This window comes from Mytilus californianus, unplaced genomic scaffold (genome assembly GCF_021869535.1).
Source record: "Mytilus californianus isolate M0D057914Y unplaced genomic scaffold, xbMytCali1.0.p SCAF_3, whole genome shotgun sequence".
Classification (NCBI taxonomy): Eukaryota; Metazoa; Mollusca; class Bivalvia; order Mytilida; family Mytilidae; genus Mytilus; species Mytilus californianus.
The window spans coordinates 127,898,938-128,001,991 of record NW_026262679.1 but is presented as its reverse complement, the minus strand read 5'-3'; the positions used below and the strand labels follow the sequence as shown (position 1 = coordinate 128,001,991).

The 103,054-nt window shown below is 32.5% G+C and overlaps 4 protein-coding genes across 4 annotated transcripts; 2 read left to right on the top strand and 2 right to left on the bottom strand.

The window, feature by feature from the left end:
* Positions 1-12,131: 12,131 nt before the first annotated feature.
* Positions 12,132-28,212, bottom strand: LOC127736167 (hillarin-like). Its single transcript, XM_052246724.1, has 10 exons — positions 27,963-28,212; positions 27,381-27,750; positions 26,214-26,336; positions 25,212-25,438; positions 24,501-24,757; positions 22,620-23,602; positions 21,806-21,974; positions 19,185-19,456; positions 16,117-16,302; positions 12,132-13,118 (listed from the first exon to the last, which is right to left on the bottom strand). The coding sequence occupies exons 2-10, from the start codon at positions 27,717-27,719 to the stop codon at positions 12,987-12,989; spliced, it is 2,688 nt and encodes an 895-aa protein (XP_052102684.1). The 5' UTR covers positions 27,720-27,750; positions 27,963-28,212; the 3' UTR covers positions 12,132-12,986.
* A 4,771-nt stretch (positions 28,213-32,983) lies between these two features.
* Positions 32,984-52,875, top strand: LOC127736166 (LETM1 domain-containing protein 1-like). The gene is made up of 9 exons (XM_052246723.1): positions 32,984-33,075; positions 34,902-35,056; positions 36,563-36,678; positions 40,204-40,295; positions 41,307-41,493; positions 44,900-45,001; positions 45,775-45,909; positions 46,558-46,654; positions 51,599-52,875. Exons 1-9 carry the CDS (start codon positions 33,020-33,022, stop codon positions 51,721-51,723), a joined length of 1,065 nt encoding a protein of 354 aa, XP_052102683.1. The 5' UTR covers positions 32,984-33,019; the 3' UTR covers positions 51,724-52,875.
* Positions 52,876-62,171: 9,296 nt separating this feature from the next.
* LOC127733762 (uncharacterized) lies at positions 62,172-63,570 on the top strand. Its single transcript, XM_052243075.1, has 2 exons — positions 62,172-62,254; positions 62,978-63,570. The coding sequence occupies exons 1-2, from the start codon at positions 62,251-62,253 to the stop codon at positions 63,568-63,570; spliced, it is 597 nt and encodes a 198-aa protein (XP_052099035.1). The 5' UTR covers positions 62,172-62,250.
* Positions 63,571-70,873: 7,303 nt separating this feature from the next.
* Positions 70,874-71,839, bottom strand: LOC127733761 (keratin, type I cytoskeletal 9-like). The gene has a single exon (XM_052243074.1). It carries the CDS (start codon positions 71,837-71,839, stop codon positions 70,874-70,876), a length of 966 nt encoding a protein of 321 aa, XP_052099034.1.
* Positions 71,840-103,054: the final 31,215 nt, after the last annotated feature.

Below are 103,054 nucleotides of genomic sequence, written 5' to 3'. Positions count from 1 at the left end.
TTGAAACGTTCGATCCTTATGATGGATGAATAACTAAAGTCTCAGCGAGAAAAAATTCAGGAAATTCCTTTACTTCGTGTTCATAGTTATGATATAATCACAACCTTACCTCAATATAGACATCAACCTGTTCTATCTGTCTGTACATATTTTGAAGAAGTCTCATGTAACGTACAAAAATGTACCTTTAACTTAAAGGAACTCTGTCATTGTATCTAAGCAATATTAGTAGCCATTTCCAAACTGTTTTAGTAAGAAAAGGCCAGTCTTTGAACTGTCCTTTTGTCATACACACTTTCGGATGAAGGCTTCAGAATTCTGGAAGAAGTTGTGTTACAAGGAAAATAAAATATTCGAACATCCATGTAAATAAAAAATAAAGACCACAGAAAATCCATCATATTTAATTCTTAATATGCAGTTAGGTAAGTTGTCTGAAATAAACTCACATAAGGTCATTTTAATTCCAAACCAAAGATTATTTTCGTCTGATGGTAGCGATCTTTTAATCGCTTTAAAATAACAAAAGGCGAACTTTCATAACCTTTCTCCAATTAAAAACTTTACGTATTAGCCAATTTTAAACTATAATCCCCTAAGAATGCAGTCTTGTCTAACACCTTAAAGTCGTGTGCAAATTCCTTGTTCATTGTTATTGGTCGTCTATTCTAAAAATAAAAGCTCGTCTCTTTTTTTTTACATATTAAAACGATTACAATAAAGTTAAAATCAGTACGTACCAAATTTCACAAAAATTGTCAAAGCTGATAAAATGGCCATATATGAAACCATTTCCCTCGATAGAATAGTTTTATCTAAACCAGTTTCAAATATCCTCATCAGGCGTTAAATACCACAATTGAAACGAAACGAAAATCGAAATCTAAACAATTTATGAAAGCCTATGGACGCGGCAAACTTTATTATCAATATTTTGATTATTTTTCCCTTAGCTATTGGAACAGAAATTGCGAGGTAATCAACATACATTTATATAAATGCAACCATGTGAATCGACGTGAAGGAAAATATTAACATAAAACTGATGTAGTTCTTTGTCAAAGTACCTTGACTGGGTTCGCATAAATTCGTCTAGGTATAAAAGCCCACTTAACTTGATCGATTCAGTATACACAAAATTTCATTTCAAATCATTTGTGCAGTGTTCCGTTCAAAGATCATTTAGTTCCAGGACTTCATATAAAACACATTTTAAAAAATAAATTGAGATATGTGAAAAGAAATGAAAGGCCATTTCCTTTCGTTTGATATCTTTCACTTGTCAAACGAAAACTTCTTATGCATGAAAGAATTTTACGACAAATGTATGACTTTTATTTCAAGTTTAATTAAATATTTTGTTTATGGTCATTTTATCGAACCCGCCTCCGTTTCTTAAGAAAGGAGACCAACATTTGAACAATTTAACCAATAATGTAAAATTATGGGTGCTTTAAAAAATATACACGGCTGCCAATTAAAAAAAACCTGTATGTTTTTCTTCTGTATTAATATTTCCTCTAAACACTTTTTCCTAAAATTGACGCTTTATTTCAACTTTTAATACATGATTCTGATATTTGATTGAAATTAAGCCGCCTTGATGAAAACTATCGGATTATATCTCGATTGGCATAGTTTATCAATTATCAAAGTACCGATTCATCGATATTTTACTTTTTTCCATAGCCTTATCATTGTGTATAATTCTTTAGCTGCATGGTTTTGGCGCCGTTTCAGGTGTTGTTTTTTAGTTTATTGATCTTGAACGATTAAATTCTTTTTCATTCAATTTGTGTTTTCAAGCACTACTGACCACAAATACATTTTCGAAATGCGCAAATGCTATCAGAATGAAATTATTTCTGCATCTTTTATTTTCTAATTGATAGGTAGCACTTGGTTGATGCCAATATTGACGACTGTAAAATCTCGAGGCCATCACCAGCCCGGGTAGCAGAGGCATTTGCATTGACATAGTGATACTTTGATGCTGACGATTGAACAATTTTCATTTGAGAAGCCGATGATAGATTTAAATGTTTTCAATTGTAAAGTTATCGTCAGGGTACAGACATGTTGGTGTTCATTAGTTGATTTTGGTGTCTTCAAACTTCGAAACAATGGCGACATTACTTTGCTAAACTTCCACGAAGAATAAGTCAGCAGCGTAGCGCAACAGAGAAGACGTTACCAGTGTTTCGGAGTTTGATGTGCTGTTTAGGTGTGCTGCTCTTCAAAGTATGATTCATTCAAAAATCATAAATTTGTTTTCGAGCATTACTGTTCAGAATTGGAATTTTATAAATTCAAACAGGTTGATATCGATATCGCTTTGCATAATGATAAATTAACAAAAATAATTGTCATTAACAAAATCCGTCCGGTTTTAATGGAGTTCGTATTGCTCAGTTTTAGTTTTTTATATAGTGTTTTGTAGATTGAAGTTTGTCTTTTCGTCGGTTTTCGTTTTTGACACAATTGTGTCGGTCTCTCTTCGACTTTTGAAATTTGATTTTCTCTGATATCTTTCACCTCTTTTCCAGATAAAATTTGTTTAAATAGCACTTGATAGTTTTGATCTAAATACAGTATTTAAGTTTGATTTAAAACAATGTTATAACCGATCAAATGCTTTGGAAATTCAAAAATCAGAAAGCATTCTAAATTTTTCAATGTTTACTTATCAAATAAGACATTAAATTGGTCAGATGTCCTCCATTAATAATTCTAATTAAGGAATACTGCGTCATTGGTTAATAAATGCTAAGATATCAGCAACACGTTTACCCAATAATTTATTTTGGACCCAATTTCCTATTAGAACAACTTGCGTTTTTTATAATCATTTTGGGTAAAACTGTGGCTCATATGTAATTTGATCAAAATCTTTGCATAAAAGGACAACTTTCTAAATGAAACATACCAATTATCCTTTGCTATTGGCGTTAATGCGATATTTATGCTTGTTATTTTCATATTGATATACAGTTAAGAATATCGTTGTAAAAATGAAATTTTCTAGGATAGTTTTTGTATGGTGTGACTTTCATATCTTGAAAATTTTCAAATGTTTCCAATCCCACCAACTATTTATGTATATCTGTCCAATCAGTTCTTTCTTGAATAAAGAAATTGCAAATTTTTTTTATCGAAAGACATATTTATTTTGAACCGAAGGGTGATATACCGTTTCTTGTGTTCTTGTAGGCCGTTACCGAAGGGTGATATACCTTTTCTTGTGTTCTAGTAGGCCGTTACCGAAGGGTGATATACCGTTTCTTATGTTCTTGTAGTCCGTTACCGAAGGGGGATATACCGTTTCTTGTGTTCTTGTAGGCCGTTACCGAAGGGTGATATACCGTTTCTTGTGTTCTTGTAGGCCGTTACCGAAGGGTGATATACCGTTTCTTGTGTTCTTGTAGGCCGTTACCGAAGGGTGATTTACCGTTTCTTGTGTTTTTGTAGGCCGTTACCGAAGGGTGATATACCGTTTCTTATGTTTTTGTAGGCCGTTACCGAAGAGTGATATACCATTTCTTGTGTTCTTGTAGGCCGTTACCGAAGGGTGATAAACCGTTTCTTATGTTCTTGTAGGCTGTTACCGAAGGGTGATATACCGTTTCTTATGTTCTTGTAGGCCGTTAAGGAGATTTTCAATAATCAACTTGAAATATCACTGATTTCTACAGAATTGTAAAAGATGATAAAAATAGGACACCTTTTTTTAGTCCTCAAGAAAAGAGTGAACATGTTAGCATTTAAAAAGGAAAATTGCAATGTATTTGTATCAATCTAATTTTTAGTTCTTTCGATTTCATGGATACAGAAACATCCCAGGGAGTAAAATGTCAGATTTTTTCTTACCTGATAACTATTCTCCAAATACATAGTAGGAATGATTTACATTTTTTAAAAGTTAAAAGAAAATTGAATTTTCAGCAGTGAAACGAAAAACCCAACTTCAAAATCAATAACAAATCATGGCATGATATCTTGGGAATCAAGAAGGCGCATATTTATAAAAGAAATTGCGATTTCGACAGGTGATGCAGTCAGGTCTATTTTCGTTGATTGGACATTTAAGCGATCTAAGAAAGAAACTAAAAGAAGATCTTGATGCATATGGCCTTCTATTAGCCGCTTTTCATTTCAATATTTATAAAGAACAGTCTTTAGCATTCACATAATATTTATCCAAAAATATAGCATACAAACACGCAACTAGTACTATTTCTTGAGTAAAGACGAAAGTTTTTATGGCGGAAATTGAAAAAAAAATCTCTTCAAAGAGATCTTAAAATAACCTGGTTACTTATTGATTCATTTAAATGATGATACGAAATAATCAGGTAATAGATCGTGTTGTATAAAAAGTAAAATGACATCTATAGGATCAGTCGACGACAGACGGATAATACCATCTCCATAAAGTTGGAGAGGCAAACAACAGTCGAGGAAGCGCTACAAAACCAACCCCATCGTTCTAAATCTGGTGCTCCGGAAGGGTGAGGCATTCGTACTCCTCTTATGACAGCCGTCGTTTTGCTCATGTATAGTAAAGAAAAGATACAGTATTTAGTCGCAATCTATAATTTAATAAACAAGGACAGTAGTACTAGATCACGCTTATACTATTTGAATATCGGTAAACTACAGTCGCCTTAATTTATACTAAACGGAAAATATCCATGGTCATCAATGTCACATATTCCATAGCAACTAACCGAATCATGATATTGAATACTTTCGAAGCGATAACTTCAGCTTTACGATTAAGAACCCTCGATTCAAAACTTTCATGTAAGCAACAGCTCCATTTTCAAGGAAATCATGAGGAGAAACGATCGTCCTGGAATATTGTATCATATGGTATATATAAATCCATTCCCAGGTGCTGCTCATGTGCTGCTTGAATGTTGTAACATGAAATGGAATGTTCACATTTGGAAAATTAAAGTCATCTATATTTTTTCTTGTAAAATTCATTTTTCAAATGAAACTAACTTGCAATTTCTGTATTTTTTGCAGTCAATTTCTAGGTTTAAGTCACGATATGAAGCAAACGTAACTGTAACTGTTGTATCTTTTTTAAAAAGTTGAATCGGAAAGATATGATCAACAAAGTTACCAAAAACTGTTAACAATTCAGTTGGGACACATAACTTATATAGCAGAGCATGACGTTAAAAGCTAATGCTAACTTATTTTTACTCTTTTGAAACCCTTCAGATGTCCGCGTTTAATAGATGTTTTATAGCCGTCATCACGAATTGGTTCAACATCAAACAGTACATATTTCTTAGATAACAGGAGACCTTTATCCCAATTTGTGACATTGTACATAACGGCATGTTCGATCAACTGACATAAATTTAAAAGTGACTGTCCTCCTCGACAAGGAATTTTGACATGGACTGCATGCCGAGCAAGATATAACTCCCCACGCCACAGCACCTTATATAGCTCACAGTATTTATGTTAGTTCGTATTTCCACAAGCTTTAATTTAGTTTGGGGTGTTGCCTAGGTGTGGGTATGTTTTGTGATTGGCAAATTGATAGCTTTTGTCTTTTCGGGAGTGTAGCTCTCATGTATTGTCCTATTGGTTTTCGACGTGGTATTTTTTTTGTGTTACACACTTGCTTCGGTTTTCGCTACCTATATATACTCTTTCAGTATACTCTACATAAATTATTTTTAGAGAACAATATAAGATCAAGACATGGACAATGCACAAAAAGAGACGAAAAAGGCAACACACAATATTAAAGACATGATATGTGAACCAATAAACATTTAACAACATTTAAAACAACAAATTTTGAAATATGAACTCCACAGAAATCAAATTCAATTTAAGACGCTCTGGAGATATAATTTAAGCTCATATACTTTCATATAAAGGCTTTCAGCAAAATATGATTTTATTGCTTTTGAGAGATATACTTTGTTACAGTTAACCAGTCATTTACTTTACCATAAAAACCTGGCAGCTATTTTATTGGCCATGCCATTGTAGTTTCCATGACAGCTCTTCCAAAACTACTACTGATCTTAACACCAGTACTTTAATGGCTTATCAAATTGAATTACAAGTTCTATTACAGCAAAGTTTAATAAAATAATATCCATATCATGCTAGTATCAAAGTACTGATTTATTTGGCTTGTGATACCCTCGTGGCTAACATTCCACCCGCAGAGGTATCGACTCTCAGTAGTAGTAAGAACATTAAACGGTACAAATGTTAATGCAATGGATATGCATTTCGACAATTTATGTCTTTTCACTGAACTTCGAGACAAAAATTGTTTAAAAATCTAAAACTTAATACAAACACTGAAGAGCAGATATATATAACCGGAAAAGGACCAACAGTATAGCAAAACCAGTACAAGGATTCACAGTTATGCATGAGGGATACATGCCTTAATTTCAAATGATTTCCTTAGTTTGATAAAGGAAATTTCAATAAAACAATATAATGCCAGTACCGAAGTTCTGAGCTATTTGGCTGGTAATACCATCAGATGTTTCGATCAGTGATAGTAATTATATTCAAGGGTTCTAATTTTACTGCCCTTGATGCACATTTCTGTGATGATTTTTTGTTTTATGTTAAAATAAAAATTATGATATATACATTGACATATATAAGATATAAATAGCTTGACGTTTGCTATTCGTCTTTATGTATTTCTGATAATGTATAACTGTCTAAAAGACATCAGAAAATACTTCCCATTCATTAACAGTCAAAACATACATTTTCTTTTTATACATGCCGAATAATTTGTATTTCATTGAACCAACTGATAGCTATCAACTGAATTTACCCTGTAGCCGAATAAAAGGAGATGTGAGTTATTTGTCATAAACCAAATCAACTCACCAAACCACATTTCTTGACGTCACCGTGCAGCCCTCAACAACTGACAAGTGTCCAATCCACAAAATATGATCAGTTTTGAAAATCTTTTGGGGTTAACACTTTTTGATGGCATTTTATTCTTTATCTTTTATCTGTTATCATAGAAAGACAAACATTTTCTGATAAAAATGCATTCATATTCAAATAAACACACAAAGAAAAAGGGAAGCAATTCAAACTGAATTTTAAGCTGGGCGAAATGGCAAGCAAACGAAGATTAAAACGAAGACATTAAAGCACTGTCGTTGTTCCTATGCACCGGTAAGTGTGAGTAAGGATTGTTGTGTCATGACTTAATGTTGTATACTATGTTCTCTTGAAAGGTGTATAAGAAAAGACTGGTCAATGAAGAGAACATGCTTGTCTTTTTGTTTTATTCATGAGATCTTATCGTTTTGTTTTCATTTTAAAGGACAATGCATGTAACTTCCCACTTATAAACACCAAGACTTAAATCTGCCAATGAGGAATTCTATGTGTATCTTGCTCATAATAGGGAAAAGTTAATCTACCAGGGAATACAGCTAGTCGTTTGTAATATTCATTAACTGCGATGTGACAGTGGGACACATCAGGTGCGTCTCAATCCATCTTAAAATTTACAGTGAGATCTACAAATAATTGAAAGTTTCAAGCTTCAAAAGTTCTCTAATACATGTATATTGGTCGGATCATCTAAGGATGACCATTTAGCGGGACGCCATTTACCATTGGTGAAAAGCAACAGAATTCTTTTCTATTTTCTGTTTTATATAAGCCACATGTGAATCAGTTTTTGGTGGGGTCCTGTTGATCCGTCTTTATTTTTATATGTTGTGTTTTGTATAATGTTTGTCTTTTGGTGGTTTTTCATCTTCTGCAATGGCATCGTCAATTAGTTTTCGACTTAGGAGTTTGAATATTCTTTTAGTATCTTTCGCCTCTCTTTCAGATGAATTTTTTTAAGGTCCCATTTTGTCACTTAGCTCTTTATATGATTTGGTCTAGTATACCATCGGCTTTCAGATATTTAGACTTGAGCGTTCCAGATGAAGGTATAACAGACGCATGATATTCAATCAAGTATTATTTTCATTATTCGTATAGCCCATTATCTTACCTCCTATACATTTCTAGGAATATGACTGGTTAATAGCAACCGTGTGGAGACCGTGTATATTTCATATGGGGTTAGTGGGCGTGGTTTATTTCAATACACGGTTAGTAGTGGTGTTACGTCCCTTTGTAAAAACAACACGGAAAAATCTGAAAGGTTTCAACAGACGAAGAAATTGATGATGAACGATTGGAATAGATGCAGAAAACACATAAAAAGCTAACAAGTATTTATTGTTGGCATTTATTTTTGTTTTTGTATAGACCAATGGAAGTAGGTTCATAATATTGAAGAATTGATCACTTTGATAGGCCACTAGTCTAAATACCACATGTTAAGATAGTCGGTAAGATAAATTCGTTACACAGTGTGCTTCGCCCTCCCCCCATATTTTAGTTAATTTTCCTCTTAATGCGTTATATATACTCTTTTTATATTCTGATGTGAATATGCTTTGTAAATGTGTCATGTTGACTTTCATCTGACGCAGCTGCTTCAGGATTTATGGCAACCTAAATATTTGATTGAAGTTTCAATATGTCAATTTAGACTTTAAGAGCATATTTTACACCAGAAATGTAAAATTTAGAGAACAATACAAGATCAAGAAATCGCAAAAAAAAAAAAACAAAAAAAAAAACAAAAAACAAAAAACAAAAAACAAAATAAACAAAAAAAAAGAAGAAAAAACAACGAAAAGACAATATACCACATTAAAAACGTGATAGGTGAACCAAATAACATTACACAACACTGAAACCTAAAAAATTTTGAAATTTAAACTTTACAGAAATCAACGATCTGGAGAGCTAAATATATTCTTCCATATAGATACAATAAGGTACTGTATGATTTCGATCATTTGAAAACTCACTAAATAATTCAAAATTTGGTGACTATGATGAACGCATATATCAAATCAAACTTGAGATAAAGGATACAACAGAGACTGTTAGGTCTGCCTCACATCTTGACGACTTACATCTATAAATTGACAATGAGGGTCGGTTAAAAACAAAACTTTACGACAAAAGAGATGATTTCAGCTTCCCAATTGTGAACTTTCTATTTCTATGTAGCAACATCCCAGCATTGCCTTCATTCGGAGTATATACCTCCCAGTTAATACGATATTCCAGGGTTTGTATTGTATTTAATATCATGATTTCATTGATAGAGGGTTGCTGCTCACAAGGAAGCTATTAAACCAAGAGTTTCAAGTGGTGAAGCTGAAATCATCCCTTCGGAAATTTCATGGACACCATCACGAGTAGGTTGACCGTTACGGAATATCCGTTTCACAGATGACAACTGATATGTTCCCTTTTCCCCGAATGTGACCTAACGAATTAGACTTATCACCGGGTTTGTACTAACATGAGCAACACGAAGGGTGCCACATTTGGAACAGGATCTGCTAACCCTTCCGGAGCACCTGAGATCACCCCAAGTTTATGATGGGGTTCGTATTGCTCAGTCTTTGGTTTTCTGTGTTGTGTTTTGTGTACTGTTGTTTGTCTGTTGGTCCATTTCTTTTTTAGCCATTGCGTTGTCAATTTATTTTCAACTTTTGAGTTCAAATGTGACTTTGGTATCTTTCGACCTCTTCTTATTTTCATATGAGTCGGAGTTCCTTCAGACACTTGTCAAAAACAAGAAGATTAAAGAAGCCAGATAATTTAATTTCACATTCAGATATATTGATGACGTTCTTTCCATAAACAATTCAAACTTTTCTGATTGGGTTCCATTAATATATCCTCAAGAACTACAAATTAAAGAATCAACAGACACGCCTTCCTGCGCCTCATTTTTAGACTTATACCTCGAATTTGACATAAGCGGTCATCTCAGTACTACACACAATCTATGACTAACGAGACGATTTTAATTTTGAAGTTATAGATTTCTCCAACCTTAGAAGCCATATACCAACTTCACCTGCATATGGGATATACATTTCCCAACTCATTCGGTATCCAAGAGCTTGCAACTGCTACTCAGACTTTATAAAACGTCACCAGTGTATGAGCAGAAAGTTAATAACCAGGGTTATGTCAAAAAACGTCTCGTCCTTTTTCTAAAAAAAAGTTCATCGGAAGATACCAAGACCTTGTTGATAAGTATTCTGTATCTACTTCACAAATAATACACGATGGTCTTGTAGTGTAGATTCTAGTTACTGACGTTGTTTATCATCTTAATTTAGTGTTATAGTGTTCTTTTTATTTGTCTTTGTATATTTGTAACATTTACTGTTTAGTCCATTTTTGGAAATATACTTTTGGGATGGCGGTATTTATACATCCCGCCATTGTGTTATTGCGTGCATTTTTTATATTCTTGTATTTCATTTCTGCTTATGTACTTTGTTTATAGTGTGTATATACGCCATTTTGTTTTTCTTTGTTGAAATAGTTATTTGTTTTTATAGTGATTAAGATTATAACACAATTGACTGTACCCCAATTTTGACAATTTACCTATTATGTCTATTTGTTTTGCTCTCATAGTTAATTTCCTGTTACAAAATTTTGAAAATTATTTAAAATTAAGGAATGTATCTCCCTCATGCAAAGCTCTGATGCCCGCTTTTGGATTTACTTTTTTGTCCTTTTTGGTTGTTTATCATACACGTGAGAGGTTCAGCTAGCTATAAAACCCGTTTCAATTAACCATTTTCTACATAAGGAAATGCGTGTACCAAGTTAGGAATATGACAGTTGTTTTCCATTCGTTTGAAATGTTTGAGCTTTTGATTTTGCCATTTGATAAAGGGTTTGAATTTTCCTTGGAGTTTGGTATTTTGGGTATTTTACTTTTTCGCCTCTCTTTTACAATTACAGACGGACAACCCCTCACCCAAATAAAGATCCCAAAACCTTTCCCGCCATCGTACAATCCATGTTATTGTTGTTTCGAGGACAACTATTGTGATACCAATAGGGAAAAAGGGTTATATCTGAGATCATCCCCAGTTTTTGGTGGGGTTCGTGTTGCTTAGTCTTTGGTTTTCTATGTTATTTTGTGTACTGTTGTTTGTCTGTTTGTCTTTTTCTTTTTTAGCCATGTCGTTGTCACTTTATTTTCGACTTATGAGTTTGAATGTCGCTTTGGTAACATTCGCCTCTCTTTTTATACTTATACTCAAGAAAGAAAATCTCACAAAAATAGTATACCATAAAGATATCTAATGCATTTTAGTCTGTAGTATTTCCAAGTTACAGTAAGAATAATTGCATATATGTTCTTATGGTGTGCTATTTATGATAAAACATTCTTGTAATGACTAGACGTTTGTAATTAATTTTTTTTTCTGGTACTGAATAATTGTTTAAAAGCATTAGAAAAATTGAAACTTCTATACCTATTTTGAATATATTATCAGTCAAATTATATATTTTCCTTTCATATTTGCCGAATTTTGTGTTTCACTGATGCGAAAAATAAGAAGCAATAGAATATGAAATACAATCGATTAAAATGTGTCTCAAAGTGATTCAGCACATCTCAATAAGTATATATCTTGAGATCACCGTATAGCCTTGGACAAGAATCGTTTTATTAATTTGAAAAAAATGAGAGAAAAGAGAAGAAATAAACTGGGCGTCTGCGTGGTCAACGTTTATGTGTACATTCAATCTTAAAGAATTTATCATGATCAGAGGGAACCAAAAGAAATGATGAAAATAATGAAAAAGAAAATTATAAAATCAATATTAAGCAGATCTATAAAGCAAAAAGAGAAACAACTCAAACTTAATTGTAATCGGTGAGTAAATTGAAGAAAGATTTGATAATTCTAAGTAGTATGCAAGCCATTAATACATAGGTATAAATAGGATAACGTAACACTAAACATTGGACAATACGAACGTATATAAAAGAAATATAAAATGCAATTATAGAGTGTAAAATTCTTCATCAATGCTATATTGAGACACATAAGTTTGTTTCCATCTATCTGGGAACTAACGGCGAGATCTGCAAATGATTAAAACTTCAAGGCTTTGAAAGTCGTGCAGTACATTGATAGGATCTTTTAGAGGTTAGTGTTTAGCTTAAGTTCAGATCTATACTCAGTCAAAAGCAACGCAGACAGTTTTATTGTACATTTTATTCATATTACCAGCAATATACGTATTTATAGATTATATAAAATAATGCATATCAAAAACAGACATTTTATTTTCAGCCTTCCTCTTAATTATATTTTGTCTTCCTTTATATCTATCTATCTATGATTGGTGTCACTATCAAAGTTTTTCATCAAAAACTTGGTCAAAGAAAAGATGAGAGTTCAATGTTTACAAAGAGAAACAATGGCCATTATATACTTCTCACAGAATGACTGCATTGCGCTTTCACTGTATATTCTGTGTACTACCATTTGGAGAAGGCGAATTAGATATCGCAAAAGAGTGAATAGAAGGGAAAAAGAAACTAGTTGCAGAATAGACTGAGACAGAAAAACTACCTTCAATACTCTTCTTCAAAGTGAGGACCGACACGAATTCAGGAATTATTTTGAAATGGACAAATCATCATTCAATCTGCTGCTCAGTAAATTTGAACCACTGATCGAAATAAATTCATCTATCGTTTCTTTTCTAGAATGTTTCTTTTACTCTCCTACTTTTTTCGTCAATTTTGCCATATGCTTTTGGTTTGCCAACAAAAATTGCCTCATTGCTAAGATGCATTTTGAGTGGCTAATTTCTGTCGTCCAAGTTTCAAGAAAATAGGAAGAAATTCTATTTCATTAAAGTCCGTCAAAGTTTTAGACCAAAGTTTTCTTTCATGGTTGTCACTATCAAAACTTTGTTCAAAAACTTTGACCAATTTTCTTTATAGGCCTGTTTTACAATAACCAAGACTATATAATATCAATAAACTGCATTCATTGACAATATTGTTCCGACACCCCAGTTGATAATTTATGATATAATACAATCTCTTAATCTCCCAATTTCGAGATTTCCTCCTTAGTCTGTATATTGCCCTCCTCTATATGTCCATTTGTTGTTTTCTCTTTTTTTGGTTGAGTGGATTTTTTTACTTTCGTCAAAGGCTTTATCATTTCATTAGCCTGAAAAAAGGATTATCGTCTTTTTAATTACAGCTTTTTTCTATTCATCTCTAATCAGATTAAGGTATGTACAATACAAATGTAGTTAACATGTTTATGTAAGAGAATGATAATCCCTTTCTTCATGATTAAGTACGAGCGTTAGCGAGTATTTATCATGAAGTAAGGAATTATCATTCTCTTACAAACTTAGAATATTGTAAAATGCTCAAGGATCAAATAATCTCTTGATTGGCTGACTATTCAAGAATTAGCTTCATTGTCAGTGCAATGTTTCTAATTGATGCATGACTTCCTTTTTTCGGCATTTCATTTATGGATTAGTTTTAGTAATGTAAGGACTTTCTTATAATTTGGGAAATATTTAAAAAAAAAGCGTTATAGACATTAGGGGACACAACAGTACAAAGAAAAGGTAGGAATTGTAACTATATGTTTCCTGATTGTTAGTATGAATGTAAAAAGTAAAATCACAAAAATACTGAACTCCGAGGAAAATTCAATCGGAAAGTCCCTAATCACATGGCAAAATCAAATGACAAAACACATCAAACGAATGGACAACAACTGTCATATTCCTGACTTGGTACAGGCATTTTCAAATGTAGAAAATGGTGGATTGAACCTGGTTTTATAGCGCTAATTATGTAAATTATGTAATATTTTAGTGAGGAATTATCCTTTTTTAATTTACAGTTGAAATCAATACATTTGAGTTACAACTAATTTCACAGCCAATATTTTGGTCCGGATTTAAAAATCGAATACTATTTCATTATGTCAGGGGAATGTCGAAATAAATGCCTTTAAAAGTTTAAATATATTCAAAACTTAAATTAAATTCCTGTTTTTTTTTTTATTTTATCGGAATATTGGAAATAACTATTCTTCACAACCGCTGGTCCATTAATCAGAGTTTTGGAAATCTTAAGATTTAGGTTATTTTTTATTTTAAAACTGTGTTTTTTTCCCTTTTAATGCATTGTTTTAATATTGTTTGATTTTTTTAGTAATTTGAAGTTATTATAATTTCATAATAACATTAAAGGTACCAATTTTACTGCACCAGTAAATTTCATCTTATTTTGATTTCTTTTGTTTGTTTCACAATTGAACTTTTAGTCAGTTTCAATCACTGGTGATAAATCCTTTCATTCTGATAAATGTGCTCCGGGGCAGTTGTAACTCATTTATAGAAACTCTTTTGTTTTGAACTGTAAATAGGCCTAAACAATAGGATAATCCCTTACTAAGAACATGAATTACATTCATTCTTCACAATTAAGAGACATCAAATCCTACAATTTCATTGATCGAGAGCACTTTGCTATATTCTAAAGTAAATCATTATAGTAAATCTAGAAAAGCGATTTGGACGCATGTAATTTATAAAGTATTGTTTGCATTTGTTATTAGATTATAAGATAACCTTCAAGGGAACTACATTTTAAAATAAAATCCTATTTTTACACAGTAGGACAACATAAATAGATCTCAAAAACATGTTTAACCCCGCCGCATTTTTGCGCCTGTCCCAAGTCAGGAGCCTTTGGCCTTTGTTAGTCTTGTATCATTTTTCATTTTAGTTTCTTGTGTATAATTTGGAGTTTAGTATGACGTCCATTATCACTGAACTAGTTTACATATTTGTTTAGGGGCCAGCTGAAGGACGCCTCCGGGTGCGGGAGTTTCTCGCTGCATTGAAGACCCATTGGTGGCCTTCGGCTGTTGTCTGCTCTATGGTCGGGTTGTTGTCTCTTTGACACATTCCCCATTTCCATTCTCAATTTTTTTTTATTTTGTACGAATGGTATTCCATTGTATAACATTACGGTACCAATTATACTACACCAGATATGTATCTCAATATTATATGTCGCTTCAGTTATGTTCGGGGTCGAAGTAATTTCTTTATTTTATTTTACTTTTAACAATACATCTTGCCTACAATTCTCAAAAAAAAAAAAAAAAAAAAAAAAATAGGCAGCATATATTATCGTTCACGGAAATGTCCAATCTCTGCAGTTTATTGAAATTGGAAGATTTTCTTTTCTATGTTCACCTATGTTTTATAGTAGCAATACTTTATATGCACTGAACAGAGGTGGCGAAATATTCCTCAGAGTTAGAATGGGGGTTTGACTTGTTACTGTACTGGTTTTTGAAATAGCAATTTAAAAATGTTTATCATATTTCAAGAAATCAAACTAATTAATATTTTTTGAATAAAATCTTGAAAGCTATTCTTTTATTTCAAATTCAAACAAAACTTGACATGTTTTATATGCAAATATATACAATAATTAGTAAAATCACCAAAATATAACTAGGTTTGGTTATGTAATTCTGTTGGTTAATTTTATTAATAGTCTACGGACTGAATAAGAGTTCCGATAAAACCTCGCTTATGACCTTATAGTGACAACTTTGCATTTCTAGTTTTTTCCAGATATAAACAAATAACAATAGAAAGGATTTTATGTTATTAATTTCAAAAGATGATAAAAATGATGAAAATAATAATAAATGTGACACAATTCAAGAAATCGTAGTTATCTTAAAGTAATATTAAAGTAATTTTCCATAAACGACACGAAAAAGAAGATTTTTTTTTGGACTAGCATTAATGCAATTTATATTAAATCAAAATAATCATTAGATCCATTAGATTAGGAAAAAAGTGAAACATTCTTTGAACGGCATCATTGTTGGCCGCACTGGTTTAATGAAACTCCAAAAACGCAAATATTACTGGAAAAGAAGCATTTCGGAAACATGATCCTTTGAAAATTCAAAGGACCGCTCAAATTAAAGTCCACTGCTTTCTGACAATGCCATGGATTTTTGTTTTAATCCAGCACAAAACCCTCAAATCTTTTCCAACAGCGAAGGTGGTCTTTTCTTATATGAAAGACATTCTACAATATGTTGCGCCTTTGTTTTCTTTCCTATCAAGAATGTTTTATCATATGAAGTTTGAATCCATTTTTATACATACCCACATGTAGAATGTTCCCACACCGGCGCTAGCTGCCTTTGCCTCCTCTAGAGTGTGCGTTTTAAGAAGTCTGTCCACTTCTTGAGCAGTGATAGGGTCAATATAATTTTTGTCAAATTGTTTGACTTTATATAAAAGACTATTTCTACTTGTCATTCTCATTAGGTAAACAATCTCATCCCATGTCTTCAAATAAAATTATTATGTATATATATATAACTTGTATTCAGAAAGTCTCACAATTAGCGGGTTACTAGATTAAACTCTACTGCACTTATGTACTATGCATAACTATTTGTTCCAATCAAATGTAAAAACAAGTTACATAATTTTGCCACTCTATGTTATAGGACCTTGCATGTTTCTCAGCTCTTTAGCGTTTATATTTTATATATAAATTATACTCAAAATTGACAACAACACTTCAAATGGTCTGCAATTTTATTAACGATGGTTTACATGTTTCGCCTGCAAGGCAGGCGTCATCAGGACCTGTCCTGCAAACCATAGCAAATAAAATTGCAGACCATTTGAAGTGTTGTTGTCAATTTTGAGTATAATTTAAATGTTGCATTTATTTGCATAATTTGACAACCCTGCATACCAAGGTATCCACTTCAGGGACTCTGTCGAAATGATTCACACAGGCGTTGGTTCACCAAACGGAGTTTAATTTATATATAAATGTACATAAAATAAATACAGGTGTTCTACAACAAAAAAACAAGAATGATATTCAATGGTTTGTTTTTAGACAGAGAATTATTTTAGATTGTACAAAGACACTATGATTCGGCAAAAAATTATTGCGACAGTAATTTACCAATTTCAAATCTCGTGAATCTATTAGGAACAGACAAACGAGGTAACAAACAGGAGCGATACCGGGTGCATTGACAGGGTAACCGTCTACTGCTATGCATACATCACCCGCCATGCGAATTCACACTCAATAAAATATCAAAATCGGGAAAACGAAACAAACACTTTATAAGCCTGGTATCTCTGGTATTATTTTTTTATCTGGAGGCATTTCTATTGCCAACATAAATTTTGAATTTGGGGAACATTTGTGTTATCTGCTCGACAATCAAGGCTTCATAAACAGCAAAAGTAGGTTGAAAAAAATCCTTCAATTTCATTTGTACAATAAAATTTCTGTCCTAGTAATAATGGGGATTTCCTGATGATCACATTCATAAAAGTAAGCTTTGAGAAATGATAAATAACAAATAACGGAGAGTTCCTTTCTCATTAGATCTAAACTAAAGACCATTTGACATCAAAACTGACACCACTAGTCCACGGAATTCATTATGATTGTAATTCTTTTTTTTTACATCTCATATATCCCAGTGAACTTGAAATTAAGGTAACTACTGATACTAGAAGGACTGCTTCATACCTTGATCTCTTCCTCAATATTGACACTAAAATCTATGACAAACGGGACGATTTCAACTTCCCAATTATCAATTTCCCATTTTCCAGCAGTAACATACCCTCTGCCCCCTCGTATGGTGTTTACATATCTCAGTTGATACGTTATGCTCGTGCATGTTCATACTGTACGGACTTCATATACAGGAGTGTGCTCCTTACGCAGAAACTGCTCCAACAAAGTAATGAGGAGGAAAGATTAAAAATGACACTCCGTAAATTTTATGGACACCATCAAGAATTGGTTGATCCATACGATGTGTCTGTGTCTAAACTAACTAAGGACATGTTTTCCAAGTCTTAGAATATGGTTTACCATTTACGTCGTCTGGTCTTTTGAGTACCGAATGTGACCTATTCCCGAATATGACTGTTTTACTGAGTGTTAATTCACAATGCTATAAGACGTGTCTCGGTATTTGTTTATCCAGCGTTCATATATTTAGTTACGAAGTTTTATTTGTAATTCTGATTAGATATTGTTTTGTGTCTTATCGTTTGTAGTTGTGATTCTATCTTTTATTTTCTATTCGTATGTAAAAATAGAGTTAATTAATCACCCAGTTCGTTTGTATGATTTTAGTTTAAAGCAACTATGTGCACAGGATTAATTTGTTTTACACAGTTTGATTTGGAAGAAAGGCCGACATAGTTAGTTGCACTATTATTAACACAATTCTATATTAATATTCTTGTAATTGTTATAAAATACATTAAATAACATAATTAGAAACCTAATCTTGATTTATATCCATTTTTTAGAAATTCACCTGTGACGTTAATTATTGTGGCGTTGATTCATTCGTGTTACAGACACACACTTCGTAATTCTATTAAGCTGTTTTTGTGTACTGTCCTAAATTATTTTAGTTATTCGTTGTTATTCTGTGGTTAACATGTCGAAATGTACTATTATATTATTTATTTATGTATTTCTCTGTCTTTGGTGGTTTTGCATTTATTTGTACTCTCTTCCCGTCATGTAATGTTGTCATTTTAGCGGTATATTTAACATTGCCATAAAGCGCGGAGGTTTTGCTAGCCACAAAACCAGGTTAAATCCACCATTTTTCTTAAAATGTCCTGTACCAAGTCAGGAATATGGCAGTTGTTATCTAATAGTTCGTTTCTATGAATGTTGCATTGTTGTTTGTTTTTTGATGCACTTCTGTTATTTCGTTGTTTTCCTCTTATAGTTGATGTGTTTCCCTCGGTTTTAGTTTGTAACCCGGATTTGTTTTCTCACAATCGATTTATGACTTTTGAGCAGCGGTATACTACTGTTGCCTTTATTTGATCTGTTCCGTTAATCATAATCTCAATTGGGACTCGCCATTTTATTTTGACCAGTTCCAGTGTGGAGGTAGCAACACGTAGGGCATAAGAAAAACTCATCATAGATTTCAGGTTTACAATTTGGTACGCCAGGCGATCGTCTCGTCTATGTAAGACTCATCAGGGGCTATGGAATCAAAAGAATTGAAACGCAAAATCAATACGAAGTTTACCGGCATTACATAAACGAAGAACACCACGATACCTGGAAAATCAGGTACAAAAAACCCTTAACCGGCGTAGAGGATATTATTAAAATTAAAAAAATTTTTTGCATAGCTTATAACACGTACCGCCAGTGATTCTGACTTTTCTCCTAGTAAGATGTACGTTGCTTTCATTACATCGTACATCACAGGTTTTGGTTTCTTATAGCGATGGACCTCAGATATTGTTGTTCGTTTCATTTCCAGTATAAACACGGAGTTGTTGTCAGCCTCTTGTAACATCTGCTCACCCTCTCTTATATAATTATTCAGCTTTTCTGCCAGACTTGACTGTTTTGCATCTTGAATTGCCTTTTCCAGAACATCAGCATTTTTACGATTGATGCCATTTCTCAAAGCTGTCGGGACAAATGTTTGAAAATGTAAGGTAAACAAACATACTGCTATGTTTATGGATTTGTAATAAAGCTAGAATCTTACATTAAAACATTTGTTCATAAAATTATGAATACACGTGGCCTTTTAGGTTAAAGAAAGTCTTTTATCACGAAATGAAAAAAAACATGTTATATTTGTATAACAATTTTTTTTTTATTTATATAACTTGATATAATGATTTTGCCAGTAAAGGTGTGTAATTTGTTATGTAACCCCGCATTAGCGTTATCAACATTCAACAAAAACAATCAATTCAGTTGCTTATCATCTAAATAACGTGTTATACTGTTCTTTTATTTGTCTTTGTTCTATTATTAATATTACTTTTACTGTTTGGTCTGTTTTCTGTGATATCCTTTTGACGTGGCTCGGTACTGATACATCCCGTCAATGTGTTTGTATTATCTTTTATTTTTACTGGTTTGTTTTGTACGTGTGACTTTATGTGTTTCTTTGGTACATATGACGTGGCTCTGTACTTTTAAAGATCCCATCATATTGTTCTATTATAATACCATTATGTTATTGTTCTATTATATTTTTGAAAATACTTTGAACGACTAAATTATTTAACTCCCGTAGTGGTATTAACCATATTTGGATTCTTAAAAATGCTAAAGAACTTCTGGATATTTTAAATCTCTGTCTTTTTCTGAAATTAGTTCTAACAATAACTTTTGATTTTTCAACCCTGTAAACCACCATTCCCCATGTGAAATTATAATTTTGAAAATACTTTGTACGACAAAATTATTTTATATTTCTTCCAGTGTGACGTTTACATTTTCTGGCGTCAAACACGACTCTACACTAAGAGTAGATGTGAATGCAGTCACATGACTTTAAATATTTCAATCCTTTATGGGTTGATTTATAATACATATATAAGTAAGCAATGAATGTGGTTGTTATATTTGAAAGATGCTTTTTGTGCTTCTTTGTTAAATGTTTGTTTGTTTTAAGATTGTGACACAGTGATGACTGCTGTACCCATATTTTGACAATGTTACCTATTGTGTCTGTTTTGTTCACTCATCGTTGTAAATATAATGGAATTTGATGCGACTGTCATACAAGTGAGAGGTTTAGCGCTATAAAACCAGGTTCAATCCACCATTTTCTACATAAGAAAATGCCTGTACCAAGTCAGGAATATGACAGTTGTTGTCCATTCGTTTGATGTATTTGAGCTTTTGATTTTGCCATTTGATTAGGACTTAGATCTAGAAATAGACTATGAGGGTCGGTTGAAAATTCAACTTTACGACAAAAGAGATGATTGCAGCTTCCCAATTGTGACCTTTTCATTTTTAAACCAAGAGATCCAAATGATGAAGTTGTAATCATCACTTCGTAAATATTACGGACGCCATCACGAGTTGGTTGACCGTTATGGAATATTCGTTATACAGATGATATCGGATATGTTCCTTTTGTCGTAACTACAATCCCCTTCCCTTTTCACGAATGTGACCTACCGAATAAGACCATTTACCGGCTTTGTAACAACATGAGCAACACGAAGGGAGCCACATGTGGAGCAGGATCTGCTTCCCCTTCCGGAGCACATGAAATCACCCCTAGTTTTTGGTGGGGTCCGTGTTGTTTTTGTACCCCTATTTGTGACATTTTGTTCACGCATCATTGTCAATATAATGGAAATTGATGCGACTGTCGTACAAGTGAGAGGTTTAGCACTATAAAACCAGGTTCAATCCACCATTTTCTACATTTGAAAATGCCTGCACCAAGTCAGGAATATGACAGTTGTTGTCCATTCGTTTGATGTGTTTTATCATTTGATTTTGCCATTTGATTATGGACTTTCCGTTTTGAATTTTCCTCGGAGTTCAGTATTTTTGTGATTTTACTTTTTTTCAGGTCAAAGCAGTGCAAGGGCTTTGTTTTTGATTATGTCCTGTGGATTTATGAGTTTTGTTGTATGAACTAATGCACCATATCTCTTCATTCCTACAATATCGTTGATGGTTCGGTTATGTTCCTACGAAAATAAATAGAAAACTTTCTGCCTTCTTGTCAAAATACACGATTTTCTCTTTCAGATTTACTTTCGTCCTATTGAGTAAAAAGTAGCACCTAGTTACTTTTAAAGAATTCGCTAAGACCATCTTATATGAAGAATTTAAACATGTTGATGATTTTCTTAGGAGAATACTAAGTTAAAGCAGATTTATTAAAAACGAAATGATGAGAGAAATATTGACCTTTTCTGTTACATTTTCTGCTGAATTAACTAAAAAAAAAATGGTCTTTTATTAACGGATACCATACTTGTCTAAAACATTCACCCTTAGCTAATTTTAGATATTCCAGCCTTTCATATGCTTTAGTAAGCCATCCATCGTCTGGTAAGTCCTCCTTATTTAACTTATCGATTGCCATTTGCACATCCTCAGGATTCTTGGATGTCTTAAGTGTATTCATCAACTGTTGTCGAATCATCAAGTCTCCTGCACTCTGAAAATATTTGTTGGTCAATAAAAACAAGGAAAATAAAAATGAAATTCCATATGAATATTTGCTTTTTGTCATAATGTGTTAAGTGTTTATGTGTTATCTTCGGACGAATGAAATTTATAACGTGTTGTTTTCATTTTTTATTTTCATTTGTGTGTTGTACAATTATATGTGTACGCATTCTTCCATCACCTGGCACTGCAAGTTGTATTGATTCGTCTCAATTAAGTTGGAAAAACGCTTACTTCTAAAATTGCATAATAAAAATATTACCTTTACTTAGACTTGGATTTGGAAACCTTATTCATATGCACACTTCTATTACAACACCTATACATAGACTACATGAGAATTTTCAAATATATGGGATTTATTTGTAATATAATTACAAGAAATAAAATGCATGTTCATTCATACTTACACGTCAATACCTATAAAAGCATCAAACAGGTAGGGGTTAAAAAAAAAGCTAAAATCGCTGATTTTTTGGGTTGTGTCTTTCATTTTTTAATTTAAATATTTTTTTTCATGATTTCTGAATTTATAAAGCAGCAAAGTCCCAACTTTAGCAAGTGTTTCAGTTTAGTCACTTCCAGCCTGAAACATATATATACATGATTACATATATAGTGTTTTAAATCTTACTTCAAATGGTTTTCGTGGTTTCTTAGGATCTTCCGACATCAAAAGGAAATTGCACACATTTATAAAGCCTTTACTCGAACGTCTATGTTTTGCAAGTAGTTTTAGGACATACTCTCCGTTTCTTGGAACACCAACAGTAATGAATAAATCGTCATTGTGTTGTTTAAGTAAAATATATTCTTCAAGGTCCGAAGAAGGAATTGTCTGATGAATCATCTCCGCAATGACCTTGATATCTTTAAACACCTTGAAATCGATATCAACGGTGTCTGATCCACGTATTGTTATTAACCCTGTAACATTTGAAACCAATTTCATACCGAAACGCTCTGTCACACGACAAGGGCCAAATCCTATTTCCGGAACAAATGGCAGTGCCTCGAATCTCAGTTTTGGTTCCTCACAATTCACCTTGAATGAACACAAGAATTCTGAATCACTTTCACTGGCTCCTCCAAACACTTTGAAATCATACATTCCTTCAACTGGGAAACGCATATGAAAATGTGTCTTCCTTTCGTCTTGAACAACTGCTACCAAAAACTTGAAATCTAATTCCACAGCAGCATCGGGTGTTTCTGATGCAATCAATTCAAATTTATGACCGAGAAAAATGTGTCTGGAGTCCATCCGCTTGATTGATATTATGCAAGATCCGTGTTTAGCTTTTCTAATGCCATTTAAGCGACTTGAAATTTTCAAATGATGTTCGAAGAAAGCTTGTGATACAACTGGAAGCTTCAAAAACTTCTCTATTGAATGTGGTTTTCCAAGTAGTTGCCACATGTCTTCATCAGGAAAACATCGAAATATAAACTCCTCCGGGTTAGTCAAGAAATAATATTCATTCACATTCAAAATGGAATCTTTTTCAAACTTTTTCAAAACAGAATGGTTATGGTTGCCTGTATGTATTGTATTTGAGGATTTTGATGTTACTGAAGAGTTTGAAATTGCAGGGAGTTTTGGAATCGACGAATCACCTGAATGAGATACACAGTCATTTAAAGTAGGAACAAGAGTATTAACATGTGCATGTAGCTCATCAGAGTGTAAAACGACATGATTACATATTAACAGATTAAGTTTTTGGGCTTGCTTTCTATAACTACGAGCATTCTTTGATAGGGTACTGTTTATTATCGTTTTGGATTTTTGTTTATCTATTATGTCGTTTTTATAGAGTCAAGTGTTTTCTTGTACGGTTTGAATACGTAGTTTTGTTAGTCGACACATCGAGCTAAAAAAACTTACGGTTAATATATAAAAAAAAGTAGTAAAATAATGGCACATGGTTATGTGCCTTTGAAAAAGCAGGAACCTCGTCTGACATTTATAGTCTTTTGACATATATTTTCTTATCCTCATTCGGTGCAATTAGGAGCTTGACATATTCTATAGACGCTGACTTATTTATTGTAGTGGACCGTTCTTTGGTTTTTTGTTTCGATTGGAAAATACAGATTTTGAATTACTGTATTCAATCGTTGAATGGTACCACGGTGAGTATGTTAATATACTGATATATCAAATCTAGCATGAAACAATTGCATAATAGTAACTTATGAAGATCGTCATATATAAACTGCCCATTTGACAAAAAAAAAACATTGACAGAAACATTAACAATGCCCTCTTCTTTAGAAACGGTTAAGTTTATTTCATATATAAAAGAAACCAATAACATAAGAAAGCACGTAAACTCGGAAAACACCATCAAACAATAATATGACATGGATTATGAAGCCCGAAGGATTTTTAAATGTAGTTTAAAAAATGACACATGGCCACGGTAAAACCATTGAAGAAATTGAATATATATTTGATATGAAGCAAAATGCATTAGATTTGTTGAACACATATTGGAAGAAAATGAGGTACCGTTTTCATCTGGTTCTTTAAATGATCCTGTTTTACTCGAGAGTGGCGTGTTTTCTATATGAACTGGCTGCTGCTCTGTTGTTTTTTTCTTCGTTGATACAGTATCGAATGCCCCTTTGAAGAAAACAATTCTCCACCCGTCTGCACAATAAACTGCATTCCATGTCACTCTGTTTTTGTCGATTTCGGTTTCGTCTGTTTCATGTCCTTCTAGTTTGGCAACACCTGGTACAACATGACAGGGGATATCAACATGCCTGTGGAAAAATATGACTTTGGTTTTTCATGGTCATTTTAATGAAATATGTTAAAATGTACCCATGTTAACAATTATGGGTTTTACATCTAAACAAACATAGAAAATTCTTAAATTTTCTTTACATTGATTGATGATTTTCTGCTTAACGTCCAGTAGCAAGTCTTTGAATTGAGTAGATTAGTCCAATTGATGATAATACAACGTCAACACTCGATTTTAAATTTATCTTACATAACTAGTACATGAGGGTCTGGATGTCTTCATTTCCTTACTTTAATTTTTAAGCCATTTGTCTCTATTTTTAATATTTTTTGTTCATCGTTCTCTATTCTTTATTTTTTTTGATTACTCTCTGTTCTTTAAATCCCCAAAAACAATTTTGCTTACGAGTATGCAATACATTACTTTAACTATGTATGTAATTTCCCTTTAGTAGATAGTCTTGTACTCACTTGCACATCATTGCAAACAATTCAGGATAGGATGATCTTTTATCTTTAACTTCTTTTAGATGATGAAGTGGAGATTTGTCGTTTATTGAGCGTGAATAATCAAGTTGATCTAACTTCTGAAGACATATCCAGGCAAATATTGCTCGCACCTTCTCAACATCCCTGTAATATCTTGCGGTCAATGATACAGTTAAAGTCTTCAAGGCAGGTGCTGATTCAATGTCAACCTTTTATAATACGAAAAATATTTGTGAAATCAATATCAGTAGTTTTAGTCTAACTGAACAGAAAAAAATGGAACGACGGCTGTCCATTGCGGATAAGGAAGTGCTTACACTTTCAGAACACCCGAATTTATACCCAGTTTGTGTTGCTAAGTATTAAGTTACTAATACGTGTGCTATCTCATTTTTGTCCTTGTTTTATCTGTTCTTCCTCGATCAGTATCCATTTTTTTTATGTAGAACTATTATGCATACATGTTTGACTATTCCATGATAATAATGTGGGAATTGATGGTATGATACTTCATTCTGATTTGTAAATTAGCGTTTAAAAATAGCTTTAAATTTTAACTCAGACATTTCTCATCAAATTCTGAACTGCTGGTGTTTGATTGATAAAACTTCTTTGATTCATGAAAGAATAGAGTATCAAAAACTATTACAAAACAATAGAATTTAAATTACAGGTATTTAACGATATTGACACAACAAGAACATTTACAGAAGGCTTCAGTAGATCAGGGATTTGTATACAAATCCTCGAATAGATATTGTAGAATAATTTAATGAAACGTCAAGGACTCTTTTAACATTTGTACTCGTCAGATTGCCTTATGCTACCTCTAGTCAAAGATGCTCGAACGTCCATGGGCATTATTGCAACTTTCAGTGGCGTAGTTCTCACGCCCACAGCAAGTCCCATAGCGTCAATGATTTGACTATGTCACCTTCTTTCTCAATAAAGTATAAAAAAATACAAGTAATATTTCAATCTTACGCTTTGGACTCTTTTGTCGATTTCTAAAGCAGTGTCCATTTTAAATATTTCAGCTTTTCTTGTTGGTGGAGGTTTTGGTATCGGATACGTTAGTTGTTTCTTTTTAATATCTTGAACAAAAACCTAGAAAAAAACCTGTATTCATTAAAAAAGTGTTGATATTATAGCTGTGTTGAGCGACAGATAGAGAAGCAAACATGAACAGGTCTCTTATTTTTGGGACTGCAATAGCCAGGCAGTATTAACATAACAATATTTTAAAATTATGTAAAACTTAATGATTAATATTGTTTTTTTTATCTTTTTTTATTGTGATAGATAAGCACTTTCATTTTGAAACTACTACAAATTTATATTTTATTTGCGTATATAAGATTTCCACAAATTACGTTAGTTTATGCTAGATTAACATCCTTACATTGTTAATTGTTTTATTCTAAACTTCAACTGTTTAATCTTAGTAAGGTCTATAGAAAAAAGTCTATAAAAAGGAATTTCTAAAGTTGGGACTATATGATTCTTTTTAAAACAAAAATGGTCACCTAGTTGCAATCTGCCTTTAAATTCAAAGTTTGCTTCTCGCACTTCCATATTCCCTCAGAAAATTGGAGTTATTACTAAGTATCGATAGTACATATTATTGCATGATTCGGTATGTTTCATGAGTTATGCGTGCATCAATACATTTTATAAATCCTCAGCTGTTTCATTTTGCAATTTTGACATACATTAGGGGTACAACTCCTTCAGGCGGGCGGATTTGTAATATTAGGTGATTTCCGATTGAAGGTAAATCAGAGTAGCATTTGGAACCGTCTAAATCTGGTATGTTTTAATTTGATCTATAGTCAAAAACGAAAGATTTACACAAAACATCTCATCCATTGTTCGCCAATCCTCAGAAAACAGAATTCAAGCAGTTCATGTCAAGTATTTCTAATTGTTTATTAACTGTGGGCAACTACAAATGAAATAAATATCTGCATGTACGTATGTGTAAGTTTTTGTATGCATACAATTATATGTTTAACGTATACTATGATTGCTGATTTCCAATGTGTTAGCTAACGTTATCAATATAGGAACTGGTTATCCAATCAGTCAGTAGATTTTGTGCTCTCTACAGGTGACAGTGATATTTATTTTAAACCATTTTACCGTATTTACCTCTTTCTTAACGTCTTTTGTCAATTTGAAGTCGACTTGTGTCTTTTTCTCATCTGGTTTTGTAGAGGTTTTCTTCAGAGGTGTTGTTTTCTGTAATTTATTAGTTTCTATTACATCATTGTCAATGACAGTTTCAGTTAATTTTTCCTCTATACGCAGTCTTTGAACTGCAGATGGTTGTCCGGTTCTAGACATACGGCCGATTTCCTGGTTTTCTAGTCTCGACCTTTGATCCATTCTTGATGGCACATCTGTAGCTGATGGCTGTCGCATTGATGAATGCTGTTCTGGTCGAGGTGTGGGTCCTGTGGAGAAGTATGACGACTGTCTTTCCTCCATACTTCATTAATTGTATGTGGAGTATAAATCCCTAGTGAAACGAGATATATGAAGACATAATCAATTCGCGTTTGCTTTAAATTTGCCACAACTCATAATGCACCAAAGCTTATTGAAAGTCTCAATAAAAAAGAAAGACAAATAAATGAAAAATTCCATTTGTTAGAAAGAGAGTCAATGTTTGAGTTTAATGAAAATATGTGATATGAAAATTTGTAAGGGACATCTTTCAGCTACACTTACCTGTTACCTAGGAAACAATATATCACAGGTTCAAAGTTAGTATAAAGTCCTTGTATTTATTGGAACCTACATGCTCATGTCTGTATCATGCAGTCTTTATATTTTGTATTCCAACATATCTAATTCTCATCCAATAAGTTCTTACAGATTATGACATTTTTTTCCAAAGATTGACACATGTGCTTAAGATAAAAAGCCTAATATGCAAACCCGGTTTAAGTTACTATGGGATAATGTTTAAACATAAGATCATCAACAAATATTCAATTATCACCAAATCAAATGAACACAATAAAGGCAGTTTGTGGTATTGACGGATATCTATAATAAATTGACAATGGACTTGATGATAGGTCTTGATATACAAGAAGTATACACAAGGTTGTCACGGTACATAGCCTATTTGTTTTTCGATCATTGTTCATTTTGTAATTTAAATTTGTGAAGACCGTTATTTGTACATACTATAATTCTATTCTTGCTGAGGAAACTTTTCACACATATCCATACAATAGCTCAATTGTAAAGCATACCGTATTTAGGTATTCACAAAGGTTTTTTGATTACATTGTAATGAAGTAATTCTTCATTGTAAAGATGTGAACGAAGTTTCCATTGTAACTGCTATAAAAAAAATACAAATATTAAAAACGTTAGAAGCGCTAGAAATATGTATTTCGAAAAGCAATGGATTTGGTGTTTGAAGTTTTCCGGACTTTATATAAATTCCGGTACGTTTAGAGAGTCCCAATATACTCAAAGCAGGATGTATAAAATGGAAACGAAAACGGAATATTGGTATATAGCAAATATTTTAATGATGACTGAACTGGACAGTCATCATTAAAATCATTGCTAAAACCAAAGATATTGTGGTTTTAAGTTTCAAGTCAGTCGCGATTTTGTAGATTAGGCAAACATGTCCTAATATCCGAATATACTATTACATATACAATGCATATCTATTAAAATGAACGTTATATACATCAGCTTTGTTTTCTAAAATGAAATTTACCTTTACATGAACACAATTTAATGTTAAATGTTATCAATGTTTATTTGGGTCAAATGCACCCATCAGTTTTAAAAATGATAAGTATTTTCTTTTTATTGCCGTGATTCTGACCGAAAATCTGTATATATTTCTGCAAGTTAATAAACAGTCCTCCCTTGATAAATTGCTATTGTAAGATGATGGTAGAGACCGACAAGCTGAGTCAGATTTTTTTTTTAAATGCTAGCTCCCAAGGTTACCCTACCCACACATTTTTCTGATCCCGAGCCGACCAGTCTGTGCCCTAACTCCTAAATGCCGCATTCTTAGCGGAGAAGAAGCAAATGCCAATTTTTAAAGTCGTTGGTGTGACCGACAGGAGATCGAACCAACAACATCCCGCACTCGAAGTTAGCTATAGCACGCTACCATGAGACCATCGAGACAGTTGCTAATGAAAGACTACGTTAAAACGTTCGGCCGTAAGATTAATTAAGAAGGTAGCTAATGAAAAGTCAAAGTGTCATTTACGACCAAATCAACAGCTGAACGATAGCGAGAAGAAAAGGACCTATACGTTGCATGATGATACCGTGTGTATCAATGAAAACCTTAAATTACTGAAAGCAAGCTTTTTGACTGTGAAATCATACCTTCTTGCCGTTTGTGGTTAGATTTCGACGTAAAAGAGCAAAGGGAATCCCAATTGATATTAATTATATCAGTTGTTTCCGGGCTTTAATTCATATCAATTACTCGAGCTGTCCCCGTTCAAGATTTTATTGATAAAAGACGCATTATAATTAATAGTATGACAAAAGGATTTTTTAGATATGTTTAAACTGCACATGCATATATATTATACATGCATGAATATAGAACACTTCTTTTAAAACTATCATGTATCAAATTGTGCAATTTAACACACCCAAAAAAAGAAATCCTTCAAAATTTGACTTTTACTGACAGTGGAACTCTTTATAATTCGCTGTACACAATAACACATTTGGTGTAGTATTTCTAACCTACATCGAAAACCTTATATTTCTGAAAGCAAGATTTTTAACTGTGGAATCATACCTTCTTGCCGTTTGTGGTTAGATTTCGACGAATGAGAATCCCAATTGATATTAATTATATCAGTTGTTTCCGGGATTTAATTCATATCAAATACTCGAGCTGTCTCCGTTCAAGATTTTATTGATAAGACGCATTATAATTAATAGTATGACAAAAGGATTTTTAAGATATGTTTAAACTGAACATGCATATATATTATACATGCATGGATATAGAACACTTCTTTTAAAACTATCTTGATCAAATTGTGCAATTTAACACACACAAAAAAAAAGAAATCCTTCAAAATTTGACTTTTACTGACAGTGGAACTCTTTATAATTCTCCGTACACAATAACACATTTGGTGTAGTATTTCTAACCTACATTGAAAACCTTATATTTCTGAAAGCAAGCTTTTTGACTGTGAAATCATACCTTTTTGCCGTTTGCGGTTAGATTTCGACGTAAAAGAGCAAAGAGAATCCCAATTGATATTAATTATATCAGTTGTTTCCGGGATTTAATTCATATCAAATACTCGAGCTGTCTCCGTTCAAGATTTTATTGATAAGACGCATTATAATTAATAGTATGACAAAGGATTTTTTAAGATATGTTTAAACTGCACATGCATATATATTATACATGCATGGATATAGAATAAAATTGAGAATGGAAATGGGGAATGTGTCAAAGAGACAACAACCCGACCATAGAGCAGACAACAGCCGAAGGCCACCAATGGGTCTTCAATGCAGCGAGAAACTCCCGCACCCGGAGGCGTCCTTCAGCTGGCCCCTAAACAAATATGTATACTAGTTCAGTGATAATGGACGTCATACTAAACTCCAAATTATACACAAGAAACTAAAATTAAAAATGATACAAGACTAACAAAGGCCAGAGGCTCCTGACTTGGGACAGGTGCAAAAATGCGGCGGGGTTAAACATGTTTTTTGAGATCTCAACCCTCCCCCTATACCTCTAGCCAATGTAGAAAAAACAAACAAAATGGATATAGAACACTTCTTTTAAAACTATCATGTATCAAATTGTGCAATTTAACACACACAAAAAAAAGAAATTCTTCAAAATTTGACTTTTGCTGACAGTGGAACTCTTTACAATTCTCCGTACACAATAACACATTTGGTGTAGTATTTCTAACCTACATTAAATAAAATATCCTATGTAATTTATTTCTCCCTTTTTTCTTTTTCCATACTCTCAGACTTCAGAAATATACAAAATAGAAAAGTTTAGAGTCCAACACTTTCAATTATATATCATTCGCCTTAATATCTATAGTTTTAGAAAATGTTACAGATACAGAGACGGCGGTAAAAATGAATGGAATGTAATACATAATGGTTTTTAGACATTAATGGAGACAAAAAAAAACTAGGTAGGTTGTAACTGACATCGACCTCCACACTCTCTTGTTGAATTAAATCCGCATTATTCACAAACATGCGAAAGCCATGGACGCATTTCAAATGACCAAAAGGGACCTAAAATATAAAAATAAGGAAATTATTTAGTATTTCATTCATTAAACTAACGGGAAATTTTAGAAAAAAAAATTATATAGATAATGTCAGTACCTAAACACTGATTTATTTATCACTTATAAATTAGTGACTATAAATCCAACAGCAGTGGTATCTATGCCCACTGCTAATAAATGAAAATAATTGCGGATTTAACCTTGAACGCTCAAACCCATACATTTTAAAGTTAGGCGTGTATAGATACATAAATGCGTTAGGCGCTCAATTCCCGAAAGTGACCTTTAAGAATAACTAACTTTCTTTGAAGTCATCTTTGCCTGAGGAAGTTGGGAACTTATTTTCCGAGTAATGTCTCAATTCATTGACGGGAAATTTTATAAAAAAATGTTATAAATCATGTCAAAACCAACGCTAAGCCTATTTTTTTTTTTAATTTCATAGATAGAAATTGGATGTTTCTGTCAGTTCCATCATATATATAACTAACAATTTGAAGTCCTTTCTTTGATGAAAAGTGACGTTTGCAATCCAAACAACAGATGATTAAATTATCACGTTTAAAGTAAATCTAATAATCTTTTGGTTGATTATCAAACCAAAGAGTTTTCTTGAACGCTTAAAACCATTTTTATGTCTGACTGTGCATTCTTTTGTATGTGATGTATACGTGTTTTTAAATCAAGTAAAGGTCAGATGTGATTTGCGCCATTTGGGGTTATAAACTTATCTGACTAACCATTATAAAAATAATTATGGGGTATGGAGTTATGTAAAAAAAATGCAAAACATATATTATATGAAGTCATTGAAAATAGAAAATTAAATTTAGCATATCAGGGGCGGATCCAGCCATTTTTAAAAGGGGGGTTCCAACCCAGGATAAAGAGGGGGTTCCAACCATATGTCCCCATTCAAAAGCATTGATCGTCAAAAAAGTTCCAACCACCGGACCTCCCCCCCTGGATCCGCCACTGGTATATAGTTATAAAGATTGTCGAGTAGTCTGGCTTCTAAAATAAATTCGCTTATTTTAAGGGTAATGTTTACATCTTCCACATTTATCAAACATATAAATCTGTTAAAATAGGACAAGAAAGAAAGTGGTGGACCATTTAGGTTACATAATCAAGAAAACATTCTTTGCTGATTAAAAAATAGAACTTTCATCGTGGCAAGGATTTTTATAGTAAGACTTACTATACAAATCCTTGCTCATGGTAACAAAAATGAATTTCATGGATCAACTTAATATTACCAGAGTATATAAAGTACAGCCAGAAGAATATGTATGAGTTCTGATGTCATATTTTCACAGTTGTAATTAAAATACGATATAAAATGGATAAATAAAGTACAAAAAACAATTTCCGTAATGAAACGTTTTATATTCGTTTTTATTATAGTTTTTTTTGGTTTTAAGTGAAACCACAAGGGCACTCTCTTGAAAAAAAGGAAGAAAAAGTGTATATACAAGAAAAAAAATTAGGACCATGCAATCGTTCAAAGATTTATCAAGAATAACTTACAGAAGAAAAATATTTCGCCGGTATGAGTTGATTTAATCCAAAAATTCATTTATGCAAACATTTCTCTGCTCCAAATCAGCTGTCATCGTAAAATGTGTCATAGCCGAACTAAAAGATGTTCATGATGTTACTGAACAGTGGAGTCGGACCTATAATCCGACAGTCCTGTAGTCCGACAGTCTTATAATCCGACAGTCTTATAATCCGACAATCCTATAGTCCGACAGTCCTATAATCCGATAGTCCGAAAACTTATACTATAGGTTAATATCAGCAATATAGTCTGAAAAATATGCCTATATAGACATATAATTTAATTTTGGATGTAACGCGTCTTCCGATTGGCTGACGTTGTTTTATTTATCAGCTCATAGACATGATTTTGTCATGTGACCTTGACGTCATCAACATTTTTTCATGATTTACTCCGGTTTAAAATGGAATTAAGAATTAAATTATAAGAAATGACTGTAATATTTTTTCTGTCTATTCGAAATAACATAAAAAATGTGGTGCACACTTTAAAATAACCCGCTACGCGGGTTATTCAGTGTGCACCACATTTTTGATGTTATTTATTCATAGACAGAAAAAATATTACAGTCATTTCTTAAGTAATGTTTGTAAATTGGTATAATTCACACAGAAAATTGTCAATTCAGTCAGTATGACGTCTTGTACAGGGCTGTACTAATCCAATAAGAACCGGAAATGAATGCAGTGGGATAAAATCAATCGGCAATTAATGATATAACACGTGCAGGGGGCATGGAAATACCGGGCGTCTGTCCATGTCTCCGTCCGTCTGAGTCTGTCCAAGGGTACAATTCTTGCCAGATTTTTATAAAACTTATACTATAGGTTAATATCAGTAATATCTCGGACAAGTTCTATAATGGTGGACGATCAACTTTTTAAAAAAGAGTTATGCCCCTTGGAAATATTAAATTTAAGGAAATGGCCTTGTTAGCACTCTCACAGGTACAATTCTTGCCAGATTTTGATAAAACTTATACTATAGGTTAATATCAGTAATATCTCGGACAAGTTCTATAATGGTGGACGATCAACTTTTTAAAAAAGAGTTATGCCCCTTTGAAATATTAAATTTAAGGAAATGCCTTGTTAGCACTCTCACAGGTACAATTCTTGCCAGATTTTGATAAAACTTATACTATAGGTTAATATCAGCAATATCTCGGACAAGTTCTATAATGGTGGACGATTGACTTTTTTAAAAAGTTATGCCCCTTGGAAAATCTAAAATATGTGCAACGCGGGGGACATTGGAAGTCTGTTCTTTTATTATCATTGTTTTGAGCTAGTTGGTGTATGAGAGATATTACCTGTGATTTGCATGATCTTTTTGCTTTGAATCTGTGTTGTAGTTCATAAAGTATTTATTTGTTTCAAGGTGTTTCATCATGTTACTAGCTAGTATATGTTCAAGTAATTTACATGAGATGCAGGTAAGTGAAATTGGTCTATAATTACCAGGATGATGTTTGTCTCCTTTTCTATATACTGGTGTAACGTTAGCATGGTTTCATCGACCAATCTGTGTAAATGACCTCATTGAACAATGGATTCTTAATGTGATGTAATAACAGAAGCATTGTGACATAGAAAATGTACAGGAAAATGCATGAATTCAAAAGATGCTATGGTGGACAAAAAGTGATAAGGTGTATTTAAGGTTCATGTGGACCTTTTGGCTAAAATGGCTGCATTTTCACCTCAAAATTTAATATTTATTCCGAGGACAGAGTAACCTGTGCATCTGGTAAAGTTTTAAGGCATAGCATGCCCTAGATAAATTAAATTCAAATGCATTTTATGTTTTTAGGTACTACTGTTCTCATCCACAAGACACACTTGGACCTCCTGGTAGATTGAAGAGATATTTAATAAACAAATTTGTAAAGACGATTGAAAAATGTGAAAATTTTGTAGAAACTAACAATCCTTCAGCATTCAAATTTTACAAGACTTTTAAAGTTGGTAAGTTCAAAACTTAAAGTTTCCCTGCTCTACACATTTATATGCATGATGAAAGTAAGCTATAATACTTCTCCTCACACATTGTGAATTCACTAAGTTCTGCTCACATCCTAAAGATATGATAAGAAAATTACAGAGCGACTTAGCAGGATAGTATAGGTGCAGGAGAAAACTTATTAAATACACATAGGATTCAGATTTTTAATGAAGCCATAAATTTCAGGAGTTATCTTTCTTGCTTGACATAAAAGTCCAGTATGAGCCATTTGGAAATTTTATTTTAGTAAAAATGAATAATTACTAAGCAAGAATTTTCCATTCTTGCATAATTTATTATTCTTCACTGGTTCATTATTGTTTTTCTGCACACAAAGATTTAAATTAAATTCATTTTATTACTACTTAATTTTTTTTATAACTTTTCTAACTGGATTATCAGTTGATATCTACTCGCCTGTATTTACGTACTAAATTACATGCCTGCTAAAATCACTTCTAGATTATATTGTAGGTGGTAAACACTTAGTTCATTTTATGTTGTTTTTGAATTTCCAGTTGAAGTGTTGATTTAAATTATTTCGATAATCTTGAGAAAAATTTTAACTAGCTGCTCACCCATACCCTCTATATAATTTCATATAATTTTATTTTTATTTTATTAACTTGTCTGTAGTCTTAATTTTATTTAATAACCTTTTTTTTTTTTAATTTCTACTTTGGTAATTCTTAGAATTGTTTATTTGATTATTATTGAACTATTGTGTTGTCTGATTCCATATTGTCATGATTGTTAGCCAAACAAATTGTTTTCATAAGATAAGCATTTCATGATTTCAAATCTTATTGCCTTCGCTTGATAGAAATGATCTGGTGTCTTGACATGAATTAAAAAAAAAACCCAACAAATCAGCTACTACACGGCAATAGAGACCCTAGATGGCTGCATCAGCAATAAGGAATCCACTTAAAAAAATTAGTCTAAAAATCCTTGAGGAAATTATACATTTGTGATCTCCTTGAAAAGTTGCTGGTGTAAAGTATCATCAACCATTCAATATGGATCAAGCAAAGTGGGATATACATTAATAAGACAGCAGCTCAAATACCATTACTAAACATGCTAAAGGTAAAATGACAGAAAATTTATTGTAAAATTTCTAAAAAAATCATGTGACCAAATTTTTGTGAAATGATACTCTTCATGAGAAAAAGAATTGTTAATCATAAACCTATATATTCAGCAAAAATTGAAAAAAAACAGAATTGTGCAATTTATACTGAATAAAAAAACACAACAAATAGTTCTTTATGTAAAAGTATCAACTTATATTAATTTGTAAGAATCAGAATGTACAATGTATGTTAATACAAAGAGGCATTATGCCTTACCAAACAAACAAACAAACAAACAAACAAACAAAAGCAACCACAGTTTTTGAGTCAATTTGAATCTATGAAAATTAGCATTAGATGTATTTTTCAGAATAATATGGTTTTTTTTTCTAGGATTTAATGATTTATTGGGGGATACAAAGACATATTATCAAGTTAGTAAAGATATATGGTATAACAGCAAGGAACTACATACATTTTCTCGTAAGGAACTTGTAATTTATCAACAGGTAAGGTTTTTTTTAGATTTTTATACAGTACCATTCAAACCAATCAGCTCTCCCACACCCTACACCAAGGAAAATTTCGGAGTCACTCCGAGAAACTCCGATATTCCTCCCAAAATGTTGGGAGGAATTTAGGAGTAATCTCTCTCAAAATCGCATAAATGTTCATTGTGATAGCGAGCTCACTCCAAACACCGAGGAATTAATTGCCCTAATCCTACTTTCATCTATGCCGACACACGACTGATAGGGTAATTGGATTACCTGATGTCATAAACAATTATATTTCCGGTCTACTGTACCAGTTTACATGTAAGTGTCAAACAAGTGTATAATTTTAAATGTCTTTTTATATTGGTTAAGTTTAATTTTTGTGTTAAAAATAAGTTAAAATATATTCGTATTTCTTGCTTGCTAATCTAAAAATATCTTTACCTAAATGGACTTGCTTGTTTAAAAAAAACAGACATTACCGGAAAAGGTTTATAAAATTTTGTGGAAAATGTGGAAAAAAACGTGAAATTCTATTTCAAAGCTGAATAAATGTGAGCAGTTTAAAGAGAATTACGTGTCTCAAAGTTTTGTATACAAGTAAAAAAGAAAATATTATTCACCATTCGTTATGCTTAATAAGTCTACGGCATTTTCTTTTTACGATTATCTAATTGCTTGAAACAAATAAAAGATTTAAAAGCAAAATGTTGTTGCTAGTTCTTTCAATTGCATTAAAGTTTTATAAAAAACATTTACGAAAAGGGACAAACTTGTGTAAAAATAAACGGAAACTACCGCTGATTAAATGTGAGCAGTTTAAAGAAAATAACGTGTCTCAAAGTTTTGTATATACAAGTAAAAAAGATAATATTATTCACCATTCATTATGCTTAATGAGTCTTACGGCATTTTCTTTTTACGATTTGTTGGCATTACTTTAGGATGATAATACATTTCGGCTACAACAGGAATACTTCCACAGCTGCACAATGACTCGTCTTTGCATAATATTTATTTACTCACAATGAATGTAAACTTGTGTGTTGTATTTTGGACAGCACTTGATCTTAAAAGATTTTAAAAGAAATTAATTTGCCGATGGAAGACAATTCCACGATACACATCTCAGTGATCAACAGTGTGTTGTTGAACTTGAACTTGACTACTCACAATATTAAATGCTAAAAATAGCTGACATCAATTTTATCCGCAGCACGAGATCTTTATATGGCAGGAAATAATATCACGTACCAGTAAACTCAGGTGACCTCTCTGAACGACCGTTGGAAAATTAATTCAGGTTTTAAAGTTGCTTTGTATTAATGATTTACATTTTTGTACGTTAGTATTGAGGCTCTAGAAGGTCCTTTTACAATTGATTAACCGGAATCTAAAATATAATCCTTTTCCGAATAAACGACACATGTCTTCTTTAACTATTTTATTTTTTATGTTTTATCAGTCAAAACCGACCTGAACATTAGTTACGTTATATGTCCATGGTCAACAATATAAACTTATTGTAGATGAAAACACGATGCATGTCGTTAAGTTGGGCGTTGGTAGAGATCCTCTATGAAAATGTGTAGATCATTAAAATCCTGTCCACTTATTTTTTCTTGTAGCATCTGGGTACACGATATAATTTCATTTTAATATTTTTCGTATATATATTTGATTTTTTTCTATAGTAATTGTTGAAATAGTTCATTTTTTTCATTTCGCCAAGAACTTTTAACGAGCTATAAAATACGGGTTGCGCTCATCCAATTTCTTTTTTTAAATAATTAATGATCAATAACAGAGATAAACGATAATTTTTTTCCATATAATTAAGTTGTGAATGTTGTGTGTCTGGGCGGAGAATTTCTCTCAGTGTTTTGTTTTCATGAATAAAGGGCATGCATACAAAACTTATTCCCTTTGTTCAACCATAGATGTGTCTTTTCGGAATTCAAATAATTCAAGTCGGTCATGTACCGAGGTAGTGAAACATAATATTTTACATTGCAAAATAAATATGCACCTGAAATTGCTTACTGAGTAAGTCATAAAAGATTCTAATTGTGGTAAAATCATCTTTGTTGCAAGAACTGACCAGACTATAATATAAATACAAAATAAGTTTTTTCTTCGTATTTTTATTCGTTTGTACGTTTTATTTCAAATGACAATGACATAAGGCAAAAACATATAGGAATAATTATCTTATGCTGAATGATAATATCACATCTTTATCTGTCAAAGAAAAGAAAACAATTGTTAAAATTTTAATACCGTGTTTTTAAAGCACACAGGTGCAATCAAGATGGATTAAATGAACATAAGGTAAATAATCTGGCTAATCCGATTATGTTGTCACGCGTCGTTAATTTTTAGGACATCCGATGGGCAATAAACCAATTAACAGCCACACGGTGTTGGGAGAGAATCTTTGGAGGAAATTGGGAGTATAATCTGTGGTATGCGGTGTGACTCCGAAAAACACGGAAATCGGAAAAAAACCGATCTTGAATCGATTCGTTTAAATGGTACTGTATCTTTCTAGTCTGCATTCACCTGTTTCTTATCTTTTGATATCAATGTACATAATGTAACAAGAGTAGGGAAAAACAAACATAAATCATGCAACCTGAGAACCTTATAGTTGCTTTTAAAATAAACCTATATGGGATTTGCTCATTGTTGAAGGCCTTACAGTGCCTTATAGGTGTTCACATCCTGGTCCTTTAGTCTATTGTGAATTATAGGTGTCTCATTGTCAATCAAACCACATATCATTGTCTTCATACTCATGGGAAAAATAATGTTTGACTGTCATAGTCCTGATTAGTTGCATGAACTTTTGAATAAATGTGATCAGTTGAATCGAACCTAAACTTGCCACCATTGGTAAAAGTAGCTGTTAAAGTAAGGTTACCGAGGTTACTGAATGCAAACTAGTCATTTACACAATCTCCAACAAGACACAAGATTCTGATTTGCACTACCAAGTGCAAATACAAAACACAAACTGAAATTTCCAACACAAACCACAAAATGTTCAAAAAAACTTGAATCATGTAATGATGCAAATTACACAATGTATCTATCAAAAATTGAATATTAAAACCTCACAAAAAAACATAATTAATTCGATACACCTTACAGTTATAATGTTACATGTACCTGGTACATGTATGCTTAATAAACTGATGAATAAAATTCTCAGCGATAGATCATGTCAATATGAACCATTAACTATTCAAAACAATATAAATAATTCCAAAAATAAGGTTATATATCCAAAAATTAGAACATCACAATAACCCCAGTCTGATCTTTTGAACTGATATTGGTAGCTAACAGTGGTGAAAACAACACCGGTAATTTTTGTCTCTTAATTTACATAAATATTTTTAACTGTTATGTTATATACTATATAAGACTTGATTTATTATGCATATTATGTAACAGTTTATTTTATATCAGAAGTATCATGAAAAAAATAGCAGTAGTCAGATCTGAAAATATTTTTTCTATCAATTTTTTCAGATGCCAAGTGAGATGATAAAAGCAGCCCCCATGCTTGTAGTAGCTATGATGCCTGGTGCTTTTGTTGTCTTTCCTACCATACTACCAATAGCGTAAGTAAAATTTACAATTGCTTTATGATTTTATAAATGGCTACTGATTGAAGTTTTATGTAATTAAGCTGGAAAGTTTGTAAATCTGTAAAACAGGATGATGTTCCATAGTATCAATATCTTCCTAATCTATCCCCACCATTGATAATCTGTAGGTCCTTCTAGATTGGTGGATCTTCAGGGGCAGATCCAGCCATTTTTAAAATGGGGGTTCCAACCCAGGATAAAGGGGGGTTCAAACCATATGTCAAAAAAAAGGGGGGTTTCAATCGCCGGAACCCCCACTCCTGGATCCGTCGGACCGCCACTGACCTTTTTCAGGGATTATTCAGTTACTAATGGAACCATACATCATCTCTTTTTTCTAATTTCGTGGAACTTCACTTTTATGCCCCACTTGCAATAGTAGGGGGATTATGTTTTCCAGTCTTTGATTCTTTCTTTACACCCCATATTTAAATTTTGAAGTTTTGGTACAAGTTTGCTTACCGGTACTATGAAGTTTTGGTCATACTAATTGGAAATTAATATACATTTTCATTATTATGTGAAATATATGCCAAATTAAGTTTTAGACCCAGATGTCACTGTAAGCTTAGCATGGTGTCATATGGAGACATATTCTTCTTGTATATATGTCAACCATATTAACTAAAAAATTTGAAGAACAAAAATTATCTCCCTTATGAGATATAGATTAGTAAAGGTATTTACGATTTGTAGATGATTTATTTTTTGCAAAAAAGTGTGGGACATGTATTTAATTTCTTTGTCTTTATATTTTACTTACATTCTATAATGTATACCTAAGTCAAGAATTAATAACAGCCCTTTATCAGTTCTAGATATTAACTTTCAGGGTGTCAAAATATTTAACCAAGAAAACATACTGCCTGTCTTGGTTCCAATGAGCAGAGAGTGCTTGAAATAAAGAAACATTTCTCAGATAGTGGTCAAGGGAAAATAATTCCCATTTAAAGCATTTCACTCTATTTTGTGTTTTTTTTTCAGCTACCTTTATCCCAAATTATTATTGACAAGTCATTTCTGGACGGAGGAAATAAAGAAAGAAGTATATGAACAAAGACATAAAGACAGAATAAAACATTTGCCATTAATTCTAGATCACATGGAAATAGCATGTAGACATATACCTCATACAGAATATAAACTTAAAATGGAACACATATTTCATAAAGTAAGTACATTAAATAGAATAACATGAGAACTGGATCAAATACATACAAGACGTAAGTTTTTCATGCATGATATATATCAAATATTACCTGGAAGTACAACACACATGATGCAAAATTAACATTGCTTAAATTGTAGGAACACTTACTTTTGTTTATATGGTAAGGAATCATTTTTTTTAGAAAGAGCAACAAGAAAAGACCTGCTACAAAAATGCAAATAATTTTTAAAAACAAGATAATCATTAAAAATTCAAATTATTAATATAAATAAGAAGATGTAGTATGAGTGCCAATGAGACAACTCTCCATCCAAGTCACAATGTGTAAAAAGTAAGCAATTATAGGTCAAAGTACGGCCTTCAACACAGAGCTTTGGCAACAGGAAAACCAACGGTCTAATCTATATAAAAAACGAGAAACACTTATGAACCAAATCAGCAAACGACAACCACTGAACAACAGGCTCCTGACTTAAGACAGGTGCATACAAATGCAGCGGGTTTAAACGTTTTAACAGGCACCAACCTTCACCCTAACCTGAAACAGTAGTGTAACATTACAACATAAAAAGACACACTATAAAATATCAATTGAAATGGCTTAACCAGTCAGGGGCGTTACTTAAACAAGTTATATTTTTTAGTTACTTATATAGGTAATTTTTGTTTTCAAACATTTTTAAATTACTCAAAACAGTTATTTTAAATTTCAATAGAAGCATGGACTAAATGTAGTTTTTATGAAATTTAACATCATTTTATCACTTAAAATTAAGAATTTATTAAATTTGAGAGGAGTATAGCGATACACCGTTACTTTAAAAATAATGACAAAAATATTACTTCATTAAGTCATTTTATACATTTTTCAAAGAATTAGTAATTACAATTATTTAAGGAACATATGTAATTGTTTTTGGTTACAAATTATAAATAACTTCAAGTCTTAATTAAATCACAAGTTTCTATCTATTTATGTCTGCCTACCTCAAGATTTTCAAGAAAAACGATATTTTAATAGTCCCAAGAGACCAATCTTTGACCCAGAAGTGTAAGAAAGGCAATTAGTGTTTCAGGAGGATTAGTTTTTATATTTCATGGGGAAAATAACCAGATGTCTGTGAAATTTGTTAAAGCTATTAAAATCTGTATGAAAGGACACCTATAAAAATAATATTTACAAAAGTTACTTATATAAGTAATATTTAAAATAGCCTTGTTTTCAACATAACTTGTATAGGTAATTTTAAAAGTTACTTGTTTAAGTAATGCCCCTGACTGTTAACTCGATCAAAAAGACATATGCCCGTGTGTGTAGTGATGTCATAGATTTTAACGAACGTAATCAATGCATCACTGGTAAATTATTAAGTCAGGGATTTCGTTACCATAAATTACGTAAAACTTTTGCTAAGTTCTTTCATAGATACAAAGATTTGATTAGTAAATTTGGCTGTACTTGTAGAAAACTGATTATAAACGGTATTTCACATCCTAAATTTTACGGTAATATTGTACTTAAAGCACTGAAATCACTATGTGATCCGTGTAAACTCATCAAACCTTTAAACAAACTTATTAGTAAAGGTTATCTTACCAATGTTGCAATTAGATCTTTGAATATAGTTTACATTGGCACTAATATCGATTTTGTCATCAGCAAATTAAAACATAACTAAATTTGTATTCTTTTCAAACGGGATGTATAAAGACACACCCACGTTCGTTTTGATCTATAAAGAGGTTAAACTCCTAACTATCCTACTGTCTGTCGATACATTTATTTTTGGCATTGCACTAGTCATGTTTTCTTTGACTGTCCATGACGTTAAAATACTAAATCCCTGAGATGTGTTTTAGTTGATTTTAGTCTCTGATGCATGATTTTTTATTATTAATTGTTTTGGCTTTTAACTAGCTGTCAGTACTCTCAAATCGTACTTTCTTGTTTATTTGACCTGTTGATACTAATTGTATTGCTTTTTTGTTATTTAATGTTATTCAGGGTTATATCTGTTTTATATATATACCAGCTTTGATAAGTGTTTGGTATTACTATAAATTTTCACTTCATACTATGAACATCAAAATGATTTATTTTGTAAAAATATTTCCTTTCTATATTGGAACTGTACACATATACCTAATAACAAAATTATTTTCATTTACCTGTGTTTAAATTTATTGCAAATGGCTGATATTTTTGTTCGAGCATATTGTTTTTCTTTAATTGTTTAACATTTCATATTGATATAACATGTTACTTTTATTATTCTTCCCTTAGTTTATTTATTTTGTATTTACATTGTATCATTGGTCAAATTTATTTGTTCAGTGTATGTTCAATGGTGTTAATATGTCCTTTGATTGAGTTAAGCTATTACAGTTGATATTTTATAGTGTGTCTTTCTATGTTGTGATGTTACACTATTGTTTCAGAAAAAGGGTGAAGGTTTGGTACCATTAAAACGTTTAAACCCGCTGCATTTGTTTGCACCTGTCCTAAGTCAGGAATCTGATGTTCAGTAGTTGTCGTTTGTTGATGTGGTTCAAAAGTGTTTCTCGTTTCTCGTTTTTTATATAGATTAGACCGTTGGTTTTCCCGTTTGAATGGTTTTACACTAGTAATTTTTGGGGCCCTTTATAGCTTACTGTTCGGTGTGAGCCAAGGCTCCGTGTTGAAGACTGTACTGTGACCTATAATGGTTTACTTTTATAAATTTTGACTTGGATGGAGAGTTGTCTCATTGGCACTCATACCACATCTTCTTATATATATCTATATAATAAAAAGACAGGTAAACATACACTGAACGAATAAGTTTGATTTATGACACAATATAAATACAATATTGATAAAAAAGTTGTAGAACAATGTCAAAAAGATAACTCTAACCTGGGACAAAGCCTGTACCTGAACCAAGGAAGAGAAACTAAAATTTCTTATTATTACTATGTAGTAATGATATGCATGCAAGAAGATTTGAAATAATAGTTTTTTTTTTGGCATTTGAATTCAATATAAATATGTGATTAACAATGATTTAGGCCAAAATAAAAACAAAACAACTTGTGTTTAGGGTTTTCCTACTGACCCAATTATTTTAAGCTTCAAAATGCCTCCTACCCTTAGATTTAATTGGCACTTTTAGTAGTGAATTGTTATAATTTCCAGGTTTCCCAATATACCCAGTGTAAACATATTGACCAAAATAAAAGAAAGAATTCTTACCTACCTACCCAATTTTATTTTTTAAAGAGGAAACAATAAACACACATGCTTTTTGTTTGGCCTTAGTATTTTTAAAAGAAAAGGAGATATGCCATTGTGTAATATATAGTATCTGTATCTGATTGAAGTGATTACTTTTATAGTACCTTGCTTACTGTTCTTTACTATTTTTAGCTAGAAAACTCCTTGCATCCAACAGTTGAAGAAATTTTAGAAGTAAAGCCAGTATTTGAGACTTATAACTTTAAGGCAGAGAAATTATCATTTGCATATTCTGTAAGTTTATAAAACCTTTTGTATTCATTATGCAAGAATGTTGCACTACAATAAAGAACTACCATAATAGTTTCTATAGCATTTAGAATCAACGATAGTAATGATCCCAAAAAAACTAGTGACAGTTTATTAATATTATGCCTGGATGAATAAAAAGAAAAAGACTGGTCAAAAGAACTCGAAATTTATAAAGTCTTTTCATAATAGAACAACACTTTTTATAATTTGAACTTTTAATTCAATTATACTTTTCATTAGTTTGATATTATAAACAATTTTTCACTTTTCATTAGTTTGATATTACAAACAAGTTTACAAACATTCATTACATCAAATATATAGTATATAAACCATTATCAACTGTGACCTCAACTTGAAGTTACCTGAATTCAGGAGTCCAAGGAAATATTTCTCCTTGTATTTATCCTGATGACAGTGTAGAGAATGTGGAAGATATAAAAAAAAAATGAATCATACCTGCATTCCTTTAAAGAGTTGTGTCCCTTCTACTGTTTCAATTAATTACGACTTTTATATTAGATAAATGTCAGTAACCATATACTTGTACCTTTGAAGACTGTCATTGAATTTAAGAAATTCACCAGTGATTCAATAAAATTATACAGATGTCTATACAAATAAACCAACCAGGGAGTCTTGACATGACAAAGTATCTTCTTTAGTTTTTTTTAAAGTCTTAGTAATATACAAGATGACCTGGCATGCTTTTATTTTGGTTTGGAAAATTGAGAAAAAAAATTATATATTTTCAGAGACATCTTGCAAAAACATTTGGGTTTTCATTACGAAGATCAAAGTTAGTACAAGAAGGATTGATATTACTTCATACAGACTTGGCTATTGTCAGGGAGGGTTTTAACTCTATGACCGAGGAGGACATCAATACGGTAAGACTTGATATTGATTCCAAAATGATTTTTGTTGACATGGGATAAGTGAATGGTGAAAATATTTACAACAAAAGTAATTTCATGTACATGTACTAACTCCTTTAAAACTTAAATACATTAATCTATAAAGATTTGTTATTTGATATAAGAGTAATTGTAAGTTGTTCATAACAAGAGCTTGGTTTGTCAATGACTATCATTCAGTATGAACTTTTGCCTTGCTAGAGTTCAAATTGATAATTTTATTTGATGAAGCACTCAGTGCATTATGGCAAAATGTAGCTCGGATGGAACTTATTTTTTTTGGCAATGGTCTCCACAAATCAGAAAGCATCAGGCCCATTAGAGTTATGGTTTTGCAGTTAGGCAAAAGCTTGATAGTATTTATGACAAAATAATATCTATTTGTACCAAGTCAGGAATATGACAGTTGTTTTCCATGAGTTTGATGTGTTTGAGCTTTTGATTTTGCCATTTGATAAGGGACTTTCCGATTGAGTTTTCCTTGGAGTTTGGTATTTTTGTTATTTTACTTTTGAACAGAAAGTAGCAAGCAAAATATGTCCACGATTAATGTACAGTATTATGTTATTAAAGTCACTGCATTCAGATGTCAGCAACTTATGAGTGATTCTTCTATTGCAGTCTTGTCTAAGTAGGGGATTAAATCCATATGGAATGAATAGAGACGAAAAGGAAAATTATTTAGAATCTTGGACTCAGATAAGTAAAGAAGTAGATGGTATGTTGTAAACATGTAGCACACATTTCAAGAATTGAAAACTATATTAGTGCAGTTAAGTTATAAACAGTACTTTAGTGCAAATTATTGCTTGAAAAATGAACAATTTATCAGTCTATATATTATATCAAAATTATATCACTACATGGATAAAAATAAGGAGAAGTGGTATGATTGCCAATGAGACAACTCTCAACCTGAGACAAAATGATGTGCATATAAGCAATTCTAAATCTCTCTAGGCCTTCAATAATTACAAAACCCATACCACATACCAAGCTATAAAAGGCCCTGACATGAAAAATGTATAACAAATCAAATACATGTAAGAAAACTATCTGCCTGATTTATGTACAAAACAATAATCGAAATACAAATATGTTATACAGCAAAAAAACGATAACCTATTATTGTTTCTTTCATAGTATAATACTGTTAAGGTAACACGATACCGAATGGCATATCTCCCGATTTCTAAAATTTTTAGCACACTGGTACTTTATATCGAGTTACATCGGAATATGAAATAAAAAATGGGGGTCACCATTCTTGTTTTTTTGTAATTTTGTAAAGTAAATGTCAATTTTGGCGCCAAATTTACATAGATATATAAGGAAAATGTCTTTTTTTCGACTTACTTTTCTCATATACGGAGAAAGACTAAAAACTAACATAATATCCAGGATTGTATACCAAATCCATACATGCATAAAAAAACATATGTCACCATCCTTGTTTATTAGATAAATCGCTTCAAAGATGACCGATAAGATTAGAAATTGACAAAAATATGTGATGTTACGGAATACAGAATAACTTTATTTTTATTCTGAGGGATTGAAAAAAAATATGTAACGGGATCTGAATGGTGTTTGTTATTTTATTTTCATTCCTCCTGTCGGAAATTTCCTTAAATTCAATATAACATTCTAATGAGTTAATTTTATTTCGTCCTAACTGGGTGCACTTCAAGTTAGCTTTCAAAACAAGATGCGCGTATTGTATTTTTACTAACACCAAGTACATAATTTAAAAGTTAAAGCTTTAAAACTGTAATCCTAAAAAAAATCAGTGGTATAAACTCTATATACCAAGTAAGGGACGGACTGTCAAAGGACACGGGTAAACCAATATGCTCCCAGCATTTTGTCAAGGGAGCAAAATATATATTAGCATATATGATGATGTTCTATTTTATAAATCATTTGGTGACAAAATATCTTTTTGAATAAGCAGTTCATAGTGGAATGGTAATATGGAGATCTCAAATGTAGCAACGTAAGCAAGCTAACGTCTACGTCATTTGGTCTTTGATGAAAAGCTGTCTAATTGGCAAACATACCACATCTCCTTATTTCATAAGCGATTGTGTTTTCTCCTAAAATACAAGAATTTAAAGACTAACAAATACGTATTAGGAGACTGAAATATGTTGCTGTTATAGTTAAAATCTGACTTTTGTTGTGAACATGTGATGTTATAATTTGATAGATTTAATACTTGCCATACTAAATATACTTATTAACTTTCCAATTAAAGGGACCAACGAATCTTCACTAAAACTACAAATTAGCATTAAAAAAATACTCGTCCATCCTGCATTAGTCACGTGTTATATAGATGTCTTTGGTTTTGTGTGTCATTAATTGGCCATTTGCTGTTTTATTGTATATCCCACATTTCCATTTATGCACACAAAGAAAAAACAACCCTTTTAATTTACATAAACACTTGTATACTTGTTGTAAAAACTCCTTTTAAGACTGCGAAGTATCTCGGGCTTTTCCCGACGACTATGTGAGCAATATGCCTATCCCCCAAAAGGCACCTTTGCTAATCGTCTGTGAGTCGTTTTGTCTCCCCACTTTGTGAAAAGGTGCGTTTTTATCAGCTGTACCTGTACGTCATGACCAACTCAAAACACCAAAAACACACCCCTCCCCGAAGACAAAGTGCAAATTAATATGAATCTAAAATAAAATTGATTTTAAGATCTCGTTGGATTTTTGTCTCCGCGCGCTTGTTGTGGTGGATATACAAATACCGGGCGTCCGTCCTTCCGTCCGTCCGTTTGTCTGTCCGGTCTTGTTAGCTCTCTGACGTGTACAATTCTTGCCTGATTTTTATAAAGCTTATATATTAGGTTTATATCAGCATTTTCGCTGACAAGTTTGAAAATCAATGCCGATCAATTACTTTTGAAAGAGCCATGCCGCTTGGATGTATTAATTAATATATGGAAAATTGCATTTTTAAGCAGCTCTCACGTGTACAATTTTTGCCAGTTCTTTGAATAATTTAGATTAAAGGTTTATATCAGCATTGTCTTGGATAATTTCGAAGGTCAGTGCTGATCAAATATTTTTAAAAGAGTTATGCCCCTTGGAAATAATGATTATATTGGAAAGGAGAAGGTCCGGTTAGGGCTTATTTTGGCCTAAAATATGAAGTACATCTCATGAAAGATTTTTGACATTTTTTAAACACTTAAGTGCCTTCTTCAGTCGATTCAATTAGTTTATGTAAAATATTTTAAACTGATTTGGTCCTTAGAGACGCCTTAATTCAAGCTTAAATATGAAAAATCTATCAAATATGCCACAAAACGTCACTTTTCAGATGGTTTTTGTCTAAAAATGAAAGTGGCTGCATTCGTGTTCAGTCTCAACCTATATATATGTCATGTATTATCATCAAATACAACATATATTTAAATATTAAGACTGAACACAAGTGCGGCCACTTCCATTTTCAACAAAAACCGTCTAAAAATAAGCACAAATGCTAAAATTGTGAAGATTTCGTTATGTTGCATGCATTAATGATGCTAGTACAAAATGTACCTGATGCATGTACATTGTATTGTCAAAAACAGCCCATGTTTATGTAACAAAAGTATTCTTCTTTCCAATAAAATGCTTAAAGTTTAAATTTTTAACAAATTTTTGAAATGCTATATTTTGGGGCCAAAATGGGGTCTTACCGGGCCTACTCCTTTCATTGCATTTGCTCTCAAATCTGCATTTCTCTATTAACGATATTTATAAAAAAAAAAATCAATCAAAGAACGAACAATTTTTTTTAAAGTTATAATGGCCATTGACAGATACAATATGTACAACGCGGGAGGGCTTGTGGTGGGGGGCATTGGAACTGTTTTTTTAATCAGTTTGTTTTTGCCGTTTGAATAAAATAGGTTAATGAAAATATCGTTTTGTAGCTTGTTTGCGTTCGAAGTGCTTTTCTGGATTAACCTTCATCGAAGCACCGATCATTCATTCATTGTTGGGCCACAGGTTTTTAATTAATCGTTTGATTGGTTTCGAGAAAATAATTTATATCAGAATGGAATTGAAAGAAAAAGATGTAACGGGATCTGAATGATTAAATTTTATTTGGACTTAACCGAGTGCTCATTTAGTGTTGACATTCCATTTGTTTTTGTTAACTTTCTCCTTATTCCGATGTAGCTGTCCTGTTTAGACTGTGCTTATAAAATTACAATGCTAGTAGTTTGTTTTCAACAAGCTTCCGAAACCATATCGGATTTCTTCTGTACAGTCCAACAAATTTCAAATACTGTTTACACTTGAAACATAGGGAAAGTTGTTCGGCCAAATAGCCAATTTCAACAACTCTTCTTTTTTCATTCCATGCCAATAAACCAGTTTCTGTCTGAGTTTGTACGTCTGCTTGCATGGTGTTTTTCCGTTAAATTCTATTGGTATTCTTTTCCAAATAAATTTCCTTTTTCTTTTTTGCTAGTGACGTTTTTCGGTGACCATTTAAAAACGAATGGGCTTCATAGCGGAATTGCATTAATTGTGGTACAATTCCCCGTATTTTCATACATTATCATGCGTTTCTATAATTTGGATTTATACTTTCAACCCAGAATAAAAAGCTCAGTCTGTTATGCATAAGAACATATATAGATTAATCGTACACATGCTTACTTATCAATAGAAACAGAACATTTAAAAAGTATATATTTAAATGTGAAGAATGAGAAGAAGAATGGGAGGAAGACGCCGAAGCAATCAATTTCAAATAACGTATTGCATCAAATCCCTCGACATTCTGCATCTATGCAAATTTACTATAAAAATATTAATAAAAATAAATGGTTAATTTACTATTTATATTTCACCTAAGTGTGATTTTTTTTTCTCATTTTTGTTCTTTTTTTTGAATCGTAATTATGCAAAGGTTTTTGTTTTGTGATTAAATATGATACGTATAGAAAGCGACGTTAAAATGAAGGTATTTTTAATATATAATCATATATATTTGCAAATTTGAAATAAAGAAACATTTATCTTTCAACTATTTTATACCAGACTGAGGCAAATTGTTTGTTTAATTCGTTCTAAGTTATTATAAAACATCAGGTTTTACGTTTGCCGTCAATTTCAAAGATGTCGACAACAGCAGGAACGATAACTCGTGGCGTAACGTCATTCTGTATAGTGTTACCTTAATCGACATGTGGGTTGGCTTTGGTCTCATGATCATGTAAGGCATTTGTTAATTTTCCATTAAAGTACAAATCAAAAATACTAAGTGGTCACAAGCAAGTTCAAGTACCTACTAACTGCTGTTATAATAAAGCATTGTTTTTGGTACAGTTACACTTAAAAACTTAGTAAAAATGCAGGTATTCGAGGTAGATTTTCTCTAATTTTCGTAACACTGCTATATTTCACAAATATACAATTTAAGCCATAGACAATGGAAATTGTGAAAGGGCACAATGCTATGTTACCTAAAAATGTCTAGTTAAATTAATTTGATTCTAATCTTGTGATATTTATGACATAATAAAAACATTTTATAAAATGATTTCCGAAAATATACAGTATATCGAATGGTCCATTCAATAAATGACCTTTATTTGTGAAATAATGAAAACATGCAGCTGATAGATTTATATATTTTTTTCAGAACACAGTATGTCCTTGTTATTACATGGACCAGTATTATTAGCTTTAAATCATCCAACTAATAGACATTTACTGGGGGGTAAAAAATTTAGATGGAGGCGGAAAAAGAAAAAGGAAGTAGTTTGAATTGAAATTTAAGTACTAAGACCATACTACAGGTATAATAAAAAAAATGCTGTGACTGAAGACATCTGTGGAAGCTTTGTATATTGTTTTTCCTCTGTCTAGAATCATTAACATACTAAGACAACTAAGGAGATTGTTTGTACTGACAAATACAAAAGCAAGGGACAGTGGAGAGCCACTCAAAGATTACTGTTTTTATGATTATTGTTGTCAGAAGACTTGCAGTACCAGATAGTTTATAATTTTCAGAATTATTTTGATAGAAATGTTTATGCCCAATCAACCAAACAAAAGCATAATGGGTACACATTGTGTATCACTGCTTACAAATAAAATTTTAATCTTGTATATTGTGTATCATATAATATTTCTAACAATACATTATATTGCCTTTTTGTGAATAATAATAAAATAGTTATACAGAAAACCATCCATGAATTAAGGTTATCAAAAAACCATTCTAGGTACATTTTTGGGGTTTTACAGGGACTAACTAACAGATCTGCCAAAAAATAAATTGGTGGACAAATTTAAACAACATTAGCATAATGCCCTTAGTTTCCATTTTAAACTACTTACTTTCATTGTCAGCTTTATTGATAATCGTATATGGCCACTGTAAATAAAAATATAAGATACAATTGAACAATCGATTAACAAATGATACTTGATTAAATTATATTCTGTATTGAATTTCTAAGGCACTGAGTGAAAAATACATTCCTGTTTAGATAACCAGTTGATAAAGTATGAGCTCAAATTGTTGCCATCAATACTTTCAGATGAATAGGTGGAAGTATTCTAATATAATTTTTTTCTAAAGATTCCTGAAAATGTTGTGGTTTTTTGTCGGGTCAAAGCTTAAGAATTTTAAAATATCTTTTTCTGCTTTTATGACCAGATCTTTTATGTTTATGATTTTGAAAGAAGTATGTTTTCATGTGACAATAATGGTCTTATATTGTATACTATTATACTATTGTATTAGTATAATAAAATTTGTTTTTAATTTCATAATTGCATTTAAGTGTACTAATTTGTTATTCTAATTTCATTATTGCATTGAAGTATACTAATTTGTTATTCTAATTTCATTAAGAATATTTTATGTGTATGGTGATAATGATTGTTAATTATTAAATTATATAAAAGCAGACATAAGGAAGAAAAAAATATGTTAAAATTTATGATTTCTTTAATATATGAACATTTAAGCCTTATTACTCCTTTGAAACAGGCTTTGCATAAACAAATTAGGCTGCTTATAGGAGTTATTGCCCTTTAATGATGATTTTTACCTATTTTTCCATTTTGGGCAAAAACTGGTGGGTAAAGAAAAACTTTAAGCTGCAAAAGAGATCAGCATCTACAAAAAGGATAATATTTCTGAACTTGTCAGCCGAATCCTTATTATAAGAGTTATTGCCCTTAAATTACGACCTTTTCCCTTTTTTTTTTATTTTGGGCAATAATTATAGAAGATAAAGGTAAACTGTAAACAGTAAAAATGATCAACAAAAGAGAGATTTTAGTCATGAATAATATTCAAGTCTACATTGTTGAGAGTGGCCATTGTTGAAGATGCACATAGATCCAGATGAGCGAGTTTAAATTGTAAAAGGCACTGGAGAAATAGTTGAATCTATTGGTTTTTTGGTGTGAAACATTTACCAGTCCTTTCAAAAGTATCTTTGTCTTGACAACAGTAAAGGCACATGATGCACAAAGTGTTGAAGATACAGGTGCTTCCAAACATTATAAATAAAGGCAACAGTAGTATACTGCTGTTCGAAATTCATAAATTGATTGAGAAAAAAACAAATCCGGGTTACAAACTAAAACTGAGGGAAACACATCAAATATAAGAGGATTACTACGACACAACATTAAAATGTAACACACACAGAAAAGAACTATAATATAAAATGGCCATTTTCCTGACTTGGTACAGGACATTTTAAGAAAAAAATGGTGGGTTGAACCTGGTTTTAAAGCTAGCTAAACCTCTCACTTATATGACAGTCGCATCAAATTCCATTATATTGACAACGATGTGTGAACAAAACAAACAAAAACAATAGGTAAAAATGTCACAAATAGGGGTAAATAGTCTAATTCGGTAGGAACTTTTTTAGAAAAAGGACGAGACGTTATTTGACATTACCCTGGTTCATGAACTTTCTGCTCCGACACTGGTGACGTTTTATAAAGTCTGAGTAGCAGCGGCAATCTCTTGAATACCGAATGAGTTGGGAAATGTATATCCAATATGCAGTTGAAGTTGTTATGTTGCTGCTAAGGGGGTTGGGGAATTTATAATTTCAAAATTAAAATCGTCTCGTTTGTCATTGATTCTGGTACTGAGATGACTGCTTATGTCAAATTCGAGGTATGAATCTAAAATTGAGGCGGAGGAAGCCGTGTCTGTTGTTTCTTTAATTTCTAGTTCTGGATGATATATTTAGGAACCCCAATCAGAAAAGTTTGGATTGTTAAAGGAAAGAACATCATCAATATATCTGAATGTGAAATTAAATGATCTGGCTTTTTTTATCTTCTTGTTTTTGATAAGTGTCTGAAGGAACTCCCACTCAAATGAAAATAAGAAGAGGTCGGCAAGGAGAGGCACACAGTTCGTTCCCACAGGAATGCCGACAATTTGTTGAAAAAGTCTTCCCCAAATTCAACAAATATGTTGTCAATAAGAAACTCCAGCATACTGATCACTTGGTCCTCTGTGTAGCATGTTTTACCTTTTTTTCACTATTAACAGAATAACCCGTATGGTATACTAAGTAATAAATTTAGAGCGTATGCTACAATTTTTCTATTGAAAAGCATTGTGGATTATTTCTTTAAGACGATTTTTCAATTTCACATGGAGAAAGGTGGTATACAGGGTTAAAAAATCAAACTTTTGATAGAATTAATTTCAGAGAAAGATCAAGATTTAAAATTATCCAGAAGTTCTTTAGAGTTTTTCTAGTTGATGGATTAAGCCATTCCGAAGTTCATTCCTGTGTACTACGTTTTACCAAAAAAAAAAGGATAACATTAAGTCTCCTGAAGGTTTCATTATGACAGTAGGAATTCGATCTGGGTCGTAAACTTGTGTTTCAGGAAACAGTTCAGACAAACTAAATACCAGATGTACTGTTATGGTCTACTCAGCAGAAGGCAATAGTACTTATAAAACTAACAATATTCTTGAAGGAGAATTGTATAGAGGCATATGAGAGGAAGAGCTCGAAGTACCTCAGACTGATATATACCTGTCAAGATCGCAGCTGGAACGCAGAAACAAACAGCTGCAATGTGAGAACCTGGCTCAGTAGGCAGAAAGGGTATATTGTTGGCTGTGGCACCAAAGAGAAGACACCGCTCAACTATACACAGTGAATTAATCACCTGTGTAGACCTGCCAGCAGGGAAATGTCATGGTTTAAAGGGCCAAAACATCAAAAATCGATTGGTTATATAATTATAACATTTGAAGATGTCAAAGCTGTTAACAAGACAGATGACCACAAGACATGTTGTTTGAGAAAACACAGCAAAAAATTTTAAGTTATCAATAAACTAAGGTTTCAACTCCCTCAGGTATAAATGACTTTTACAAATTCTTTTCTATTAAATGGATTTGGCTACTCTTTTAGGTCCCTTTCGGTCATAGGCTAAGTCGGAAATATTGAGGAAATAATACAAAATGCTATTAACAAATAGCACGCAGATACCTTGTATCTGTTAGATAAGTCCCTTTTACCGATTTGTCGTGTGAAATAATTATATATAGAAATGGAACCTAAAATGTCATGTAAAAACTCATCAAAGATACCGGGTTTATAATTTGTCACACCAGGTGTGCGTCATTCACATGAGACTTTTCAGTGGCGTTCAAATGAATAAACAAAGGCAGGCCAAATCAGCCTCGAATCGAAGTTGAAGAGGAATTATATTTCATGTCAACAAATTGGGGTGGTGATACACTCGGAGACCAAACGTCCACCAGCAGTGGCATCGACCCAGTGGTTGTAAAACTCATCAGAGATACCAAGCTTATGATGTGTTACGCCAGACTTGCGTTTGATTCACTTACAACTCGTCAGTGGAACTCGAATCGAATAAGTTGGAAAGCCAAACCAACACACCATTTAAAACCAAACCAAAAATTCCGAAAAATATACCAAAAACCGGCTGAAGCCATTTATGCCTGGTGGTTGTAAAACCTTAGTGTTTCGAATGATTTCAAGTTTTATAAATATAAAGTTTAGAGAAAAAGACAATATCAATGATATGTCATTCCAATACAAAGTGCGGCTTGTGATACCCTTGAGGATGAAAAGTCCACCAGCAGTAGCATCGACTTAGTGTATGTAAAAACCCATCGAAAATCCAGGCTTATATTTTGTAATTGCATACGTGCGTTTCATCCACATAAGATTCATCAGTGGCAAATAAAAATAAAAACAGAATGGCAAATCAAATAAAAATTAGCATTTGCTAGCTAAAAGTTCCGGGAAATCGTGCCAAATACGAATAATGACATCGTACTATGCCTAAGGGTAAATAAAAACTCCGTAGTGTTTTGAATCATTCAAAGTTTTAAAAACAGAACATAAACTGTTAATATGAGATGCTATATCTGAACATCGGGTAAGACATCCGATTTGATACACTTTGGATATTCTTTTTAGATGAATTGAAATGAAAACATAATAAAAAAATAAAGTAAAGTACGCATGATTTTATCTACTTTAACGTTTACATTCACGCATAAAGTACCATAATAAATATACAAAATAAAGATTTTTGTTATAGTTCTTCTTCGCATAGCTGAAAAGAATAAATTTAAATTTTAACCCTTGATCTTGTTTCCTTTTTACGCATTTAAATTCAATGATAAATTTGCAAATGACTTAAGTAATTTAAATGTCAAATTTACAAATACCTGATGTACAGTTCTTTCACCCGTATATATACTCAACAATACACTACTGATCACATAGATAGGGAGAATATATATTCATTTCATATCAGAAATGTAAGTAATTAAAGCTTTTCTTTTTATATTTCATAACACTGCACAGTCAACTTTGACAAGAGTTTTCAATATGTCTGGTCAAAACGAAAAGTATAAAAAAATACCGAACTCTAAGGTAAATTCAAAAAGGGGAGGTCCATAAAAACTGACAAAATCAAACGTTATCAATCAACGAAACTAGTGAAAAACAACTGTCACATTCCTAATTTGTTACAGGCATTTTCCGAAGAAAATGGTGGGTTAAACCTGGTTTTATACCTAGATTTTTGGTCTGTTTCTTAAATCTTGTTTTGATCAATTCATTTTTATCCCGAATAAGTCATTAAAACAATAAACATTGATAGGGACAAGACGCTGATCTCCGATTCCATTGATCGTCACAGGTATATTAGTCTTGCACGTTTGATAGACACATGCATGCACAGTGGAAGACACTTGCATGCATAGTAGAAGACAATCACCTGGTCTCGCTCCTTTTGGAGTCCATGCGATTTACCAAGTTTTGTTTGTCTCTTCTTAATCGATTTACGAAACTTTAACATCGGTAAACTAATATCGCCTTAACATATACCTATAAATACAAGCACTGAATGAACTCACGTCATTTTCAATCAAACTAGGTTATAATTAGTTATCAAATGTACCAGGATTATAATTTAATACGCCAGACGCGCGTTCCGTCTACATAAGACTCATCAGTGACGCTCAGATCAAAATAGTTATAAAGCCAAACAAGTACAAAGTTGAAGAGCATTGAGGACCCAAAATTCCAAAAAGTTGTGTCAAATAAGTTATCCTTAGTAGGTAAATATCAGTTGTATGCAATACTGTGAAGTATTAAAACATATAGATACATTTATCCGTTTATCCACTCGTACATATTATACATATAAATGCTCCTCTGGCTGTATTGAAGATGAAATCCATTTTTTAACTTTATGTGAAAAATTTAACCCTGATAGAGATGCTTTCTTTGACTTTATTTGCCATAAACTGCCAAACTTTACTTTACTGGACAATCAGGAAAAATTTATATATCAATTGAGCTGTGAAGACAATCAGGTACTTAATGCTGTTGGAAAATTTATTCAAGTCAATATGAGTTAGATGTATTTATTTCTCATATGAATATATTATATACTTTAAACCAAGGGCTTTTTTACAGTCTAATTGTATTGTAATTGTGTATTTAAATTATATGTATCTATGCTTATCAATGTTCTTTTTCCTTATACATGTATTCTCTATATGCCTCTTGTGGGCCCTTAATTGGTAATAAAAAATATTTATCTATTATACTGAATCTCATATATATGACTTTTGAACACCGGTATACTACTGTTGCCTTTATTTATATATTGATTAAAACGTACTCGTTCATTATTAGGCATAGCTTGTTTCCCAATCCAAGTCCATTTGTTTTGACTTAACAATCGGTTAAACTAAAATATTTTACAAATATTTATGCATACACACCAGAAAGCAGACTCATTTGAAAAAAAATATATCTGTAACGTCAATATTTAATTCTATTAGTACTTAATGACTGAATACTTTTGTTGCTATTACAATTTACACCCACTTAATAAAATTGTTGATATTATGTATTAAACATATCTGAATAAGATAACCCATTATATTTATGCAGTTAGAATACCTGTAAATTTGATTTTTTTAAATTTGAAGGGCACTGTCACATTCGTTCAGTCAATTTAATAAAATGATGTAAATTATTGAAAATATTAATAGTTTTTGTTATGGATTGTTGTAACCCACGGCCCGATTAAACATTATGCATGACAAAATGACAACATGAATTTACGAAAAGATTATTCTAACATTTGAAAACGGGATGTTTACATTTGTATGCATTGTGAGGTTCAAGGTAAGTTTTAATAGAGCAAAAAAAGTATTGATCACTTTGTAATCGAAAGATAACCTTGAAAATTATTTTAAGATATAATACTTATGTGGAATTAGTAGAAAATAGTAAAATAACAAAAATACCGAACTCCAAGGAAAATTCAAAACGGAAAGTCTCTTATCAAATGGCAAAATCAAAAGCTCAAACACATCAAACGAATGGAAAACAACTGTCATATTCCTGACGTGATACAGGCATTTCCTTATGTAGAAAATGGTGGACTAAACCTGGTTCTATAGCTAGCTAAACCTCGCACTTTTATGACAGTCGCATAAAATTCCATTAAATTGACAACAATGTGTGAACGAAACAAACAGACATAATAGGAATATAAATGTCAAAAATAGGGGTACAGCAGTCAACACTGTGTTTTAACCTTAATCACTATAAAAAAAATAATCAGGAAATTATTGATTCTTTTTCACCAATTTTCACGATCCACAGTTGGATGCCTCGGTCGGCGAGTGGAATTAATAGTTCATCTACTGTATCACTAGCACGTCAAAACTGAGGTTTAAATATTTAACCCCGCACATGGCGTGATGCGTTCAACTCCAATCTGACTATGGTCAGTAGTTCTCTCCGAGCTCTCCGGCTTCCTCCACCAATAACAACTGACCAACACAATAACACCAACAATCATCCAATCAATTGATTCACAGTTCAAATAACATAAACAATACTAATGTTATTGCACCAGGGACACATTACGAAAATTTATGTCTTTTTCAGTAAAGCTCGTTGATTAAATATATGAAAGGCCAAAACTTATACCAAAATCGAAGACGTGATAAAAAGTATAAACTTTAACTTCACGGTTCGCTATCTAAATGATTTTATCTCACTAAATGATAAAAGGTTTGGTGACTATTTTGAACGTATTTACTTTGGAGTTATTTATTTGTAAAAACCTCTTTTAAGGAAATTGACAATGAGGGTCTGTTGAGAACAAATAAAGGCAACAGTAGTATACCGCTGTTCAATAGTCATATTTCGATTAAGCAAAAACAAATCCCAATAACAGAGGGAAACACATCAACTATAAGAGGAAAAAACAGAAACACTGAACTACAACAAAAGCAAACACCAATCTTCATAGAAACGGAATATAGATAACAACTGCCATATCCCTGACTTAGTGAAATAGTTGGTCGAACCTGGTTTTATGGCTAGCCAAACCTCCCGCTTATATGGTAACGTTGAAAATACCTCTAATGTAAAATTACAACACTACGTGACAGCAATACAGTACAAATTTTACAAAACTTTTTTTGTCAAAATAGATGATATCATCTTACCAATTGATAACTTTCTATTTCTATGTAGCATCATTCCAGCAGCGCTTGCATATGTAGTTTATATCTCATAGTTGATACTAAAGAGCTTGGACTTTATATCCTGATTTACTTGGTAGAGGACTCAGGCTTGCTGCGTACAAAGATGCTACTAAAACAAGGGTTCCAAGTGGTGAAGTTAAAGCAATCCCTTCGAAAACTTTACGATTACATACGGATATGTATGACTCTGGTTTATCATTTTGGATGTTCATATATCATTGCTTCTTGAGTAAAACTCGATTGAAACATGAGATAAACACTCTTTAATTTTTCATGCGTCCGAAATATGTACATAACATGGAAGTTATTCCTTTTTTTCATTTCCCCGAAATTTCGCATACCACGAAAAGCCCTTTATGATGCGTCTCGCGAAGTCAAAAATGTATATTTTTGCCGAACAGTTCTCTGTAAATTCATTTTTTTGGACACATTGAAAAAATTCCATAGTTTTAACACCTTCATTCTATAGTCATCTGCTCTTCAAATCTGCACAAATGGTTAAGCTCAGTCAATGTTTCAAACTGCACAGGATTTGTTTTATTCACATTAATATTTTATTACCCATATATAGATGCTGTTCAGGTTTTAGTCTATGTATGGACATGCAAGTACTATATGCATATAAATTAGTACAAGTTTTATTTTGCATGAAGCAAATTGATACCTCTTGTAAAAAATGATGTTATGGCCAATTAAAAAAAATTAAATTAAAAACCCATAAAAATCTATTTTAGCTATGTTCTAATATAGCAACAATACGCTTAAACCTATTACATTTATACGAAATTGTAAAATGATACTGATGTTCTGAGACGAAAAATACTGAAGGGACATCCAAATTCATAAGTCGAACACAAACTGACAAAATATACCTTTGCAAAAAATAGAAACGACCAAAAGACAAACAACAGCACACAAAACACAACATAGAAAACTACAGGATGCGCAATCCCCCCCCCCCCCCTGCCGGCCCTAAAAAAACCAAAACAAAACAAAAGGGGTTATTTCAGGTGCTGCGTAAGGGTAATGTGGCACCCGTCGTTTTGCGCATGTTGGTACAGATCCGGTGATAAGTCTAATTTTGTAGGTCAATGACGGGATTGTGGGTACGACGATTGAAACATATCCGTCGTCATAGAAGAGAATATCAGTGAAACAGATATTTCATAACGGTCAACTAATTCATGATAGTGTCCGTAAAATGTTCAAAGGGATGATTTCAACTTAACGACTTGGAACCCTTGGTTCAACAGCTCCCTTGTAATCAGCAAGTAATATAAAAATAGAAGTAATATAGATATTGTTTATCTTTTAGAAAATGAATATTTGTCACATTTTTTTACGTTAATTTTATTTAATTGCCTTCAAGATCCAATAGCAGAGTATTTACCATCCTATCCAAGTACTTTACTTCAGTAACCTATTTCTTTGCCATAATGTGATGCATTAGCGTGTATACATTCTTTTACCCTTTCCTTCTCGTGTTTTCTTACATCTATCTAGAAACTTGAAACTTCCTTTGAAAAATCACAGTCGCATTAAATGTGCAACAGAAGAACACACACACATATATATATACACACAAATATAACATCACATATGAATACTTTACAATAACACAAAACATACATACATACAACAGAATAATACGAAATATTTCTATTTCTTGCAGTAAACCAATACGACTATTACTGTTTGATTTTTTTTTATCCATCTAACATTTATTACATTATGTACGATAACAAAAATGAGCTCATGTTGGAAAAAAGAAAATTAACAAAATATGTCATGTAATAAAAGAGTGTGATGCATGCAATATACAATGTAAACGCAGGGGAAAAGGTTTGACGCAGTTTTCAACAGTTACCTTTATCATAGCCAAATGTTTGAGAAGCAAAAGATGAAATTCTATATCACCAAAAGTAAACTAAACACGTATCAAAAACAATCTTAAAATACAGGTTAACTTTGCTAAAAAGGAATTGCAATCTTAATTTCCTGTTTAAAGTGAAAATAAGTAGTCAGTTATATATGTGTAATTCTAGATCAGTTGATCATGCTTTTAACATATACAAATGTTCATTGTTATTTCAACCTTTCAGTTTGTCTCAATTGACTTAACCATTTTTCCAATATTTTTCAGTAATAAACAAAGTCACAGATGCCCCAAAATTAAAACTGTACCAAGAAAATACTACAGGAAAGAATGCAGAGCTCGTTATAAAATGAGTACGTATTTTACAAAAAAGTGTACATTAATATAAAGGTATACATACCTTAATCAAATTAGGTCTAGCTACGGTTTAAGATAGGAATGAAAGTCGTTTAGAAACATTGCCGGAGTATCCTACCGTATTTTTATGAACTGAATTAAATTAGAACGACAAAAAAATTGAAATCGGACACTTTTACATGTGGTTACTGTCATATGATTGACTTTTTAAAGTAGTAATTTGGAATCTCTATACGAAAGAATGACCTTGAAAATGCTCTTTCCTGTAAGTGTTTGCATGGAAAGTCATTTCTAACAACTACAAGAGAACACAATGAATACACAAACCCAATTATTTATGTTGTTATGTTATTGCGTTGCGTAAACATTGTGTATTCAATGAATTTTGTGCTAAAGTCTTAAACATAAACGATATTTGTCGAAGGTATAAACGCTGATTGAACACTTGTAGATTGTTATATTGTTTTAAAATTTTTAATTGATAGGCATTTGATTTGATATTTAAATTACAATTGCAGGATTGATTCATTGTATATAATTATATAGGATATACACATCAAAGATATCAGGCTTATAATTTTGTACGCAAGACGAGCGCGCGTTTCGTCTACAATGGCTGGAAGTTACGGCCACACATGGACATATGTAGAGTTTGCAAATCTATACACCTTCATTTAAAATCATATGTTGTTTTCATTTGTATTAACATACTTTTCTAGGTCCCATCGCCATTGTTTTGATCGTAGTTGTCTGTGTGGTTATTGCTATCCTGTTTTGTGCATTATTTTGTAAGAAACATAATGAGAGCGACTTCCGTCATTGGACAGAATGGTATTGCTGTAACTGCTTCGCAAAATGTTACGACAAAGAGGATTATTGTTGTGATCGTTTGTTTGGAAAAAGAAAAGAGATGTCATCTGCGTCCTCTGTGACAGATGGAATAATGGATGAATCCATGTTTACTGAAATGGGAGGTGAAACGGAGATACGTGCATTAACAAAGAACGAATCATCACCAGCACTACATACGGTGCATTTCGAAATTCCCGAATCAGATAGTCAGTTTTCATTTGAAGATGGTTCAGCACCGAGGGTGAATTTAACGTCTAACATTAATACAAGTTCCAGTTCCGATATAGAAGCATTAAATCGTGAAGATTCAGGGCTTGAAATAACTATTGAAAACACGAATCAAGAGACTGAAAGCCTACCTCTCAATGAAGTAGAATCAGAAACTTCGGTGCTTAAGATAGAGCCGCCAGCATTAAATTCAGAAAGTCAAACATGTAATCATAACGAGACGATACCTTGACATGAGTTATCATTGATATGGCCATAATCCTAAAAAATAACTGTTTACAAAACTTTGAATTGTTCGATATGTTAAGGATTTTCTACCACCAGGAATAGATTGCTTTAGCTGTATTTGCCAAAACCGTGAATTTTGGGTCCTATATGCTCTTCAGCTTCGTACTTAAATTAGCTTTTCCAACTTTTTTGATTTGAATGTCACTGGTGATTCTTTTGAAGACGAAACGCACGTCTGAAATGCAGTTTCAAGTCTGGCATTTGTGATTAGTTACAATTTAGTATGTTACTACATATCTATAGACCGGATGGTCTCATGTTTTATCATTTTACAGTATTAATGTGTAAATTGAATAACATCTAATAAAGCGCTTCCAAATATAGAAAAAATCCTGTTTCAATTGGTTGTAGTAAAATACTTAAAACAATTGAGTAGCTGAATATTTTACTCTTACTTTAATCGTTGATTTTCAATTTTTAGACTTCTCATCGCGCAGGTCGAACATAAATTTCGTATTAGTTTGGTTTTTAAAATACGGCTAATACATGTTTCATACTGATACAATATTTCGGAAAAGTTATATACTTATGCAAAGAACTAAAGTTTTATATATTTTGTCAATTCAATAGAGTTCTTAGCACGACAGATTTTCTACTAATTTTCAGCATACATTCGGAGGTCTACATATGATTCTTTAATTCTAAACAAACGCTAATCCCATGTGTGAAGTTAAAACAAGGCAACAGTAGAATACCGTTGTTCAATAGTCATAATTCGATTAAGCAAAAACAAATACGGGTAACAAACTAAAACCGAGAGAAACACATCAACTATAACAGGAAAACAACGGAACAAAAACACTGAACTACAACAAAAGCAAACGCCAACATACATAGAAACGGACTGTCTGATAACAACTGCCATATTCCTGACTTGGTACAGGACATTTTAAGAAAAAAATGGTGGGTTGAACCTAGTTTTATGGCTAGAGATACCTCCCGCTTATATGGCTAAAACAAATTATAAATGAGGTTAAATAAAACAATAAAGTTCCTAGAAATATTTTTATTTAAAAATCTTCGGGCGTCTAAAATGGTATATATAATGAAGTAGTATATGCTATAATACATATAAGTACAAGATCCTTTATCAGTTAGGTCGTTGATTTTCATCGATTTCTGAAATAAAAAAACGTAATTCAGTCATAACACTCACATAATACAACAATAGAATTTCCTTCACACAATTTAATTTGATTACCGAATACATATTCTCATATATTATTCAAAACCTTACGGACTTTGTAATCAGCAATGAAAGAGTTTTTTCTTAACATTTGATCAGTGTCCAATATTTGTTTATTATATACACGTGTTTTTCTTTCGAGCGTCTACTTTACATCAAACTATGTACAGAGCAAACTTTTGTGATAGTACATATATTTTCAGGACTGTTTTCAAGCTCGATTACACATGATTTATTTCTTAAGGTTAATTTCTAATAGTTAGAGACATTACCGGAACTAATAGCTCATGTACACAGGCAGCGAAGGGATCGACACTTTTTCCGTTACCTTACATCTTTGTATCTTTTAGTTGATCTTCTCAATTGGCAATATCAATTTTTTTAACGAATAAAATTTAAACTTGCATAATACCTACAATACCTGAAAAATCATTCCGTATAATTAGGTCTTAAAAAGGAATAAGTGGAAAATTTATGCAGAAGATTATGTCTGAACTTAAATTAAAAATATTTATATATATATGATTTAAATCTGTCAGTACCAAAGCACTAGCCATAAGATAGAGGATACATACAGAGACTGACAGTCTAAATTTAAACTATGATACCGATAAAAGTACGTCTCGACACGCGTTGCTGTTTCATTTACGTCAAGTATGTCCGAAATCAAAACTCGGAGAAGTATAATATTATAAGATCTATGACCATTGAAAAGCTAATATAGCTTAAACGGAACAGCAAAAATCGTCTTAGGTGACCTTTATATGATATAGTTGATACCTTATTTTTGTTCAATTATAAACTTAATTAATTCTTATATAATTGTATGTTTTTTAAAAAAATCATGCAAGTAGCAAAACACAAGTTACTTGATGGTTTCTGGGACTGACAGTTCAACATAAATGGTAAGTATCAATTGATACCAGTATTAACTTATCATACCTATTTCAGTTCACAAGTTCATAAAATTGAGAATGGAAATGGGGAATGTGTCAAAGAAACAACAACCCGACCAAAGAGCAGAATACAGCCGAAGGCCATCATTTGGTCTTCAACACAGCGAGAAAATCCCGCACCCGGAGGCGTGCTTCAGCTGGCTCCTAATCAAAAATGTGTACAAGTTCAGTGATAATGGACGTCATACTTAACTCCAAATCATATAAATGTACTAAAATTAAAAATCATACAAGACTAACAAAGGCCAGAGGCTCCTGACTATTGACAGGCGCAAAAATTTGGCGGTGTTAATCAATGTTTTGTGAGATTTCAACCCTCCCCCTATACCTCTAACCAATGTAGAAAAAACAAACACGCAGCAATTCGCACAGTAAAACTCAGTTTAAAAGTAGTCCTAGTCCGATGTCAGAATAGGTAACAAAAGAAACTAAGCAAAACGACAATGACACATAAATTAACAAGGGACTACTAGCAGTTACTGACATGCCAGCTCCAGACCTCAATTACACTGATTGAAAGATTATGTCTTCATCATATTAAAATCAAGCACAATCCCTCCAGTTAGGGGTTTAGTATCATACCATCATAAAATATATGAGAAGAACATAACCCGTATCATGCCAACAACTGGTTTTAGAATAAATGTGTTTATTTCCAATGCAGAGACCCTATGCGTGAATCATATTAAAACCAAAATATGCCATCTTTAATGACGTAACTATATCCATTCTAAATAAGTCTGTTTAAAGGTTTGGTTAGCTTTTGATGTGAATGTCGACATATTTGTGCTTTGAAAAGAATTGGATGTGAAATACCTGAACGTATAAGATGTCTGCATGTTGATTTATATTTACGAATGATGTCCTTGTACCGATGATAAAATTTAGTGAATGTTTTGACCAGTTTGAGATATCGAAAACCCTGGTGTAATTATTTTTCAGTAATACATAGATTTCTTTCGTTAAAATCAAATACATTGATACTTACACGAGCGAATCGAAGACGTTGAGATATATAAACCCCTCAAGATGGTGACAAGGGAACGTCACCATCCAAAAATGGATAATTAACAATAGGAAATGAAAAATCATCTCTTTTATCATATATTTTGGTATAAAGCTTCCCGTTAAAGATATAGATATCAAGATCCAGGAAAGGGCAGTGTTCATTGTTAGTATTAACTTTATTTAAAGTCAGTTCAGCAGGATAAATCTCTTTAGTGTACATACTGAAGTCGTCATTATTGAGTGCCAATATATCATCCAAATATCTAAAAGTGTTATTAAATTTTTGTATCAGATGTTGTTTCGATGGGTCTTTGCTGATTTTAGTCATAAATTGTAACTCATAACAAAACAGAAACAAGTCCGCAAAAAGTGTGTACAGTTAGTCACCATTGGGATTCCGATAACTTGACTATTAGACTATTTACCGGATTTGTAATAACATAAGTAACACGACGGGTGCCACATGTGGAGCAGGATCTGCTTACCCTTCCGGAGCACCTGAGATCACCCCCAGTTTTTGGTGGGGTTCGTGTTGCTTTGTCTTTGGTTTTCTATGTTGTGTCATCTGTACTATTGTTTGTCTGTTTATCTTTTTATTTTTGGACATTGCGTTGTCGGTTTGTTTTCGATCTATGAGTTTGACTGTCCCTCTGGTATCTTTCGTCCCTCTTTTTTGACGATATACGGAATCTGCTAAGCGAACAAAAATGTTATCTTGTATAATTCAAGGGCAATTATAGTATCAAAGCAGGTCCAATTGACATAGTTCTTTTATTTGTTGCTAAAAAATGACATGAAAGAGTTTGGACATATATATTCGCATTCCGACTTTTTAAATGCCAATTTAATTAGGTGTGTGAATTTTTTCTTTGTAAGAATATGAGGCAAAGTGGTATATAGGCTAGAAAAATCAAAACTTTGAACAGATTCAAAATCACCAATATAAGCATGCAATTTATCAAGTACTTCCAACGAATTTTTGACACTCCAAAAGTAATTAATTCCACTATTTTCAAAGGCCTTTTTTGAACAATTTATAATCATGTTTTTGATTGTACCAAGTGTACTAGTAAGTAGAATAGACAGTTTAGTAGTGGAACAATTGCTTGAAGACGAAATAAATCTATATTTGTAAGGTGTTTTGTGCAGTTTCGGAAGCTAGTAGATAGTTGGAACTTTCATTGTATTTGGTTCTTTGCTTGTAAAGAAGTAGCTAAAAGTTTATGTTTGTTACAGATGTTATTTTCCGAAAATGGAGTCAGTTGGAATGTTAGTGAATTCGTGATTTCCTTTTGCAGAACCTCAATGTAAAATTTACGTCAAACAATAATGATATTATTAGCAGCCTTATCAGCCGGGACCAAAAGCGAATTCCTTGGCGAGTTCTTTTAGCCTATGTTTAATACGAGATAAAGGGTTATTATGGTTGTTGTTAGGAGTAAAATGTTCTTTAAGATGTTGTACACGTACATCAACTATGTTCATTACTGAATTAAGTGCATAGCACTTGTTTATGGAATAATCTTTGTCTGGTTCAATTCAGACCGAAGGTTTAGGTGTCCAAATTTAAGAGTACTAAAAAACAAATAATACCTAAATAGAAAGATGGATTTGTCTACCGCAAACTTTGCCTACGATGTTGCATTTTCTAGTTTTGTACAGGAATAATGGTAAAGAGTTACTGATAGAAAAAGTTAATTGATGACAGAGAGATAGCTATATAGGATTAATAGAGGCCTTAATTAGCTCTCGCTACAATTTAAAGCTTCCAATTTATTAATCAGAAAGGAATCGTTTGCAAAGGTCTTCCAGCAACCAGTAGACATATATTCTCAAGGATCGTCATAGGGGATATGGGCTCATATTCCCTGTCAATGTTTTATATCTCCTGATCCTCAGGCGAAGGGGACATAGAACATTAACAGGGTATATAAGCCCATATCCCATTTGAAGCCCGAATGACAATTATATTATACTGGAGTGTCCTGATTTCAACACGAAATACGCCATCACGAGTTGGTTGGCCGTTATGGAATATCTGTTTCATAGATGACGACGGATATGTTCCAGTTGTTGTAACAACAATCTCGTCCCCTTCCCGATAGTCCCTTATGACAGTCGCATAAAATTCCATTTAGACATTACACATATCAATGGGTTTGTAATTACATGAGCAACACGATGGGTGCCACATGTGAAGCAGGATCTGCTTACCTTTCAGGAGCACCTGAGATAACCCCCAGTTTTTGGTGGGGTTCGTGTTGCTCAGTCTTTTATTTTCTATGTTGTTTTGTGAACCGTTGTTTGTTTGTTTGTCTTTTTCGTTTTTAGCCATGGCGTTGTCAGTTTATTTTCGACTTTTGAGTTTGAATGTCCCTTTGGTATCAATTGCCTCTCTTTTAACTGCCATTTTTATCTTCGTTTTCCTTCACAGGGGATATGGGTTCATATTCCCTATTAATGTAACTAATCAAATTGCAGGATTAACCGGGATATTTTACTCCAGTATAATATACACCTATTTATGTACTCTCGGCAAAGCCCATTCCATATTATGCTAGGGAGTAAAATGATCTTTTAAGCTGGAAATTGATGAAGTTTGGTAACAGTATATTCTAAAATGCATTATAAGAAAACAAGGGATACAACCGGAGTTAACGTGAGTAAAAGCAGCACATGGGATCCAAAAGTCCGCAGTTTCTTTATAAATATTTTTGCTACTAGTTTCACACGGAATACACTCAATCTTGAAATTATAATCAACAAAATTAGTTCTGATTGTTGTCTAATGGTAGGACTAAGAAATGAGTTATAGAATCTGGAAAAAGGCTACGTAAAGGAGAAGAAACTATACACGGAAGATCAGAATAAAAAAAGACAAACACAGCCCATAAAACATTACACAGAAAACTAAAGGTTGAACAACATTGGGCTTCGCGTTGTTCAAAGGAAATTTCTGTTTAATGTTTTGTTGGCCATAATATCAAAATAAGAAGATGTGGTATGATTGCCAATGAGACAACTCTCCACAAGAGACCAAAATGACACAGAAATTAACAACTATAGATCACCGTACGGCATTCAACAATGAGTAACACCCATACCGCTATACAGTCAGCTATAAAAGGCCCCGAAATGACAAATGTAAAACAACTCAAACCAGATAACTAACAGCCTGATTTATATACAATATAATAATATGCTTTTGAATTTTGTGATGTTCATGATCTATATTTTAGTTTTTGTTAGTATTGTCTCTCATTTAATTTCAGATTTATAATTGCTCCCTATCTGCAAACCGTTTTGTAAAGTACAATTTGTCTACCAGTAAAAATATCTTACCTCGCTTTAATATTTAGAACCTGATCGCTGAGTTTTGCCTAGAAAAGAGGAAATTCATACAAAATTTAATACATTTTCACATATTGTTGGTACAACTGTTCCTCTTTGTTCCTCTTTTCATTGAGAAAAAAAAATTTAGATACATTTAGATAAAATTCCTTGTCTACTAAAAACATTTGCAGTTTTGTTAATAGACCTTTGTTAAGTTTGATATCAATAAACGCTTTGAAACCGCATTTCATTTTGCTTATTTCCAAAGTAATTGCTGGATTGAATCATAAAATATTCATGCAAATGAGTAGTTTTGTGCAATTAAACCAGGAAAGTCACTATCATGCATGCTGATATTTCAAGTTTCGTGCAATACACCAAAAGAAAGAAACTGTCAATGCATGATACTAAATGAAATGATGTCGCACACAGTTTAATTGATTTACAATTTGATATGATGATGGGTTGATGTGTAATCAATCAACGACTGTGTTAAAAAAGATACTCGAAAGTAAAGAACATTTCAGTATAACTTACGATCAGTTTTAATCGTAAGATTTTTTGTGAAAAGAGCTTGTGTATGTTTACTTTATGATGCTTTATTTTCGTGATTTAACTGTATGTTTCTTGAGTATTTGCTCTCTTACAACTTTATTGTTAATGTAAAAGTGCTGCCTCAATTTGAAGCATAAATATTAGATGAACTTAAAAATCACTATTATATATAGATATATAGATATATATTGTTTTCAATTTAGACTTATCTATATATATATACCATATCCGTATCCAGACTGTGCATTAGAATTTTGCCCATATGTTTCACCATAGTTTGCACTCTGTCTGACATATGAATTACCATAGCTTGTATCTTGTCTACCATAATTGCTACCATATCCTGTATCCTGTCTATCATAGTTTGTTGCTTGTCCACCATATTGGCCGCTATATTGACCGCCGTAGCTTGAAGTTTGTCCACCATAACTGCTTCCATATCCTGTATCCTGTCTACCATAGTTTGTTGCTTGTCCGCGATATTGCCCGCCATAACTTGTATCTTGTCCACCATAACTGCCACCATATCCTGAAACCTGTCCACCATATTTTGTTGCCTGTCTGACATATTGGCCACCATTTCTTGTATCTTGTCCACCATAATTGCCACCATATCCTGAGACTCGTCTTCCATAGTTTGTTGCTTGTCCGCCATAGCTTGCATCTTGTCCACCATAACTGCTACCATATCCTGTATCATGTCTACCATAGTTTGTTGCTTGTCCGCCATATTTTGTACCCTGTCCACGTGGTCCGTTATAGGACGTCGTGTAATAACCACTGCTGCCAGAACCATACCCGCTACCAGAAACACGTCTACCGTTTCCACCTCCTGTTCCACCTCCGGTCCCTCCGTTTCCACCTCCTTTTCTACCTCCGGTTCCACCTCCGTTTCTTCCTCTGATTCCATCTCCGTTTCCACCTCCATTTCCACCTCCGGTTCCAGTCCTAACAAGAGTGCTTTCTACTGCGAGTGCGAATGCTTGTCCACGTAAGTGTTGTGGAAGACCAGTGAAGTATGGTATCGGTGTGTCATGTTCATTCCATGTTTTCTTGTACTTAGGTTGTAGAAATTTGGTAACACCAAGGTCAATGTATGTTGGGCCTTTGTATTTACGGCTACCATTGGCAAAAGACGCATAACATAGACACAGGACTAGGATTACTAGCTTCATGTTGAAACCTTAAAAAAACCCATACAATTTGAAACAAACGTGTAAATGCATATTGTCCTACTTTCAATACTAAAAGGAAACACGAATTAAATACACCAACGATTCATTATATATTTCTCGAATCTCAGAAGCTGTCATGTAATCTTCTCTATATCGTTATAAAATATCTTGAACAATTATATGTGAGGACATTGAGCATGACACTGGTACAGTTTAAAGACGAGTTTTTGTTAAATATATGTATGTTAAAACATAACTAAATTTGTATTCTTTTCAAACGGGATGTATAAAGACACATCCACGTTCATTTTGATCTATAAAGAGGTTAACTCCTAACTAGCCTACTGCCTGTCAATACATTTATTTTTGGCACTGCACAAATCATGTCTTCTTTGACTGTCCATGACTTTAAAATACTAAATCCCTGGGATGTGTTTTAGTTGATTTTAGTCTCTAATGCATGATTTTTTATTATTAATTGTTTTTGGCTTTTAACTAGCTGTCAGTAACTGCGAGTACTCTCAAATCGTACTTTCTTGTTTATGACCTGTTGATACTAATTGTAATGCTTTGTTGTTATTTAATGTTATTCAGGGTTATATCTGGTCTATATACCAGCTTTGATAAGTGTTTGGTATTACTATAAATTTTCACTTCTTCGTACTATGAACATCAAAATTATTTATTTTGTAAAAATATTTCCTTTCTCTATTTGAACTGTACACGTTTATCTAACAACAAAATTATTTTTATTTACCTGTGTTTAAAGTAATTACAAATGGCTGATATTTTTGTTCAAGTGTATTGTTTTTCTTAAATTGTTTAACATTTTACAGCGGTATAACATGTTACTTTAATTATTCTTCCCTTAGTTTATTTATTTTGTATTTGCATTGTATCATAGATCAAATTTATTAGTTCAGTGTATGTTCACTGGTGTTAATATGTCTTTTGATTGAGTTAAGCCATTTCAATTGATATTTTATAGTGTTTTTCTATGTTGTGATGTTACAATATTGTTTCAGATAAGGGTGAAGGTTTGGTACCATTAAAACGTTTAAACCCGCAGCAATTCAGTGTTTGCATCAGTCCTAAGTCAGGAATCTGATGTTCACGGTAGTTGTCGTTTGATGATGAGGTTCATAAGTGTTTCTCGTTTTTTATATAGATTAGACCGTTGGTTTTCCCGTTTGAATGGTTTTACACTTGAAATTTTTGGGGCCCTTTATAGCTTACTGTTCGGTGTGAGCCAAGGCTCCGTGTTGAAGACCGTACTTTGACCTATAATGGTTTACTTTTATAAATTTTGACTTGGATGGAGAGTCGTCTCATTGGCACTTATACCACATCTTCTTATATCTATGTATACTGAATATACTAACTTCAGTTTATATATTTATATATATATAAACAAGTCTAAATTGAAAACAACGTTCAAACCTATGATTGCGTTGGATAAAAAGATCGCAATATTCATATGTGTCCAAAACAAATTTCTTGTTAGAGGGGTCTAAATACAGCACAAACAACATTTTCCAAATGACCAAAAAAGTAAAAAAGAATATTTTAACAAAACGCATTTTACTAGCAGGTCGACCAACAGATGTTCTTAAACCCTGCTGACTGCCATTGACGATTGCCAAATAAACGGATCCCAGATGTAACAAAATGGGTCTTAATTATGAATTTAATACCAAACAGAAAACAATAAACTTGCGGAAAAGATGGTATATCGCAAACAAAAGGTGCAAAATTTAGTACACCATATCTGGATTTCGACAATTAATGTCTCTTCAATGATGTTAGGAATCGAAACGGTATTTGGAAGGCCATATAATTTACCTCAATTAAGGATAGACTCGTGAATTTTGAAGAGTCGAAATAGGATGAACGGATCATATAAACCCGAGGGCAAATATAATACAAGCCCAAACGAAAAAATATAGGCAAGTCTAAATTGAAAACAACGTTCAAACCTATGATTGCGTTGGATAAAAAACGCAATTTTTATGCGTGTGCATGCAAAACAAATTTCTTGGTAGAGGGGTATAAATACAGCACAAACAATATTTTCCAAAAGACCAAAAAAGTGAAAAAGTATATTTTAACAAAATGTATATAAACGCCTAAAAAATGTACAAAACAACACCAATATTAAAAAATGAAAACATCAAATGTAATAATCTATAATTTTTTCGGATAACAGATATCCTTCATCAGTATGATTATGATGTAAAATGAATCATATCAGTCTATTCTGATTTAACTATAACAATCTTGAAATTTATACAATTAAAACCGAACACAAAAACGCTTGTAAAATGACGTAGGTTATATAGCTATTTACAATAGAAACTGCATAGATATGCTTCAAATTAAAATAGTAATGTGCGATATGAACTGGTACAATTCTAAAATTTCAAATTTATCCAATTTGGTGCCAAAGTTTTTAATTTCTTATCCAAAATCTTTCCCGAGTGAGTCTATTCTCCCTAGACCAAGCAGTGTTGTGGTCTATGATTGTAATCGTCAGTAGATTGAAATCTGCCTAAGTGTGGCCAGGGGATCTCAAATGTCGACTGAGAGGAAGGTTGGCTTGCATTCATAGTCGCTACGATGGCCGTTCATTCGTTTGTGAAATGGCTGTTCTGACTCGCCAACATACTGATTGCTGTATTTACACTGTAGAAGATACACAGCATTTTGTAGTCTTGCAATTAACATTGCAAAATATGGTGTATTCCGTACCAGTGGAGTGACTGTTAAAAGTCTGGGTATTCAGTAAAATTGAGAATGGAAATGGGGAATGTGTCAAAGAGACAACAACCCGACCACAGAACAGACAACAGCAGAAGGCCACCAACAGGTCTTCAATGCAGCGAGAAATTCCCGCACCCGGAGGCGTCCTTCAGCTGGCCCCTAAACAAATATATATACTAGTTCAGTGATAATGAACGCCATACTAAACTCCAAATTGTACACAAGAAACTAAAATTAAAAATAATACAAGACTAACAAAGGCTAGAGGCTCCTGACTTGGGTATTTGTTTGCAAGTCAGACATCGTTTGTTTCCGCATCCCTTGCAAGAGCCCACAGACGAAGAGCCTGTTTTAGAGGATAAATCAGCTCTCGCCAGCAAGTCTTTAAGTCTTTTGGGCCTACGGAGAGCCGGAACAGGTGGCTCGGGAAAGATTTTGGATAGTTTTTGATGTTTTTCGATTTCTTTCCAATTTTCGCGGATTAGGTGTGATAACTTGTCAAATTTGGGATGGTAAGTCAGCAAAAACGGCACTCACTTGTTGACCTTTTTGTCTTTATATTGTAAATGTTCATCTCGGCTGATGTTGTTAGCACAAGAGAAACCTTTATCAATGTCTTTCCTTTTGTAGCCCCGATTTTTTAGGTGACCACGAAGTTCTTGATCGTTATACAAATTATCACGAATCAATGCTGGTAAATTTTTTCAATATTGATGTTTGGCAGGAGGAGCCACTCCACTGGGTCCGTATACACTATATATTGCAATGTAACTTGCAAAGCCCAGAATATTGTATATCTTCTTCTGTGTCGATGTGGCATGCAGTTTATTTGGCGAGACAGAACAGCCATTCAACAAACGCAGGAATAGTCATCGAAGTGACTACACCTGCAAGCCTGACCTCCCCGTAAGTCGTCATTTGAGTTCACCTGGGCACGCCTAAGCTGATCTCAAAAACCTTACCATCACTATCATAGACCACAACGAGGTTTGGTCAAGGGCCGACAGACTTGCTCGGGAAAGTTTTTGGATAAGGAAGTTAAGGACAGTTTCCCCAGAGGGCATTAATGAAAAAACATAGAAAGAGTCTCTATCGTCACTTGTTTCCAGTAACTCAGGCTTCAGTACAGGACTCTTACAGTTTTAAGGAATTTATTCCTCCTCTCAAACATCAATATTGAAAAAAAATTACCAGCGTATTGATTCGTGATAATTTGTATAACGATCAAGATTACTATTACAGTGTGACTACCACATGTCAAGATAAGAACCATTTGACATATTATTGATGAACAATTTGAAGTCTTGATAGACAAACTGTGATTGTTCATATTGAATACAAATATTTAGTGCATTTTCAGCCTTATTTTTTTCCCTATTTTATGCACAGCGTGGACAAATTTTATAACTTTTCAATATATATTTACTCAAATTTTGTGTAGTTCAAGCTACAAAAATATTTTTTTGTCATGCATCCGATTTCTTCTTGAGAGATGCACACGCCTGATGAAGCTAATTTGTTTAGCGAAATATTGCGTGAATAATATAAAATATAACAACCAATTTTATAACACTCATTAGTGTGTTAAAGTTACATTCTTAGGCACTTATATAATTTAATGTAGTAACTGCATCAGTTTATCTACAAACTGATCCACGCCTAGATAGATTGAATGTTGATTGTTGCTTTTTTAGACACTATATATATATGTATATGTTACAGGCATTTTGTAAAATGCCTTAAAACTTTAGGCATTCTTATAATGACTGCAAGATTCAGGCATTTTACATAATGACTATTTTTTTAGGCATTTTACAAAATGCCTGGAAAAATTGAAAGGAATTTTACGAAATGCCTGAAATTATTTTATAGAATGAAATGTTTAAAAACAATTGAAAGCTTTGAACAACAGAGTAGTTTTATTTATGATAATTACTGAATGTTAAAGCTTGCAATTTAAGAGTTTAAATAATTAAAAATAAGTTTAAAATTTTTACTGAATTATTCCAAATATATCAAACAAGCACAGAACTCGACAATTGTTTTTTTATTTTTTAAAATGTTTCGATGACAGAACTGTTACACACTATATTTGTCCTGATTTTTTGTAAATACATTGTTGGGCGTAAAATCTGGTTTGGAGAAACCTGGATCATGACACTTTTAGCGCTTTTATATTTTTTTGTTTGGGCTTGTATTATATTTGCCTTCGGTTTTATATGATCCGTTCATCATATTTCGACTCTTCAAAATTCAAGAGTCTATCCTAAATTGAGGTAAATTATATGGCCTTCCAAATACCGTTTCGATTCCTAACATCACTGAATAGACATTAGTTGTCGAAATCCGGATATGATGTACTAATTTTTGTACCTTTTGTTTGGTTTTTATCCAACACAATCATAGGTTTGAAAGTTGTTTTCAATTTAGACTTGTTTATGTTTTTTCGTTTGGGCTTGTATTATATTTGCCTTCGGGTTTATATGATCCGTTCATCCTATTTTGACTCTTTAAATTCAAGAGTCTATCCTAAATTGAGGTAAATCGTATGGCTTTCCAAATACCGTTTCGATTCCTAACATCACTGAAGAGACATTTATTGTCGAAATCCGGATATGGAGTACAAAAACCTTTGCAACTTTTGTTTGCGGTATATCATCTTTTCCGCAAGTTTATTGTTTTCTGTTTAGTATTAAATTTATAATTAAGATCTATTTATTACATCGGTGATCCGTTTATTTGGCAATCGCCAATGGCAGTCAGCAGGGTTTAAGAACATTTGTTGTTCGACCTGTTAGTCAAATGCGTTTTGTTAAAATATACTTTTTCACTTTTTTGGTCTTTTGGAAAATGCGGTATTTAGACCCCTCTAACAAGAAATTTGTTTTGCATGTACACGTACAAAAATTTCGGTTTTTATCCAACGCAATCAGGTTTGAACGTTGTTTTCAATTTAGGCTTGTTTATATACATATATATATATTTAAATATCTTGTGTCGTACCTGTGGATACTGGTGTCGTACAAAAATCGTAGATAAACCTTACAATACGGTGGCAGCTTTACATAATATTAATTATTTTATATTTTAACCATCCATAATATGTAAATGTAAAACTTTGAATAGAAAATTTTTGAGCATTTTCTGGATACGAAGATAATGGAGAAATGAGACAAACATAGTAAAAAGTACTAGTCATTAATACTCAATTCTAGACAATAACTTTGTGTTGCTGTTCTTCGACATGTTTGTTGCAAAATTATTCAACTCGACGAAACCTTTTAACCTAACAGCAAGGTCAAGATAACCCTGGCGTTTACCTGGTTTATATCAATTTAATATGCATGTAGTTTTGGACATGTATTTTTGTTTACTTTAAGCATCGAATATTTCTTTTCTGTCTTAATAATGTCCATAACTTTGTCCTGTTAGTCTATCAAAGATTCAATTTCGAATATGTCTTTTTAAACCGATTTTCGTTCATTGTTTGAACATACATGCAACTCATACATTCAATCTTGAAATATTTTCACAATCCCCATACTGCATTATACAAAATGTTCAAGGATGTATTCTTCTGACGTTTCAGTCTCGTTGAAATCTCGTTCTGGAATTATTTCCAAAACATGAGATACAAGTGGAAATATCAATGAATTTAAAAAAAAAAAATAATAAAACTTAACTCTGTGAAAAAATTGTGTATTTACAATAAGTAGTTTTTGAGAAATAAAATTTTTAAATTTTATAACTAATCAAGTCAGTCTCATTAGCCAAAATGTTGGGAAAATGGGTGAAGGGTACAAGAAATGATTTTACCAAATACATGTACATCCCATATCAATTTTTTCTTTTCAAATTTCTTAGATATGTATTTTTTCAATCATTTATAACAAAGAAGTTGAAATAATATGCTTTTTGTTCTAAAAAAAGAGAAAAATCTAAAATTTACAAAATTAACAACATGATAAATTTGACACAAAAAAGCAACAAAATTTTATAAAACTTTCTTATATTAACACCTACCTATAGTTTTTTTAAGTTAAATTTATTCAGATTGGTCCACTTCATCTTTAGTGAAAGTATGAAAAAAAGTTTAATTGTGAAACTGATTTTTTTCATGATAATAGCCCAAAAATGGGTAAACATTGATGAAAAATGGAAAAATCATCAAAATTGGGTACTTTCAAATGGCTGTAGCAAAAAAAAAAAGAAGTGCACCACCATAACCATATGATTTTTTTCTTCATCAATTATTTTTTTTAAGTCACATAAACCCAAAAATCTGGTTAAGAAAAAAAGTTTAATTCTAGAAATTTTTGGCTCCTCAGAGGTGTACATCCTTTGAATTGACTTTTTTTTTTTATAAAAGTGTAAATTGAAATATGAAAAAGTAATCATGCTTTCTCCACAAATCTCTTTACCTGGCAAAAATGTGATAAAGAATTTATCAGTTTATGATATCTAAATCCCGATCTAACATTTATAATAAGGATGTTAATGTTCTATTTGAAATCTGGGATATCCCTGCAATCAAGTACATATATCTTGAATACTGTTTTGGTATTGTGTACCAACAAGCCACGAGATTTATGTATTCTATTTTTTTGGGGGAAAAAACAAATTTAAAATATCAATTGAAAAAGCATAGAGCTTCAAGACCACAAGATTAATCTTACCGTGCTAGGCGAATGTCTGTAAGCACAGAATGAAAAACACATTAAAAACGTTTCTTTTTAACTGATAGGCACCGACGCTCCATTATCGTTGTCACATATGAAAAATTAAAATTGATTTCAAATTACCTTTTTCTGTTTTCCCTCATTAGCTTCACTAAGATTTAACTCCACGAGTCATTGGTCGCGATCTATCAGTTGAAAACCTTACATTTAAGAAATGAAATAATATAGATAAAAAAACGAAAGACATTCGTTTTTCTTCCTAGTCAATGAGATATGTTTTTTTCCTTGGTTTTAAAGCTTTATGTAGAAAAATAAAATGTTCAAAGAGGTAAAACAACATGTTTAATCATTATTTGTGCAAACTATGTTATACTCAAAATAATGTAAATAAATTTGGTTAAACTCGGTATCTGTCAAGTAATGATGAAAAAGGTTACTTTCCCCAAAATGCATGTTAAGAAAACACGGAAATCATTTTGCATAACTTTTGTTACATATCATTATAAAAATAAGAAGTTGTGGTATGTTGTGATATTATTGACAAGAGAACAAAAAATGAGGGTGTAGATATAACGTGCGAATGAATCCCCAAAGAAAATATCTGATATAGTTTAGTTGCATGAGTGGCCTAAGGCATTGGAAACAATGAAAGCGGCGTTGTCATCATTGTCTTAACATTGTCTTAACAGCTCCAGTTTTAAAGAGATAAAAAGATGATCATGAATGGTAAGATTGTCGAAGACGGAAGACGGGCATCGATCGATTGTAAAAAGCCAGGCTTTAAAAACAGAAAAGATAAAGACAAAGACGAATAGGAAATTTTCAATCGTGATTTTCGGGTCTAAGAGGGACAGCAAGCGATTAATTGGGTTGCTTTGAGAAAAAAAAAAATAAAAGATAATGTCTAATCGCAATTGTGTACGGAAAACAGATAGCAATCGATTGTAAGGTTTGGTAAATCCCTTTAACCTGGTATTGAATTTCGGGCTTGGAATCTATGATAAGGTTATAGTAAAGACTTATTCTTTCATGAGCTTTCAGTAGTGGGAGGAAAAGTACTGTCATAAACATATTGCCTCTGCGTGTAGATTTTATGGTAGATTATCCCAACAAACACATAAAATATTGTATTTTTTTTTAGGTAATTATCTACTAGCAATAAAGTATGGTTAAAAAGAAAATCACAAGTATTTGAAAAACCATATATTCGTAATTAGTAGATTCTAGGGTCCTAGCCTGGTACAACTTTGATTCTTATAACTCCCAATGCAGTTCATTGTCATACTTTGTGCTTTAAATTCGTGATCTAGTGCGAATTCTTGAAAAAATTCTGTAGATAATCTATCTAACCAATAATGACATGTTTTTTGACAATCAATCGCAAACTAATAAGCTTGATTAGGCAAGACGTATTTTCCGAACATTCTCCAACCTTCAGCGTATGATGTCCTTTTAAGATATATTGATAGAATGTTAGAAAGTAATTTATCTTAAATCAATAACAAATCGGTTTTTTGTCTTGTATCAGTCAAAGTTGAATGATTTATAACACACGATTTACTGTTTTCAAAAGACCATATTTGTTTGTTCTAATTCGTCTTGTATACTCGATTTTAACTACGATGGACATCAAACGTATTACGCACATTAATTTTGTGATCTTACGTATCACTATAAAAGTAAAGTTTATCTGGCAAAAGCAGCAGATCAGTCTAAAAATTGCAGAATTTTATGGTGAGTACTTTTTTTTAACATTTTAACTGTTTCCGGTGTCAGAAAGACGTCGGACACAGATTCTGTGCACCAGACACGTGTTTCTGGATAAACTTTATCTTGGTCTCTCGTGCAGCACGTGTTTCTGGATAAACTTTATCTGGTTCTCTCGTGCAGCACGTGTTTCTGGATAAACTTTATCTGGTTCTCTCGTGCAGAAAAAACATAAACTCGTTAGTTGAGGGCATAAACACCAAAAGACAATGATTAGAATATCCAAACAGATCAACTGTGCCACAGGGAGTTACAAAGTACCATAGTTTTAGTACATGTACAAAACGATGTTCAGGAAATTTAGTCAAAATGTTTCATTTAATACAAAACCATTGGCTACGTGGTAGATGATACCTTAGGAGACTGATATTCGTCCAGCATCGGTAGTGAAATCAATATTATATACATGACATTTTTGTTAGCGTTACTTTAGTTTTTTTGTTGTATGTACAGTACATGTAAAACCTATTTTGAAAACTTAAATAAACACTAAAATGTTCCGTATAATAGCAATATTAATAGAATATGGAGTTCTTTCAACCAGTAGCAATGCCAATCATCCGTGAATAAAACATTTTCAATTTCATCCAACAAATTAAAGGTAGCTATGTATGACATTCTTTTTTGCACGGGTACTAATCATTATACCGACATCAATCTTTGTATGTTTGCTTCTGTATATTATATTTGTTTTTCGTTCATTGTTTTGTACATAAATCAGGGCCCTGTATAGCTAACCATCCGGTATGGGTTTTTCTCATTGTTGAAGACCGATCGGTTACCTATAGTTATTAACTTTTATGTCATTTGGTCTCTGGTAGAGTGTTGTCTCATTGGCAATCATACCACATCTTATTATTTTTGTATTTATAAATAAAGAATACTAGTAAGTAAAGATATCTTTCAACTGGAAAATACTAGCAATGGAAAAGCTTAGTCGTCAAGTTTAATTGATTCTTATTTATATATCAGGAATGCGCATGCAAAAGAAAATACATTACAGCAATTACTGGTAGTTTTTTTAAAAATTTCATAACTATATTTATGATTTTTTTTCTAGCCGGTTGAACAATTTTTTCAACAATGCTTCTGCTCATTATTACTTGTGTGATAAGTGCTGTTTGTGCCACCAAGCTGAACTACCGATTTGTTGGCGAGAAATACGACCCAAACCCTTTACCTGAAAGTGTATGGAAACAGGTCGGGGGCGGGGATAACTATTTCCCACATCCAGGTCCAAGGTATATGCCGTCAGTAACTTTACCAAGACCAAGAATTGTTAACCCTAGAAATAGTTACGTCGATTACTACTATCGTAATCTCCGAAACAGTTATGGTTATGACAATGGTATCAGTCACCAAGGAGGAGGATATTCCTACGGCAACAGTCAGAATTATGGAACTTCCTATGGTGGAGGTCAGAGTTATGGAAATACCTATGGTGGGGATCAGAGTTATGGAAATTACTATGGCAACGATCAGAGTTATGGAGCTTCCAATGACAAAGGTCAGAGTTATGGAAATACCTTTAGTTATGGAGGGCCTAGCAGAAATAACTACAATGCATACTCCAGTGGCGGCAACAATGACTACGGACATGGACCACAGAGTTATAGTTACGGTAGTCAGATGAACTCGCATAGGGGCGGTGTAAGAACTGTATTTTCTCCACAATTGTCTGGTATGATGCAACATGTGCGTATGTCTGATATGATAGGGAAAGAATTTGACGTAAGAGGTGGAGGAAAAGCAAGAGTAAATGGAATGAGACGCGGACGTGGAGTAACTATAATGCATATGGACATGCTTAGACAACCAGGACATTCAAGACGAGGCAACAGACACAGTAATAATCATAGAAATACCAAATACTGGTAGGTTTTTTTACTGTCGTTTTTTATTTCACTAAAAGAACGATTTAGGATAAAACAATATTTGTTTGTTAGGTCTATAATAACTAAGAAGAAATAACAGTAAAACCATATGATTAAAATATGTATAGAGTATTTGATCTAAAAATGTATAAAATCTATGGTAAAAAAATCTCGTAAAATCTATGATTCTAAAATGTATAAAATCTTTGATTAAAAAATGTATGAAATATTTGATTTAAAAATGTTAAAAATCTATGATTAAAAAATGTATGAAATCTTTGATATAAAAATATTTAAAATGTATAATTTATAAAGGTATAAAATCTATGATTTAAAAATATTTCAAATCTATCATTTGAAAATATAAAAAGATATGATTTATAAAATATATGATATAAAAATGTATAAATTGCAACAAAATTTTCGCACTAAAGTATATTCTACATTTATCGTTCATCTCCATAGGAACAAAATACTGATTTGTCCCTTAAAGAAATTAAGAAAGGAGAAGTGCATCAAACACGTCTAAATATACTCCAAATACACAATTTCAAATTCTTATATGACGTGCTTCTCTCGCTCTGTAAACAACAGCGTAATAAAATTATCGATATATCTATACTTAGTGCAGACTCAAATATGTGCATATTAATGTTACTATTTACTTCCCTCGTAACCTATTTGCAAACACTATGTGGATTTCGTTGCGTTCAAATGGAACATTTCACATGGCCTGGGCCGTTATATTCACAAACCACAAACAGTGACAAGAACATCATTTAACTGGTTATCTGTACATATCTACTTGTCTTATTTAAAGACTTTAGAATCCAACTGTGTGTTATTAATATTGCAACAGATCTTAGCTTGTAAGAGACATATAAGATGTGGTATGAATACCAATGAGACAATTATTAACCATATAACAAAGAATTATGGTGTACGAAACGGGCGGATTTGTATTTTTTTTGTTCACTCTTTGTCAAGATTTTATAAAAAATATCTGAAAGGTTGGTTTTATAAAAACAATATGAAATAACGCAACAAAAAAGTGATAAACCGTAGCAATAGACTAAATAATGAATAATAACTATAATGTAAGAGTTACATATCAAATGAAATCAAGTTTGAATTCGATAATAATCATCATCGTGCAAGATAAAATGTGTATTTGAATAAAAACATTGGATGGGTTGGTGTGGCAAATATGATATGCATACTAGGATTAGAACATGCGAAAAAGACATTAAATATGAACCCTGCCTGTTTAAACGGATTTGTGATGTGCTAGTTCAAAACAAGACATGTAATCTTTCTAGGACATCCACAATAACAAATCAGTACACAGAAAGCTAAAGATGGAGCAACACGAACACGCCTAAAAAGCGAGCGTGAAATCAGGTGCTCCGGAAAGGTAAACAGTTTCAGCACCACTACTGGCATCTGTCGTGTTATTCAATGCAAGTAAAAAGGCGACAATTGGTATCCAACAAATGATAATAAATCCACATAAATACTCATATGTTAAAATATTTCTGATTTTGTAGAAACAAATATAAAGAGGAATATCATGACTACCTGACGACAGGATTAAAGTGCAACATTCGAAGCGACAAGACTCAAAGAGACACCGTTTTTTAATGTCAAATAAAACCTTCGTTTACCTGACACTTTGCATCACAATAAATGTTCTAAACAATGAGTTTTGGGGATTTTCACGTTAGCTTTATTGTTTCAGAGTTATGGGACTTTTATCGTGAATTACTTTGCAAATGTTTCACCTCGACAATGCTCAAAGGCCCTAGACAACATCATTTGTGAGTGTAAATCACATTGCATAGATTGCCTGATAAATGAATAGGTGTTGACAATTCATATACCCCCACGACACTTACCAATAAGGAAACCCTAGATAATCATAAGTCTGTTCTATGTTCCTTTGCGATTTCAACCAAAGATGAAGAACTGGATCTTCCTTCATTGTGTTGGATACCGATATTACATAAGGGTCCTTACAAACAACGTTATATTGCTGGGTTTTCAAAGTGCTCCACAAAATCTTTTTCTAAATTATTAACATCAATTTTATCAGCAATCAAAGGTTGTGAATTACGTAAATCGCCTTGCGTCAAGACAGTTGTACAATCCGGAAGCGTGAAATGTTTTGAAAACCAGTTTTTCTAGATTTTCTAGAAAAGGACAATGAAACTAAAATGGGACTCATCAAATCTAACCAATCGACAAACATTTACCGAGACTGTTCACTTGATTTGAGAATGAATGTTTCTATAATTTGCTTATGGTGGTTATATCTTAGAAACCAATACCTCAACCGGAAATCAGTGGGCTTTCATTAGAACAAAAGATCAAATGACTGTCAAGACTGAAATCCAAAGTATCGTTAATCAAAGTTATCAAATACCACTGAAAAAAAGTACAACAAAAAAACCAAACTCCAAGGTAAATTCAAAAAGGCAAGTCCATAAAAACTGACAAAATCAAACGTTATTAACCAAAGAAACAACAACTGTCAAATACCTGACTTGATACAGTCATTTTTCCAGAGGAAATGGTTGGTTGAACCTGGTTTTATAGCTAGCTAAACCTCCAACTTGTATGACAGTTATTTATAGTTTTGTTATATTGACAAAATTGGGTGAGCAACCCAAACAGACATGATAGGTTAATATGACAATAATGGGGATCCAGTAGCCAAAACTGTGTAGATATACATCACAGTCAAACACAATTGACAATAAAAAAATCAAACAAAAATGCAAATAAATTCGACAAAGACGCCAACAAGAAATTTGACTAGAACGCACTCATTCGAAGATATTGGTCGATAAACCTGCGTTAAAATTGTGCCGTTAGAGCTGACTGTTATGTACGTCATTACTCGCAATATTATATACCGGAGGCCGATTTCTATGTTACAAACGGGAACAAAACATTAAATCAAAATTTGTGAGACAATGTAGGCGTAAGATAGTCATAAAATAGAAGTTCTCGCATAGTATATCAGCTGGAAGAAAATATTATAGTATTATTCCTACTGAATAAATGGTATAGACTATTTGTTTTAACTGGAAAGGATATTGTAGCATTGTTTATAAAAAAAAATGTCAAGGAACTTCTATTACGAGAAACAAATAAACGTTGACAAGAGCAGTATTTTATACATAAAGAAGTTTTAAACACAATAGAAACATAGGTACAAAAGTGCCAGACTAACAATAAGTCTTTATAAATATGACTCTAGAACATGGCGTTAAAACTCATCACCCTTGTTCACCAGAAATATGCCTTTACTTTTGTATTTTTTTTGTACACAAATCACTCTAATCGAATTAATCTTAGTGTCGGCTTATACCACTTGTAATGTATCAAAATCCTGGATTATTTTTCCGAGATCATATTTCCGTAAGCTTTGGTTGTAAGTGGTCAAATCACAAAAATCGATTAAGAAGATACAAATCAGTGTAAAAAAAATACACACAGTCAAATTGTCACAATCTGGAATAGGACACAATCGGAAAAAAACCCAAACCAAGCGACCATTCTTGTATCTAGACATCTTAGACCGGGAAACCATGTTGCTAGCCAGTTTAGACAGACACATATTGTATCGGTCAACTTATTCATGGTCGTGATTGTTAAAATTAAGTGTCGATTTCAGGCGTTCTTCCTCTTAACTCTATTGGAATAGTTTTTTGTGTTAGGAGCACATCCTCGTTAAAGAAGTCCGTAAAGCGCGAACATACAGGACCGTAACGTATTAATTGGGATATGTTAACGCCACACGATGGTGCTGATGGTATGATATTGCTGAGACATGGACTGTTGGTAATTTGGTAAGTTGAAATCATCTTGCTTGTAGTACCATCTTGTTTGAAGCCGTCCATCTTTGTCAACATTGGACAAAAGATCAAAATATGAAGCAGACCTTCTTGTTTCGGTAGCATCCTTAAGTTCACTGGGATAAATAAGTTTCAAGAACTCACTGTGTTATTACGTGACTGAACATCATAAATATAACTGAAAGCAAAATTAAAGAACTTTGCAAGGTGCTTTTTCTTTTGTCTTAAGAATGTTCGGTATGAAATGTGCTTCATACAAATACAAAACAATTCGGCTAGTAGGAATGGATAATAAATAACATTGCAAAACCGACTGTATGTTGATATATATATTTTCACAAAAAAAAAAAACAAAAAAAAAAACAAATATGTTGTCGATCGAGAAGTGCAGAATTTTGATGGTATTATATTCGGTGTATTTTTTGGGGATTCAGGGTGGTTCTCCACGAAGTAAGAATTTCATGACTTAACACAAGGATACGAATCTACGATTCCCATTTATTAGAAAACTCTCTATTTAACAAGTCGATGTAGTCGATCATTCAATTGAGTACGAGGAATAGAAGTGTAAGCGCGGAAAAAGTTTTGATATTGCTGCAAAATTGTCAAGATTGTGATTCAAGATTTTATAGTAGATCTTCAAAAAAGAGAGGCGAATGGTACCAAAGGAACATTCAAACTCATAAGTTGAAAATAAACTAACAACGCCATAATAAAAAAAGAAAAGGGTAAGCGTCGTCTCCTCTATGCATACATCACCCGCCTTGCGAATACACACAGTCAAATTGTCACAATCTGTAATAGCACACAATCAGTATAATTACAACCGAGGCGATTATTCTTGTATCTGAAGACTGTTGTTAACATTACAAAATTCTTTATGTAAACCGGTAATAAATTACATTTATGAAATAAACCTCTTTTTCATGATTAACTGGTGCCCAAGCTCATCCCTGTAACAGTATTGTCAAACACTATAGCAATAAAGGTTACTTGCGGAAGTTTATAAATGTAAACGTCTACACTTGATCGACTCACACACCAGCTGAATATTGTCCGCAGGACTTTTTGTAACAAATGTGCGTAAAAGGATCTTTTTGTACACCAATGAATTCCATAGTAATAAAAGAGAAGCGAAAGATACCAAAGGGATATTCAAACTCATAAGTCGAAAATAAACTGACAACGTCATGGCTAAAAAATAAAAAACAAACAGACAGACAATAGTACACAAAACACAACTTGGAAAACTAAAGAATGAGTAACACGAACCACACCAAGAACTGGGTCGATCTCATGTACTCCGGGATTTTAGCAGATCCTTCTCCATATGTGGCACCCGTCGTGTTGCTCATGTTAGTACTAGCCCGGTGATATGTCTAATTCGGTAGGATACATTCGTGAAAAAGAGGATGGATTCCATAACGGTCAACCAACTCGAGATGGCGTCCGTAAAATTCGAAGGGACGATTTCGACTTCACCACTTGAAACTCTTGGTTTAATAGCTACCGTGTGAGCAGCAATCCTCTATAAATGAAATCATGATAGGAAATACAAGCCCTGGAATATCGTATCATTTGGGAGATATATACTGTATGAAGTCAGCCTCATATGAACAATTACCTAGGATTTCCTCCTTGGTAAGGGTCATAGGGGTATATGTTGAGTTCCAAGTGAATTGTCAATACCTATGTTGTGAATTAGTTAAGTTTCAGTTTAGTCTATTTTATACTCTTTTATTTGGTTAACGTTTTACCGCCATTTTACGTAACAATATGCCCGCAACGTCATCACTTGCCGACGTCTCTATGTATAGCATTGACTCCAAGTGAAGCATACGAAACTTTGAAGACGTTCTTGAGTTTACAGCCATTACTCGACTTTATTATCAACACGTTCAAAACAACCTAATTCATTTATGAAGCAGTTTATGTAATGTGATATACACACAAAAATACGATGTTGTTTGGGGCGGTATCTGCGGGGACAGCAACATATTTGTCATGGAGGTAGGACAGTTGTTTTGCAACATTTGGGTCTTTAAAGATTGATGTGAGATAGGTATTCATAGACCCATTCAGTTTTTTTAATTCTGATTTGTATCAACGACCTCACAGCCTTAATACACGTGGAAAGAGCATCTTCGGCTTCTTTCTCGCGTTTAACCCGTGCCTAGCATAATTCTCGACTGAATCCATCAGTATTTTGAAGTTGTATTTCCAATCGATGGATTCAGGTTCACGATATTTCGGGCCTTTGGATAACACATTTCGCAATGTTAAGGTCACCAGTAATAACGTGGCCAACCGGATTATGTTTTAACTAGCACAGGTGCAATCAGGAGGTTTACACTTGAAGTCGTCAATATTGAGATCCTGCAAATCGTGTTTATAATTGAAAATTTTAATTTCAATTGGTTTGGTATAGGTATAAGAAATGAAAGGTACAGACTTATCCTTAAAATAGGGAGGTATTTTCGAGTGAACTGATTTATGATGAAGGATATTGTCCAAGTTGATAGCATCGAGACCGTTGTTGGCAAAGGAAAGTTTTAGAAAGGATGTTTTCTCCTTTTCATCTTTTCTAATGCGAACTTGTTTGCAAAGTCTGTGACTTGCAATATCCGAGATGATAGCTGTAAGTTTGTATTGGTGTAAATGGGGTTTTTAACAGTTGTTTTTAAACATAAGTTGTACAGAGAATGAAGTTTTAAAAAGGGTAATGAATAAAGCTTCGTACGAATGTGATGAATACCTAACGGCTTTTTTTTTTATAAATGGCAGCTTGTATTTAATAGAAATATCATGACCATGATTAGAGTTGAAAATGTTCTTCACTTTCACCGAACCACAGGAAGGACTAGATATAATACCTATACCTTCAATTTTGTCATTGCAACCATATGGTGTCGCAGTTCCCAATTGTCGAATCGGTAGTCTTTGTTTTTTCTACGGAGAGGTGTTGCAAGATGGGAATTGCTAGTCCTGTGGTATATTTTTTGATGATGCGAACTTGAATAGAAAGGATTGAATGATCAGGCTGATTAAAATGCTGGTAAACAAAGCCGCCTGTATTGTTGTTGATGTCTGATCTATGGCCGCACATACGTTTATTTAGCCTTCCTTTCGTTTCACCGACATATACCAATGAACAAAGGTTCCACTCTAATCCGTAGACGAAATTTGTTGATTTACAATTCAGATCATCGTAGCTTCTGGTAAAATTAGATTTTCAAGTTTAATTGCTAGTAAATTGGGAATCTTTTAAAATTTTACAGGTTTTACATTTTGAAATGAGACTGTGTTGTTCAGAGTCACTAAAGTCCAAAGTATGTTGTAGAAGAGCCCCGAACAAGGCCGCGTACGAAGATTATTGCTGTTGTCATTAGTATGATGATCTGAATGTTTCATATTTGAGATATTTGGCATGTCTGGTGATGAGGGGACACCTACCGTACAAGACGACACCGTTTCCATGGTGACGTCTGTTTCGGACCTTTTTATACTGGACGCCATCCGAGCCAGTATTCTATGTGATCTTCGTATGTTCATGCATATTATGCTTCTGGGCGGATGATGTCCAAGGGGACAACATGTCCACCAGCAGAGACATCACTGGAGACAACGACTCAGTGGTAGTAAAAGAGAAGCGAAAGATACCAAAGGGACATTCAAACTCATAAGTCGAAAATAAACTGATATGGCTATATACTGAGCAACACGAACCCCACTAAAAACAGGGGGTGATCTCAGGTGCTCCGGAATGGTAAACAGATCTTGCTCCACATGTGGCACCCGTCGTGTTGATCATGTTAGTACTAACCCGATGATAAGTCTAATTCGAGGAAAGGGGGACGGGATTGTAGTTACGACAATTGGAACATATCCGTCGACTTCTATGCAGGCGCTGCTGGAATATTGCTACACAGAAATGGAAAGTTCATAATTGGGAAGCTGACACCATCTGTTTTGTCGTAAAGTTTGGTTTTCAACCGACCCTCATTGTCAATTTCTAGATGTGAGTCAAGATATGAGGCAGACTTAACTGTATCTGTTGTATCCTTTATCTAAAGTTCGATGGGATAGATGCGTTCAACATAATCACCATATTTTGAATTATTTAGTGAGAGAACATCATCTATATGGGCGGAAAGTGAAGTTAAATGATACTGATAACTTCTTTTCTTTCTTCCTAAGAAATTCTTGTTTGAAGTTACCGTCATATGAATAAACGAACAAGTATCTTAGTTTGAAATGGGGAATACTTGTGTAAAGTGTAGAAAAGTCAAATGTTTATAATACTTTATTACTAATAATTCGAATAAAATGCAGTTCCCAGCTCAACCATTTTATGAACAATTGTAAACAAATTGCACCGGTGCAGGACTTAATTCTCGTAACGTCATGACACTGCTTTAAATAAACAAGAAGATGTGGTATGAGTGCCAATGAGACAACTATCCATCCAAGTCACAATGTGTAAAAAGTAATCAATTATAGGTCAAATTACGGCCTTCAACACGGAGCCTTGGCTCACACCGAACAGTCAGCTATAAAGGACCCCAAAAAGACTAGTGTAAAACAATTCAAACAGGAAAACCAACGGTCTAATCTATATAAAAATCGAGTTGTCATTAGCTCAGTAGTCAATACTTCGGTACTGACATGATTTATAACAAACTTTTATAAAATTGTTCGTTTATAAATTTAGAAATTATAAAGAAACTAAGGTTTCAACTCCCTCAGGTAAAGTTGACCTTAAATGGATTTGGCTATTATTTTTAGATCCTTTTTGGTCATATAGCTTTTCAACTGTTTTTTTTTAGATATCCTTGGCTTTCAAATATTTGGCTTCGGCGTTCCTGATGAAAGTAAATTCAGAAAAGCGCTTTGAAGGAATGACATTTATATATAGAATAGAGAAAGGAAACGAGGAAAATTCCACACATTCAAGACTAACACAGGTTTAATGTTTCTGACGTGGGACAGGCGCATAAATGCGACAGGGTTAAACATGAGATCTTAACCTTCCCCCTATACCTCTAGTCAACGTGGAATTAACAAACACACAGCAAAAAGCACAATAAAACTCAGTTTAAAAAAAAAGTCCGAGTCCGATATTATAATAGGTAACAGAAGAAACTAAGCAGAATGACAATAATCAACATAATTAACAAAGGACTACTAGCAGTAACTGACATACCAGCTTCAAACTTCAAATAAACTGATTGAAAAATTATGTCTTCATCATATGAAAAGAAATGTTTTCAATCTTTTTATTTTGTAATTAAATGAAATCTAGATATACCTGGAAAATAGATACGCATAAGATTTATGATATAGAGTTATCCTTCTTTTTACTGCTTCTTTCCTCCCGCCTTCATATTTTAATAATCAGTATGAATGTTTGATTGCATGTAATGTATGTTTGGATTTTGGATTTTTTACTTTCATGATTTGCATTGAAATAGTTTCTCTGAATGGACTTTGTTGTAAGGAATACATATTTGAATTTGATTTGGATTGGTAATAGTAACTTGAGGTGGTTACAATTCATTTGTATATATATTAAGAAAGAATTATGTTAGTAAACAGAGAAAATGTCGTTTAATTTCTCAATATGAAAATAATAATCCATGTATTGTTGAAAAAATTTATCAAGTGGTGTTTCGAAGGGTTTTAATGAGATTTGCAATTGTAAAGTAACAAAACTTCGAGAAGAGGTGCACATTAGAAAGCCTTTCAGCAGACGGTATATTTGGTTTTAAAAACTACTCTTAATATTATGAAGGACAAATAAATGAATAGAATTCTTTTCATGTGTCTTTTGTAAGTTTTTTTTTTACTTATTTACTTAAATAAGGACTTGACGGTATAGTTTAACTATAAACGATTCTAAATATCATCAAAGAAAACTAATGTGTTCAGTCGGTAATTTCAGGTCCGATTCTTTTATTTTGTAAGTTTTGTTACAAAAAAAGAAATCGAAACGACAAAAACAGATTTAGTTACATAAAGTAATCAAGATTGGAATATATTTTTTTTTATCAAACGTTGATAAGATTATGTAGCAGTTTACCCTGAAGATTAGAGAAATCATAACTGCCAATGATGACAAACTGACTCTCAAAGCAACGATGCTAATTTTCAAGCTTTTTCGAGAATTTTTGACACTCCAGAAATAGTCAATACATATGATTTCAATTAGCTGTGGACTTGTTTGTTCTTACGTCGTCTTTCGTCTTTTCGCCAAGGCGTTGTAAGTCTCTCTTCAACTTATGAATATCGAATACTGCTTGGTATAATCTGCCTCATTATACATTTGTCACAAACCTTAATAACACCTCCTTTACGGTTGCATGAGAAATTTAGAATATTTTTAGTTTGACATTAATTTGATTCAGATAGTAAACAATGTGATAAGGTTTCTTGTGTCTTTTAGGAAAAAAAAAATCAATATTGTCCTACAAGTTAATCATACAGTCGAAAAATCATAATGTTTGACTGTATTACACATTGTATTCTTTAAGGAATAAAAGAAGTATGCTTATTTCAAGAACACCTTGATCAAACTGTGTTTAATCTTAAAAAGCAAGAACCAACAAATAAAAGATTTTGTCAATGTACATTTTTAGTTGCAAAAACATTACGAATGCAAGGTACTAAGCAATTTTGTCTGCAGAACTACTCCGTTGCATTCTCGGGCGGCTACTATGTTGTTTGTGAGGTAACGTTTCAACCTAAAGATTTAGAACTACATGTATGTATACGCTACTTTGTCTCACTTTACACAATAAGACACATTAAATAATGTCACAAGTGTTTGTTAAAATATCAATTTAGGTTTTTTTTATTTTGAAGCAACAGAGAATTAGAAGAGTCTGCGCTTTTCAGTCTGTGTCCAGTTTAGTAAGAAATTGTTTGTAAAAGCTGTATGCCTATTATTGATAAAGTAACATTACTTTTTATCAACAGTTACATTTACATTACTGTTTATCAACAGTTACATTTAACATCTCATTTCATTAGTTTTTGCCTTTTTGGTTATTATAGTTAAAGTTTTAGGCTTTGACTTGACGATATCTAGTTTGATCAAAAAGTGACTTTTATAATTTTGATTTCTCTGTCCACCTTAATAAGGGCTTGCATTATTTACGGAAGTGAGAAGGACGACAAAATACTTTGCATGATCATGTGGATCAAGTTGTTGATTGACGTGCTTAACAATCAGTAGGGTTTAGAAAACAAAGAAAACTAAACACTGAGCGACACGAACCCCACCAAAATCCGGAAGGGATCTCAGGTGCTCCGAAAGGATAAGCAGATCCTGCCCCACATGTGGGATACGTCGTGTTTCACATGTAACTACAAGCCCGGTGATAAATCTAATTCGGTAGGTTACATTCGAGGAAAAGAGAACGGGATTGTGATTAAGACAATTGAAACATATCCGTCGTCATCTGTTAAACAGATATTCGATAACGGTTAACCAACTCGTGATGGCGTCCGTAAATTTTTCGAAGGGATGATTTTAACTTCGCCACTTAGAACTCTTGGTTCAATAGCTTCCTCCTAAGCAGCAACCCACTAACAAGTAAATCATGATAGGAAGTGCAAGCTGTTATTTTCATACAATTCCAAAAGAGATCTGTCATGTGTATCTCTTGCATTTCAGAAAGAGAAATTAGAAAGTGTCGATGCAATTTAGGAAGAATCGATTTGGTTGTCAAGGAGTAGGCGACATTTCAAATTTCATTTATCTTTGTTTCATCTTTGAAGATATCTTCAATTTAATCGTTATATATAGTTAAAAAACAGAACAACTATGGTTACAATTTGTCAAAAAAAAAAAAAAAAAAAAAAAGAATCCCAAAATGTTATTATAACTTTTGAGCTGGTTTTGAATTTAGCATTGTTGCATATGGATTCTTTTGGCAGCTATGGACTCTTAGCTCGATCTTTATTTTGTATTGGAAAATTCGGGGGGGAAGTGATATTAAAAGAGTTCATAAGTTGACTGAAACCTAATAAAAAGAACTACCTTGTCAATTTTTATTTCTTCCAATCATAAAAGATATAAATAAAAAAATGACAATTTCAAAATTATAAATTAATTTTATTATCTATACGTAAAAATCAATAGTACAATTAGATGACTTTATGGTGTGAAGTAATGCCGAAAAAGGGATAAGTCTTGTTTATGATTTTGTAGCCTTTCACCGTTTTGCTTTCATTTCTCTTTAGCATTTCTAATCTTGATTCCTGCCTTGTCAATACTACCTTTTTCCATTCTTCTCTTTTCTGTGTAATTCTACCTGGAATTGTATTCATTTCGTTTCCTACATCACCCTATAGGACATAGATAAGAATATTTTAGGTTGAGAGGAACAATGTTTATCTGGTTTTCGATAGTCATCGAACATGGCAATCTCCAAAAAATAACACTTGTATAAGACTTGCAGGATGTATTAATCATTACTTGAAATCCTGTATAAGGATACTGGTTTCATCTCGACTTTATGGTTCAGTTACAGCTTTAAAGTAGTCAGTTACAATGTTGTTTCGCACCATCAGAATGCAAATAAAAGATTATATTTGCCAATTAAGACACACAAAATGAGCTGAAAAATTACTATCATAATTTTCAAAAATAATATATAAATAAAAAAAAAGATAGATTTAACAAATTTTATATAAACATATAGAAAAAAGGTCAAAAAAAGAGTCTAGTTTGTGCTGACTTACCATCCTAAATTTGACAAATTATCACACCTTATCCATGAAAATTGGAAAGAAATTGAAAACCATCCTAAACTATCCAAAGATCTTACCCGATCAACCCGAACTGGCTTTCCGTAGGCCCAAAAGCCTTAAGATTTGATGGCGAGAGTCGATGATTGGTCTAATCCAGGCTATTTTTTCAAGGGTTTTGAGAACAAACGATGTCGGACTTACAAGAAAAAATTAATACTGAATACCCATACTTTTAGCAGTCACTCCAATGGTACAAAATACACCATATTTTGCAATTTAACTTGCAAGTATACATATACTGTGTGTCTTCTATAGTGTAAATGTGGTAAACAGTATGTGGGTGAGTCAGAACATTCATTTCACAAACGTATGACAAGCCATCGTAGTGACAATGAATTTAAGCCAGACCTTCCTCTCAGTCGAAATTCGAGATCCCCTGACCACACTAAGGCAGATCTCAATCGAAAGACAATTACCATCATTGACCACAACACTGCTTGGTCTAGGGAGGAGAAAATCACTCGGGAAAGATTTTGATAAAAAAAAATTAAAAAACCTTTGGCACCAAATGGGATCAATGAAAAGGTGTAGTTCAAATCGCACAGTGCTAACCAACGCTGCTAGATGCGTTTGTTTGATTTGGATAGAAAAATACGCAGCCTCGGTTGTAAATGTTAAATTTGCGTGAACTTTGAAATTTGAGAATTATGCAAGCGTGTTTTTTTTTTCTAATTTGTATTACGCTGATGAACATTTTAGTAATATCAGAATAGATGGATAAGATTCATTTTATATAAAACTGATATTGATGTTGTTTTGAACGGAAGCCCATTTAGGACCTCCAGAAAATATAATTCGAATTCGATATCACGAATTTGAATTGTTATCAAGAATTCTAGAATTCGTTATCACAGATTAAATTCGTTATCACGAATTTATGGAATTAGTTATAACAGTTTTTGTAATTCGTTATAACGGATTAAATTCGTTATCACAATTTTTTGTAATTCGTGATAATGGATTAAAAACGTGATAACAAATTGTATAATTTGTGATAACGGATTAAATTCGTTATAACTATTTCTACGAATTTGTGATAACGAATTTAATCCGTTATAACTATTTATGAAATTCATTATAATGATTTTAATCCGTTTTTACGAATTACCAAAATAATGTGATAACAATTTCTACAAATTCGTGATAACGAATTCAGTCCGTTACAACGATTTATACAATTCGTTATCACGATTTATAAAATTCGTTATTACGATTTTAATCCATGATTACGAATTACAAAAACTGTTATTATAACTAATTCCTGAAATTCGTTATCACGAATTTAATCTATTATAACGAATTCTTCAATTCGTGATAACGATTTAAATTCGTGATTTCGAATTCAAATATATATTTTTAGGAGGTCCTGAATTGGCTTCCGTAGTTTTGTACCCATTTGTAGGCATATATATCTAATGCTATGTATAAAACGTCTAGTCTACAAATTTATCTTTATATTGTCATAGTTTATCTCGGCTGATGTTGTTAGCACGAGATAAACCTCTTTCAATACCTTTTCTTTTGTAATCCCGATTTTTTATGTGACCGCAAAGTTCTTGTAAACGCTTTTTTCTTGCAGCATCATTGGTGGAGCAAATCCGTTTAATTCGGATGGCCTGGCTATATAGAATGCTCTTGGTGCAATGTTTTGGATGACAACTCAGGGGACAAAGATTCTGATGTTTGTCTGTGGGTTTGCAATACGGATCTGTAAATATGATTCCATCTTTCACTTTTTTGCTATGTCAAGAAATGTGATCTTAGAGTTAGAGAGTGCATAAGTGAATTTTCTTGAGGAATGGGCGTCGTTAGCATGTTGAATGAACGCATTAAGTTCATCATATTCTCATTTGTTCTGTGTAACAATTTAAGCGTCATTGAAAGCTATTTTAAGGTATGATTGCCAACCAATCTTACGGCTAAAAATAAACAATCCCCATAACGTTTAGTAAGCTACATGTTTTAAAGACCTCATATTGACAGAATTTTAAAGAAAATATAGGTTACAGTGCGGCCTTCATCAATGAGCAAAATTCTCATCCCAAAGTAGTCTCTTCAGGATTGGATCGCAATCTTTTTTTTGAGAATAAGTAGCTGTGCCTATGATTGTTTAAGAAATACTAATTCACTAAGACCACAAGACGTAGATTTGAATAGTTTAGATTTGTACTTATGTTGCAAATGTTGATGCAGAGATAAATTTAATATCAAGACTTTTCATTTAAACAGAGATATTTATATGAATTTTTAAATTGTTTTATACTTTTCTGAAACAGAATATATATATATATTTTTTATTGGTTTAATTTTTTTTAAATGTTCGGCTATTTAATGGGAGGTAACTACAATGTAAGATAATTTAGTTTTATCGAAGAATGAACTGTAAAGAATGAGGTATAACGAAAGCCATTATCTGGTCCCTGAAATAGCAAGAATAGTAGACTTATTCAACTCTTTCAAATTATGGTAATGTCATTGATAAATGACCAGGTTAATATAATCTGGTTTGGACACTTTCATATAAAAAGGTCACTTGTAAGGTCACTTTGATGTGAGAAGCATGTCGAAATTTATGTATTTGACCTAAAATGACCACTTCAAGCATAATTTTTGATCAAAATCTACATAAGAAACAGTTTGATCAACAAAGAAAGTTTACACTCATCAACATCTTGGTACAATTCATTTTTGTAGCTCAGTATCTTTGTGGGTAAAACTTGCTCATATCTAAATATTAATGACATGGTCTCAAAATGAGGCTATTTTGGCAGTTTTTCCTGTTTTACACTAATTATAAAAGGTTTAAAGCTCTTGTGTCAATATGTAAGACAACATTTTGAAAAATACAATATTGATACCCAACAGACATCTTATGAACATCGGAAGGATGGCAGATTTATAAAATCTTTCAAGGGGCCAAAAAATGGTCTTATCATACCTTCTTCTCTTATGTCTATTATATATTTTGTTATATATGGTGAATACCTTGTTTCTTCTTTTTTATTTTCTGACAGCTTCTTATATGAGCTTTCCCTCATTTTTTCAAATTTCTATCAATTAGTTTTCATTTTAGTCATATAATAGTGCCTTTTCCGTGAAAATTATCCGTACACAGATGAGAAATTTACACAGCTTGCAACTTGCAAACATTTTCGTGAGATTCGTTACATTTTTGGAAATAGCATGATGTAAATTAAAATGTAACAAATAATAACAAATTATATCATTTTATATAACTCCATACTACCTTATGCTTTCGGTTTTCTTTTTTCGACCAATGCCCTAATTCTGTCAGTGTCGTCTCTGTTTTTATATTATACTTCTGTAGCTGTAACAAAGATTTTTTGGACAATTTTATCTGGCAATTACTCTGTACAGACTGAACCTTTTATCTGATTAGTTTGTACCGGAACGAGTTTTTTTTTCAAAGAGGGATACGGAGGGCCATAAAACAGTAAGATGTTTCGCCAATCAAAGGTGGGGGGGGGAAATATATTGAAAAAAAAATCGACTATAGGGATGGGATCCGGCCTCCCTCGTCACATTATGGATTCGACCCTATTGATTTGTTGCATATGATTTTCCAAACAGGTGTTCCATTCAGCAGCTTGTTGCAAAGTTCTAATTATCTTTAATATCCGGAGAAAACCCCCAAAGAAAATGACCTTATGTTCATACATATAACGTGTTTTACGTATTATGCTTAAATTAACTTTTTGTTTCAAAATTTCAATAGGGAACACATATTACATTATTGTAGTAATTATTTTTTACGTCGTTTAGGCCACTCGTTTTCTTTAGTTTCTTTATCATCCTTCTTAACTACATGGTAAACAAGTCACTTTTACAATCATTAGCTTTAGCCAATTGTGTGATAAGATGAAGTTGATTCGTTCCTTTAGAAAATTCTTATACAAATTATTTCGTTCCGAAGGAAATTTCAACTAGTCATGGAACAAATTAAAGTTGTTAGTTCCGAAAGTACTTACCAGAAAGTTTATAGGACATTTTTTCTAACCGTAACAAATGAGTGCTAACAGGTTTACACGCATCTCTTTTTATTCATTTTAGATACTATTTTTGAAAAAAAATTCAAACTGCTAATAGAGGGACTTTATATCAAAACACTTCTTGATATATAAAGTCGATATTCAGATGCAAACAAAATTTCATAAAAATTCGAAATACCGTCAAATTATGAATACTTTACCTAAAAATTTTGCGTTATCAAAATTTTCAGATATATAACTTTTTTTCCCTTTATTGATTATAACTTCTATATATCATGACAGCAAATTACTCACCAATAAGAACATGGTATTAAGGAGTATGAGCAAGGACTGATCGGCTCATTGCTTCGACCAAAGATTCCATAAAGTGTTAATAAACAAGAATGTGTCCATAGTAAACGGATGCTCCACTCGCACTATCATTTTCTATGTTCAGTGGACCATGAAATTGGAGTCAAAACTCTAATTTGGTATTAAAATTAGAAAGATCATATCCTAGGAAACATGTGCACTAAGTTTCAAGTTGATTGGACTTCAACTTCATCAAAAACTACTTTGACCAAAAACTTTAATCTTAAGCGGGACAGACGGACGGATGGACGGACGAACGGACGCACAGACCAGCAAACCATATGAGCCAAAGGGGTATTGTAACCCCTACGTCGTTTAAACGGCTTCCATATGAGCCAAAGGGGTATTGTAACCTCTACGCCGATTAAACTGCTTCCATATGAGCCAAAGGGGTATTGTAACTTTTACGTTTGTTAATCTGCTTCCATATGAGCCAAAGGGGTATTGTAACCTCTACGTCGGTTAATCAAACATTCTTGTAATGTTTCCTCTCTCATTGTTCGGTTTATCGACTTTATTCCTTGATGGAATTAATACATACAAAAGTCAATCTAAATTCACAATATGATTTTAAATATTTTTATTTTACTTACTGAAATTAACAATTTGAAGAGAAAAAAACAGCCATATGACAGTGATTATTCTTTTAATTTTGGATATTTGGTTTAAATACCGAGTATATAGAATGATCTTATATAATATTAAGATGGAGAGTTAGGTATAAGATGTTGAAACTGGATTGCAATGGACATGGTTTAACTGCATGGCATGTTCATTTCTTATTGTGTGTTTTTTTTTTATTTTCAAGTTTTTTCCAATGAACATAGATTACCGCTTTATATTTTATATTAGTTTGTAAAACAGTCTTTACTTTGTGATTAGTATTTGGAATTATGGACCGTTTTTTTTTTAGAATTTTTCATTTCTTGATTTTTTTTTTGCACAGCATCTGAAGATACTTTTTGATAAAGTTAGAACATTTCGAAAAAAAATTGGACCAATAAATAATGTACAAATTTGATATTTTAATTCCATCATTGTTTGCAAAGAATGCTTGTATCTCAGTTGTAGATCTGCAGTTCACCTCCAATTTTAAGATAGTCCTTAACATGCATGAAATATTTGCCACTTGACGTTAGGCAAACATCAATAAATCAATTTCCAGACCCACTTTAGATAAATTTGAAGGAAAAAATAACAAAAGTATATGAATTTAAGGTACCAGTATGTAGATTAAGGGGATTACCCGATTTCGACAGTATCAGTTTTAATTTTCATCTGCATCTAGATTTCGTTTATGCGCAATTGAACTTATTATGTAAATAAATATAAATAGTTTTTTTAAAATTTTACCACGAATATGAAATATTTATATCATTTCAACTTGATGTGTCGGCATGAAGAAAATTATTATAAAATGGCCATCAATTTGCATGGGTTATAAAACATATGACAGGACACATATAAATCAGATAGCACATACTAAAACAACCAATTATGTCTCAAGGTAAATGTCCATAAATTATCCGACCTCGGACTTCTCCTACCACAACGGACAGACACTATAAATTGATTATTATTTATTCCTTTCAATAAACATGTCGTCCAACAAACTTTTTTTTTTGCATGGGGTATAACTGTCGTATTGTTGATTCCGGACGTCGCTGCGTATCGAAGCGAGGTTGATACCATGCGCGTAGCTACGTTTACGTCAAAACGCCCGGGCGTGCACATAAATTTTGAAGAAAAAAATATTTGAAACCAAATAAATTATAAGAACTGATTAAAAGCACACGGGCCTTGTAATTTTTCTTCAATGACTTGTAATTGGAGATAAAAAACAAAGTGACGAAATATACTTTTTCATCAAATGGTATCATATTATTTTTAGGTACTTTTAGGTAATATACATGTAGCTCTTTAACTGTTTCGGTTCTTATACATCCTCGGCTTTAAAATATTCGGCTTTGAGCGTTCCTGATGAAGGTAAATCCAGAAAAGCGCTTTGAACGCATGAAATTAATAACGTGTTGTTTTCATATTTTATATTATATCTTTTTTTCATTTTCTGTCACAGTCTGAATCTACTGTGAATTCTACTCAGTTTACTATTGTTTAAAGCAACTCATTATCTGCTGAGATACGATGTGGCTTGCATTTTTACTTTACAGTTCAATATTTATTTTTACGTTACACCTGCCCATCTATCAAAATGAATGTCCATTACCAAAATTTTAGTGTAAAAGGGTGAGTAAACTAGATAAGGTAAAACATAATAGAACGACAACATTGAAATGAAGACTTGCTTTTTTACTATCTTTGTAAAGTTTAGATTTTGGGTCGATTGATTGTTTACCCCACATCTCCTTTTAAACCAATCTAATTAAAACATATATCTCTGATTTCGTTATACTCATAAGATACGAGTTATTATAGATATAAAATTTAATTAGATTGCTTTTAAACATATTTTAAGCAACTGGTTTGGGCATTTTTTTCTCTTAAATACATTACCATTATATTCCAAATAAATACAATGAGGTCCGTGTAAAAACATCCAACCTTTTAAACAAACTTATTAGTAAAGGTTATCTTACCGGTGTTGTAATTAGATCTTTGAATATAGTTTACATTGGCACTAATATCGATTTTGTCATCAGCAAATTAAAACATAACTAAATTTGTATTCTTTTCAAACGGGATGTATAAAGACACATCCACGTTCATTTTTATCCATTAAGAGGATAACTCCTAACTATCCTACTGCCTGTCGATACATTTATTTTGGCATTGCACAAGTCATGTCTTCTTTGACTGTCCATGACATTAAAATACTAAATCCCTGGGATGTGTTTTAGTTGATTTTAGTCTCTGATGCATGATTTTTTATTATTAATTGTTTTTGGCTTTTAACTAGCTGTCAGTAACTGCGAGTACTCTCAAATCGTACTTTCTTTTTGATTTGACCTGTTGATACTATTTGTAATGTTTTTTTGTTATTTAATGTTTAATTATTCAGGGTTTATCTGGTCTATATACCAGCTTTGATAAGTGTTTGGTATTACTATAAATTTTCACTTCTTCGAACTATGAACATCAA

Bases quoted from the DNA above. Each gene is read 5' to 3' on its own strand.
- LOC127736166 (XM_052246723.1), top strand. From the start codon at position 33,020: ATGCAATCGTTCAAAGATTTATCAAGAATAACTTACAGAAGAAAAATA. The intron at 35,057-36,562 runs GTAAGTTCAAAA...TTTTTTTTCTAG, and splicing joins TTACAAGACTTTTAAAGTTG to GATTTAATGATTTATTGGGG. The intron at 45,910-46,557 runs GTAAGACTTGAT...CTTCTATTGCAG, and splicing joins CCGAGGAGGACATCAATACG to TCTTGTCTAAGTAGGGGATT.
- LOC127733761 (XM_052243074.1), bottom strand. From the start codon at position 71,839: ATGAAGCTAGTAATCCTAGTCCTGTGTCTATGTTATGCGTCTTTTGCC.
- LOC127736167 (XM_052246724.1), bottom strand. From the start codon at position 27,719: ATGGAGGAAAGACAGTCGTCATACTTCTCCACAGGACCCACACCTCGA. The intron at 26,337-27,380 runs GTAAATACGGTA...GTTTTTTTCTAG, and splicing joins CAAAAGACGTTAAGAAAGAG to GTTTTTGTTCAAGATATTAA. The intron at 23,603-24,500 runs GTACCTCATTTT...TATCTCATTCAG, and splicing joins TAAAGAACCAGATGAAAACG to GTGATTCGTCGATTCCAAAA.